Source organism: Felis catus, chromosome A3, assembly GCF_018350175.1.
Source record: "Felis catus isolate Fca126 chromosome A3, F.catus_Fca126_mat1.0, whole genome shotgun sequence".
Classification (NCBI taxonomy): Eukaryota; Metazoa; Chordata; class Mammalia; order Carnivora; family Felidae; genus Felis; species Felis catus.
The window spans coordinates 106,459,559-106,603,737 of NC_058370.1; the positions used below are offsets into that span (position 1 = coordinate 106,459,559).

A 144,179-nucleotide genomic window follows, 5' to 3' on the forward strand; every position below is an offset into this window, starting at 1 on the left:
GGCAAAGTATCTGGTGTGGGGCTCAGAGCCAGTCTCCTAGGCTTTGAAAATAAAAAAAGGGATTTTAGCTAAAATTCATGTCTTTAAGTATTGTTATATTCAGTTAACAGGCAACTCACACCTACCTTGCCATGAGGAACTATTTGAGAGGGCAAATATACCCACCACAGGTGACCTCTCAGCCTAAATATATCTTTTCTCCCAAACATTTACAATATGAACTGTAAAATAATTTTTCCTCATTTTTTCATTCTTGATTTATCTTTAAAAATAAGTGCCCTGTGCTTCCAAGTACTCAATGATGAATGAGGTTAGATTGCAGATGTGTATTCTTTGTTAAAGTAGAAGTGTCTTGTCAGAGTTTTCTATAGAATATCTGACATCCCTATTTAAGGAAACTTAGGAATGTGCCTCCTGTTATTTTTAGAGCTGTAGCAAGGATTTCTTTGCAAGAATCTTTCCATAGACCCTGACACTGAAGTGGTAATAACTTTGAAAGCCAGAAATGGGAAATTTTCAGAAAAGAAAACAATAGCTGAATAAAAAAAAAAGTTTTGGGAGAGTCACTGTCATCATCAAAAAGCAATGATCTCATTAGTAATCACATAAGTAAAAATAAACAGCATGTTTTGGGGGCCTCCTATTTTGATAAAAGCAAAAACAAAACTGCTACCCACCATTGTTGAGGGAAATGGGCACTCTCAAAACATTTTAAAGACAAGTTCGCAGTACCTAGAAAAAGCTTTAGAAATGTGCCTCATTTTGGACTCAGAAAGTCTTCTTAGAGGATTTTAGGACTTTTCTTAAAAAAAATACAGATGTGTGAAGATTTTCACTATAGTTTCTTTATATTATTGACAAATATAAATAACCTGCCTATCCTGTAGTAGAGACTGACTACACAAATTCTGATATACATACAATGCACAAGATTAAATTCTACTTAACAATTAAAATTACAGACGTGGTTATTTATTGACATAGACTAATGAAAAAGTATGTTAAAAAGTAGTCTGAGTTAATAAAAATGTCTGGAAGGATATACAAATGGTTTTATTTTGTTTTTTTAAAATAAGCTATGGATTTTATTGTGATTTCACCAGATATTCTGGTACTGTCCTTTTTTATTTTCCAGAAAACAGACCAGGATACCACATTACATTTAGTTATCATGTCTGCTTAGTCTCCTCTAATCTGTGACACTTTCTCAGTCTTTCCAATTTCTCATGACCTTGACACTTTTGAAGGGTGGTGGCCAGGTGTTTTGTAGAATGTCTCGCAATTCCGATTTGTCTGATGTACTTTTCATTAGATTGGGATTTTGAGTTTTGGGGAAGAATGTACAGAGGTTACGTGCTATTCTATTTCATCTTCAGGAAGTACATGGTAGAGCGCTGACTTATCAATAGAGATCACAACCATGATTTCTGGGTTTAAGGTGTCTCCCTGGGTTTCTCAAAGAGCCTGGTTACAGAGCCTGTGCTCTTAGTGATTTCTCTGTAATACGGATCCTTAAGTCCTTACCTTGGGAAGAGGTGTTCTTTAATCAGTTGATTGGTAGGAACTGAGCAAGCAGAATTTTCTTGACAGAATTTCCCAGACATGAGAGTTCTGGTGACAGGAGCGGAATGGATGGATACCCTGTGCAGCATTGCTTTCCCAGAAATATGGTCACGGGACTCATTCCTCAGTCTTACCAGATTCCTCCTGTGCCCAGAACTGCACTTTGGTTCATTCTCTGAAAAACAAAAATTAAGAAAATCTGCTTCTAACATGGAAGTCTAGCAATACTGAGTTAAAAGAGATACCAGAATTTGATTACATTCTTTTGCACACCAAAAAGTTAGTTTCCTTAACTTATAGAGAACTACTATAAACGTTTAACCAAAAAAAGGGCAAGTGATATTGCCCATTTCAGGTAATTGCAATATCAGATTGCAATATCAGATAATTGATAGCAAGGGAAATATAAATATCTTTTAAACATTTGAAATGGTGCTCAAGTTCTCAGTAAGATATATGTAAATTAAAATTACAGTGATAACATGTAAAAAATTATTTGGGTAGGAAAGACCAGAATGCTTGATTTTAAGCTGTGTTGGCAAGTGTTTGGGGAAACAGACACTTCCTATTTTTTATGGTAAAGTACATTGGTTCAATTTGTATTGAGAGCAATTAGACATTATATTTCACAAAAAGAAATAAAATGTTTTTGACTTGGTAATTCCACTTCTTTAGTATGTATCACATTTATATAATATAGATATGCTGGCATGAGCATAAAATGATTTTTATGTAATAATATTTTTGTAGGAGGAGATTAGTTAAATAAATTGCTTCATCAGCATACAGTGAACAGCTAAGAATTTTATGTGTACTAATAAAATCTCCATGACATTTTAAGTTAAAAAAGCCAAAAACAAAAACATGGGGCAGAATGACATATAAGATATATATGACACTAATAACAGTGGTTCTATCTCCAAAAGGGATTTGGACCGGTAACATCAGAGGTGAATGGAGTCTTATTTTTCACTGTGTACCATTTTGTGCCTTTTGAATTTTGTACATATATGTATGACCTACTAAAAAAACACAATGAACATTTTTACCAGACAACATCTACCACCTCTTATCTAGAAGAGAAGAACAAATGTATGCTTTGAAACTGAACCCCAAGGCTTGAATTCTGTTCTCGGATCTGCCACTAATGATCTCTGTTATTGTTGTGATGGCTAAGTTTGTGTTAACTTGACTGGGCCACAGGGCACCCAGATATGTGATCAAACATCATTCTGAGTATGTCTGTGAAGGTATTTCTGGATGGAACTCACATTTGAATTAGTAAATTGAGTAAAGCAGATTGCCCTCTTAGCTAACGTAGCTGGGCCCTGTATAATCAGGTAAAGGCCTGAATAGGTCAAAAAGACTGACTCTTCTGAGAGTAAAAGGGAACTCCTCTTACCTTTCAGCCTTGAACTAGGACATCAGTTTTTTTTTTTCAGTTTAACTGAAAAATAGACTCCTCCTGGGTCTTGAACTTGCCAGCCTTAGGACTAGAACCACACCATCAAGTCTCCTGGATTTTCAGTTTGCTGACTGTAGCTTGACACTTTTCAGCTTCGATAACCCATGGGCCAATCCCTTATAAATCTCTTTCTAATATATAAAATACTATATAATCCAAAGGGGATCTTAAGTGTGTATGTATGTATAATATTTATGTTTCCTTTTGGTTCTTTTCTTCCTGGAGCACCCTAATACACTTAGGAAAAGTACCAAAGTAACAGAAATAACAACTGCCTCAGTGGTTCAGTTTTCTCTATATGGTGAGAGACTTAAAATAACAGCTACATGTTCCCTTGTGGTTCTGGACATACATATAGTACAGTAATTTCTCTACAGATGGTCCATCAAGTCTGTCACTTGAGCTCAAGTTGTATTTTTCTCTCTGCTTGCTGGTTATTTTCCCTAAAATTACAGTACGCTTAGCATATCCCAAATTGAACATGTCTATCAGGAAAATCGTCTCTTCTGTTATTTTCTATGGTGCCATGTTCTTATTGTAGGAATGAACAAAATTTGGGTTATCTCTTCTTTCTGGGCAACATAGTACTTTGGTCATTTATGATGGCAATCAAACAAACATTCAAGAATACTAAGAGAAGAGGCAGGTCAAAGGGTTTTAGTCTCTCAGTTCTCTATAAAGTACAAAGCCAAGTAACAAGTGGAGTTTTTCAGTTATCTGAATAGCTCTAGGTTCTAGAACTGACATTTGTGTCCAGTCAGTGGGGGTGTATAACAAAACTGTTGCTGGAGCCTTGTAGACAGGTCTTTGTAGAAAGCTCTGCTCTGGAGAAGAAAACGTTTCTGGCCCTTTTACTGTTTTACTGTTTTATTCATAGAAAAAAAACATTGGATGCATGGGACAAGCAAATAATAATCTTCTCTTGCTTTGGTATACCTGGTTTATAAACAGTTGATAAGGCTTTATCATATTGTTAACCATTTATGCTTCCCAAGACAAGGAGATGACTTTTATATTGATGTTTCCAAGGGTCTCATGTTCTTTGTGAAGCATTTCCCAGAGATTTTTCTATAGTATGTTCCCAGTAGTCAGATATTTGTTCATCCTTCTTTCTTAGTCTGATGCCCAATCCTAGTGTTGACCCTTTTGTGATAAATCTATCCTGTGGATTCCCTAGATACCATTGCTGCTGTTCTATGCTGGACCCTCAGCATCCTACCTCAATTTATGCAACAAAAATCCAAAAATATTTTCTAATTCTGTCTTTTCCATTGCAAATCCATGCTCTGCACCCATTATTTCATGACTAATTTGCTGTAAATACTGCTTTTTTTCTGTCATGTTTTTGCTGAGAAATCCTGCAGTGATTCCAATGAGATTCCAAAGTCATCCAACTTTTTTTTTTTCTTGAGAGAGAGAGTGCAAGCAGAGGAGAGAGGGAGAAAGAGAGAACCTCAAGCAGGCTCCATGCTCAGTGTGGAGTCTGATGTGGGGCTTGGTCCCACAACCCTGGGATCATGACCTGAGCTGAAGGTCAAGAGTCAGATGCTCAACCAACTGAGCCACCCAGGTGTCCCAAAGTCAGTCACTTTTTAAGGAGTGTTTATAATAAGTTCCACTTTCCATACTTACAAGTATCTTACCTAATCAACCATCCAGACTGGCTAATTTTACTCCCAAACTTTCTCTTCTCTAACATAGTTCATTCTCTACAGAGCAGAAATGCAGAGTTATTTAGATAAATAGGTATATAGAAAGAGATATAAATATACTTTACAAATATAAACATATAAATTCACAAATACTTATTTTTAATTATAAACATTTAAGTTCATAAGTTAAAATTATTTGTATTCAGATGGACAAGAGTTAGAGGGCTTTTTCTTTTGTTCTTTTTTGTTTTTGTTTTTGATTTATCTCTTATTAAGCTATAAAAACCTTAGCAAGTTATTTAATCTCCCTGAACTTCAGATACTTAACTCTGCTGAATTCTGAGGATTAAATGATATATTTAAATTGTCTGGCATTTTCTGGCATATAGTATCTAATAAATTAATGCATATTTCTTTTTTTAATGTTTTATTTTTGAGTGAGAGAGAGAGAGAGAGAGAGAGAGAGAGCAAGTGGTGGGGGGGCAGAGAGTGAGACACACACACAGAATTGGAAGCAGGCTCCAAGCTCTGAGCTGTCAGCACAGAGCCCGACGTAGGGCTCAAACTCATGCGCCGTGAGACCGTGACCTGAACCGAAGTTGGATGCTTAACCGACTGAGCCACCCAGGTGCCCCAGCATATTTCTTGATTTTAGGTTTTGCTGTCTTCTTTCCTGTTTTTCACACTGCAGTAGTTTGCATTTGATCGGGAGACAGAAACTATGCCACAAGTTAAACAAGTGAAGTTAATATAAAGAATTATTAGCTATGATGAAAGAGACACTGTGGGATATAAAGCAACTTCATATGTTACCCTAGGGTTGAGGGAGAGTAACCAAGGAAGGACGCACTTGGAAGAGGTTTGGACCTTGTTGGAGAAGTCGTTCGGCCCACCGGGCAGCAGAAATGTTTACTGGTTTGGCCCGGCCTACACCTGTCCGCAGTTCCTGGGCAGGCAGGCCAGCAAGCAGGTGGTCAGAGGCTGGTGATGTGGGTGTGCAGGGAGTCTGGTGCCGGCCAAAGTAGATGGCCTTTAGGACACGCAGGCTTCCATGGGGGTGGGGCTCGAAGGACTGCTTGGCGCTTGACCCTGCAGACCACAGCAGGGTCCGGAGCTAGGAGGGCAGAGGCCTTCAGAGTAAAAGTTGTGTGGGGGTGTGTGTGTGGGGGGAGGGGCCTGGTTTCTATGTCTATAGGACCGGGGAAAGGTTATTGCTAGCTGTAGGATGCAAGGTTGTAGAGGGGACTGTGCTCTCAGCCAGTGGCTGGGACAGGCTCAGCAGAATGTTTTCATACTCACAAGGCTGACCCCCTGGCCTATACAGGAAAATTTGGAAAGCTTCTTCCTCTTGTGACGTCTCTCTGGTGCCCCCTGCTGAGAAAGTTCTTCATTATGCTCACTTTATTTTTTTTTTTTTTTAATTTTTTTTAACGTTTATTTATTTTTTGAGACAGAGAGAGACAGAGCATGAACGGGGGAGGGTCAGAGAGAGGGAGACACAGAATCTGAAACAGGCTCCAGGCTCTGAGCTGTCAGCACAGAGCCCGACGCGGGGCTCGAACTCATGGACCGCGAGATCATGACCTGAGCCGAAGTCGGCTGCTTAACCGACTGAGCCACCCAGGCGCCCCCATTATGCTCACTTTAAAGGAACAGTTTTGCAGGACTTCCCTTGTTTATCGCAGAGCGTACAGTGAAGGGTCCACTTGAAGATGAGAAACAATAAAAATCGATTACTGGCCCATCAGCTCTACCATAAAACCAATTAACTCTATCTTATGAAGATGTAATTTTCCCCCATATATTTTATCTGAAGAAATGACAGGTTTTCCTTATTGGGAGTGATATTTTCAAATGATTAACCAGGAATACAGCTTCACTTTGTAATAGCTGAGTAAGTATTTGAATACGAATCCAAGTTTTATTTACGGAATTTTATTTTTTATTTTATGTTTCAAATTTTTTAAATGTTTATTTTTGACAGAGAGAGAGACAAAGCATGAGCAGGGAAGGGGCAGAGAGAGAGGGAGGCAGAATCTGAAGCAGGCTCCAGGCTCTGAGCTGTCAGCACAGAGCCCGACGCGGGGCTCAAACCTGCAGACCGCGAGATCATGACCTGAGCTGAAGTCGGACGCTTAACCGACTGAGCCACCCGGGTGCCCCTATTTGTGGAATTTTAAACACCATTTTGTGTGTTGGTCTATTCTAAAGAAGAAAGAAATGACACTCTGCAAGGTTTGAACACTAAGAATACATTTGCATTATCCAGATGGTCTTTCAGTGGGTCTGTAGTTTTGTGTATTTTTTTTTAACTGTCATTTGTGGCTTCTTTGTCTCACTATTGATCTCTACTAATAAATTCTGCTATTCCTCCCTTGGCAGTAAGCAGACATGCTCCCCCCAGCAGGCTGCAGCACTTTAACAGTTAGCCATGACCCTGAATTTCTATTCCTTTTAAGCACATGGTCTTATTTCTGTGCTTTGGAGAGATCATATGGTCTTTCTTCTTAGCTTGACTCTTATTTTCCTCTGTTGCTGTGAGCAAGGTGTCTTACAGATTTGAACATATCCACTGCTCATTAAAATATGCCAAGCCCAACTCTGTAAAGATTGAGTTTGAGGCTTCTCTTCCTGTTAAAGGTGTAAGAAATGCTAACAGTCTAGGAATCCATCCGGTGGGAGATATCTGTACCTTTTTATTCTTCGGTGGACTCCTTTTCCTGTCCCTTTTTGTCCATAGCTGAGAGTCACCTCCTGCACACAATTTGATTTCATCAGCCTGGTAGGTCAATGACCTCTCACCCTCTCTCTTTCACTGTGGAGGCTACACTAGGTTGCTGTGAAGCAGAATAATGTATTTGAATCCTGGGCCTGCCACATATTAATTGTGCTATTTTCTGTAAACCGAGGAGCAATTTATGTATGTAAGAGTTATTTGCACAGACGGTAAAGATTAAATTATAAAAATGAAGTACAGGGATACTGGATCATAATATTGAGGATGATAGCGATGATTTTGAGGGCCGGGATATTTATAGATAAAGTGAACAAATTTTCTAGAGAAATTCCACATGAAACTTTTGCTGTCTGCTTCCTGGGAAGAACAGTTCAGACTTTCTTTTAGCTCTTCTGTCCTGCTGCTCCCCCACCCTTTTTTTTTTTTTTTTTTGGTTTGTGCTATGTCATCCATGTGTTCTTCGTGGGACCCGCGTAAGGCAGGAGATAATACAATTTTAGGACAGCTGGTTTCTGGGTCAATTTTGATGTCTCGTATCTAGCAAGTTTCCAATTTAATAAGACAGAGTGAAATAAGTTTATATTGATTTTTAGAAGACAGAGCAAAATAGGAAGAATTATAATTTAATAGATCCAAGAACTATTGGAAGAGGAAAACTACAAGTAACTCGTTCAAACTGACATTAATTCCCACTGAGATGAAAAGAAGAGATGTAAATGTATTTGAGAGCACCCCATTTTCATGTTGACCAAAGGGTTATAAGCTTTTCATCCTCATAAATGGATTTCATACTAGACTTTTCAGTGTATCACTATATATAAGGTTAATAATTCTATCTTTTGTGAGCAAAAATTTGTTTATCAAGCCCCTGCTTTGTGCAAAGTACCGAGGTTGGTGTTTTAGTCTCCACTCAGATTTGGGCTAGACATAGTTATGCCCAATTTCTAAATGAGGACATATAAATGCAGGTTAGTACTTTGTGAAAGGTGAAATAACTACAAAGTTTACATACCCAAATCTGTCTTTGGTCCTGCTTCTCTTACCCTATCCATCTTTAAATGTTAAGAAGTAGAGATTATGGATATAAAGCAACATGAGCAGAAATAATATGATAAGTTAAATGAGAAAAGAAACTGCCTCCCATGAAGGCAGTAATCCTAGGATATCAAGGCAAACTAACATACAGATTTCTTTTTAAGGAAAATTTTACTTTTGGAACTCCAGTGTTGACTCAGACTGTTTTGCTAATGTTACAAATGCCCAAAGATGAAGCTATGTATAAATTCCTTACGTTTATGGTTCTCATTCCACTTAAAACCAAACCAGATGTATAAATTAAGTACTAACAAAATTAAAAACCAATAACACCCAATTAAGAAGCACTATATAATGTGTTCGATTATATTTTGTGGAAATCAAGTTGCTATTGCAATAAGAATATGATATCAACAGCTAAGGCCCATGTTCTTTTCTGTTCACAGTACCTACATGTTTTTTATTGGCTCAATTCTGTCATTCTTTTGTTCTGTTTGACATTTGTGACACTTTTATTTTGTACATTATGTTATTTTTCCTTCTCTTTATCATTGTGTTATTTTATATATTAAGTACAATTCTAGTCTTTATTTTTTTCCACAATAATACATGTTTATGGTGTTAAAGTTCAGATGGATTATAAGGATTACAACAAAAATGCAGCTTCTATTATCCTCTTACCTCCTGAGACCCAGTTCCAAATCACTTTCAACTATATTTTAGCTGTTTTTATCTTGATACTTAGCCCTGCAGTAGAGACTGCAAGCTGCCCCTGTAACATCCATTTTCTCTCTATTTTATTAACTAATGAAGTCTCAGTTTTGAAGTTGACATCATGTCCAGCTAAAAAACTACATCTCCCAGTTTCTCTTGCAAAAATGGATGGTCATCACATTGTCAGATTAGGTTTAAAATTTGTTTCAAATGCTGTCTTTTGCTTTCTGTCCTTCCTCCTTCCTCCAGCCTGCCATACAGAAGCTATGGCTATAGCTTGTTGTTACTTTGTGACTGACCTGAAAGAAAGGCGTACAGGGTCACAGAAATCTTGGCCCCTTATTATTGAGCCACTGTCCATACCTGGACTGACTGCTTCTGTATTTCTTATTTTGTGAGCAAAAACTACACCCCATTTGTTAAGCCAGTATTGATTGCAGAAGAATTACATCTAAATCAGTTAATAGATAATTAAATATATTTCTAAATCTATTAATCATTTCCAGATAATGTTTATTTTGTCTTATCAAATGTAGACATTATTTAGTTCCTAATATGAAAGATTTGATGCAATTTTTCTGTCCAGACAAACTACTTATTCAATTTTTTCCCAATAGTTTTTCATCAAACTATTTAATATTAATTTTCAGTAATCCAATTAATGATTTAAAGGATAATAATAGTTTTATTCAGGCTTCAGCCAAACAGAGTACCAAGACAATATTTATTTCTTGAACAATTTTCTGGTTTCCCTGGAAATAATAATTGTTTTGTATAATTGACTCCTTCTTATTTGGTTTCCTTATCACTAATTCTTCCCAGTGTCTGGAACAGAGTATTATTTTCTGTATAGTCATGTAAGTAATCAATTAGTTCAAATTTCTTTCCTGGGGACATCCCTTCTGGAGCACCCCGTATTCCTATCTCACTCTGGACTAGCTGCCTGCTAGCCTCTGCATGTGGACCCTACACATTCTTTCTCCCTTGCTTTGATGAAGCATATCTTCAGTAGCTTACTGAGAAAGGGCACAGGGAATATTGCTGGTCTGAAAATATCTTTGTCCCAATATTATACCATTTAATGGTTATCTGGATTTTATGCTAAATTGAACAGTGGCACCTGGGTGGCTCATTTGGTTAAGCATCTGACTTCAGCTCAGGTCATGATCTTGCAGCTCATGGGTCCAAGCCCCCCGTCGGGCTCTGTGCTGACAGCTCGGGAGCCTGGAGCCTACTTCAGATTCTGTGTCTCCCTCTCTCTCTGTGCCCGTCCTCCCGTCATGCTTTATCCGTGTCTCTCAAAAATGAATAAATGTTAAAAAAAATTAATTCCAAATTGAACAAAGAATGTTTTATTTCAAATTGAAGGCATTTCCACAGACTTTTGAGCATTTAGGTTCGCTCTTGAGAAGTCTTTATACCTTTAAAGGTAAATAGTCTTTATACCTTTAAAGGTAAATTCTTGCAGTTCTTCACTTGGATTCTCCGTATGTTCATTCTTTTCATGTGCAGTTTTTTTTTTTTTATTGTTTGTGACTCTTTGAAATGTTCTAATATTCTTATGTCTTCTTTTCTTCTATTGTCTATATCTTTGTTTATTTTGCTTTCTAGAGTTTTAAATTTTCCCCATATATGGATGCTTTGGTTGACTTTTCCCCATTGTTTTAGCTACCAAGATGTCTTTAAAGTTTTGATTATCTTCCTTTAAATAAAATATTATTCGTATTATGTGCAGTGTATTGGTTATTTCCACATTTGCCTGGGGAAAAATCTACCTTGTGTGGATATTAGTATATAAGTATTTGTATGAACATGTGCTTTAATTTATCTTGGATAAATACCCAGGGGTAGAATGGTTGGGTCATATACTAGCTATGTTTACCTTTTTAAGAAATAATCTCAAACTGTTTTCAAAAGTGGTTATACCAATTTGTATTCTTCAAAGAGTACTTGAGGAACATTTCTCTTGTGTCAAGTCTTCAAATAGTCTTTTCACAGTTGATTCTTGATGTTCTTTCCCCAAATCAAAAACAAACAAAAAACCCCACAGAATTGTTTAAATTCCCTTGTATTTGATCTCTGGCAAACTGACTTTCTCTGGCTTAACAGCCTATGTTCTGGCTTTTTAGTCTGTGGGTACATAGTGTTTTAGTAATTGCTAATTCCAAAATTTCTAAATATGCTGTATTAGACCCCCTATGAAATGAACTTCTTATTAAGAAAAAAAAAAAGTCACCAAAGTTTTTTTTACAACTAACCATGCTAGACAGATTATGGAGATGGGTTTCAACATGGAGAGACAAAATTTTCACTTATTTGGTCGTTAAGCAGAATGGCATGTTTTGATATTCAGTATGTTTACCCTGAAAGTCAGTCGGAAATTATGCTTCCTTTTGAAACAAGGGTGAGTCTTAAAATACCTCGAAAAATATATATCTAGCCAAGAAGCTGGAATAGTTCCAAGAAGTAGCAGCATATTCTGGAACTGACAGGTCCGGAAACACAGGTTTGCATTTCACATGAGAAATTATATTTTCTATTCTGTGTCACCCAGTGACCACATGTGTTTATTATATACGTATATAAGGGCATATATGTTTATAATATATATGTAAAACATATGCATTTATATTTAACGCCTATATTTGTATCTATATTGCATATATATTTTCTTAAAATTCAAAAAAGCAAGTAAAACTATCTGCAGGGTATTTTTCTCATATTTTAATTTTTAGTGTGAAAATGCAAACTAAGATCCTTAGATATTTTAAAAGCTGACTAAAGCACTGAAAATTACAGTAATCATTGAACTTCAGTCTGATGCTTCTAGTACTACAATGATAAGGTTTAGATGGGCAGAAAAGAGGATGGATTTCTATCCTTAAATTTGTGCTAGACCGTCCAATACCCCTATGACCACCTATGCCGCAATAGCTCTGACAGTCTAGAAAGCTGAGTTCTCTCTAGAAAACATGGCCTTTCATTAAACTGTAAAATTTTAGAGAAAGAGATAACACCTCATTCCACATGGACAAACTTTCCATATATTTTTTTTTTAATTAATGCTTTTTGCCTGTGACAATAGCTGATGCTATCATTTTGGATGTCTCCTTTTAAAATAATTAAACATTTATAACGTATCTACGAAGTACAGGCCTGCAGAGATAAAAAGCTGGATAAGAATGTTCCGGGCCTTGCAGGAACATCCAGAGCTCACTGTTTAGGAGACAGGTTATTTAATCCACTCATTTTATTTTCTTCTTCTTTTTTCAATCCACTCATTTTCTAATTAAATTTCTCAGCTCTACCTAAGGAGTTTAGGTGCATGAGTACTGAATACCCCCACACATCATCTAAAAAATACCAGAACTTCGAGAAAAACAAAACCAACAATAAAAAGTATGGCGGGTCCTTTATCTTTGCCTTTAAATAGTACAGCATATAAAGGGTTTAATGGGAGCCGTCAAGCATTTCAAATATATGCTCAGAGAAAGGATCCCATTATCAAATATATCATACCCTTCAGAGAAGTTCATGGTTGCTTGACAATTAACACTTCCTTATAAGGCTTGATGTCTCTGATATCATCAGAAAGGTGGGAGTGTGGGGAGCAGGAATGCAAAGTATTTGGGGACCATATTTGCTTCCACTTGATTTTTAAGTGATTTCCACTTGATTTCTGAATTGCCTGGAAGCTGGTATTAAGAAGCCATCTACAAGGAACACCAAAGTATTCTAATACTGCCTTTGCTCTTTCCCCAAACTCCCTGCTACTTTTGCCCTAGATCCTTACTCTTGCTATTGAGGTGGTATTTTGAACACTCATGATGTGTAGGCCAATATAAAACCAAAGGCACACCCAGTTAGAGACCGATACAGTGGAAAGGTGATCTCCAGATAGGAAGTGTTCCATCAGCTACTGACATGTTAACTCAGAGTTTCTCCTTCCATTGTGTCTTTGACTTGGGAGTCAGCTGCCTCTAGAGTGCTGGCTTCCAGGGTTACTTTTCTTCCTCTATAACAGACCATGTTACATGCTGATCTCTTAGCTATTAGATAAAAAATCTCTGTCTATTGTTCTTGACACAGAAATATTATAACTTAATAACTTAATCTATTAAATGAAAAATATAATAGAAAAATCCTTCCTTCCTTCTTTCCTTCCTTCCTTTTCTTCTATCCATCCTCTTGCCTCACATTGTTAATGAATCTGCAATTTAGATTGGAATCGATGGAAAAGACACATCTGGTTTGTATGGCCTTAGCTGAGATGACTTACTTTAGGGCTGGCATCTTTGATTCTAAGATGGATCGCCCACATGACCGAAAAGTTGATGCTGGCTCTTGAATGACTGGGACCTCAATTTCCCTCCTTCTGTACCTCTCCATGTGACTTGGTCTTTCACCCTAGTGGGTGAATTTCAGGGTGGATTATTTTAAGAGAAAGTCAGGTGGAAGCTATACTACCTCTTATGACCTAACCTCAGAAGGCATATGGATTTATTTTCTACTTTACGTCTTGGGTTGAGGTGGTCACAAAGCCCACTGAAGTTTAAGCGGAGGAGTGGACAGAGACTCCACTTTTTGATGAGGGAGTGACAAAGAGCATTTGGGATAGGAAGCATCGCTGTGGCCACATAGACTACAAAGGCAGACCCATTTCCTAGCCTCGAGGAGCTTACTATCAAGCAGGGATTTTAGACAAGTGAATGATCACCCATGATACTGCATTTTTGTATGACAGGAGGAGGATGCAGCTCCCTAGAACCTTAGCACTGAAGACTTCTTGGAGGAAGTGACAGCTAAGCTGAGATCTAAAAGATGAGTACAAGTCAAAAGCTTAGGTTTGAATGTTGAGGGAAAAATGTTTTAATTCCTTCTCTGCCATCAGGATATCTTTCCACCCTGGTCTTCCCAGATTTTATAGTTCTGACCCTTGTCGAAATGCTAATGCTTATGTAGACAGGAGCAATTCTGCATGGAAACTCACCTTAGTTGAGCATGTCTCATGAGCCAGACACTGTGCTGCCTGCTTTATATCCTCCGTTTAAACTTTATGAAAATTTCACAAGGTGGGTATCCTCTTCTGTACAGTTGAAGAAACTGAGGCTTAGATATGAATTAATGGATACGTGATGTAAACCAAGGCCTGCTTGACTTCTGACATCTTTCAACTACCCCATACTCATTTCACTTTAAGAAATATGTGTATCTCTGGGGCACCTGGGTGGCACAGTCAGTTGAGTGTCTGACTTCAGCTCAGGTCATGATCTCACAGTTGATGAGTTTGAGCCCCATGTCAAGCTCTATGCTGACAGCTCAGAGCCTGAAGCCTGCTTCGGATTCTGTGTCTCCCTCTCTCTCTGCCCCTCCCCTGCTCATGCTCTCTCTCTGTATCAAAAATAAATAAACATTAAAAAAATTTTTAAAAAGAATATGTGTGTCTAGCAGAGGATTAACATTTTAGTAACCAGAAAAATACTAATGACAATAAAAATGACAGCCAATACTTATTAAATGCTGACTCTATGTCAGACACTGTTCTATGTTCTTTCTTTAGATGGATAAGCTTATTTATTTATCAATTCTGTGTGAAATAATTCAGCAGACCCTTCACTGAAAGCACATTTTGACATGGGTGGTTAAAGAAGACAAGGATAGTGACACCTAGAGTAGGTGGCTAGAGAGACAGAAGAGGGACTTGGTAGCAGTATTGGGATAGCCGGGCACAGGAAGAGGAGTGGGGATCCAAATATATACTGTCAGTTTCACAATTTTGCTAGAACTGTTTTGAGAGAAATAATGAACTAACCAACCTTGGTGACTGAAAGCAACCATTGCAAGGTTGCAGCAGTGGCCATCCTGATAAGACAGTTTTTCTAGGAGCAGAGTGCAGGATGAAAGGGTATAAAAGTCCCCTGCAGTTGGTCCCGATCTTAACTGTGACTAATTTTCATTCTAAATCCAGCATAGTGTTTTGATGTCTGCATTACTTGCTACCAAGAACTTTAACTCTCTGACCAGACAGTAAGGGACTTGCATAGTCTTCAAAAAAAGTCAATGATGGTTGTCTTTTCCCCTGCTTAGGATCAGCAACATAATTTGTGGGGCCCAGTGCAAAACAAAAACGTGGGGACTCTTGTGGAAAATGCATTAAGGTCTTCAAAATGGCAACAGTAGAACCTTAACCAACTGTGGGACCCCGTGCAACTGCTCATGCAGCTATCCCTATCCCTGTCCTGATAAATTACACATTCTGCAGATGTCATGTGTGGCTTGGTTGTACATTAAGAAATGCTGGGTTCTGAGTGCAAGGCCACCTGTGAATTTGGGTTTGCGTGACATCAGTACCCTCTGGGAGCTACCTTCTGAGAACAGATATACATCGACTGTTGTCCCCAGTGAACCTCTTTTTAATTAAGCATCCTACTTCTCTTCCAGTGTTGTGACACCCCAAGTTATTTGGGAAGGTTTATCACTCTGTGGCCTGGCTTCTTAGTATATTCTCATGACAGGTAGGGATACACCAACCCAGCAAGTTGGATATAGAGAAGCATATGAATTGCTGATGGCTTGAAACCTTCCACTCCCTTAAATTTTGCTGATCATTGAGTTCCCTTTTCAGAGGCAATGCAACTAGCTGCTATTAGCTGTGAGTTACAGCTCTCACTTCTTAATTTGGATGGCTGCTTGCCAGGTGACCTCTGTAGTAGTAAAAAAATTTCTGTTGACTTCAGAGCTAAATTAAAGTAAAAATGTACTTGGGCTTTTAATCAGACCCAGAGACTGGGGAGTGTGGTGAATGGAACATAAAGAAACAGACTCCATATCAAAAAATCCCCTTGGAGGGACACATACTGTGTCCAATTTATTTAAAATAGTTACCTGAATGAATCTTGTTTTTCACTGACTTGTTTAAATCTGGCAAGGAACAAAATAACAAGTGCCTAATTACAATTCAGTGGCCTGCATTGAAAAACATCTCTAATTATTTAATCAGTGTTCCTCTTGCTTCTCAAATAGAGCTTCTCAAGCACCAGGTTTTGTAAGAACTTGTTTTCTTAATATAATAGAATATTAGAAATAAGTTACTCTAAAGGTCATTTATTTCCGTTTTATCCAAGAAATGTCTGTAGAATTGGTTTTCCATAAAAGTGTTCTGGTAAATATTGGGCTACCAAAATAAGGAGATCCCAGTTCCTCTTACCATTCAAAAAGCTGGTAATCCAGTAAGGGAGAAAGAATAAAATCCAGAACAAAAATATGAGAAAGGGGCTGCTCTGGTATGAATTAAATGTTAAATGTTATGGGAACACAGAGCGGGGACTGATGATTTAATTAATTCAGTTATAATTATTCAGCTCCTACTGTGTGCCTGCCACTTTACTAAGTAGAGGATAAAGAAGCAAAGAAGATATATACGGTCTCAATCCTACCAGGGAAAATGCTAGCAAACAAATCGTTCTTCCTCGAGGGATGACAAGCCTTCATGCAGGAGATAAGAGTTGAACTAGGTCTTCGAGTTCACTGGGCTAGCATGGAGCAGGAAGAAAGGAACAAAGGAGAGCACGCTCTGTATACGTTAGCTACGTCTTAGTGAGTTGCAGTCATTTCTTTTCATGATTTCACTTATTTCCAGTACCTTGGGTTTTTCTCAGTTTTAGCATACGTAATAACCATGTTCCAGTCCAATTTCCCTTTGTTTCATTGGAGACTAATTCTTTATGGTGTGATTAGTGATCCATCTACAGCCTAATAGTGTCCTTGGTCTTTGCTGGTGAGTACATAGATGCTGGACTAGGTGTGGGGATGGAATAGGGGTGGGGAGATCAGGAGTGATTTCTGTGTCCTGGAATGAGTTCTCCCAGTGTACGAGTAACAGGCCCACTGGTCTCTGCCAGAATCTTTCCTGCTGCCAGAAAGATACTAAATATGTAGCCTCAGTAGCATAGATCAAGTGGATGAACTTTTGGGGAAATGAGAGGTTTTACATTTGTAATGTCAGCAAAGGAAAACGGGAGCTATAAAGTTCCTTCTTGTCATTAGTATCACGTTTCCAGTAGGCTTCAGTAATGCTACTGAATCTATATCCTGGGGAGATTTGGCGTCTTGCTAGCTATTAGATTTTACATTTTAATGATAACTTCTCTGAACTGCCTTATCCAGCAACCAGCTTGTAGGGTGGGAGCACAGAAGACCATGGTGGGATCAATATTACTATTGTGGTAAAGTATATATGCCTAATTTTCCAAAGGATTCAAACTCATTTGGAGCATCTCAAGACTCTATTAGCCACAAAACAAGTGTTCTGTTTTAGAGGTGAGCAAGTTGAGAAGGCCTGAGCTTTGATTTCATGTACTAAAAAACCCAGGATCTAGAATTAGATCTGTGTTCATATTTTGGCTCTACCACTCATTAGCTATGTTCACTTAGGCTACCTTCTCTGGGCCTTAGCTTCTTGTCCTAAAATGCAGCTAACACCTTTCCGGTTGGTGCTAAAAAATAATTAAAGGCTATAGGGGATATAATGATAAAACATTTTATTGACTTAATAGCGCTGTACAAATTCTTTTTTTCTTTATTTTTTTACTTGCACAATCATATGCAACTTGAGATGCATATGCAACTTACATTTGGTCAAGAGATTTTAATTCTGTGTATTAAAGGGAGATGAATGGGCTAAGTGCTAGGGAATCTGAGCTCTAGTGGTCTCTGCCCCTTTGGGCAAGTCATTCATTCACTCATTTAGTCATCCATTCATTTGCTGTCTCATTTTGTAAACCATGTAATATGCTTTGCCTAGGTCACTTGGTCTTCTGATGCTTCAGTTTTCAAATCTATAAAAGATGTTAATATTAGCAGCTCAGTTACTCTACAAACTTCTTAAGAAGATCAAATTACTGTGGACCTACCAAAAGGATGATCCTAACCTCAAACAATAATAGCAACATTGGTTTATTGCATTGAAGAAATGAAGTTGAGTTTGTTAGTGGCATTTAGAGAACACTGAAAGAGTGGAAAAGAAACATGTCTCCAGGAGAGAGCAACATTCCCAGGAATGACCTCCTTGGAGCTCTAGAACTCTGTGTCAGAGAAGGGGTGGGAGATGTTTGAGCACTATTCTGAATGTGGCAAGATGCGAGAAATAGAAAAGAGGTACCAGGTACCAGCCACAGTATGGTGGACATTCATGCTTGAGTTGGAAAGCATTTCCTCTATAGGTAAGAGAAAAGAAAGGATACATTTTCACATTTGATCTGCAAGGACAGGCAAGTGACTTCTCCTGGCTATTCAGTTTCAATATTCAGCCAAACATCTGCTTAAGAAGTGCCATTGACGAAGGTTCTAGGTAGCCTGAGTAATGTGTGGGCTGATGAATTATTACTACTGCAGTTAAAAAAAATGGTGACTGGTTCTGATATATCCACTTAAAGGGAAAAACAAATTCAGGTAGGGCTAAAATTGCATCATTCTAGCTGAAGGGGGCTAAGCCCAACCCATTCATTGAAGTGTTTACAAACCTACAAAACAGTAAACAAAATATGAAAGAAAAAAGGAAACGTATTATCTTTCCTTTTATCCAGTTAGGGATCAACTAGGGGTAGAAGACTTTTTGAAAACAGGATTGTAATGGTATTTCCAATTCCCTAAGCCTTCCCAGTCTTTCTCTTATTCTCCCCCAACCCCCATGCGTATACAGAGTCTCCCACTTCTTCCCCAGCCCTCACGTTCTACTAAAGCTGATGCGTGGCCAAGGAAGAGCAGTCTTCACCCATCCTTGGTATGGGGTTGGATTGAAGAGGAGGAATCAGATAAGACAAGCCTTTACCGTGAGAGTCCACCAGAAGAGGTTAACGTAATCCACTCAGGTCATTTAAAAAAGTGGCAGTGTTATAGTTGCTCCTACTCCTATCCATGAGATGACTCATTTGGGACTCCCGGGATCTTCACTGATTCTGTTGGCTTTTTGCCCTTCAGATATCAACCAGAGCATTTTTCTGAGGAGGTTATTTTGTCCTCTTCCTCTGTTCGAATGTGCCGTGTCTGCTTGTGCTAATGTGTTATGGTCATGCACACCACAAGAGTTGGGAGCCCTGGGAAATATAATTTTCAGTAAAGTGTCAAAAATCTTAGCATTTATTGGTACTTTATTCCGATTCCCAAAGTTTCTAGGCCGAGAGGAAACTTAACTTGTTTCATCATGCATTCCTTCTTATTCCTTGGATGAAGTTAGGTATGAGGGCTTGATACCATATGTATGATTTCAGATTGTGAAGACCCTTATCTTTCCAAGGCTCTATTTTGCCTCTTTCCAGTTCTAGTGCCAAAACTTGGTTCTTCTTGTAGTTCTTGCCATTGTTATCTATAAAGGAGCAGACACAGTCGGCAGTGGTAGCTCTAAAGAGAGGCTCTTCATTAATGTTTTTGTGTTAAAATAAAATCATCAGATTTGGCTGGCAGGTGAAAGAGCCAGAGCTAAGTATTGGCCTTTTCTTTGCCTCTCCCCAACTTCCTTGTGACTGAAAAACTTACTTTACAAATTAGATAAGAACAGTTCTGGGGAAATTAATCTTGGTATGATTCTTTCAGCCCTGGTAATCTGATACTTACGCATAATATTAAATTGCCATGATCTATCATGTCCTTCTTTTTTAATACTTTAATCACACAGGTGATACAAAGCTGGGTCTTGGCCATAAATAATGCATAGAAAACAATGCTGATATACAATGGCAAAGCACAAAAGAAAATCAAATCCAACATTTAGTAACAAATCAGAATTTATCATAGTAACACACATAAATGTTTTACTTTAACTGTGTCCCTCATTGAGGAAGTTAGGCTTTTAGATTTTCATTATTAAAGAGGTTTCCTTGTTTTTCTTATTTCTTCTATTTTAGGATATAATACTGTCATATCATTTTTCTTCCAAGGCAAATGATTTCTCTGAGTTGACAACACCTCTAGAACATCTACATTTCCTTCCTCTCCTTTTTATGAAAAGCTGCGGCTAGCTTTTAGTTATATAAATGTGTCATATTATAGAGCTCTGAGATACAGGAATAAGAAAAATGTCAGAGACCTGAGGAAAGAGGACAAATCTTTCCAATAGCTGAACTTTATATAATATTTGATTTTTTGAAAAAGGACATTATAAAAATTCAAGTGTATATTTTTTTACCCTTAGAATTTCAGAAAAACTCAGCTAATTCCTTATCCAAGGTAAGGAACACATGTTCTTTGCTTTTGTTTTGATTTTGCTTTTGAAATTTACGATACAAAGTGAAATCCTAAATCACAGACCTAAATATAAAATGCAAAGCTATAAAACTTCTAGAAGATGACATCGGAGAAAACCTAGATGAACTTGGGTATGGGAATGGCTTTTTAGATTCAACACCAAAGGTTGGACCCATGAAAGAAATAATGGATAACCTGGACTTTATTCAAATTAAAAAATTTTGCTTTACAAAAGACAACGTCAAAAGAATGTGAAGACAAATCCCAGACTGGGAGAAAAAATTTGTAAAAAAACCCCAAAAAACAAAAAACAACACATCTGATAAAGGATTGTTATCTAAAATGTACAAAGAACTCTTTTTTTTTTTTAATTTTTTTTTTTAACGTCTATTTATTTTTGGGACAGAGAGAGACAGAGCATGAACGGGGGAGGGGCAGAGAGAGAGGGAGACACAGAATCGGAAACAGGCTCCAGGCTCTGAGCCATCATCCCAGAGCCCGACGCGGGGCTCGAACTCCCGGACCGCGAGATCGTGACCTGGCTGAAGTCGGACGCTTAACCGACTGCGCCACCCAGGCGCCCCAAGAACTCTTAAACTCAACATTAAAGAAACAACCTGAATAAAAAATAGGCCAAAAACTTTCACCAAAGAAAGTTGGACTTTTCACCAGGGAAGATCCACAGATAGCGAATAAGCACGTGAACAAATGCTCTATGTCCTGTGTCCTCTGGGAAGTACAAGTTAAAACAATGAGATATAACTACACATCTCTTAGGATGGTCCAGTCCAGAACACCATCAACACCAAATGTTGGCAAAGGATGTAGAGCAGCAGGAAGTCTTATTCACTGCTGGTGGCAATGCAAAAGGGTACAGCCACTTTGAAAGACACTAAAGCAGTTTCCTACAAAATTGAACATACTTTACCATATGATCCAGCAATCATGCTCCTTGGTATTTACCTAAAGGAGTTGAAAACTATGTCTACACATAAACCTGCACATGGATGTTCATAGTGTCTTTATTCATAATTGCCAAAACTTGAAGGCACTCAAGAGGTTCTGTGGTAGATGAATGGATAAACAAGCCGTGGCACCTCTAGACAATGGGGTATTATTCAGTATCAAGCTGAGCTATCATGGCTTAAAAAGACATAGAAGACCCTTAAATGCATGTTACTAGGTGAAAGAAGCCAATCTGAAAAGGCTATATACTATATGATTCCAGCTATGTGACATTGTTAGGAAAGGCAAACCTACAGAGACAGCAAAAAATCAGTGGTTGCCGAGGATTGAGAACAAGTGAAGGGATGAATATGCAGAGTACAGAGGATTTTTAGGGCAGTGAAAAATACTCTGTATCCTGTAATGGTGGATATATGTCATTATACATTTTTCCAAACTCATAGAATGTACAACACTCAGAGTGAAACCTAAGGTGAACTGTGGACTTTGGGTGATAATGATATATCAGTGTAGGTTCATCAGTTGTAACAAGCTTACCACTCTTCTGGGGAATACTGATAATTGGGGAAGCTATGCATGTGTGGGAGCAGAGGGTATATGGGAAATATCTTAATTCTTTGTGAACCTAAAACTGCTCTAAAAATTCGGTCCTTAATAAAAAAAACTTTAAAGAAATTTAACATTTGCAAGAGTTGAAATATTCTTTTAAATGGGCAAAGGACATGAATAGACATTTCTCCAAAAAGGAGGTATGAATTGCCTGCAAGTATATAAAAAGATGATTAACATCCCTAATCCTTAGGGAAACACAAATCAAGACCGTAATGCAATATCGCATCTCATACACATTAGGATTAGTATGGCTACTATAAAACAACAATAACAACAGAAAGTAATAAATGTTGGCAAAGATATGGAAATATTGAACCCTTGTGCACTGATGCTGGAAACCTATAATACTGCAGCCACTCTAGAAAACAGCACGGCAGTTCCTCAAAAGTTAAAAATAGGGTTAACATATGATTCGGTAATTCCACTTTCAGGTATATATCCGAAAGAATTGAAAACGGAATCTCAAAGAGATATTTATACATGCGTGTTCACAGTAGCATTATTCACAATAGCCAGGAGGTGTAAACAACCCAAGTTTATCAACTGATGAATGAATAAACAAAATATTCTGTATACATACAGTAAAATATTATTCAGCCTTAAAAACGAAGGAAATTGTGCCACATGCTACAACATGAATGAACTGAGGAGATTATATTAAGTAAAATAAGTCAGGTACAAAAAAAATGAAAGCTGTATGAGTTCAATTAAATGAAGCCCGAAGAGTAGTTGAATTCATAAAAACAGAAAGTAGAATGGCGGTTGTCAGGAGCTGGGAAGATGGGCTCATGGTGTTTTATTGTTTAAAGAGTATAGAGTTTCAGTTTTGCAAGATGAAAAAGTCCCAGCGATTGAGTCGCACAACATTGTGAAAATACTTAACTCTACTGAGCTGTATGCTTGAAAATCATAAAGGTGGTTGGCGCCTGAGCAGCCCAATCAGTGGGGCATTTATTTGACTTGGGCTCAGGTCATGAGCTCATGGTTTGTGGGTTCGAGCCCCGTGTCGGACTCTGTGCCGACAGCTCAGAGCCTGGAGCCTGCTTCAGATTTTGTGCATCTGTCTCTCTTTCTTTCAAAAATAAGTAAAACATTAAAAAAATTTGTTTTAAATGGTAAAGGTGGTAAATTCTATGTTATATGTATTTTACCATAATCAAAAGTTTAAAAATTGAGGGAGCGATCCTAAAACTACATATCCTAAAGTTTTAAGTTAAAATTAAAATTTTTTTTTAACACAAGTACCACTTATCTCTGTTCTATGGATCCACTCAACAAATGTTGATCAAGTGTTGTCTAACAAATTGGGCTGTTCCTTGGCATTTATTTTATGTCACCTTCACAACAATCCTGGGGAGATAGAAATAATTAGTTACATCGTTCTCTAAAAAAAAAAAAAATGAGACACAGAAGAGATGCTTGCCTGAAGTCACAATGTCACTTGATAGCAGATCTTCAGGGATGGCCAGTAGAATTTATCTTGTGTGTCAACTCCGATGGATCCGTCGGGGCCTCCTGAAATGCTGTGTTGGGAAGGATTTGAAGCTGCATCTGTACTCAGCTGCCATAATCCACATCTGTCAAGAGAAAGGAAGGGAAGGGACAGCTGACCCTCTCCTGCCAGGCACTTATAATCCTTTACCTCATCCAGGTCTAAATTCCTTTCATTACGTATCAACTGAATTGGACCCTGCAAGAAGTGTCAAGAGCCAGTGTTAAAGTCAGCGTAGATAGATTAGTTGGAATGCTGTTTTTCAGAAAGTTGCAAGAAGTGAAATACCCACATCTAATAGAAAAGGTAGGGCAGACGTTTGCTCTGAGAAGCCCGACGACAACTGCTGTGCTCTTACCGGATGATGGTGAAAGAAGGAGTGGGATTCTCCTTTTTTGTTTCTTCTGAAGAGAAAGTGAGTTATGGGAATGGCCCAGTTTGCTTCAGTTTGTTTTCACATGCATGCATAAAAAGATGGCTTTTTATTCATCTGAAGGCAAAATTGGCTAAGTGAATATATATATGAAGCTGATAGTTCAGCATAGTTGTCAGTAATTCAGATATTTGTCAAGTTGCCTCTGTAATGTGTTTTCACACATAGCTTAGCTCCTGATTCACATAGCTTAACTCTAGGCAATATATTTTTTAGCAGCTCTCTGAGGAGTTATGTATCTGAATTTCATTTGAATAGCTATTAAAAAATAAAATTAAGTTCATCTAGAAAATTCCCTCTTCGTCTGAAAGTACCATTTGAAAATTTCCCAGCTTTGGAAAACCTGCTTTCTGGGCTATTGTAGAATTGACTGGAACGTGTACATCAAATCATTCCTGAGAAAGATATTAGACAGATGTGCCTAAAGCTTTGAAATGTAACTACAATAAAATAAAGAATCACTTTCTTTAAAAAGTGATGGATTGGATAAATCTTGTGCTGACACTTTCACATAAGGTACAAAACCAAGACTCTAAAGCACCTTAGATTTGATGAAATCAGTAGATATGCTAATGTTGAAATATTTATAATATTTAATTATGTGAAAAAAGAAGGTGACAGATAATTATGATACAGTATTTTTATAATATACACCTAAGTGTTCGTAAATGAGTAGAAAAAGATTTAAGAAACACACAAAGACACACTCTAAGATATATACAAAACTACTTCTGGGGAGGTGGTAAAGGCAGGGAAGAATGAAGCAAGGGTTGAATATTTTATTACATACTTGGTTTGATTTTTTTAAATGCCAGTTTATCAATTTTGTGACTTGAAACTTAAAAAAAATGATTATTTGGGGAACACTGTATATATTCTGGCACTACAAGTAAACAATACACAGAGTGGAGCCAGTATATTTCAGTTGATGCTAATTCTTCAAATCCCTGAGTCATGTAGTCTAGAGTAGTGTTTTCCAAATTCTGAATCCAAATCTATTAGTGGATTAAATCAACATAATGGATCACTTCTGCTTCCTTCATCTCTTTCGACAATTTTTCTGTTGGGTTGTTTGTCCTTTTCTTACTGATCTGTGGACTTCCTTAAGAATCCAGCATACTAGGGGGCGCCTGGATGGTTCAGCCAGTTGAGCGTCAGACTTCAGTTTAGGTCATGATCTCATGCTTCATGGTTTCTGAATTTAAGCTGTCCTGTCTGATGTCAGCATGGAGTCCGCTTGGGATCCTCTGGCCCCTCCCCCAATTTCCTCCCCCACTCGCAATCTCTCTCTCTCTCTGTCTCTCTCTCTCAAAAGTAAATGAACATTATAAAAAATTCAGCATACTAGTCTTTTGGCAATTCGTATGGTTTTTTTGTTTTGTTTTGTTTTTTTAAGTTTCCTCCAGTTTGTTGCTTGGATTTTCACTTTCATTATAGAGTATTTTAATGAGCAGAACTCCTTAATTTTCATGTAATGAATGTATAGATCTTTTCATGGTATATGTTATTAATGTTATTTTTTGATCCAGTTTAATCAATCCTTATGTCATTACCAACCATATATCTTCTTTAATGACTTATCGCTGAGTTTTAATTTTACTTTAATATTTGAGTCCTCATTCAGTTGGAATTTGTTTATGGTGTAATATAAAATCTCATTACATTACTTCCATATGGAAAATTTACTGTCTCAGCACCATTTTTTGAGAACACAAGGTTTTCCCAATTGGTCTGCAATATTAATTATGTTGTAAATAAATTATATTGTAATTTCTATATGGATGGGTCTGCTTTGGGGCTCTTAATTTTGTTGTTATTTAGCTTATCTTTCCTTCTGTCAGTTTCCCTATGGCTTTTTTTTTTGTATCTATAGAATAGTATCTCCAATTTATTATTTTTCTTCAGGAGATTTCAGAATTCTTCAGAGAATTCAGAATCAGAATTCTGTGGTGATTTTTTTCTTGTAAAATTTTAAAAACTCAGCTGTCAACGTATGTTGTGAGTTTTATGTTCCATAAAATGTGGAATTTTATTTGAATTTATTGATGCATTTGGAAAAACAAACTAACATCTTTATGATATTGAGTATTCCATATCACTCTAAGTTTTCATGATGTCTTTGTATCAGAAGCCTCTTGTTTATCATTTCAAATCTTTCAAGTTCTGCCTGTTATTCCAGCCGTTGCTTGGTGACCAGTTTGCACAGGTTTGACATAGGTGCATCCATACTTTTCTTGGATTTGTAACACGTGCTTCTCACTTCTTGCCCATTGAACACACTAGCATGCCTACATGTGCACCCAGGAAGTATGGGAAAATACAGATTAAGTAACTTTGGTGGAGTCACCTGGATCAGTGAAAAAGCAAGGGCTAACGGATAAATGCTTCCCTCTTCCATTCCCCTGTCTACCTGGACGACATAGTATTTCTGCCAGGTAGGGCTGGACTGAAAACCGAAACTTTGCTGCTTGGAAGGGGCTGACTTGATTTGGAATTGAGCGCAAAAAACACATATGTAGTGACAATGTCAGCAAAGTAGCAAACTTTGGAGTAAATGGGTAAGAGAGGACTGCCACTTTGCTAGCCTTAGTGGTCAGCTAACCCTAAGTATGGCAAACTAGCCAGAAATCAACAGAAGAAATCCTCAAAGTGGGAGAACTGAGAAGGACCACCCAGGTTTTTCACATATCCCTCCCTGCTTTGTATTCTGCACACACAGCACAAATTTTCTCCGCACTTCCCTGGGTGACTAGAAGCCTATGAACACACGTAGGGGAGATCTGAGTAAACCAGCAGAAAGTAAAAGCTGGGTCAAACTTGAAAACTGCCTGAACTTTGAATATATTTCCCACCCCACACATAATTTAACCAACCAAGCATTGAAGCCTTATACCAGATCAAGGTTTCTGAGTACAACCTCATAGCAATTGTTAACTGACCACTAAGTTAAGATGACCGTTAGGAAGTAAGGCTAAAAAATAAAAACAAGAATTTTTTATTTAAAAAAAATTTTTTTTTCAACGTTTATTTATTTTTGGGACAGAGAGAGACAGAGCATGAACGGGGGAGGGGCAGAGAGAGAGGGAGACACAGAATCGGAAACAGGCTCCAGGCTCTGAGCCATCATCCCAGAGCCCGACGCGGGGCTCGAACTCCCGGACCGCGAGATCGTGACCTGGCTGAAGTCGGACACTTAACCGACTGTGCCACCCAGGCGCCCCAAAGAATTTTTTTAAAAATGATGAGAATCATCAGAAAACACATGCCAAGAGGGTGACAGCTTCTGTAGATTATGTCCAGGCATGTTAAATAAATTTAAAAAAAAAACAGCAATAAAAACTCTTGGGGGAAAAATAAAAATCTAGAGCAGCTGCAATATATTGTCTAAATGTTCAGTTTTAACAATAGCAAGAACGAAAACAAAACATAAAACATGTAAAGAAACAGAGAAGTGTGACATAATCAGGAAAATAACCAGACAATAGAAACTGACTTTGAGTCCACTAAGGTGTTGGATTTCTTATAGAAACATTTTCAAGTAGCTATTTTAAATGTGTTCAAAGAATTAGAAAAAGCCTTGTTTATAGAATGTAAAGGGAACATAATTAAGAATTACTCCCAAAGTGGGTGCCTGGGTGGCTCAGTCAGTTAAGTGTTCCACCCTTGATTTCAGCTCAGGTCATGATCGCAGGGTTTGTGGGTTTGAGCCCTGTGTCAGGCTTCACACTGGCAGCATGGAGCCTGCTTGGGATATCTCTCTCTCTCTCTCTCTCTCTCTCTCTCTCCCTCTGTGTGTGTGTGTGTGTGTCTTTCTCTCTCCCTCTCTGCCCATCCCCTGCTCTCTCTCTCTCAAATAAACTTAAAGAGAATTATTCAACAAAAAATGAATCTCCGTAAAGGAATAGAAATTAAAAACAGGGAGGACAATCCTAGAGTTTTAAAATATAATCAGCAGGTTATCTGGGTGTCCCAGTTGGTTAAGCATCTGATTGAATTTTGGTTCAGGTCGTGGTCTCGTGGTTTGTGAGTTTGAGCCCCACATCGGGCTCTGTGCTGACAGCTCCCTTCTTTCTCTGCCCCTCCCCTGCTCATGTGCTCTGTCCTGATCTTTTAAAATAAATGAATAAAAACTTAAAAAAATTAAAGTACAGTCACCAAATAAAAAAGATCATTATATGGGCTCAATAGCAGATATGAAATGGTGACTCAGTGAACTTGAGGATTTGTCAATAGAAATTATACACTGTGAAGAAGAGGGAGAACAGATTGAAGAAAAATGAAAGAACCCCAGAGACCAATGGAACAACATCAAACATGCCAACATCCATGAGGAGAGGAAACATGTGAAGAGAGGAAAACCAGAAAGGGGTAGGTGGCCTTTGGAGTCAACTTGGCATGTTGTTGCACCTGTCAGTTAGTTGTTCTTTCTTTTTTACTTCTTAAGACTATTCCATTGAAAGATGTATCATACTTGTTTAACCAATCACCAGTTGATGAACATTTGGGCTATTTCATGATTTTGTCATTTATATATCTAGCTGATGTAAATATTTAGGAATTTGTGAGAATTCTCTATTTTGAATACAAACCCTTCATAAAATGTTTCCCAACCATATTCTCTCTGCACGTGGCTCTCCTTTTTGTTTTGTAGTAGTGTTTTTTAAAGTGTAAAGGTCTATAAATTTGATGAAATGTAATTTGTTGATCTTTTCCCCATATAGTTTGTAGTTTCTGTGTTTTATTTAAACAATCTTTGCCTTTCCTACGCTCACATTAGGCCTTCTACTAAAGTTTTTTTTCTAGAACTTTCACAGTTTGAGTTCTCACAGTTAGGTCTGATGCATGTTAATGACTTTTCCGGGTAATGTTCTGCCTTGAACACCACTTACGTGGTGGTCCTTTCTCTGGCTTTAAGTAGTGTTTTCACAACATGAGCTCTCATCAGTACTCAGCTGAGGGCTCGAAAAGAACTCTGAAGAACTCCAGAGCTTTTCTGTTTAGCTCATTTCCGTCTGCTACATTATCCTATTGATCTAGCTACCTTGGCCTCCACAAATTCTCTAGTCTTTCCCTCAACTCGGAAACTGGCAAGTTCTGTTTGGCTTCCCCCTCCCTATGCTGCAGCCTGGGGACCTCCTCTAGGCAATACGTTGGGGCAATCTTAGGGCACAGCTCAATTGTTTTCCTTTTTAAAATGTTTTTTTTTAATGTTTTATTTACTTTTGAGAGAAAGGGAGAAAGAGGCAGAGTATGAGCGGGGGAGGGGCAGAGAGAGAGAGAGAGAGAGAGAGAGAGAGAGAGAGAATCCAAAGAAGGCTCCAGGCTCTGAGCTGTCAGCACAGAGCCTGACGTGGGGCTTGAACCCACGAACTGTGAGATCATGACCTGAGCTGAAGTCGAACGCTTAACGAACTGAGCCACCCAGGCGCCCCTGTTTTCCTTTTTTCAGGACTCACAGTCCTGTGCTGTTTATTGTCCAGTGCCTGAGAGTTGTTGTTGCCAGTAGTTTCCCCAGTGTTTTTAGTTGTTTAAAATGGAAGGATACATCTAATAAAATGTGAAGTTCCCAAGCAAAGTTCTTATCCTTAGAATCTCAAAAATCTTAGAAATTAGGGCCAAACAAATATAAATAAGACAAGTATAAGAAAATACACTGTGAATGGAACTTATTTATAGCAACTTAAATTGGATTTCAAAAAAGAGATATAGATGGGAAATGGGAAAGTTTCATAGAATCTCTTAAACTTTAAGGCTAATGATGACTTGTGTAGTAGACAAGAACATTTAAAGTTTGCAGGAAAGAGCTTGACCTGAGGCACAAGGGGAAGCATGAATGAATGATCTGAGCACCAGTAGAAGGAGACAGAAGAAATATTTAGCTGCAGTGGGCCAGATAATATCAAATCTTGGTGCACTGTGTTGTGACACTGACAGAGAAAGGACTTTTGTTTTTATCTGTTATCTTAACTATTCATCTGGCTGTGGTGTGGCAATGAAGATAAAGATTCAAAATAAAGGAGACAATTTATTTTATTTTATTTTATTTTTCAATATATGAAATTTATTGTCAAATTGGTTTCCATACAACACCCAGTGCTCATCCCAAAAGGTGCCCTCCTCAATACCCATCACCCACCCTCCCCTCCCTCCCACCTCCCATCATCCCTCAGTTTGTTCTCAGTTTTTAGGAGTCTCTTATGCTTTGGCTCTCTCCCACTCTAACCTCTTTTTTTTTTCTTTCCCCTCCCCCATGGGTTTCTGTTAAGTTTCTCAGGATCCACATAAGAGTGAAAACATATGGTATCTGTCTTTCTCTGTATGGCTTATTTCACTTAGCATCACACTCTCCAGTTCCATCCACGTTGCTACAAAGGGTCATATTTCATTCTTTCTCATTGCCACGTAGTACTCCATTGTGTATATAAACCACAATTTCTTTATCCATTCATCAGTTGATGGACATTTAGGCTCTTTCCATAATTTGGCTATTGTTGAGAGTGATGCTATAAACATTGGGGTACAAGTGCCCCTATGCATCAGTACTCCTGTATCCCTTGGGTAAATTCCTAGCAGTGCTATTGCTGGGTCATAGAGTAGGTCTATTTTTAATTTTCTGAGGAACCTCCACACTGTTTTCCAGAGTGGCTGCACCAATTTGCATTCCCACCAACAGTGCAAGAGGGTTCCTATTTCTCCACATCCTCTCCAGCATCTATAGTCTAACAGAGACAATTTAAATGTCTGCTGCAATCCAGGCATACTTGTTCGTATGCAGTTGTGGAACAAAACCTAAGAGGAAGAAAGTATTTTGGGGATGTCTTCAAAGGTTGAAACAAGAGGATGTGGTGACCAGTTAGATGTAATGGTAGAAGAAAAGTGAACTAATATGCACATAAAGCATGTTGGGGAGAAGGCATTGTATTTTGAAGATGCCTCTTTAGCTTTATTTGTAGAGTTCACCAAAATAGCCATGTTAGATAAACTGGAAAAAAATGGAACCGTGTTCAGACCCAATCATCATATTGTAACATATGCAACTTATGATTGTATTATATATAAACGTATATAAAATACATTGTGATATATGCAATTAATTCCATTTTCCTGTTCAGTGATTCTGTTTACTTTCTATAGTACAGCTGAGAAAGGTTTCCAGTTTCTACAACAGAAAATTTTAAAAATGATTTATCCAGACTAACAGGGAAGAGGGACTGTGAAAACATAATGATCCGTAAACCAAGGCTGGATGTTTCCTGCAAATCTCAGTCTTGCTTGGGGTTAACACAGAGTCATAAGAGCTACTGGCAACTGGGACGGGTGTTTGATTTCTGAGGGCAGTACCACAGGGAGGCATAATGGGATGGTGTACTTCTCAATGGATATTAGAGTTAGTGGAAATATGGCTCTTACTTGGTTTGCACACCACATGTGAGAAGAAAGGGCAAAGAGGAAGGAAGTGGGTTGAGATGGTTTTAGCTGTTAGGTCTGTTTTTAAGTGCTAAAGACATCGCTCTTCTTGGAAAAGTCAGGCTTGATGTCTGGAGTGCTGAGCTGCAAAGCTAAGGCAGGCCTTCTGCCCCTTTAGTGTATAATAATACTTTTGTCCATTTTCACTTCAGATCTGAATTTTCCTTTCCTTGACATCTTATTAATTCATTCTTCTGGGGAGTCTTTCAAAGAGGAAAACTCATCCTGAGGAAAAAAAAAAATCAAGCCAAGTCTAATTGACTAAACTTTCCTAGTGCTCAGTGCTGAGAAGCAAACCTTTCAAGTTTTTGCCAATTGGCAGGAGTTTTAATGACAGGCTTCCAGGATCAAAGCAAACCTTTTAACTTCTTTTAACAGTAAGTTCAGTGGTGACTATTGACATGTAAAACATTCTCCATGGCAGAAACAGAAATATGAGATTAGTTGAATATTACCATGTATCCTATGCGGAGGACAGCTCAGTATGCTCCCCATTAACCCAACAATAAAACATCAGAGCCAAAGAGGGAAGAGAGCCCATATAATTGTTTGGCAAGGAAATGTTGAGGAATAAGCACTTATAAATCTCACAGTTGGTATGGGACTATAATGGCACATTCACTGAAACACCAATAATTAAAAAGAAACTACTGTGGAAATGAAACAAGCCTACAGGAAATGCATTTGCTTCTAAAAGGCACTATTCCCTTTCGATTTCAAGAGAAGTGACATCAAATGAGAGTAGAGGGTGTGGGGGCAGAAGTCAAATGATCTGTTTTCTAGCCCCTACTTTGTTAGTCCAGTGTTAGTCAAATCACTTATCCCGGCTGCGTCTCAGGTCCTTGATTTGTCAAATATGGTGGCAAATCATCTCTAGCTATAAAAACAAAAGCTTTGTTTGTAGGCTTATAGGCTTCTGTAACAGTGAGAAGTGAGGTGAAGACATGTATTCCTCTGTGACAGGGTTTATCAAGTTTTTGAGTGTTGGAAGGTATAAAACATTTGCTTTGAGCTTTCATCCCCAGAGATAATTGATTAGATAAATTTGGAATAAGATTCATTAATCATTATTTTAAACAAATACCCAAGATAAGCCTGTGACACTTAGCCACAGGTTTTTAGACCAAATTCCTCTCTCTCCCATATTTAGTCTAGCTTGATAGATCCTTTCCTATCATCTTAAACTTGCAGTTACATTCCCAGAGCTCAAACAGTGGGTACCACATTCCAAAGAGAGACTAGGGAGCTTGAGACACCTCTTTCACACTTTCTAGGGGTTAGGGAATCTTACACCCAGCAGTTCCCCCTCTCTCCTACTACCTATGTAAGTGGAAGACTAGGATTTTGAGACTCTTTGGATACCAGACTGTGAGGATAGGAAGGGAAAAGGAATAGTGGGCTCTTCAAGCCTATTTAAGCTGTAACTGCCATAACAATTTATCACAAACTTACTGGCTTAAAACAACACGTATTTAGTATGTTATAGTTCTTTAGTTGGGAAGTCCAAAATGGGCCTCACTGGCTCAGATTAAGATATCAGTAGGATGGCATTCCTTTCTGGAGGCTTTACAAGAGAATCCATTTCCTTGCCTTTTCCAGCTGCTACAGGCCATCCACATTCCATGTTTCATGGTCTCTTTCCTCATCTTCAAAGCCAATAACATGAGTTGAGACTGTCTCACATCATTATACTCTGACTCTGACTCTTCCCTCTTCTATTTTCATAGACCCTTATGATTGCAGATAATCCAGGATGATCTCCCAGTTGTAAGGTCAGCTGATTAGTAACCTCAATTGCATCTTCAGCCTTAATTCCTCTTTGCCGTGTAACGTAACATAGTCACAGGTTCTTGGGATTGGGTTGTGGGACATCTTTGGAGGAGGCATGATACTACCTACCACATAAACCGAAGGAAGAAGGTTCTAAAAGAATCAGTTTTCAAGATTGGAGAGTCCGTGGAAGGAGAGACTAGCACCTACACCCTGGTTATAGATGTACTTAACCAGTCAGGTCTGCCCTGCACCTATCTGGATGATGGAAAGTAGGTTAAGTGGGGTGACCTAGATGCATGAGCTTCCCATGGTTCAAGGGGCGTGAGCCATAATTTTGGTACTCTGCTCAGGGGTACTTTGCATAAGGATAAAGCAGGATATGAATCTGAAGCGTAATGTTCAGGAATGGGATGGGAAGATATCGAGCCAGAGTTTATCTCCCACATGAGGGGCCTGAACTATGAGAGGCCCTACCCGTGACACTTCTCATTGAACTTAAACATGATCCCATTGGGAGGACTAGTATTTTTGTGCTTGCCACATAGCATGCTACCCCTAAGACGATGGTAGAGACCGTTAAGTAGAGGCAAGAGGCCAGCATTTTCCATTCTTTTCTCTCAATTTCTAATATTATTAAGTACAAAACAATACGTTCAGGGAAAAGCAGGAATACTAAAATGCAGACCAACCCCTCTTCCCCCTTTAAGTCTTACACTGTGGTCTGAGTAGTGATGAAGGAGATGAGGGGATTTAAATTAGATGAGAGACTGGAGCACCTGGGTGGCTTAGTCGGTTGAGCATCTGGCTTTGGCTCAGGTCATGATCTCACGGTTTGTGAGTTTGAGCCCCGCATCAAGCCCTGGAGCTTGCTTCTGATTCTGGGTCTCCCTCTCTCTCTGCCTCTCCCCCACGTCCGTTCACATGTTGTTTTTCTCTTTCTTTCTTTCTTTCTTTCTTTCTTTCTTTCTTTCTTTCTTTCTTTCTTTCTTTCTTTCTTCTCTCTCTCTCTCTCTCTCTCTCTCTCTCGCTCTCTCTCTCAAAAATAAAGATTAAAAATATTAAAAAAATAAATTAGATAAGAGATTATAGTTTTCATCTAGACTAGGTTGAAAATGTTCTGAGAGTGACCAGAGAGCTATGAATTCAGCCAAGATGCTGTTAAAGTATAATTTTCAAAAAGGTAAAATCACAGCTCTGTGCAAGTTTAGAATGTGAAAGTTTTTATCTAACTTATTGATTAATGAAGGAACCAGTAACATGTAACTGATTCAAAGAACATTTTAGAAGCTAGTGTATTTATAGGAGGATAAGATTGCTGGGTTGTATACAAAACTGATAAATGTCTAACAGGGCCATATATCTTTAAGGTTATATGTTTCATTAGGAATTATATTGCTCATGTACAAAAAACTACAAGTTTACAAGTAACTTTACTATTTCTTGGAACTTCAATTAGGCATAAACAGTGAAATGAACAAAGATCATACTCTTAGATAGTACCCGAGTGACTTCTGTCTCTGTACAACATTGAAGGAATGTACTGTATACCTTTTGGTGCCTTATTTTCAAGTTTTAGATTGTGAGTGGGGGAGGAGAAGAGAGAAAGAGAGGGAGACACAGAATCTGAAGCCGGATCCAGGCTCTGAGCTGTCAGCACAGAGTCTGACATGGGGCTGAAACTCATGAAGTGCGAGATCATGACCTGAGCCGAAGTCAGATGCTTAATCGACTGAGCCACCCAGGCATCCCACTAGCAATATTTTTAAGAATGGGAAAGGAAGAGTCAGATTTTGTGTGAAAGCAATGAGAGGGGGAAGAATTAGTTTTTACCTCACCGAGTTCAAGTGTGACTAGCAAAATACAGCACAGATTTAAGATTATGAAGTGATGACAAAATGTAGTTTAAGGCTGCATTTCCTGAAATGTGACAAATGTGTTTTTCTGTAAAATATGGGATAGTGTTTGTGTATTGCTGACTCCCAAGAGTTTGTGCCAGGTTGTGTCAGACAGAGTCAAGTCAGTAACCTAACCTGAAATCGTCTATCATCATTACTACTTATTTCCTGATGAGATCTATTCCCTTCTAGGAGTAGCTTATATAAAGAAGTGCAAAACCCTCAGTTTTCAGCCATTAGCTCACTTAAATGTCTTGTGGGTATCTTTTTGACACTTTGAATTCCGTTTTTACCAACAAGGCATAGTTTAGATGAGTGGTTTATTTTTCCTTACTGGATTCCAGATAACACATCTTTCAGTTTGACTAGATCTTTTCAGAATCACTAGATGGCATAATTTCTAATATAGGGTTCACATTACTGTGGCCTGTGAAATGTGATGTTAGAACATTTAAATAGGACAAAAATTAAATTTTCTGCCACTAAAATCTGTCTAGCATCTCTAATGATTGTGGAAAATAAGTTAAAAATAAATTAAGCAATGATAGGATATAATTCTTGTGTTCTTCCATGTAAGTTGTCAACACTGTTACAAATTTATTTTAAATTATTTTCTCTCAGGTGAAATTGTTTACTTTATCCTTCAGCTTAAGAACAGACTGGTTAGGGTCACTGGATCAATGATTTCCACTTTAAATTGGTTAGAAATCAAATGACTCCTTAGTCCCACATGTGAATATCTTCTGATAAAACAAATTATATGAAATGAAAACATTGAAATTCATGTATTTTTTAGTAGAACTGAAGAAAACAGAATAATAATGTGGTCACTTTTGATCTACTGTTTAATCATCATATGATGTGGACCAGTGCCTCATGTGATTTAACACCATGGGAAAGCCCAGTTCATCATTATGACTATTGTAAATATTCTTATTAAATATTTACTTTCCAAACAGCTGTTGGTTAATTGTAACCAGAGGTCAACATTTAGATAAAAATGAAATTATAGATACCCTTATAGATATCCCTAGTAAATCTACTGTCTCTGAAATGTTGTGTTCATCTTACTGTATATCTTGTGAAGGATGGACAGAATGCAATCATGGGTGACAGTTTTGCTTTACTCCCATTTATATAATTTTGATATTGTTTATAAAATAACCTCAACGATTCTTTCTAACTAAAGCATGAATGCTAAGACTCAGTAAGACACCAGGAGAAAGGTAGGCTTGGACTCTTAAAAATGGAGAATGGTGAGTTATATCTCACTACTTTACTTCCAATAGACCTGTGTTTCTATCTCATGTTGACTCCTGGTCTCCTATAGTTTCTCCAATTATTATAATCCTTTTGTTCTTCACTTTCCAGCGAAGACAGTTGAGATTTACCATCTTGGTTGTCTAATAGCCTGTTCCCCCAACCTTCTTGTCCCCTTTTAATATTGGTGCATTGAGAACCAAACTTTGTTTCAATCCAACTATCCATATTCTGGAGTCACATGGAGGGCTTGTGAAATATAGTGCTGGGATGTACTCCCGGAGATCCCAATAGAGTTGGTCTGCTTTGGGACCTGAAATTTTCCGTTTCTGTCAAGTTCCATTGCTTGTTGATGCTACTCCAGGGACCATGCTTTGAGAACCATTCTATAATACATATCCTGAGTTATTCTGTGTATCCTTAGGAGGCCATTGTAACTCTTTTAGTTAATCAAGACCACTGGTGGAGTGACATCAGCATCATAGTGGCATAAGACATCCCTAGTTTTGGTCCCCATCCTCAACAACAAAAATTTGGCATCCATCCATGGTTAAGAATGTCTTTGAGGTGGCTGTGGGATCCAGCACCATACTCCAGGGGACACAGGAAGAGTCTCTTTGGTGCATTGGGTAACAGGCAGATAAACCTCAGTCCTGGCTGTGGACCTCACAGTGGCCCATGAACTGGCTTCAGCCCCTCTTGACCAAGGTCCCTCTTGACCCTGGAAAACAATGACTTAGAAAATCACTCACAGATGAGAGAGCCTTTGTGGTAGTTCACATTTCCAGAGGAGAAGGTCCACTCTGTAGGAACAAAACATGTGAATTTGGATACTTTGGAATGGTTAATTATTAGAGACTGAAGGAGGGGACAACGATTTCCAATATGAAGATAGCAACACAAAATTTTAAGAAACGTGAAAAATCAAGGACACAAGATGACACCAAAGGATCACAGTTATCTTCTAGTGACCAAACCCAAATGTATGGCTATGTCTGATTTACCAGATAAAGAATTCAAAAGAACTGTTTTAAGGAAATGCAATGAGCCACAAGAAAACAAAGAAAATTAAATTAAATTAAGAAAATAATACACAACAAAAATGAGATTTTAGCAGAGCAATAATACAAAAGAATCAAATTCTAAAGCTAAAGGATGCAGTGAATAAAATAAAAAAAAATGCAATAGATAGCATTAACAGCAGACTGGATCAAGCAGAAGAAAATTTCTGAACAGGAACTTTGCAATTATCCAGTTAGAGGAGAACAAAGAAAAAATAATGAAAAAGAGTGAAAAAGCCCATGTGGTTTATGGGATGCCATCAAGAGGATCAATTTGCGAATCATCTAATTTCCAGAAGGGGAACAGGGAGAAAAGAGAAAGCATGTGTAAAGAAATGATTGAGAACTCCAGTCTGGGAAGAGATTTGGATATTCAAAATCATGAAGCTTAGGTCACTAAACAAAGTCACCTTAAAGAGATTCACTCCATGACACATTATAATGAAATTGTCAAAACTCAGATGCAAAGCATCTTAAAAGCAAGAGAAAAACAGCCTATAACTTATGGGGGGGGGGCACGCCTGGGTGTCTCAGTCGGTTAAGTGTCTGACTTCAGCCCAGGTCATGATCTCACAGTTCATGAGTTTAAGCCCTGCATCAGGCTCTGTGCTAACAGCTTGGAGCTAGAGCCTGCTTCGGATTCTGTGTGTCCCTCTCTCTCTGCCCCTCCCCAGGTCATGCTCCACTCTGTCTTTGTCAAAAATAAATTAAAAAACTTAAAAAAAAAAAAAGAGATAGTTCAATGGTGGTTGCCAGGGACTGGGATGTAGAGGAATTGGGGCAATGTTGGCCAGAGGGTACAAACTTCCAGTTACAAGATGAATAAGTTCTTGGGATCTAGTGTATAGCATGATGCTTATAGTTAATAGTACCATATTGTATACTTTAAAGTTGCTAAGAGAGTAGATCTTAAATATTCTCACCACAAAAAAGAAGTGGCAATTATGTGACATGATGAAGGTATTAACTAAAGCTATGGTAGTAATCACTTTGCAATATATATAAGAGTATCAAATCTAAGCATTGTATGCTTTGAACTTAAATACTATGTGTCAGTTATATCTTAAGCTGGAAAAGTGAAAGGACACTGGGACACATACATATATATACACATACATATATATAATACATATATATATACACACATACATACATATATACACATACATATCTAGTTTACAACTTCTTGTGTCCTGAGATCTACCTCATAATTTCTGTGAATTCTGAGAATTTCATAAATTCTATGAATTCCCAAATGATCTTCTCAGTGGCCATTTCAAAACTTTACTGTTTAAAACCCTGGCTTAGGATGAGATGATGAGACTCCTAGAATAAATAGAAGGCCATCAAGTAGGAATTTGCTTAAATTTAAGATGGTCATCTACTAAAAAATTAATTGTACCCTCTCCGCTTCTTGCTTCCTCTCAGCCCATCTTTCCTGTTTTTGTGGAGGAGGTGTTTTTGTGGCTCATTCCATCACTTGCATGCTCAGTTCTATAACTTTTCATTAATCAGGACGCATTCTTAACCTCTTACTCTCCATGGCGTATTTTTCCTCAGCATAAAAATATGATGCAGATCTCTCTTATAGTTACAGAAAAAGCCAAAACCCTCTTTTGAAACTGGTAGGAAAATTGGATATCCAGTTCGTTCCATATTCAAAGGAATGAATTTGAACCCTTACCTCCCACCATTTAAAAATGTTAAAATGGACCAAAGACTGGATGGAACGTAAGACCTAAAATGATTAAACTCTTAGAAGAAAACATACATATAAATCTTAATGACATCAATTAGGCAATGATTTCTGATATATGATACCAGAAGCACAGGCAACAAAAGAAGGAACACATTAATTGGGCTTTATCTACGTTGAAGACATTTGTTCTACAAATGACACCGTTAAGGTGAAAATTATGTGTGTGCGTGCATACTTCTGCCCATATTTTCCCAACTCTGTATTCAAATATGTGTTGGTAGCTTGAAATTGGTCATGGTGGGAATATTTATAGAATGAAACTCAAACAAATGTTACAAGTCAGGGCTGTTTTTTTTCCTTTCTGGAGCTGCAGTTGCTAAACATTTACTACATCACCCAAGGACTTTATGGATATATATATATATATATATTCTATATTCTATTCTATATTCTATTCTATATTCTATAACTTGTCTCATTGCATGCTCTGACTGGCTTTCTTCCTGTTCTCTCTTTTTGTAGTGATGCTCTCCTCCAATCCATTCTCAGCGCTCTTTTCAGAATCATTTTTTCCCAACATGAATGTGATTGTGATGTTTGTTTAAAAATCCATCAATATCTTTGTAATGGAACCAATGTGAATCTGCTCCTTGGTGAGTCACAGATACACCAGGTGGTTGTCGCACAAAGTAAACTTTATTTGCAGCAAATGAGATCGTGGAGAATAACTTCCAAAGCTGTGACTCTCTGAGGAAGGATGGGTAGGTTCCTTTTATTTAGGATTAGGATGAATATTGAAAAAGGGGATCCTTCACTTATGCACCTTAAGGAAACATGCCTGTACATACATTCTATGTTATATAAATGAGGCTTGTGCTCTTCCTTGGGTTGAGATTTTAGTGTTATAGTGAGGTAAAGGTAATTGTTGGTCATTCTGGTTTTTTTTTTAAGTGTTTATTTTTCAGAGCAGGGGGAGGGGGAGACAGAGAGGGAGACAGAGAATCCCAAACAGGCTCCCTGTTGTCAGCCCAGAGCCTCACGCAGGGCTCAAACTCACAACTGTGAGATCAGGAGCTAAGCCGAAATCAAGAGATGCTTAACTAACTCAGTCACCCAGATGCCTCTTGTCTGTCATTCTAGAGGTCACTCCATGGTCTATCTGCACAGGCACCAGGTGGAGAGTTACATTCAAACTGGTCTGGGTCGTCTTGGCTGGCTGGCGGTCTTGTTAGGGCAGTTGCTATTGCTTAAAGGGTGGTTGTGCTTTCCATTTGCCTGAATTAAGAGAAGAGCTTAAGGAAAAATGTGGGACAAACGTCTGTGAGTACAAGCAGGTTGGCAGTAAAGGTCAGGTCTTGGGTTTTAGCTGGTGACATCTTCACATCATGTTCAGGATAAATAGTGTCAGGTCATTTCAGATTCCTTCCTCTCCTTGAAGTTTTTCCTGTTTCTTTGAAATACTACTTGATGGCATCAGGCCCTCCCTTGCTTTTGGGTCTATGTACCTGGAATCCCTTTGTGAAGTCTTTTTCTTCTTTTTCTGTATGGTGTACTCATTTGTTCTAAGGCTTACTAAGTCAGGACATTGCTTCTGGAGAGACCTCTTGTTTTTCTCTCCTCCTGGGCTACACTCCCTTCTTGCCCCCAAGACTGTGGATGAACTGTACTTTCTGTCTCCTTTAACCTTGACAGCTTTGATTTGGTATATTAACTTCCTTACTTCTCATTACAACCAGCTTCTTGATGGGAAGGCTGAGGTTTTATTTATTTATTTATTCTCAGCATCTAGCATATTTTAGAACATTATAGGTGATAAAAGATGATTTTGAAGCATGTTGAATTTTGAAGAGAAAAGTTTATTTTACAAAGAACATACCGCATTTGGGAGCCATAGCATAGATGGTTTGAAGTGTTTAAAAACTTGCCATGATTGAATTGCATAGCATTTATTGAAAAGGGACAGAAAAGGCCAATATGAAGGACATGAGTAGAGAATTTACCGTAAGAGTGACTGTTTACATTTGAATAACTTTGCATTTGAGCACTGGTATTTGTGATGAAATACTAAAGGAAAACACATTCTAATTAAGATGACAAATCTTCATTGTCATAAGTGTAATGAAAAATGTCTAGAGATTTTTCTTTAAATATTGACTTCACAGAGGTAAGTTATGACATTAGGCCATTTGAACTTCAAGAATATTTATTCCTAAGACTGTCAATTTAAAACTCCAAGAAAGGTGAATAAGATAAATTAAAGTTCCTTTAACAACTTTAAAAGTTTAATCATGGTGTAACATTAAATATGTTAGAGAAAAGCATAGATAATAAACTCACTGCTTGATCAAATCATATATTTCAGATTTATTCTTTCTTTATATAATATTAAATATTGCTATATGTTATACTAAATGCTAGAGAGTACAGAAAAGGCTAGAAGACTTTTTGTCTTGGGGTTCATGGCTTAATGGGAGAGAATAGTTCTAGCCAGAAAGAATGAAAGGTACGGTTATTTGTTAGGTCAGTGTATCTTGATGATGATGACGGTGACAATGATGGTGACATGATGACAACTGTGGGGACAAGAATGATAGCTGTGCTTGTTGAGTAAACATTTTGTTTCAGGTGATTTGCATATTGAATCCTCATTGGCTCGTCTTAATTCTACAAGGAAAATCTTTTTTAATCCTCCTTTTTTATTTAAAAAAATTTTTTTTAATGTTTATTTATTTTGGAGAGACAGAGAGAGAGAGGGAGAGGGAGAGGGAGGGACCGAGAGGGACACAGAATCCGAAGTAGGCTCCAGGCTTTGAGCTGTCAGCATAGAGCCCTATGCGGGGCTTGAACTCATAAGCTGTGAGATCATGACCTGAGGCTTAACCAACTGAGCCACCCAGATGCCCCTTTAATCCTCCTTTTTTAGATGATAAATCTGCATTTCAGAGAGAAATTATGTAACTTTCTTTCAAATAGTAAATAGTACATTTATTCTTAAACAGTAGATAGTAGATTTAGGTTTCCAGCAAGATCTAACTTTACAGTCCAGTTTTCCTAATATGCCCTGGAATTTGAATCAAAATGAACGAGATGAGTTTTAGTTCTTTTCCCACTTCCTGTTGGGTTAGAGAACTTTAGTCCATGAACCCGTATTCAAGTTGGCTTTCTCATCAGTGAAATGGAGATAATAGTATCTGTCTTGTTTATATCATAGGACTTTTATAAAGACTGAATGGACAGAAGATGTGAAAATTTTTATTCTTTAAGTATAAAGCCCTTTTGTGAATAATTCTTGAAGTGTACCAACATATGTTGTCGTCATAAATAATATACAAAAATATAATAATCGACATTTTTTTCTAAAACTCTACTTCTGGTATTTTCAGAGTTCCAAGGACACAGCAGAACAAATGATATAAATGAGTTATGTTGTATGCAGGCTATTAACTGTAAGAAGAAAAGTTTCTTTCCAGAATTGATTTTTAGATGTTGGTAATCTGAAATGTGATTACTAATTTTCCAGGTCCTACCTCCCAACCCGGTATTTCTGAGTATTGTACTCTTATGGAAATTTTCAGGCTGCTTTATGTGCTATTTATTGTTAGGTGAGGACTGACATGAATTATGGTTAGCCACATCCAAGGATGAGTTTGAGGTAGAGCTTGAAATGGACGCAGTGTGGCTCTGTCCCAAAATTCAAACAGTAATGTCAAGACCTGAAAATGTTTGCTTGAGTCTTTGGCCTACATAAAATGTATACTTCTCTTTAGTTCTTTTTTTTTTTTTTAATAATTTTCAGTTTTAGTGACAAATAATTGACATGCATGGATAAAGATGTGGTTTATATGTACAATGGAATACTACTTGGCTATGAGAAAGAATGAAATCCTGCCATTTGCAGCAATGTAGCTGGAACTAGAAGGTATTATGGTAAGTGAAATAAGTCAGTCAGAGAAAGATATATATTTTCACTCATATGAAATGTGGAACTTGAGAAATGTAAAGACCATGGGGGAAAGGATGAGGGAAAAATAGTTACAAACAGAGATGGAGGGAGGCAAACCATAAGAGGCTTTTAAATACAGAGGACAAACTGAGGGTAGACTGGGGGTAGGGGTGGGGAGAGGGGAAAATGGGTGATGGGCTTTGAGGAGGGCACTTGTTGGGATGAGCACAGGGTGTTGTAGGTAAGCGATGAACCATGGGAATCTACCTCCAAAACCAAGAGCACACTGTACTTATTGTATGTTAGCCAATTTGACCATAGATTATATTTAAAAAAAGAAATAATTGACATGCATCATTATATAAGTTAAAGGCATACAGCATGTTGGTTTGATTTACATATATTGTAAAATGATTACCACAATTGGTTCAGCTGACATCCATCTTCTCATATAGGTAAAAGAAAAAGAAAAAGAAAAAAGGAAAAAGAAGTCTCCTTGTGATGAGAACTCATAAGGTTTACTCTCTTAGCAACTTTGCTGTCTATCATACAGCGGTGTTAGCTGTAGTCATTATGCTGTTCATCTTAAAATGGGAAGTGCGTGTCTTTTGACAACGTTCCTCCAATTTTCCTCCCTCTCTTTAGTTCTTAATATCAATATTTAGTGTAATTGGTTTTTTTAGGAATCAACTTTTTAGAATCCTCTCATCACAGGAAGAAGTTCCTTAGCCATTCTAAATGACATCAGAATATATATCTGCAGCTCAAAAAATGAGAAAATCTAATCACAACCCAAAGATTTCTTTAAAAAAATTTTAATTCTAGTGTACTTAACAAACAGTGTTATATTAGTTTCAGGTGAATGATGTAGTGATTCAGCAATTTCACATATTACTTAGTGCTCATCATGGTAAGTGTACTCTTAATCCTCTGTATATATTTCACCCATCCCTCACCTCCTTCCCTCTGGTAGCCATCACTTTGTTCTTTATAGTTAAGAGTCTGTGTTTTGGTTTGTCTCTGTATTTTTTTCTTTGTTTGTTTGTTTCTTAAATTCCACGTATGAGGGAATCCTATGGTATTTGTCTTTCTCTGGTTTGTTTCACATAGCATTTTACTGCCCCATCCATGTTGTTGCAAATGGCAAGATCTCATTTTTTATGGCTCAATAATATTCCATATTGTATATATACCACTTCTTCTTTATTCATCTCTTGATGGACATTTGGGCTGGTTCCATAGTTTAGCTATTGTAAATAATGCTGCATTAAACATAGGGGTGCATATATCCCTTTGAATTAGTGTTTTCATATTTTTAGGGTAAATACCCTATAATGGAATTATTAGATCATATGGTAGTTCTATTTTTAATTTTTGAGGAAAACCTCCATACTGTTTTCCACAGTAGCTATACCAGTTTGCATTCCAAACAACAGTGCATGAGGGTTCTTTTTTCTCCGTATCCTCACCAACACTTACTGTTTTTTTGAATTTTTGATTTGAGCCATTTAGGCAGGTGTGAGGTTGTTTTGATTTGCATTTTCCTGATGATGAAGTTGTTGAACATCTTTTCATATGTCTTTTGGCCATCTGTATGTCTTCTTCAGAGAAATGTCTGTTTCTGTCTTCTGCCCATGTTCTAATTGGATTTTTTTTTTTGGTGTTGAGTTATATAAATTCTTTATATATTTTGGATCTTAACCCTTTATTAGATATGTCATTTGAAAATATCTTCTCCCATTCAGTCTTTTAGTTTTGTTGGTTGTTTCCTTTGCTGAGCAGAAGCTTTTTATTTTGATGTTGTCCCAAAAGTTCAATTTTGCTTGTTTCCCTTGCCTCAGGAGACACATCTAGAAAGATGTTGTTATGGCTGATATCAGGTAAATTACTGACTGTGCTCTCTTCTAGGATTTTTATGGTTTTAGTCTCACATTTAGGTCCTTAATCCATTTGAGTTTATTTTTATGTATGGTATAAGTAGGTGGTTCAGTTTCATTCTTTAGTATATAGCTATCCCATTTTCCCAACACCATTTGTTGAAGAGACTGTCTTTTTCCCACTGCATCTTCTTGCTTCCTTTGTCAAAGATTAATTGGCCATATAATTGTGGGTTTATTTCTGGGCTTTCTATTATGTTCAATTGATCTATGTCTATTTTTGTGCCAGTACCATACTGTTTTGATTACTACAGCTTTGTAATGTAACTTGAAGTCTGGAATTGTGATACCTCCAACAATCCAAGCATTTCTGAAGAAGATCTGGAAACTGATGGTTATGTGTAGGCCGCATTGTGTTTAACAAGAAAACATCTTTGAGGAACAATGCGCAGAATCCCTTGTTGTTGTTGTTGTTGTTGTTGTTGTTGTTGTTTTATATTTCATAGCAGCTGAGGACATCTTAGAAATCATTTTAACCATAAAGCACAGAGCCTTTGCAAATTAGCAGAAAGAAAATAAAAAGGACAATCAGAAGGGATTGTTCTATACTGATCTATTCAGTCTCCAAATTTATATCCATGAAAAATACTCTGTCTCCTTTTGACACAGGTATTCTGCTCTCCTTGGTTTTTCCCATAGTTCTGGCCAGTGGGCATTTGGAAATACATAAATCAAAAAGAGCTTAAGCACTGAAATGGGTATTTAGTGTTATAACTGCTACAAGTTAAAGGCTGTTATGCAACTACTTTGTAAATACTGGCAGCACTCACCTGTGTATTTTTCATCCTGGGTATGTATTTGTTTGATCAGCATGATTTTCAGCTGCTGCCGTTTCCAGGACAAATATGTATATGTAAGGGTGTGTGTAAGGCACTAAACTATTAATGCTCTGGGTTAGTTAATGATAGACAATGTTAGTAATTAAAGTGCTTGTTAAAATACACTCTAGTATTTCAGTATTACATCATTCTTTTGATGTTTATGAACATAATAGTTTCTTAGATTTGTGGAAAATGCAATGGATTGCATGCATTAATTTCACTGGCCGAAGAAAAGACCATTTTCTACTCTCAAACTTCTTCCGTCTGGCACTGATGACTGAAATTTCTATCCCAGAAGATAAAATAAGATATTCCAGACACAGAAATACAGGTTTTCAAGATGTAGCTCTGGGAATGCCTATGTAATTTCTCACATTTATTCAGTCCAGCATGTAAATATCTGTCTTTTGGGCTTTCCTGAGGCTGGGAGAAAGAAAGAATGAGCAGAGAATAATGGAAAAATTCTAAGATTGTGCAGTGTTGCCTACAACTGTTATACTTCTGTCACTAGCAATGTATGCATGAAGAATATTAACTAAATTTCTCAATGCATTAGTAATTCAGTTTTTTACTAAAATGGCCCGGTGTATTGTATACATGCTTTTTTATACATAGACTTAGAATTGAAGGGCAGGCAGTGTGTTTCTATTTCAGAAGTCAAACAGCAACATCCAGCACTGATGTTTTCATAGTTTTTTAGGACTTTGCATATGTTACAAAGCCAAACAAGCAACATCCAGCCCTGAATTCTTTCAGAAATTTAAAGATGTTCCACTCTCATTTTTCCTCTAAGTTTCATATGAGAATTTGACCTTTAATCAAACCTATTTTTGCCTGTATGTAATGTGTGTGTGTATGTGTGTGGTCATGGACATATGTGTTTCTTGCCACGTTTAAACTTTGTTCTTTATCTGTCATTTTCAATAGTATAACTATGATGTGACTCAGTATGGTTTATTTAGTTATTTTCTTGATGGTTATTGAGAGTTGATGTCTAAAATTTTGTCTTTTCTCAAATTTAGCAAATTTTTGATATTATTTTCTGAAACATGTATATCTTTGTTCCATTCTCTCTTTACCTTTTAAGGCTTTGGTTATACATATGTTGGACTGTTTGGTATTATCAAATAGGCCCTGAGGTTCTGTTTACATTTTTCTATCTTTCTCTCTTTGTTTTTATTATTGTTATTTATTTTTATTTTTATTTTTATTCATACATTTTTTTGTTTATTTATTTTTGACAGAGAGAGAGACAGAGCAGGGGAGGGGCAGAGAGAGAGGCAGAGAATCCCAAGCAGGCTCTGCACTGTCAGCACAGTGCCCAATGCAGGGCTTGAACTCACAAACCGAGTGTCATGACGTGAGCCGAAATCAAGAGTCAGACGCTTAACTGACTGAGCCACCCAGGTGCCCCCTTCTTTGTTTTTTATGTTGAATTATTTCTATTGAGCTGTATTCAAGCTAACTTACTTTTTCATCTACCATTGACATTAAAAAGTTGAGTCCATGTAGGGGAAATTTGAAATTTCAGATACTATGTTTTTCATTCTAGAATTTCATTGAATTTTTAATCATTATTTTTCTCTGCCAAGGTTTCTTATTTTTTTATTCTTTGCAAATATACATTTACTGTTTTTTTTGTTGTTTTTTTTTTTTTGTTTTGTTTTTGATTGAGGAGAGTTATGCAAGCCAGTTTAAAATCTTTGTCTCTTAGTTGCATCTGATTCGCCTTGAGGTTAGTTAGATAATTTTCTCAGGTAATTCTCCTCTCTAGAATGTGTTTCATTTTCCTGGTTATTGGTGTGTTGGGTAATTTTGTATCATAGCCTGAACACTGAGAAAATTAAGTTGTGGAGAAAACAGATTCTGTTATTTACCTCAAATGAGTATTATTTCTTTTGTTTTACCAGGCAGTTATCATGTGTGGACGTGAACTGCAAACTGTGTTTTGGGCAGGAGCTCTAAGTCTAAGTCTGACTGTTTTGGTCTTTAGCTGAGCTGCTTTGAATTTGTTTCTTACATGAGTGGCTCTGGGATCAGTAAAAGATGTGGGTATGCAGAACCTGGGGATCCCTTCTCCGTTCCTGTCTTCAGTTTGATTCCTCTATCCTCCGTGACCATGATTTCTCCAGCTGCAGCTGTTTCATTCGCACACTTGCCTGCTTTACCTGCTGCGATTGACCTCAGGTTAAAAGCCATGAACATGGGGATTCACTTATATAATGCTCCTTTCCAACACAGTTTCTTCAGGTTGCTGATTTTTTTATTATATATCCACATTTTATAGTCATTTTGTGAGGGGGAATTATTCTGGTAGGATTTTACTCCATTTTTACCAGAAGTGAGATCAATAGTTCTGTTTTGTTTATTTGTTTCATTGGGTTTTTTTTTTTTTTAGAAGTAATGATTAAAATGTTTCTGTTATGTTGAAGGAGCAGATGAAGTTTATTTATTATATCTAATTTACCTTCTGGATAACATAACATAGCCCCTTGAAATCACAGAAAAATGAGCTGATTTCTAATTCTTTCTCTTTCATAAAAATCAAATGTCAGATATCTCTTCAAGTTTAACAAGACCTTTTAGTACTCTGCCATAATATAAATAATGTGCATCTGTCTGATATGAACATTTTTCATAATCTTTTCTCATAATATTACACAGCAATATATTCTACTTTATTTGAAGGATCTTATTTTTTATAATGTTACCCACATCAGTGATATACTTTAGTGTCTTACGTATTCCTGGCTTCAGACAACTTGCTGTAATACTTGGCTATGAATGATAAGTGAATGAATTTTACACTGAATGCTATATCTATAGCCCTATTTTAGATTCTCTTAAGTCCTAGGTAAACAACTTCTCTTTCATGTTTTTCCATGTTTTTGTTTCTCCCAGTAAAATACTGTTCTCATTAAATAAGTTATATATAACGAACAATAGATTTTTCACAATGCTAACAAATATGTTATTCAGTACTTTACAAAACAAAATACTTTCTATATTTTGGTATTGAAATAGAATCTAGCAAACATCATAAACCAAGCCAGTTAACAATATCGGTACTTTATGTAACTATAGAACAAAACTCCCAAATAGTGTAACTTTTTTCCAAATACTTTTTTCTTCTTAATCAGTATTTATTTGAGTCTTCTATGAATATTTCCTGAAAGAGAAGGTATTCAGATGCTGATTTTTCCCACTTTATGATTTCACCCAATTTTAATGTAGCATCAAGAACAGGTGTTTTCTCAGTGATATGTGACTTTTGTTTTAATAAGAAATTTCAGAAGAAATATAAAATTTAATAAATTTCTGAACCATCACATTATTTTAAACACGGATGGGAAAAATAATGATTTTTCTTTATAGCCTAGATGCTTATGTTTAAAATATACTGATAATCATAACGGCTTCATGTTATCATTAATTAGAGCAGAGTAGTTACACTATAATTCTCAGCAAAATTTGAACTTTACTTGATGACCATGACAATGCTCTTATTAACCATCTTATTTGGAAATAAGATACATCTAAAAAGTAATAGTCAGTTGTTAAATGAGCCTCCTCATCTGGTTCAAAAATAACAGATCCTCAGGGTCAATAGGTTTCTTCATTTCCTAATTTGATTCAGGTTCTATACAATTTTTTTCTTTATTGTGAAAAAGCAATAAAATATTCTTCAGTGGAAGAATCCTTAGGCCTGTTATAATCTTCTAAAAGGTAAGAGAAATCTACATCATTGCCTAGATATAACATTTCCAATTTAGTACTCTGTTGGAACTATCTGGAAGAGAGGTGTTTATCTGATTTGGCAACATGTTTTTCCAAATGTCTTGAATTATGCATTTTTTGATGTAATTAGGCCTTTTGGGGGACCTAGAATATTGAAAATAATTGCATTCAATCCATTTTTAAGGATGCTTTTTGCTGAGATCAAAAATGGCAATAATCAGTGTCAAGGCAAAGTACACATCAGTTGTCAAATATAATTACAATTTTTTGCAGTGTTAAATGAAGATATTGAAGGTAAATGTTATTTATGCCTTCTTATCCCAAATGAATAAAAATAAATTTAGGTGAAATTATATCTAACTATGAGAAAAAAAATCATAAATTGAAAGAAAAGGAACTTAATTTGGGGCTTAACTGCAAAGGCAATATAGATTCATCTTATTGAAGAGTATAGTTTTAAAATGCAGAGAGCTCAATGCTGGGGGAAAACATAAAGGGTGATTATCCATTAACCTGATGTTGGATATATCAGTCAGGGTCTTTTTATGAAGCAGATAGTACAGTAAACAAAGGGCACTGAAAATAATGTAATGAAGTAACTATTTGCAGAGGAGGAAGCTGTTACTAAAACTTGGTAAAAGCTGATTGTAGGAGAGGGGCTACTCGTGTAGGAGCAGTGACCAAAGATACTGTGAAGCCTGGTCAGACCAAAACAGTGGCCTGACAGAGAGGGAGGAGACAGAAAACTATAATCTCTGCCTTCTGCTTTTGCCTTCCTTCCATCGGCTGAAACCAATCAGAAGCTGAGGGATGCAGTCCACTGAGGGCACCTCCTGAGACACATGGGTGGAGAAGGGCAGACAGTGGACTAGAGGGGCAAAAGGGCATTGGTACACTTGGGTCACTTTCTTTTGCTAAGATGGATGTGCATTGAACTTTTTCATATTGCAGCTACCCAATGTTTGCGTGTTAGCAAAGTTAAAGTTACCACGGCCAAAGTATAAAGGGCGAAGGGGCCACACAAACCACTGACGGAAAAAATTCTGCCTTGGCTATAACACAGTAACTGGATCATCTCTGCTCCACTTTTGTTCTGTGAAGCAAAATCCATAGGTTTTGGTGAATTAGAAGTTTTGAGTTCATGTCCTGGCCTTGTCACTTACTAAGTATATCATCTTGGACACTTACTAAACTTCTTATAACTGTAATTTCTAAGGGTAAAATGGTGACAAGGGGTATTAGGAGAATCAAATGTAGCACTGTATCCATATAAATTAAGGTTTATAAGAAATTCTCAATAAATGTTAGATATTATTAAAGATGTAAGACTACCAATAATGCCATGATTTTCCTAACTTCAATCTTGAGGTTTAAAAAAAAATAAATAAATTCGTTGCTATATCAAAACTAAGTCAGCTGATCCCTAATGAAAATTGTCTATTTGGGAGTGGAGTTCATATCTGATGCCATTTTGGGGGCCACTGTGGAGAAGCTTTGTGATATTTCTAAACTGTTGGCATGTTGTTTTGTGGTTGATAATTGTATTTTTTGGATATACTTGTGTTTTCTAAATCTCACACCACTTTAAGATTTTTTTTTCAAACTTAGAATGATTGGTTCATAGGAAAAATAAAGATATTTTTTGTCTAGTGGACATTGAAGTAGATAAGGTTCCAACTTTGTTCTAAGCGTGGTAAAGTTGTTTAATTTTTTTCTAATTTAGTATAATTTTAGATTTATACAAAAGCTGCAGAATTATAGAGAGATTTCCTATATATTATTCACTCAGCTCCCCCTAATGTTAAGCATCTTACATAATGATGCTGGATTTGTCAAAACTAAAAATTAAGAGTGGTATGCTACTGTTTACTAAACTACAGATTTTTTTTTTGAAATTTTTCAGTTTTTCTAGTAATGCCCTTTTTGTTCCAGGATCCAATGTGATATGCTATGTTGCATTTAGGGCAGAGGTTTGTTTGTTTGTTTTTGTTTTCCTTTTACTTCTTGTTTGTATTTTTGGGGAAATACATACAACTTCAAATATGGAGAACAGGAAATATGCCTTATTAAGCTATTTCAGTTTCAGTTGGGTGGCTGTGTAACAAATTGCCACAAAAGTAATGGCTTAAGACAAGAGAAATTTTTATCTGGTTATTCGTAACATAGGAGTAGGAAGTATGGCATTGGGTCTTACAGGTGTTAATCCAAAATTCCCTTTCTCTCAGAAAGGCACTAAAGCCTCAGTTCATGTTTTAAATAATTAAACAATATGAATAATATTTTTTAGACATAAATTCAAACTGGAAACTGAAACTGAAGGAGAAATGAATAGTTGTATCCATTTTAAGGGCCTATGTAATGCTTGTAATAGTGAAATAACTTCTGTTGCTACACTTTCTGTCTAGCCTTTTATAATCCAGATATGATTAATTCTGAATATTTTAATATGGTCAAATACTTCCAATTTAGCTATGTGCTCTAAAAACATCATTGTAGCTGATAGGGGTGCCTGGCTGGCTCAGTCCATTAAAAGTCTGACTCTGGGTTTCAGCTCAGGTCATGATCTCACGGTTCGTAGGTTTGAACCCTGCTCTCAGCACAGAGCCTGCTTGAGATTCTCTCTTTTCTCTCTCTCTCTCACTCTCTGCCCCTCCCCCATCCTCTCTCTTTCTCTCAAAAAAAAATTTTTTAAGAAAAATAAAAGTATCATTATAACTGGAACAAAAGAAAGAAAAGTGAAACAAACTCCTACAAAACAACGGCAACTGAAAACAAACAGACTCTAGTGGCATGTTTTAACTTTTTACTGCCATGATCTAAATCTGGAAGCAGAGACTACAGTGTTAGAATGGTGCTTAGAGAATTCTAGTTCACTCTTAGTTCACAGACAGGGAACTGACATCTAAGAAGACTAGGTGCTGTCCCCTCAGGTCCATTCCCATTATGCCACCATCTGTTAAACAGGATTGATCCTGAGAAAGCCCGACAGCACAGGGAGGATAGTGACTGAAAACACAAGTTCTGGACAGAACAGGGTTATGTTCCGACTCCTCCACCTGTGTGATTTCTGACCTCCTTTTATCATTAATATTTTAATTTGTGAGGTCCGGATAACAATTGTTTCTTTTTTTAGGTTTGCTAAAGCGTTTAAGTAGTAGGTACGATTGATGAAATTTATCATTTGTGTAAAGCCCGAATAAAAATTCTAAATTAATGCAATATACACAGTAAGTGGTTAGATTGTAGTTAGGCATTCTGACTCTGGAGTCTAAGAAAACTGGTTTTGAACCATTGTTCTTTTATTTAACTGTGAAATAAAAGAGAGAGAGAGAGATAATGATAGTGCCTATCTCATAGTACTCTTACAAGTACTCCATGAGATAACTCCTGGAAAGCAAGAACTCAATGAACCTACACATTTCACCATGTTCCTATTAATAAACATGAAGATGAAGGGGTGTTGACAAAGGTAAATGACCCAATGGGCACAGTCAAAGGCTTGCACACAAATAAAGGCTTAAACTAGGGCAATTCTACATTTGATAGTGTACGTAATGTCAACAATTGTCTTTGAAAAATGAAGTGTTCTTAAGACTTTCTTATTTTTATTTTAGGGGAGGAAAATCAATATAACATATAACCAGAAATACAGTGATGAACAGATACAGCAACTCATAAGTCTTAGGTTTTATGCAATTCAAGTACTGAAGGTAATTTTTAAAGAAATTTTTTTTTTCAACGTTTATTTATTTTTGGGACAGAGAGAGACAGCATGAACGGGGGAGGGGCAGAGAGAGAGGGAGACACAGAATCGGAAACAGGCTCCAGGCTCTGAGCCATCAGCCCAGAGCCTGACGCGGGGCTCGAACTCACAGACCGCGAGATCGTGACCTGGTTGAAGCCGGACGCTTAACCGACTGCGCCACCCAGGCGCCCCTGAAGGTAATTTTTAAACATCTCAGATACCACCCAAGTGTTCTGCTTAAAGGATATCTTTTCTTATTACATTTTGCAGAAAGCAAAATGAGACTACTGGGAATAGTGTACAAGAAAAGAATCCTGCCTGATACAGACTGTCAGAATGTCTTTACTAACCTTATACAAGGACATTGCTTTTTTTAGCAAGAATATATTGCTCCAGAAATTTCATAGCTGGAGAATGTTTGAGGGCAGATTATACTAAGTATAGAATAATACTGTCAACATTAACCTAAATAGCTCATTTTAGAACTTGTAAAATAGTACAGCATATGGTGGTGACATCACAAGACTTCGTCTGTGACAATACTATTTGCAGTAATTAAGGTCACCCTATTTTTTTCTGTAGTCTTATAAATTACCATATTAATCGCTATGGAGGAAAAATGCTTTACATTTGGGGGTAATGATGAGTGACAAATGTGAAAATGATTTGACAAAAAGAACTCTCAGGGATAAAACAAACAAATGCTGTTACAGTACTGGAAAATGTTGATATTTGAGAAGTAAGCTCTTGCTCAGTGAAATTTTTTTATTCTAGATACTACATAACTAATATCCTGTACCATGTAGCATGCTTACCTATCACTTTAAAAATAGCACACTCTGAGACCATTGACCTTAAACTAATTTTGTATTGCTTATTTAATGAAGTCTCACTAACATATAGGAGTACCTTAAATTTTTAGGCAAAAGTAACCTTTAGAAAGCAAAACAGTTTCTAACTGGCTAGATGTAAAAAGGAATTCAAGAGATTTATAGGAAAATGGCTGGACAGAAAGTAGTCATCTTATATCAGTAGTGGTATAACGTAGTTATTCATTCATTCATTAATTTATTCAATAAATATTTGTTAAACTCTTTACAACATGTCATGCATTATTACAGGAAATGTTTTCAGTGTTGAGTGAGAAAGTTTGCCGTTTTGAGAGTTCACAGATTTTGGCCTTTTATGATTCTTGGAAGAAATTCTAAGAGACACCAAACATAGGTTCATTTACACCAGAGTAGTGATATTAATAATAGTGGACTTGTTGGGAGTGTCATGACCATTTTTTTTTAAAGATAGGTATAAAGATTACTTGGATATAATGACAGGATTTTATTTTTTACTTTGACAATCTGTAAGTTTATGTACTAAAAAACAAACAGACAAACAATCAGGATGGTATTTTTTGCTTGGTAGTAAGGCAGGATAGATACCTAGACTAATCGTTCCAATAAAAGATTAAGCAATATGTTGGGTGAATACATTTTTAAATGAATCAAGAGCAGTCAGGCATGTGCAAATAATCAGCGGCTGAATGAATGAAGGAAAGGGGAACAAAGAGAGGTGATCTGAGCACTAAAGCCCTACTTTCCTATGAGGAACATTTGTGAAATTAAGTAAAGTTATGATTCAGTTTGTGTGCACGAAGGTATGTAGGAGATAGGAGTGGTGAGTCTAATAGGAAATCCTGTTTCACAAAGCTGGGGAGAACCTTGAGAAAACAAAATAAAATAGTAGAAAAGTGAAAATGTATCAGAAAGTAAAATAAATGTAAACAGAGTAATTGTAGCACAAACTGGATGAAAATACTCATTTCAGATATTCATTTTCATAAGAATTCATATGAATTCGTTTTCATATTCAAAATACTTTAGGATACTAGGTATGCATAGGATAAAGAAAGTTTGGATAAAAACATAGAAAATGTATGCCAGGTGAAACATATACAAAAAAAGTTTTGTAGATGTTTAATTTGAAGTAAGATAGACTGTAAGTCAAAAGTCATTCTGGAGATAATATGTTACTACTCAATTTCAATTGACCAAGAAAATATAGCTACTTAAATTTGAATCCAAGAAATATGATAACCTGAAAATATATAAATTTTAACATGCTAGTGCAATTCAGAGAGAAACAAACATATCTACCATATCGTGGGTTCTTAAAAACACCTTTATTAATTTATAGATAAAGCTGCCCCCCAAAATAGGATATAGAACATTTAAAGCCCAATTAATAAACTTCATCTAATGCGAGGGCTATAAAATATTGTACTCAGCAAGTTAAGAATACAGTTTATTTTCAAACACACAAAGGATATTTAAAAAACGGCCATGTATTAAGCCATGAAAAATTATGTTATTCACAATAAAAATCTCTGATCACAGTGTAAGAACTCAGTCAAGAAGATGACTAGAATAAAACTGATATGTTTGGAAATTAGGAGACATTTCTAAATAATGTATACATGGACAAGAATCTAAAAATACAGTAACTAAAATTAAAGTTTGTAATTAAAATTTGGTAACTAAACAGTAACAAAAAGACCAAATACTTTAAAATTATATGTGTGATGCAGCTAAAGTGATACTTAGGAACAAATTAGAGGCTGTATTAGTTTTGTATTGTGGCCATTACAAATTGCTGCAAAGTTAGTGACTTCAACCAATGCAAATTGATTATCTTACAGTTCTGTAGGTCAGAAGTGTGCTGTGGACTCACTGAGCTAAAATTAAGATGTCAGTGAGTTTTCTCATGTTGCATCTTTCTGACCACGCCCCCCTCCCCCCAACCCCTCACCTCTGCCCTCCTGCCCATTCCTGTCTTTCACTTTTAAGAGCTCACGTGATTAGACCTGACCCAGGGTAGATACCTTTATCTATCAATCAAACTGTCTCAGCAACATTGGTTACAAAAAAAGAAGTCCCAAAAAATAGAAGTAAAAAAGTAGACATAACTGGAGAGCATGTAAAAATTAGAAAAAGGATATGAATAGTATTAAGGACTTTATGCCAGCATGTTTGAAAAACTTAGATGAAATGGCAAATCCCTAGAAAAATGTAGCCCATCAAAACCGAGTTAAGGTAAAAGAAAAAATCCAAACAATACCCAAATCAAAGGTAGAATTAGATCAGTAGTTAAAAACTATCCTACAAAGTTAATTTTATATACAAATAGTTTTATCTCCAGTTCTTCAGTCATTTAAGTAGCAAATAACTTTAGTTGTTCACCGAGTGTTCCAAACAATAGAAAAAAAAATCACGCTAACCAACATATTTTGTAATGCTTCCAAAACTTAGACACAAAAATGTACCAAGGACTGAAGAAGAAAGAAAATTATGAATCACACATATTGAATATATAGATGAGAAAAATTTGGATTAAAATATTGGCAAATTAGACCCAGCCACATGTAGGAAAGTTAATATATCACTACTAAGATCAATTTATCTTCAGCAGTGAAAGATTTGCTTGACAGAAAACCATCTATTACCATTTACCAAATTTTAAAAAATTAAAGGAGAGTAAATCATGCAATAATTTCAATATATTCAATATGATAAAATAGAGTATTTCTTTTTTCAATTTTTTTTTTAACGTTTATTTATTTTTGGGACAGAGAGAGACAGAGCATGAACGGGGGAGGGGCAGAGAGAGAGGGAGACACAGAATCGGAAACAGGCTCCAGGCTCTGAGCCATCAGCCCAGAGCCCGACACGGGGCTCGAACTCACGGACTGTGAGATCGTGACCTGGCTGAAGTCGGACGCTTAACCGACTGCGCCACCCAGGCGCCCCCCCTTTTTTTTTTCAATTTTTTTTAACAATTTCTTAACAGATTAATAAGAAAAGGTACCTTTCTTAATCTGTTACAAGATATTTACTATAGGGGCACCTGGGTGGCTCAGATGGTTGAGTATCCGACTCCTGATTTCAGCTCAGATTATGATCTCACGGCTTGCAGGTTTGAGCTTTGCGTCAGGCTCTGTGCTGACAGTGTGGAGCCTGCTCGGGACTCTCTGTCTCCCTTGCTCTCTCAAAAATAAATAAATTAATTTAAAAAAAGATATTTACTCTAAACCTACAAAAAACATCATACTCCCCAGTGTTTTTATAAGAAGTAGAGTGCCTGCTCTTCCCACTTTTTTTTCAACACAATCTTTTCCTAAATAATAAGAAAAGGAAAAAAAGAATTAAGAATTGGAAAAGATTTCTAACTTCATTATTTCAGATAATGATTATTAAATAGAAAACATCAAAGTGCACTCAGAAAATGCATTAGATTTAATATGAGGGTATGGCAAGTTTGAATACAAAATCAAAGCATAAAAATTAACTGCATTTATATATTCTAGGAAAAATGATCAGTAAGTGAAATTTACCAACCATACCAATAACACTACAAATAAAATGCCACTAATAAATATAATATGTACAAGTTCTTTATGAGAAAATGATAAAACTTAACTTTAAGCTTTCTTTAAAAATCTATATCAATGGCATTATGCTAATGGCAGAAAAACATAATATGGTACTGTTCAATTATTCCCAAGTTGGTCTATAGAATTAATATAATTCTTAGAGAGGTTCTGACACAGTTAGAAGTTCTAACACAAAAGTTATAACTCAGAAACTTGATTTTCAATTTTATGTGGAAGTTGAAATATAAAAATAGACTGAACGCTCCTAGGAAATAATTTGAGATTACTTGCCTTCTCAGATATCTGAAATTATTGTATGGTAATAGTAACTAAGTCAGCATGCTATTGATATCTTTATCTATAAATCTATATCAATATATAAATATATCAGTGTGTTAGTTCACTAACAGAACCATGTATGCTTGAAATAATGATTTATGACAGAGTGGGCATTCTAGATGAATAGAGAAAGGGTGAATTCTTCAACCAATGATGATTATATATTTAAAAAATAGATTCTAGGTGGAATAAAGACAAATGTGTGGTGATAAATGTTTAAAAACTAGATGTCCTCTCTGAGAAAAAACAAACAAACAAAAATAATACCAAAAAAACCAATAATCTCCTATTTTTAGTGTTTGCAAGTTTCTGTGTTGTGTTGTAAGTATTACCATTGTGGTCAATTTCATGCTCTCAATGTGGTGTCAGTGAGCTCCCCAAATTTCTAAAAATGTAATAATTGGCTCTTGCAAGCCAGTAAAGCTGTCTCAAGAATACCATTGCTTATTAAAGGCTTAAATTTGAAGGAAAAGACTTATAGAAGCCAACGCAAAACCTAATGTCTTTAAAATTGGGATAGCTTAACACTAAAAATAGAAATGATATAAGATTAATAATTCTGATTATGTTAAAAGAGCAACTTTTAGTTATCAAAGGCACCACAAAAATGAAGACAAACTTTTTTCAAGAGATGTTAACAGATTTTTTTTTCCAAGAGAATATAAAGAATTCTCAAAACTCAACAAGACATATGAACAAAAACATGAACAGCTATTTCACAGAAGTAGAAACACAAGTGGCTAATGACCATATAAGATTTCCAATGTCATAAAAATCACAGAAATGCAGATTAGCCATCACAGGCGCTATTTTACTTCAACAATGACAAAAATTGTAAGTCTGACAATATCGTCTTAAAAAGATGTGAAACAATGAAAACTCTTATCATATAGTAATTGTGAGCATAAACGGAGAAAATATTTTGGGAAATAATTTGAAATGATTTAGTTAAGTTTTTTTCAGATCAGAGATTTTTGACAGATATCCATGGACTCTCAAAAGGTATGTGAATAGATTTCAGAGAGTCTATGGTCTTGAAACATTTCATCTTTATTTTCATTAACTTTTAACAGAAAGTTAGCATTTCCTTCAATTATGAATGAAAGAAATGACCTACCAATAGTATTAAGAATACCTAGGTTTTGTCACCATGGAAATTATAGATATAATTATGTCACATTACAGTCATTGCAATATTCCCAAATATGATTTATGCTAATCATTTCTTTGAAATTTTAGCAGTCATTACAAAAATGTTAGATTTTTTAAATGAGGCTAAAGAACATATATTACTCTAACACTTATTTAAAAACTATCTTAATTGTATTTTTTTTAACATTTATTTATTTTTAAGAGACAGAGGGAGACAGCACACAAGTGGGGGAGGGGGAGAAAGAGAGGGAGACACAGAATTCGAAGCAGGCTCCAGGCTCCGAGCTGTCAGCCCAGAGCCCGACACGAGGCTCAAACTCACAAACTGTGAGATCATGACCTGAGCCGAAGTCGGACGCTTAACCAACTGAGCCACCCGGGCACCCCATTAATTGTATTTTCAAACAATTGGCTTTAACTCTACATATTTTATTTTACTTATTTAAAATGTGTAAATTGTTTAATTCTTCATAACATTGTTGTGAAAAGGGCAAGAGAGGCTTCTATGAACTACCAAAGGGCTTCATAACATGAAATAGTTTAAGAGTCATGGCAAACGTGTACCAGGAATTTGTACTAGCACTGTTTATGATTGCAAGAACTGGGGACAACTCAAAAATTTATCAGTTGTGAAATGGATAAAAAAAATTGTTTATTTGTACAATAGCATATGATATTGTAGTGAAAATTATGAGGTAGGGTTTCATTTTTTAACCATATGGGTAACTCTTAGAAATAAAATGCTGAAGGATATAGTTGCAGAAAATGTAATAAAACATTAAATCATACACAGAAACATTAAAAAAATTAATAGTATCTGGTTTAGAGTTTCAAAAACTGTGGCAAAACTCTTTAAAAGCAAATGAGTGGTAAAGTTAATTTAAGATAGTGGGGACATCTGAGCAAGGGGGGAGATGGATGATGGGGAGGGGTATGTAGAGTTCTTCAAATGAAGGCAACACCCTTTATTTAAATAAGTGTTGTGGGTACAGAGCTGTCCATTGTATGAAATAATTAATTGTAACAACATAGCTCTTGTTTTGTCTGTCCTTTATATAGTTACATCAAGTTTACAGAAGGTTGATTAATATTTTTAGAAAAGCAGATACAAGGAGGGCTTGTGTTCTGAACCCTTGATCTTCTCTATGCCACAGATATAGTAGATGGTATGACTTAATAGATACGTAGATGCTTTCCTTACCTTAAAGAGTTGCAATTCGGGGCGCCTGGGTGGCTCAGTCAATTAAGCGTACAACTCTTGGTTTCGGCTCAGGTCATGATCTCATGGTTTTGTGAGTTCCATCCTGCATCAGGCTCTGTGCTGATGACACAGAGCCTGCTTGGGATTCTCTCTCTCTCTCTCTCTCTCTCTCTCTCTCTCTCTCTCTCTCTGCCCCTTCCCCACTCACACCGTCTCTGTCTCTCTCAAAAATAAACAAATGAAAAAAAAAAGAGTTGCATTCATGAAAATGCTTAGAAAATTAGGAAGAATGCTATTTGAAAAGAGAATATGGCAAATATGAAAAGTCACCCAATGAATGGAAGAATGGCTTAACCGTCTTTACTTTTATCTAAGGATGAACTTTTCATCTACAGGTTGGTTTATTGCTTCTCTGGCTCCTAAAAATATATTAGGAAGGCTTGGTATCTTAAAAAGAATTTGGGGGAACTTTCAAAAACTAGTTTCAAAATAAGTTTCTTTGCGATAGTGGTAGGTTAATTTCATTTGTAAACAAAGGTGAGAATTCTATGAACTTTCATGTATTCTCTTGAATAAATATGACACAAGGTCCAAATTACGTTGAGAAATATAGAAAATAGCAAAGATACATGCCCGGAGCAGACCTTTGAGAATGAAAAGAGGGCAAAGTTTACATATGAATAATTAGTAAAAACTTTGCCAGGTCAATGAGGATGGTGACTGACTCCAAAATGGCTCTGATCCCACATGTGGTAACTTAGAATTTGGAATAATCTTACTTTTCTGCAATACTTACTTTTCTGCATAGGAACCATAGGGAAGTTTCTGATGGACGTTTAAAGCAGAGAGTCATAATAGGAACTGTCTTTAAGATGGAAATAAAGCAATTGGAAATGTAATGAATTTTTCCTTTTTTTGGTAGATGAAGTAATAATAATAATAATATAACAAAAACTCATTAATTATCATGCTTGGGAAAGTCTGAAGACAAAAAGAGTGTTTGTTTTTTCCAGTGGGAGTAAGTTAATTTTAAGAAAAACAAAGATATATTAGATTTAAGAGTTGTTGTTGTTGAAGTTGGAATGGTAGATCAAAAACACCTGAGATAGATGGCTGTGTGGAGAAATCTAAGAAACATTTATTTCTTCAGAGCTGGGTATACTCTTAGAGAATATTTTTAGCAATAGCACTATTTTGTGTTATTTGAAACAGATGTACATCTAAGCATAGTTGTTGGCTTCATGTCATCAAAAATATGGTAAACATGATAATTATATACTCAACCTTAATTCTAGTATGTCCTACTTTTCATTTTATTAAAATGATTTTGGTATTTCATCCCGTAGTTTATGCAAATTCGCACACACCTGTGGTAAAAATGTTGTCCTTATTTAGTGTTTGAATATAAACAGAATAAAAGAAATACCTCACTCATTGAAAGAAAGGTGTCATTTTCCTAAGGAAAGTGGCATGCCTTATCATTTGCACTAATTGTGCACCTTCACATTAAAAGCATATTTCGAGCAGGTAGGTCGTAGGCATTTCTTTCCTTCTGAAATATTGCAATGATAGTACTTAGGCTGCTGATCTTGAGGCTTTCGTTTTTATAATATACCAGAAACTGCTCTTTTCTCCAAATACCAATACATTATTTAAAAATTATTACCAATAAAAGTGAACCCATCCAGAATATTGTTCTTGTAATTGTGGAATAAGAGAGGCAAACATTAGAGAACGTAACATGAGTAATTCTTAAAGCACGCACAATTCTGTTTATTCTGTTAATATTTTTGTGGTATGGATTACCAAACCTTAAGGAGATTTTTGTTTACCATCAGCATTCTAATTTTTTTTTTCAGAGGAACAGGCACAAAGAAAGGGAATAAAGGTTTGCCTAAAGACTGTCAATGTGATGAGGATTGAGACATGACTACCTTAAACTTAATATTGATCGAAAATCCTTGATCAGAGATGGGAAAATTAAAAAACAACTTTCCTGAAAAGGGAAATAGGAGTTGACCTGTAAAGTCAAGAGTTGAATATGAAAGACTCAAATCAGTGTGCTCAAATGATTTGAATCTTGTGTACTAATAGCACATAATAAAATAATTCCTATATAGCGCTTACAGCCTTGTCAGTATCTGTGACTCTACATCTAAGACATATTTTAGAATAATGACTTCTAAGGGTCTTGACATTGTCAAGTTTACTAAGGAGTCCATTGTCTGGAGGCAGGCTCTCGGAGTTTGCTGCACTAGCTAACAGATGGACACAATGTCCATAAACAGTATATAATTGAGATATCCCTTATGTCAATTATAAAACAAAGATTTTAGAAACTGTGATATTGAGCCTTCTTGCCTCTTCTATTGTAAAGAAATATGTGGCAGTACTCCAGAGTCTAAAGATTTGGAAACCTGTCGTAGGAAAAAAACCCACAAACAAACCAAAAAAACAATTATAAGTTTATATGTTCTCAGAAAGGACACTGAAAGTCAAGAATCTTTTGAACAAAAACTTTTAAAAAAGAACCAAGTAGGAAACAACTGCCTGGTCTACAAAACTGTAGATTGAACTGTTGCTAGATTATTAGATCTGTAAAGAAAAAAATTCCCTATTTTAGGGTTTACGAATTGTTTGCCCTTTGTCAATAGCATGTCTCAATTTAATCTGATTTGGAGGTTTTCTTAGAATTCTCTCTGTCAGCATTTTATCTGTTTGCAGTATGACTACTATAAAGAAATGGTGCTTGGTGGATTGATTCAGAAATATGTTTCCCTAACTCCCATGTGATTTCAAGTCTGGAGACTAGACAGGGACAAAAATTTGAACTCCATGGAAGTCTTTTGAAGTATGTAAGCACTTTGAAGAGAAATAGGCTTGTGATTTTAATCTGCAGTAATGTGATTTATAGTTTTTACAACACTATAAATAGAGGTTTACATTTTAATATTTCCAAACAAAAGCAAGTATAGCACCGATTTCACAAACTTAAGAGCAGCATTTTTCTTTCTCAGATGTTACTAACACGTAAATGTCTTTGTTATATGGTGAGATTAATACGGAGGACATTAAAATCAGGACTAAAATTTGTAAAGGACGGAATTGAATCTATGTGGCTATAACCTTACTGCAATTCTGAGTCAATCCTCTTTTATCATGACATGACTTATGAGGATAAGTCACAATATTTGAAAGTCACAGTATTTTTTCTCTGAAAATTATTCTAACTTATTGAAAAACTCCTAAATAGGCTTTGATCGCATTTATTTGCTTTTCGCCCTTAATTACTCATCAATTTACAATTTCAGCTCATGTGTTTCAAAGAAAAAATTTTTTAACATTCAAATTTGAGAGACAGAGACGTTTTTTAACATTATTTAAATTTGAGAGACAGAGACCGAGAGGCAGAGGGAGTGGGAGACACAGAATCCGAAGCAGGCTCCAGGCTCTGAGTTGTCAGCACAGAGCCCTGTGGAGGGCTGGAACTCACAAACTGTGAGATCATGACCTGAGCCAAAGTTGGGTGCCTAACTGACTAAGCCACCCTGGGGCCCCAGTAAAACAACTTCTAAATAAAACATTCCAGGAATGCAGTGCTCAGGGAACAACAACAACAGCAACAACTAAAGTATTTCCATGCACAGTTTATCATTTCACTTTATGAAAGAAGTTAGTTGGGTATATTATTTCTATCATAATTTGAGTCTTATGCTCTGAATATCTATTCCTTCTTCCACAATGTCTTTCTGGCTGCTGGGCATATACGTTCTTCATTCTTGCTGATGCTCTCATTATATATCTCATAAAGAAAAAAAATCATTCATTCTTCATTTAGCTTTTTAACCATTATAGACCTCTATTTTAGAGAATAGTCTTTATCCTTAGAAATAAATATAAAAACTCAAATGCTGGGTGTTCTTTGGAGATAAGGTATCCCCTTGATTGGCAAAGGCAATGGATAGTGCTTTTACATTATAATACAGAGGCAAGGCTAATGGCCTTGGCTTTGAGAACTTTATAAAGTAAAAAGGTTAAAAAATAAGATAGGAGAAAGAAGTTCATTGAAACACTGAACAACCAGTATTACAAATATTGCAAAGTTGCTCTAATATAATTCTGTGCCGGCTTTATCAGGGAAATGCCTTCTAAGCCTGATTATATACTTTCCTTTCTTTTCTAACTCAGGGGTAATTAGAGTTAGAGATAGAAATGACAGAGTTGGAGATAAAGACATAATTTTGTGATTTCCCAAAAACTACTTTTTGCAATGAGAGATGAAATACGTTATTTGTAATACAGATTGAATTTACCCCACCACAGTGACATAAAAGGACTTACCATTACTAGGGGAGTACATGATCCCCCTCTAGTTCAGGGTGTCTACACTGATCTGCCTTGACAATGTTCACCTTCTGAAGATCTAGTAGAATCTTGCAGAATACCCTCAATTTTCAGGCAAATGCCTTATACATATTTTTTTTTTTCCAAAGGAGATCCTGGTGCCTGTGTAAGAGAGAGTTGCCTCTTATGTCTTGAATAAGGTGCATAAAGTGATTTATATTGACAATCAGAAATGCAATTGCATCACAGGGTGTTTAAGTGAAATTAACTTAAGGGGCAAAAAACACACAGAGGGAACAATAAGTTAAATTATGTAAGTATAATTATATACAGTATATTAAGCAAGCCTACTTAATCTGTGTACCCTGGGAATGACTATAGGGTGGGGAATCCAGCTTTCCTTCCCTTGGTCTCCATTCTGCCTAAGTGTGAACATCTTGCCAGGCTGAGAGTGGCTCTAGTTGTTCAAAATACATAGATTTTTGTATCAGATGGATTCTCTGATTGGGTATGACAAGTAGGAAAGTTATTCAATTTCAGCAACTCCTGGATGTTATTTGAGAATTGCAATGTTTATTATTTATAAAGCATCAGATGCCTTTGAGAGTCATCATTGTGCAGCAGAGGGTAAGACTGAGCGGTTTACTTGTTCTAAAATATTTTATAGTATTTGTATAAAATATTTCTCCTTACATTTTTTCTCATTTTATATGACTGGGTTAACGTGTAAAGTAAAATACCTCTACCTAGACTCATCTATAGTATATTATGGTTTTTCTTCTTAATGATACCAGCTAGCTCTACAAAAGGACACCTCTGTTTGATGTTAATGGTACTGATTGTTCAGACATGAGAGAGAGAAACTCTATCTGTTGACTTTAAAAATTAAAGCCAAACCCAGGTACAGCAGCATAAAGATATTCCTCTGCATAAAGATTGGAAGTTCTGACTAATGCAACTATTTCTAACTAATGAGAAACTCCTTAAAGCAAAACAAAACAAGACAAAACAAAACAAAACAAAACTGGTCCTCTGAACTGCTATCCAAGCCATCTTATCTCTTAATACTAGGTGAATAAAAAAGCCTTTAATGGGACAATAATTAATGACCAGAGTAGCAATAAAACCCCAATGGCCATTATTGTCCCACTGAGAGGATGTACTGGGTGCTGCTGAAATTACACCGGTGAACAAGACAAGATGCTCTGGGAAGACATCTTAAAAAGTCTTTTAACAGAAATAAGTAGCAGATGTAGACATTTTTGTCAGGGGAAGGGGCAGTGGGGGGTAGGAATGGGGGTTGGAAGAGGAGGCCATTATTCTAACTGCTACGGGTACCGCATCAATTTCTTTTTTAATAAAATCTAAGGTCTAGTTGAATATGTGATATACTGTAGATGTTCAATTAACATTTGATAAGTCAGTATATGAAGTCTAACACAATGTCCTTCAAATGATAAATGTCATAAAACTGTGATCTGAAATTTCACCCAATTATCCACCTTTCTGATGACAGTATTTTTAATACAATAAAGATCTGTAGAGGGCCACCAGTGTCAGAGGTTACAAAACCCTATGGTGACTCCACTCTGTGAAGCAGCTCAGATACCTCACAGTGGATTTGTTCTGTAGGAAATGAAACAGGAAATGACATCACATTTAGCCCGCTCAGCAGAAGAGCTTTGTTTTAAGAGGAATGATGCCGGGGGCTGTTTCCATTCTTCTCACCTTTACTATCTGCCTTAGTTTCTCTTTCCTAGGGGTTTCTTACCTATAGTTTCTTACCATGACTTTTAAAATTATAGAGCATAAAATATTAAAATAAAAATTATGATTATAAAGCATTAAGGTTTCCTATATCAATGGTACTTTATCTAACTTTTCTTTTTAAAATTGAAATTATATACTTCCTTTTCCAAACTGCCTGTTTTGGAATCTAACCAGTATCTCTCTCTAACCTGGAAACTCAGTTGGTCTTTGAGGCTGAGTAACCACAAAACCAAAAAAAAAAAATCTCCCGAGTTCTGTGGTTTGCTAAAGGACTACCGGAGCTGACAGAATAGTTGCAGCAGATAAAATTCTCTCTATGCTTATATTCTCTAAAAAACACTTAGGCCTCCTTTTATTTATTTATTTACAAATGTTATGTATTTATTTATTTCACAATCCATAAAGACAGAGGGTTAAATCATTCCCCGGCACACTGTTGTCACCTTTCTGGCAGAGCCCATGCCTTATTGATCAATTGATTCACTTTTATTTTCATTCCTCACTCCCATTTTCCTCCCTTTATAGCCTGTGACTGTGCTTGATTTGTGCTTTTGAGTTTTTATGTGTCCTTTTAAAATCATTATTACAGTTTTGCCTGTACAGTTTGGCCCATACACATTGTAATTTATGTAACCTGCAGTATTTTTACCTTTCTCATCAAACACTGGCTTTTTGATAGCTATCCATGTTGTAGAGGATACATGTAATTATTTGCTTCTAACTGCTAGATAGCATTCTACAGTATATGCCCACTATGTGTTTTGTATTTATTTACCTACATAGAGGTTTATATATTGCCTTCAGCTATATAATTTGAGTAAACACAACAATGAATATCCTTGATAATCTGGGGATTCTAGATTTTTGTGAGGATTTCTTTTTTGATATGAACCCTGTAGTATCATTACTGGGTCAGCAATCTTGACTCAAGTAAGTACTTCCAGGGAACTTTTCAGTCCGTCTGTAATTGTCTACCCTCCCCCCACCCCCCAGCAGTGTGTGAGTGTTTATGCGTCACGTCCTCACCGACATATGGCATTCTAATATTTGCTAATCTGTAAGGTGAAAGTAGTATCCTACTGTTTTAATCTGTATTCCTCTGATCACCAGTGTATTTGAGCATTCCTCATACTTGAGTATTAACCATTTTGCATTTTCCTTCTGTGGATTGCCATTTAACATCCGCTCCCCATTTGTCTGTTATGTTTATTGTTCTCTTTTGTTGATTTCTTAGATAGTTTTATCATAGATACTAATCACTTACGAATCTTGGATGCAAGCTCTGTCTCATTCTTCCAGATTTATATGCTGTACTTGGGAGTTCTACAGTGGCCTTCGCTTAGTAAGACATTGGTTACAGTTTTAAAAAGTTCAAATAAATAAATCTGCCAATATAAGCATCTCATAGTTTACAGTAACTCAAGGGAATAGATTATGAATAAACGATTGCCCTCGTTTTATGGCTTTGAGAAGTAAAAGCATTTCTCCCCCCATGCCTGTATTCAGTCAAGTACTGTGTGTGTGTGATAGCTTTGGACTGTGTCAACTAAACCTAGCTGGAACTGTGTTTCCCAGAATTCTCTTCTCTTTGGGTTAGGGTTGTCCAAAGAAGAAATTTTATGAGGTTTGGAGGGTGTAAAACAGCAGTCATTTCTGCATTCTAAAGGTCAGTGTTCCTGGAACAGTTCCAGGAACTGCCACACGTTGTAGGATTGTTACTGATTTGCTGGCTCCCTTTGTTGCTTTAGAGGAACATATGTGCCTTCAAGCCTTCTGGCTCTATGGTGTCTTCTTCAGAGCTTCTCCAAAGCGCTGGATCTCCTGATGAATTTCCTTCTTCAACTTCTATGCGATTTGTGTATCGGGCTGTGGTACAGGATGCCAGCTTCACCTGTGGTCACCTGCATTATCAAGGGTGAAGGGAACTTGAGACAGATGTGGATTCCAGTTGCTTAAAGCTCTTTTACACTTTCACATTTAGATTTTCTTCACATCTGCCAGCCAAGAAACTTCAGATTCAATACCAGACACAGAAGCAGTAGATTTATATAGACTTCTCCCCCAGTTGCCATAATTACATAAAAGTCTAATCCCCGTAATAAGTCCCTTATTCCAAATTACTTACAGTTTTTTTGGTTTTTTTTTTTTTTTTTTTGCTACTCTGGCCAAAGTTTAGTACAATGTATGTACAATAAGGATGGAAATATACACTTTTATGTAAATTTATGAACAAAGAAATTTACTTATCACTGAATCAGACTTGGCACATAATTTTGAACAGGCAAAATATATGCTTTATTTATGAAGGCAGATAGTTTGGTAGAAAATAGAATCAACTATGTTAATTAAACTCTTCAGGGGCAATCCTTTTTTTTTCAATTTCAATTCTGGTAGAGTTAACATACAGTATTATATTAGTTTCAGGTGTACAATATAGTGAGTTAACAAATTTATACGCTTATTCGGTGCTCATCACAATAAGAGAACTATTAATCCCCTTCACCTAGTTCACCCATCCCCGTACCCACCTCCCCTCTGGTAACCATAGGTTTGTTCTCTATGGTTAAGGGTCTATTTTTGGATTTCTTTTTTGCTTTCTTTGTTTGTTTTATGTCTTACATTCCACATCAGAATAAAATCGTATGGTGTTTGTCTTTCTCTGACTTATTTGACTTAGCATTGTACTCTCTAGATCCATCCATGTTGTTGCAAATGGCAAGATCTAATCTTTTTTACAGCTGAGTAATATTTCATTGCACATATATACCACCTCTTCTTTATCCGTTCCTCTATGGGTGGACACTTGGGCTGCTTCCATGTCTTGGCTATTGTAAATGATGCTGCAATAAACATAGAGGTACATAAATATTTTTGAATTAGTGTTTTTGTATTCTTAGGGTAAATATCCAATAGGGTAATTACTGGATCATATGGTAATTCTATTTTTAATTTTTTGAGGAACCTCCATACTGTTTTCCACAGTGGCTGCACCACTTTGCATTTCCACCAACTGTGCACGAAGGTTCCTTTTTCTCCATATCCTTGCCAACACTTATTTCTTATGTTTTTTATTGTAGCTACTCTGACAGGTGTGAGATGATATCTCATTGTGGTTTTGATTTGCATTTCAGTGATGATGAGTGATGTTGAGCATCTTTTCGTGTGTCTTTTGGCCATCTCTATGTCTTCTTTGAAATAATGTCTGTTCATCTCTTCTGCCCATGTAAGAGCAATCATTTTTTAGCCTATCTTGGATAATTGACCACTTTGGGAATCTGTTGAGAAGTGGTGACTTCTTTCTTTAAAAAAAAAAAAAAAAGGTACAATGTTTTGTGTACTAGTTTAGTATGTTCACAGATCTCCTAAAACCGGTCAGTAGATGCCTAAATCACTGAGGGGTTATGAATACCAGGGTAAAACCTATTATCCTACACCAAGGCACACATTGTGTTTCTTGCCAGCTTCGTTTGTGCCTGATTAGCTCATTTCTGTAGAATGTGGTTCTAAAATGGATGAGATCAGGGTTGCCTGGGGGACTCAGTTAAGCATCCAACTTTGGCTCAGGTCATGGTCTCATGGTTCATGAGTTTGAGCTCATCATCGGGCTCTCTGCTATCAGCATGGAGCCCCCTTTGGATGCTCTGTCCCCCTCTCTCTCTGCCCCTCCCCCACTTGCACTCTTCTCTCTCTTTCTCTCTCAAAAATAAATAGATATTAAAAAAATAATAAAATAAAATGGAGGAGATCACGTATTCAACCCACATATAGTCCAGATGCCTTAGCACTTCTAACCAACCCGGGTCAGATGTTTTTCACGCGTGTGCTATGCGTCACAAGCAGGATCTAGTGAGAACGTAGGATGTGAACATTTATTTCACATAAATAAATGCAAATTTATTCCTGCTAGCTGTAATGAACCATTGAAATTCCTGCCAATGGGTGGTTGATGGTACTATTTCATACTCCAGGTAACAAACTTTAAATTATGGTCTGAACAATAGCGTCTTGCTTTTGAAGCCAAGAGTTGATGATAAGCAGTTAAGCGGTCCCGTGTTCTTCGATAATGTTCTCCTGTTTATGTTTCTGTGTGACTTCCAGAGTCCAGAAATCCAGAAAATTTCCTTCTATCACTGTGGAACAGCAAGCAAACATGGCGAATGGCAAGAGTTTGGTAATAGCAAAATTCGGTTAAGGCAGATTCAAATTTAAATTACTGCTCTTTCAAGCCAAGAACAAATAGACACCAGACATTGATGTGGAGGGAAACATAGCTGATCAAACAGTTTTCTAATAGCTTTTGTTTAGAGTAAAATATTTACATTTATTTTTTTAAAATGATGAGCAATCATTTCTAATGAAAAGGTGAATAAATTGCATACTCCTTAATTAATTTTAAAAGAGGCCACATAATATAAGGTTACGAATCAACCTAATAATTCCAATTTCTAATTTCAAGGAAATGAAATGAGATAGAGAGCGACGATATAATCCTGGAAAATATTAAGATCTAAAGAAGAGCTAAGAAAAGCTGATTACATAACCATGACTGTAATTTTCTCAAGCTTTTCATGACATCAGTTACCAGTTCCCACCAGGTTACTTCCTAACCAACAGTAGATTTGGGGAAATAAAGTAAAGAGATTGTTCATTAAAGGATTCAGATTGATTTTTCCCTTTCATAATGTGGCTATGTCAGACACACCAGCTACTTAAGCCCTAACGTACTCTGTGTTCTGTGCGTGCCTTATTACTTATCCTTTTAAATGCAGAAAATTCAAATCACCTTCTTTTAAGATGCTAGGGGATGAGTCAGAGGGGAAATTGGAGGTGATTTGTAATGGATACAGGTTTCTTTTTGGGTTGGTGAGGAAGTTCTGGAATTAGATAGTGATGGTTGCATAATCTGTTTCTAAAAACCATTCAACTCTGTGCTTTAAATGGCGGATGTTATGATATGTCAATTATATCTCAATAAAACCCCCCAAACACCATCATCAAGAAAACTATGTGAAAATAAAATTCCCACCCAATAAAACTCAAATTAAGGCCTGTCTCCTTCTCTCAGCATCTGCTTGTTCTGCCCCTACCACCCTGTTACATCCTCACCCTCCAAATACGATCACTGAGACCTGCCATAGTGTGACCAGTCATCTCTGTTTTCCTGACACTGTCCAATTTTATTATTTATTTATTTATTTAGTCCAATTTTAGTACAGATAATCCTGTGTCCTAGGAAATCTCTGAGTCCCGGGCAAACCTGGATGCTTGGTCATCATACTTGTCAACAGGCAGTCCCTTTCTGACTACGGCCTGTGTGTTTTTTATATTCCCCAAACCATTTCCATTTTTCTCTATTGTCCATATACTCTGCCTTGCCCTCCTTCCCCTTGAAAGGAGCAGGCAGGACCTTTGTGAGCACCTGGCCTTGTGCTCCTTAGTTCAGTAGTTTAGCTGAAGCTGTGATTCTTTACATCAGAGCTTTGGCCTGGACTCACTTCAGCATTAGGATACTTGAGTGCATTTAACTAATTTTAAAAAATCCTAAAAAGATAGGAAATGAGAAACATGTCAACTACACTTCAATAAAAAAAATGCGAAACATTAGTTTTTCCTTAAAAGAAAATAATCAAAATTCTTTTTATAGCCATTGAAACTCAGTTTTCTTGTTCCTTAAATACGTTTCTGCTTTAGAAATAAAGACTTAATGGAAATGTCTCATTACATATTTTAGGTTGACACAGATCCTGTCAGCACCCACAGCAGTTTGGGTTATGAATACACATTCACTTCTCAGTTCAGGGTCTCAGCACCACACAAAGTCTGAAATACGTTAGGAAAGGCTTAGCCCCAATGGCACTGTAACTCACTTGTGTTTTCCTTTGCTCTGCAAGAATGCAGAAAGGACACAATTCTAGACTGTCACCAGAGAAATACGTGGAGACATCCCGTTTTTCTGAGACCTTCAGGACTGTTGCAGTTAATCGAGTCAATTCTTACCCTTTGTAATCACTTCTCTTACCTTAATCTTGGTCAGTCTATTGCAGAAGATGAAAGGGAGGGTGTGATGCATCACAATGACTGTGGCATAAGAAGCATCATTGAGTGCTGGAAGCTTTCCATTAATTAGCATATTTAATCTTCACTATTGACCCCAAGAAGCATGGAATAAATTATTATACCGGTAGTACAAAGTAAAGAAAAAGTAATGGTAATTAAAATAATGCTCCTAAGGTCACACCTAGCAGGTGTGGCTGAATCAAATGTCGAGACCAGTTTTGTTTGACCACAAATTCCATGCTCTTTCTGCTGTATTGTGGCTGGGCAGTGAACTACCTGTCTGGGATTTGGAAAAAATATCCACCGCTTTGATAATTAACCTTGCTTCTCTTTGATTAAAATCCTTCTGATAATACCTTTTGCTCTGTGCAATATCTAAATAAAACCCAACCCTAATTGCTTAAACTCCTCCAACACTTGTATAACATAAGGGAGTAGAAATAGCATGGGGCTTCTGAAAGATGCAAGGCTTTTGCTCAAGTGTGGCTCAAAACCAGCCCTAGGAGATTCACAACTGCTGCCCTACCCACTTCTCTGTTTTATTTTTATCCAAAGTGGTTACCACTTTCTGACTGACCACGTATTTTACTTATTTTCTTACTGTCTTTCTCCTGATTCCAGTATGTAAATTCCATGGGAATAGGGGTTTTGTCTGGTTCCTTGCACTATCTCCAGTGTTTTAGTGCCTGGTACCCAGTGTATATTTTTGAATGAATAAATGAATGAATCCCTCAATAGGACACAAAGGTAAAATATGGTGGAGTTGCATCTCATGGGAAATTAGGGTAGAAAACCCCTTTAAAGTACAGTACATATACAGAGAGACCTGCTGTACCCTACTAAATCCAACAGGTAGTTGTCCCCCCGGCACTGAAAGAGATGTATGTTTCTTTAATTGGACTTGCCTTGCTAAAAGTTTAGTTACCATATTATATTGAAAATGCTTATCTTTAATGACTGAAGTCACAGTAATCACAGGATTTCTGTAGTGGAACACAGATAAATGAAATAAATGCCCCACTAGTATCATCAAGAGAGATGCCCTTTCCTAATCCAGCCAGACATCAATACCAGATGGTAAAATTCCTTTGCCTCCAGCAGACTGAAGTAGAGTGAAGATCCTTGCTGGCTAGGCATGAAATCTGGGCTAGTTAAAAAATCTAGCTTTCGGTCTACAGTATTGTTTAATGTTCCGCTGGAATGCCTGCAGCTCTGAGTGAGGTCTGAGAGTTGCTGGCAGTGCCATTTTGCATTTTTCAGAGCTGGGAGGGTGACACTGGCATGACATTTATTTTGCAGTCACTGGGGAATAGTACTGCCCTGAGTGCTTCCAGTTCAGCTAAAAGTCAGGATACATGTGGGAATTAAAAAAAAAAAAAAAGAAAAAAAGAAAAAAAAAAGGTTCGTCCTTTGGATTTCTATTCATTCTTGAATTTCTTGTGTGGCTTTGGTCTCCCACTGCCAGGTGGGATGACCAGATCATCCGAGTTCATTGTCAGTTTGGGTTTTGTGTATCACACCTGTTTGGCTTGGTATCCAAGAGAGACGTTCCAAGTATTACTTGAAGCCTTATGCTCTGCATTTTTATCATATCATAATGTACTCAGGCAGATGATGGCTTTTGGCAAATAGGAGGACTTTTCTATTTGCAGATCATCCATTCACTTGCCATATGACTAGGGAAAGACATTGAAAATCTATGTCTATTTTAATGTCTGACTTGTTCCAGTGGGAAATAAACCAAAGAAACAAATCCCCAAACTTTTCAGTGCTCTTTAGAATATTGTCGTTAGTCTTAAATATTCCCAGTGGGTTTAAGTAAGGTCCACAGGTATGATGGACATGCCTGAAGCACAGGGAATGTAGGGAGAAGGAAGTGACCAGTCAACCTTGGTTGCCTGGGACTGAAGGTTTTCCCAGGAAGTGGAGCTTGACGGCTAAAAGTAGGAAAGTCTTCAGCAAAACAGAATGGTTCATCACCATAGATGAGAAGTGAGAAGAAAGGAGAGAAAGTAGTGGACATTGTTGTGCCACCCACATGCAATTCTTTTAGTCACTCACTGAGTCAGTGCTTTCTGAGCATCTGCTGTGAGCCCAAACATGTGCTGAGCTCAGGGCATACAGTGCTAACTAAGCGTCCTGGTGCATAGAGTTTATAGAATCCACTTGTCTAGTGGAGTTTGAAAGGCCAAAACTGAATAGGAACCTAAATGTGTTGTAGTCGAAACCATCCTGCCCTGATTAACAGATGACTCTTACAACTCAGAGGTTTCGAATAGCTGATGCTCCTATAGTGAGGTAGACTCTCAGTTCTAAGAGATGCTCTCTTCACTGCACCAAACTGTCTCCTTCCCTGTCCCCCATGCTGCTTGCATTTCAGACCATGCCAGAGCTCCTCATTATATTCCACCTGTGCCTACCCAGCATCTACATTTACACTCTACCTTCTCTACATCAACTTCTAGGTGTCAGGTTAAATTACAACCCATTACTGAAATGAGAACAATAACTTACAGAGAAATGCTGACTTTGCATAATTACAAACAAAAGAGGGAGAATACCCACATGGAAATATACATGTTGAAATTTTGTGTCTATGCACTCGGGTTAATCCTATATATTTTCGTCTCTAAGACACTTGCCACTTTCTACTTTGTGTCACAATCATTTGCAGGCACACACTGTATCCTCTTGGGAGGGGTCCATAGCCTATCTATATATTTTCACTTCTAATCTCAGCACTTTTATTGGTACGTTGAACATAGTAGGTTCTCTGTAAATGGTTGCCAAGAAATAACCACATGAATGGAAACATACATTTCCTTAAAGTCAAAGTCAGTTAGTTTGGGCACTTTCTTTCCTTAGCTCAAGGACAACTGGCTTGACCTTGATTTGAAGCAGTCTCACAAACAGGCTTTTAGCTTACTAAGTCTCTGCATGGTTGGGGTTTTTTAAAAGGATTTACTGCCACAGGTACGTTCTATTTATCTTTTCCATTTCAGATAGCTCTTAGTGGTATGGACCAGTATCTGAAGTCTCAGAAAATAGGGGAAGAGCTGGTAGAACCTTACTTGGAAGGGGATTTGCCAAGTAAACTTGTTTTTTTTCCACCATGTGCTTGGTGCGTTGTAGGTCTTTAAGAAATTCTTACTGGATGAATATGGTAAATCAGGTAAGCATCACGCATGTATGAGGTACAAAGAAGGAGAAAGACTCAGCACTTCAGGGGCAGGAGGTGTCTAGTTTAATTCAGTCAAAAAGAAAAGTGATTTTCAAGTGTTGGGAGCACAGGAACTGTGGAGATGGTAACTTCCGTTTGAATTAGAATAAGAGTAGGAATAACTTTCCTCATGCCTAGGAGAAGAGAGTTTGACCCAATCACACGTTTAAAGTATATGTTACTTTCTGGGTTGGTTCCATCCATTAGCTGTAGCTCCACTTCAGTGTGGGGTCAGTTCATCAATTCTTACAGAATTCAAGTTTGTTTACAATGCATCTTTCAAGTTAACCAACAAATTATTCTTAGTATCAATCCGAGAGTACCTGTTATTTCTAGGCAACCTGATTTTTTATTGTGTTCATTACTCTCTGGATCTCAAGTTCACCTTGTAACAAGAAGTACTTGACTTTATGATTTCCCTCCCAGCAGGAACCAGAGATCTTCCCCACAGCTGTACTTGAGACCATTCTCAAGGAGTTCTCTTCCCATTTTCTCTACCCGCAGGCTTCCTCTCACTCATCAGACAGATGGCTTAAAGATTGAACTCTCTTTATGCATTCTTCTGCCTTCAGAGACCTTTTCCCATTTAACTCATCCTGGATCCAACTATTCTTTGTAATGTCTTTTTTTTTTTCAAATGAAATATCACATTAAAAGTGAGATAGCTCTTGGTTGTTGGCACTGATAAGTAATATTATTACGAATATTTGTCCCTGCTAGGAGTTAGTAGACTAGCACATAGAGCTGATCCTCACTTCGCCACATGCTTCTGATTTAGGCATACTGCTACCACACTTATAATTAATAATTTCTATCAAAAGACTTGTCAAAGTTCCCATGTAAGCAGACTGCCAATGAACTGAGTTTCTTTTACTAATCCTTGGTAACATATCAATTAATTCAACTAAGGGAGTGCTTTTGAAAATTTTATTTATTGCTCAATAAATTCATTAATATTACTTTGCATAATACATGCTTACTCAGCTAGAAGTAAAATTTCAAATCCATTGACTTGCCAGAACACATGAAATAGTAAGTATAATTCAGAGCACTTGATTGGAGTGTTTTATTAATATTACAACAGACAGAAACTATGAATGAATGAGTCAGGTATAAATGTATTTCAGCCACCCAAATTATTCTAAAGCAATCCCCTAGAAATAATACTTGTTCATATGCTTTCTTTCTTTTTATTTTTTTAAATTTACCTTTTATTTGTTAGAGAGAGAGAGAGTGAGTGGGGGAGAAGGGCAGAGAGAGAGAGAGAGAGAGAGAGAGAGAGAGAGAGAGAGAGAATGAATCTCAAGCAGGCCCCATGCTCAGTGCAGTGCCCAACAAGGGGCTTGATGCAAGGCTCAAAGCTTGATGCATGACCCTAGGATCATGACCTGAGCCGAAATCAAGAGTCAGATGCTCAACCGTCTGAGCCACCCAGGCAACCCTGTTCATATGCTTTCTAAATGCCTTGACATTTAAAAATCAAAGGGTTATACAAGAATAATTTGATAGTTTTGCCACGTTCCCCCCCCCCCAAGCCTTGAATATTCTCATTGTATCTCATTGTTGTAAGAGCCGATATCAATGGTTCAGTTTAAAATGATAACTATGGTGGGTGTGTAGCATTTAGTTATGGGGACATAAAAAAATTGATATCAAAGGAATATCAAAAGTCTCCTTGATTGTAATAGTTTTAAGTTCAAAGTGCGATATATTGTCTCATCCTAAGTAACTAGCCCTTAATAAGTGCTTTTCTTGGTGGTCAAGACCATCACCAAATAGTGTCACAGATAGTGTAATGTGGAGAAGTAAGCATGTATTATGAAACACATACATGCATTGATTTTTATTTCCTTACAGAGCATGTTCAGAGTTGTATATGACTTTTTGGTGCTATGGAATAAGATGAAACATGTCGCATAGGGTTAGGGATGGGATCTTTGTAATTAGATACCCTAAGTTTGGATCTTGGTTCTGCTGCTTACAGGTGTATGTCCTTGGGCAACTCATTTAGCCTATCTGAGCCCTATTTTTTAGGATACAATTATCTCAGATAATTGTGAGGAAGAACAAAATAGATTAGACATATGGATATTTATTATGGTAGGGTCTCAATAGTTTCATCTACCTTTATGAAAATCTATGAAGATAACATATGATGAAGTGATAATTGTAGAGTTTATATTTCTAGTTCTTGAATTGCTCTATTCAAATCTTAATCCTATTAAGATTTTGATATTACATGACAACTTGTTCTTATTTGTCTACAAAAGTCTTGTAAAAACCTTATGTCAGCTCCATCATCCTGATTTCATTATGATCATGGTTCTGAGTCATTTCCCCTGCTACTCTGTTTTATTTCTTTTGTATATTTTAAGATAATTTCCAGCTAAACATCATATGAACCACATCACTGAAATCTAATTAGTAGATCACCTGCTCCAGCAGCATGTGCCTTTATCTCATTACTTCTCCCCTGTGAGCCATATGTCTGCTTCCAGCATCAATCTTTCTGTGTGATTATTGCAGCAAGGAATTTTTTTGGTTTTGTAACAACTGTCTCACCTCCTTGCAAGGCATCTCTGGTCTTAAGTTTCCCAAAGTAGACATCCTGTAGTTGTCTTTTTCAACGCCATGCTGTGAGTATGTTCAAAGTAATACATATCCCATGTACTGATAATTCTATCCCATGTACTGATTTTTTTTTTAGTTCACTGATATTAAAAGCTACTAACTACTTAGTGATTGTTGGCTTTATTTGTTTACTCCCTCTGGGCCTTCCCTCGCCCCTGCCCCTGGCCTCGGAAACAATTATATTCGCATCATGCTGAACTTCATGTCCAAAGTTTGGAATGTGCCTTGATGTAATAGGGAGAAGTCAGAAAAGAAACTGGGAAAAGAGTAGGAAGTGAGTTGAAAACATTGACCAGTCTTGTGTTTTGTTGTTTTTTTAAGTTGGATATTATCCAGTTTGAGCACCTAACTTTTCTTCATTTGGAAAAAGCTCTTCTGGGAGAAGTCTTTCAATAATTTAATAAAACCAGGATACCAATTGGTTTGGATAATCTTGTCTTAAACAGTCCAGGAATTTAATGTATTGAAATTAAAATTGAAACTTTGCTGTGAATAGTGTGTACTTTTCTATGTAATCCACGTAATCCACTGTTTTCTTTTAATATTTAACACAACAGAATTGATTCACTCAATATACCTTGGTTTAATGCCTGGTATGTGCTAAGCACTGTTGTAGAAACCGGGAATATACTGATGAACAAGACATACATGATCACTGCCTTTATGCCTCTTCTAGGCTGTTGAGGAAGGCAAACATCAAACAAGGAAACAGAGCAAATAATGGTGAGTGCTGAGAGTGGAACAGGACACCAGAGATTCCTAATCTTGTATGGAGGGCTACCCTGAGAGCACAGCATTCAGACTGATGCCTGGGAAGTGGGTAGAACTGATTGGAATTTCACAGAGGTACTATTTCACAAACAGTGGAAGGATGTTAGGATGCAGATATCTTTGAAGTTAGAGGAGAACCACTTCTAGAAGTTATTCATTTTGTAGCCCTCAGCAGATTACTCAAGAAAAATGGAAAACTTACTACTTTTAAAATAATTCCTCCTGACTCTATCAAATCTCGTAATTATATGCTTTCATAACACATTATATCTTCTTTTAAAGTCCTTACGTAATTATAATGTTTCCCAAAATTTTATGAAGAATTTTAAACATACATAAAAGTTGAAACGATTTTACAGTGTATGCGCACATGTTCAGAACGAGGATTCTGCAATTAACATTTGACTCTGTTTGCTTTTTAACATATCAGTCCATCTATCCATCCCTCTATTCATCAGTTTGTTTTTTTAATGCAATTCAAGATTAGTTGCAGACATCAGTACATTCAACCCCTAAATAATTTCAGCATGCACATCATTAACTAGAGTTCAATATTTGCATGTGTCTGAATGTGTATGTATATGTGTGTATAAAAACAAGTATATATTTGTGTATTTTATTTATTTGTTTATTGAGAGAGAGCATGTGCACACACAGGTATGCATGCACTAACAGATGGGGGAGAGGGAGAGGGAGAGAGACAGAGAGACAGAGAGGCAGAGAGACAGACTCTCACGCAGGCTCCATGCCTGGTACAGAGCCTGATGCATGGCTCGATCTCACAACCATGACATGATATGAGCAGAAATCAAGAGTCAGCTGCTTAACAGACTGAGCCACCCAGGTGCCCCATATTTGTGTATTTTAAGTATACTATAACATGATGAAATGGATGAAACACAGTTATATTATTCAATAAGTCTTGAAAAATGCACACACTCCTGTATGACATAGAACGTCATCATCACCTCAAAAAATACCCCCATACCCCTTCCTAGGCTTTTATTTTTTCATTTAGCAAATTGATTTTGAGATTTATTTATGTGTATTACTTGTTTGTTCCTTTCATTTGTCAAGTAATGATCATTATATGAATAGATAGCAGTCTCTAGTCATTTTCTGATGATAGACTCAGGCTTTTCCCAATTTGGGAATTTTGTGAACCAAAGGATCTATGAATATTCTTATACAGTGTTTTTGTGGACGTATGCTTTAATCTCTCATGCATAAATTCCTAGAAGTGGAATTGCCAGGTCATAGAGTTAGGTGTATTTTTAAGAATGGTATCTCAGGATCCACATAAGAGTGAAGACCATGGGGGAGGGGAAGGAAAAAAAAAGTTAGAGAGGGAGAGAGCCAAACCATAAGAGACTCTTAAAAACAGAATAAACTGAGGGTTGATGGGGGTGGGAGGGAGGGCGGATGATGGGCACTGGGGAGGGCACCTGTTGGGATGAGCACTGGGTGTTGTAAGGAAACCAATTTGACAATAAATTTCATATTAAAAAAAAAAGAATGGTGTCAGCATTTTGAAATAAGTACAAGTTATAAGAAACTTAAATTATTTTTTTAAGTGGTTATACTTCATGTTCTCATGAGCAACATATGAGAGTTCTAGTTACTCCACATCCTAGCCAGTTTAGGGCTTGTCAGTCTTTGATTTTAGCCATTCTTGGGGGGTGTAACAGTATCTCATTATGTTTTTGACTTGCATTTCCCTAATGATTAATGATGTTGAGCACTTTGTCATATACTATTAATCATTTATATATCTTCACTTGTGAGGTGTCTAAATCTTTCAACTATTTTTTTAAATTTTGTTGTTTTTTAATTACTGAATTATAGAAGTTCTTCATGCATTCTGAGTTAGAATTCTTTGTCAGATAAGTGTTTTGTGAGTATTTTTGGCCTTTATGGCATTGGTGATTCATTTTCTTAATGGTGGCTTCTGGGGAAAGTTTTAATTTTGATGAAGTCTAATTAATTACATTTTTCTTTTTTGGTTCAAATTGCTTTGTGTGATCTGCTTAAGAAACATTAGCCTGCTTCTAATTAGTGAATATACTCTTTCATGTATTCTTCCAAAAATTGTTTAGTTGTAGTTCTTAAGTTTGGCCTGTGTATCACTTCAAATTTATTTTTTGTGCATGTTGTGAGGCAGAGGTTGAGGCTAATTTGTTTTTGTTTTTGTTTTTATATGGATATTCAGTTTTCTCTTCCACATTGGATTGCTTTAGCACATTTGTCAGAAATTAAATAATCCCATGGGTCTATTTCTGGGCTCTAATTTTATTCCATTTGTTGTTCTTTTTGTCTATCTTTAGACTATGATTTTGATTACTATACTGGTAAGTCTTATTACCAGTTAGTTGTAAGTCCTCCAACTTGGTTATTTTTTTCAAGATAGATTTTGCTATTCTGTGTCATTTGAATTTCATTCAAATTTTAGGATCCAATTGTCAATTCCTACAAAAAGTGCTGGTGATATTTTGATTTAGATTACATTAAATACAGTGATAAATTTGGGGAGAATTGATAAAATTTTAAAGTAGCCTTTTAATCTCTGAACAGCATATAAATCTTTAATTTTGTCTTCAATCTTTTGTAGTTTTTGGTGTGCTGTTAACTAAATGTTTATGCCCCCCCCCAATTTATATGTTGAAACCCCATTGTATTTTTAAATAAAGTTTATTTTGAGGGGGATGGAGGGGTAGAGAGAGAGGGAGAGAGAGACAGTCCCAAGCAGGCTCTATGGGGCTTAAACTCATGAACTGTGAGATCGTGATCCGAGCTGAAATCAAGAGTTGGATGCTTAACTGACTGAACCACCCAGGTGCCCCACCTCATTGTATTTTTTTAATTAGTTGCTAAATTGCACAATTTCAAGGAAAAAGGGGAAGACTCTGATGGGGGAGTGACAAGATCCTATAAGAATATATGGCACCAGAAATTGTGTAGTGACTATTTTTGGAAACACAGTTTACCACAGTTCTAGTAGTATTTCTGTAGATTCCTTAGCATTGTCTAGATAAATATTCACATTATTTGCAAGTAGAGATAATTTTACTTTAAAAAAATCTTTCTGTATTTTATTTCTTTTTCTTATTTTATTGCAATGACTAGGACCTCCAGCACAATTATGAATAGAGTAAGAGTAAGCCCCCTTTTCTTGTTCCCACTATAAGAGGTGTTTTGATATTTCCATTCAATGTTAACTGTAGTTTTTTATAGATGTTCTTTATGAAATTGATTTTCCCAATTTACATAGAGTATTAATCATGAATAAGTGTTACATTTTTTCAAGTGCTTTTTCTGCATCTACTGAGATGATCACATGGTTTTCTTCTTTAATCTGTTAATATGATAAATTACAACAATTTTTGAATATTAAACAAACCTTGAATTTCTAGCACAAATGCCACTTGTTTATGATATATTATCCTTTTTATAAACTGCTGGAGTCAAGTTCATAACATTTTATTAATGATTTTTGTGTCTGTGTTTACAATATACATTAGTCTATAATCTTTTTTTTTTGTAATTATTTTGTTACTTTTGATATCAAGGTCCTACTGATCTCAATAAAACAAGTTGCAAAAAGGTCCTTCTCTCTGTTTTCTGAAAGATTTCGGTCAGCTTCTTCCTTAAAGAATTCACCAAGAAAATCATGTGGGACTAGAATGTTATTTCTGGGACACATTCTCAACAAATACAATTTCTTTAATGGATATATGATTATCTGTATTTTGTATTTCATTGTGTGGTAGCTTGGTAGGTTATACTTTTAAAGAATTTGCCCATTTAATCTAAATTGAGTATACTAGCATAAAATTCATCATTGTGTTTCCATATGGAGCCCAACACAGGGCCTGAACTCATGACCCTGAGATCAAGACCTGAGCCTAGACCAAGAGCTAGATGCTGAACCAGCTGAGCCGCCCAGGTGCCCCTCCATATAAAATTTTAATGTCTTTTATTCTTGATGGTGGCATTTTATGTTTCATCTCTTTTTTCTTGTTTAATATTTAGCCTAGAATTTATCAAATTTCTTCTCTTTTCAGAGAACCAATTTTAATTTTTAGCACAAATGACATCTATTAGGTGTCATTTTTAGCACAAATGACATCTTTTTAGGTAATAATTATTGACCTCAGATGCTAATGGATTACTTCAGATATCTGAGGTATCAACAACATTTACATAAAACAGGTAGCTATTAAAGTAGAACAAGTTAATTGTGTCAGAGTGCTGGATCAGGTTTGAGGAAATATATTGCACAGGAAGCTTATCTTCCGTTGCGAGCCTTCGCTCTTGCTTCTTGACTTCCACATCACCTCCACATTTCTCTTAATCTAAGTATGCTCTACTCTAAGTATACTTCTTTTTCCTCTCCATTCATTAAAACAGGTCCTCAAAACCTGAGTCAAGTCCCAAATTTTCCACATTTTTCTTTTAGTTACTGAAACATAGAGTGATTACTCCCTTCCAGTGCCCATGGCACCATTAATTTTGCATTTAAATATTCTCTAAAGTTACTTTCTGTTTTATATATACAAACCTCTTTACCCCAGAAGGTCTGTAAGCCTTTTGGGGGTAAGTACCATCTATAATATTTCTAAAGTATATAACTTTTTCTCCCTTAAAATTTGGTTATGTTAAAATTAGATAAACAAGTAACCACACTTTGGTCAAATAAACTTAAGTTCAAATATCAAGTCCCCTATTTAATAATAAAGTTGTCATAGGTAAGTTACTTAACTTCTCTAAACATCAGTTTGTTTAATTTTATTTTTAAATAAGATAATACAAGTGTAAAATTTGGAATAGGAATTTTATAGTAAGAACTCAACGAGATACTCTGTATAATGTGCATGACACATAGTTAAGAAATGCTAGTTCTTCTTATAATGTCATATTTTTTAATGTGAGCTATCTTTACCAATATCCTTTTTTTTAAAGTTTATTTATTTATTTTGAGGGAGAGAGTGAGAGAGAGAGAATGGGGGGGGGGGCAGAGAGAGAGGGAGAGAGAATTCCAAGCAGGCTCTGTGCTGTCAGTGCAGAGCCTGATGTGGGGCTCCATCTCAAATACTGTGAGATCATGACCTCAGCTGAAATGTAGAGTCGGACATTCAGCCAACTGAGGCAGCCAGGTGCTCCTACCAATATCCTTTTTTGAACTGAGCCATTTTGAAGTGTACAGGACTATTTGGCTCTACCATAAAGACCCCCAAATATTATTCTGACCTTAGTTATTTATCTGTTCTTTACGTCTTTTGTTCTCTACCTCACTTTAAGGTATTGGTTATATCCTTTCTTTGATGCCTATGTCAAAGAGCCTCTCATTCTTTTTTTGCTTTTAATCCTATAGGCTATCATGCTAGGTTGGCCCCACAACCTAGTCTAAGGAATGGAGGTTTTGGTTAAGAATCCTGGCCTTTAAGTTATGCCTAGCACACACCAGTGATTTAAGAAGTATTTTCTTTAATTTGTGAGTTAATCAGCATATTAAAAAATGAATGCATGGACATATGAACAGTATTAAGAATAACTAAATTCTTACAGCTGCCCCTATTTGCTTTCAGAAACAACTTATCTCCTAACTTCCTCTGGTCCCATTCTTTCTAGTTACTTAATGACACCAAGCTTCTACTTTGTTTAATTTACCCAGTTTTCATCTTTTGGCTTGAGTTCTCTTTAGCTCCACATATTGTCCTTGCAATTTCAGCTTCTGTAACATCTCTTTGCATTTGGAATCACACTGACATAGTGCATAGTTCCTTCTGTTTTTTCTATTATTATTATTATTTCAGTGCCTTGTCCCTGTCATATCTCTCTTTAAATTCAGATTTCAGTCATAGACCTGAATTCTGTGCTCGAGCTTGTCCAAACAATGAAAAGTAGATCCTCTCCTGACACTTTCTGAATTCCCTGCTTCAGTCCAACTTCTGTCATAATGAACACATTTCTTCCAGCCAGCCTAGTTCCAGCTACAGAATTTGTTGTTCAAGATATTCCCTACTGCTGGCCCTGGTCTTTGGTCTACTGTTCGTTCTTTCTTTCTTTCTTTCTTTCTTTCTTTCTTTCTTTCTTTCTTTCTTTCTTTCTTTCTTTCTTTCTTTCTTTTCTCTTCTTTTCTCTTCTTTTCTCTTCTTTTCTCTTCTTTTCTCTTCTTTTTTCTTTCTTTTCTTTCTTTTTCTTTCTTTCTTAGGTTCCATGCCCAGGGAGGAGCCCAACATGGGACTTGAACTCACAACCCTGAGATCAAGTCAGATGCTCACCTGACTGAGCCAGGTCTATTGTTGGTGCCCCTGGTCTATTGCTTTCTCTTGCACACTCTTGAACATGCTCAGCTTACTATCCCTATGTTGTTTCTTTTGTTTTTGTTTTGTGTTTTATAGCATGTGATATAACAAAGTGGGCAAGCTGGCTAGATATAATATTGCAAAATATACATTAGCCTCCAAATTCTTTTTCTCAGTCCATGGTATAGTATTTTTCACAGAAAGATTCAGTGCTTACCCTTTTTGTTTTTTTTGTTTTTTTTTTTAATTTTTTTTTTGAACGTTTATTTATTTTTTTGGGACAGAGAGAGACAGAGCATGAACGGGGGAGGGGCAGAGAGAGAGGGAGACACAGAATCGGAAACAGGCTCCAGGCTCTGAGCCATCAGCCCAGAGCCCGACGGGGGGCTCGAACTCCCGGACCGCGAGATCGTGACCTGGTTGAAGTCGGACGCTTAACCGACTGCGCCACCCAGGCGCCCCAACCCTTTTTGATAGTAACTTCAGCTTCACAAAGATTTTTAAATACTTACGTTTCATATCTGGTCATGTTCTAGATCAGTGTTTTACAACCATTTTTAAAAATCTTAACACACAATAAGAAATTCAACACTAAGACACTATATGCATATATACTTACCATTACTATGCAGTGATACACTCTAATATTTTCCAGTCTGTTCTGTTTTATCTCATTCTACTGATTTTTAAATAATGCTTGTTGCTTCCACTAATGGTTTAAATGCCTTATTAAATATGTTAGGTTCTTGGACTGCCTAAAAATGTGGCATTCCTCAAATTTCTTTCAGGAGCAGTAGCTGGCTTATTAACTTTCAGTCACAGTGTTCTTCACTTAGGGAAGTTTAAAAAAATTGAGTGTGGAAAATATATTGTATATCATAGGTTTTTTTTTTCAATTCTCCCACTGACTTGGTGTTTAATGTCCCTGCCAGTCTCATTGAGAATAATGCTCAACCCTTTTCAAGTATTCATTGATGTTAAAATATTTGAACTCCCAGTTGGCCAGTTTGAAATGCAGTAGCCACTGAAAGTCAAAGGAATGGGAGATGTTTTGAAAGAGGGCATGATTAGGTACTTCTGTCTTTTTGGCAACGATTTTCATTAGTTGGATCCTTTTTGTGATTTTGAATGATGTGGGGCAGATTTTTCCCCAATGGTGTTCTACAAAGTGGTAAAAGTAACACTTCAAAAAAAAAAAGTCCCATGATATCAGTTACCTTAGAAAATTCAATTTTAAACAAAGTTGCTTTAAAAAAAACCCAAAAAAACAAAAAGACGTATCCCAGTCTTTCTATGCTAACATGTTTTCTAAATCTCTAGTTCATCTGTCACGGAGATCATCTTCTAAATCCAGTTGTAAAAGATATATTGAGAGAGAATGCCCTCAGCTAGGAGTTGGGAGACTGTAGTTCTCATCCCAGCTCGGTGTGCCCTTTGTGCAGAACATCTGACCTTTCAATTTTAACATCTGTAAAGTTAAGAAAACAGAGTAATCACTAAAATCTCTTACGGTTTTATTAATCAAAGATGTGAGGAGTTTAAGAAGCTTCCAAAAGGGATTTGGAAACAATGTGCTGCTGATGAGCTGGGGTATAGGGCTTTAGTTTAATAATGTCTCATTTGCCATGGCTCCTCAGCCTTCTTACTCAACAAACAGTCATAGCTCTGTTCTGTTTGTAATGAAAACTTTGCATATGGCTTAATTTTCATTTCAAGCTCAATGAAACCTCCCACTAATAGTGGTTTGGGGTTGGAGCCATAGACACCTAATTTGCAGGCACCCAGGCCTAGTTGCAAACTTGAACAGGCTAAAACATACCCATCCAAGATTTGCAGTTATTTCCATTTTCTTAGCCAGACCTTGAGACTTCATATCTAAAATTCAGACTTGAAATTTGAAATGAAAGATTAAGTTATCATAGATGAATGGGTCTTATGTATTCTAAGTTGAAACAAAGGAATAAAATAGTCATTGGAAGAGGAATCGTAATTTTTAGAGTAATTTCTAACCATTTGCATTAACTCCTAGAAGTTGGTCTTGGGTAAATCATTTTAGTAACTAAAAATATTAGTTCTGAATAATCGAGAAAGCACAAATGGATTCTTTTGACCCCAGGAAGGGAGAAAATGGTATAACTTTAATTCTGTATTCAAATGTTAGATTTGAAAATGCCTTTCTATCTCATTTTATAAACATTGTAGAATAATTTTAATGGAATTTCAAATGTAAATAATATTTTAATAAATATCTAGTGAGTCATAAAACCAAATTCTAGAATCTGTCATTTTAAAACAACTACTTTAGAACATTTAATTAAAGAAACTCATTTTTTCAGAGCACATTTCTAAAATATTTATCCTGTTTGGCTTTAATTTCCAACATTTATGTTCTGCCTGCAGAGTTCTATGTGTGAATAGAATTTTTTAGATAGGAAATTTATTTTGAAGTTTTTAAAAATCTTAAATTTCATGACTAAGTGAAAGTTCTTTGGCCTGCCTTATGTGGTTTCTTTATGTTCAAACAATTTGCTGGCTAGCCTTTTTAGTTTAGAATACCTATAGCTTTTAGGAAAAATAGTGTAGAGAGTTTCCATGTATCCCACCCTCACTTTTACCCTATTATTAGCATCTCATGTTAATACATTTGTCACAATTAATGAACTGATAGTGAAACATTTTTTTTATTAAAAAAATTTTTAATGTTTATTTTTGAGAGAGAGAGAGAGTGAGTGCGGGAGGGGCAGACACACACACACACACACACACACACACACACACACACACACACACGCAGAATCTGAAGTAGGCTCTAGGCTCTGAGCTTAATGAGCTTAATGTGCTGTCAGCACAGAGCCTGACGCAGGGCTCAAACGCATGATCTGTGAGATCACGTCCTGAGCCAAAGTCGGATGTGTAACCAACTGAGCCACCCAGGTGCCCTGAAACATTGTTTTTAACTAAAATCTGTATTAGCTTTTACTGAATGTCCCTTTTTTGTGTTCCTGGATCCTATACAAGATGCCACATTGCATTCAGTATTCATGGCTTCTTAGGCTCTTTTTTTACTGTGAGAATTTCTTATACCTTTTTCATTTTGCTCATCTTGACACTATTGAGGAGTACTGGGCAAATATTTAGTGGATTGCCCCTCAATTGGGAATTGTGTGTGTGTGTGTGTGTGTGTGTGTGTGTGTGTTTCCTTAGGATTTTGAATTTTTTGGAGGAAGACATCAGAGGTAAAGTGTCATTTTCATTACATCAGATCAAGGGTACATACTATCAGCATGACTTATCACTGTTGATGTTAGCCTTGATCTCCTGACTCCAGTAGTTTTAGTCGTCTTTCTCTACTATAAAGTTACTCCCCTTTTCTTTTTCATACCAAATTCTTCATAAGGAAATCACTTTGTGTAGCTCACACTTAAGTAGTAAAGATGTAGTGTCTTTTTAAAAAATAATGTAAAGGTAACATGGGATGTAATGATGGCATATAGATTTATATTACCCTTGACGATTAACATAGTGACTTTGGTTATATGTGACTTAGTCATCAGTCCTACACAGTAGGCATGGATGAAATCATAGAGGTGAGAATAATTTGTAAAGCATCAAGGATATATATGTTATTCCTTTCAGGAAAATCCATTGAATGATGGCTTCTTGGCTTCAGGCTTCCCAGAATGTTCCATTATTTCTTGCTCTTATCTTGGATCTTTTACAACTGCCACTTAGAAGTGATCCTTTGAATGTCTGGCCATCACCAGAAAATCAGAGTTCGGGGTGAAAACCATTGTATTGTCTTTCTTCTACCACTTTCATTCCATCTCTTTCACTCTCCACCTCCACCTCCACCCCCCTCCTACACACATCCTTGTTAAAACAACTCTTTGCCCAAACTCTCCTGATTCTACCAAGAACTACCTTTGCTTCTGTTGCCTAGCCTGAATTCTATAAAATCATCTTGATGTAATTCTTTTATATAATTCCCCATATCTCCCTCATCAAAATGTCATTCATTTCTATCTTTTTGTTTTTTTATTCTTTAAGCCAGAACCCTAGTTATGCTTATATTTCTTCATGGCTGGACTTCTATGAAGTTCTATTTTTCTTTGTTTACAGTAATTCTTTCTTGCAATTATCCTTAAATGTCAATTTTTTTTGACCCATTTCCCTGCTCAAAACATTCAGTAACCCTTTGAATCGTAGCACATCTCTCTACATGTCTTCTGGATTCATCATAGCAGACGCAAGCTAACTTCCCATTCTTTCATGACAAGCATGCACCATTGTAATCAGGGTGAGATAATGGCCCTAAAAGTAAGCCTGTTGTTTCCTCCTCCTTGAATCTTCTCGTAAGGTTGCCCTGTCCCCCATCTATTCAGACCCTAGACATCCTTCAAAGGTCAGTTTAAATTCTATCTTTTCATGGAAGTACCTCTTAATAAAATCTTAGGTTCAGAGCAAGTTGAGGTCAGGAAGTGTTAGGGTAAAAATAAGCTAGCTATCTGAATCATTGGATGTTGTCTTACAATGAGGCAAAGCCTCTGGTTTCTCATTCTTTGGTACTCTCCACAACACATAGACTAGTGATAGACATATAATTGATTGCACAATCAATGCTTCATGTTGATTGATTGTGAAATTTCTATTTCTCTTTAGAGAAGTGGCCATTGAAACTTGGCTGCTTTCCTCTTGCATTTTGTGCCAGCATTAAACATTAATTAGGCCATGTATTCCAATTTTCAAATATAACACTTTCTGAAAAAAATAAATCTTCTTAAAGTGTTTTCTCGGATTTTAACTGCACTCGGCTGGCTATTTTCCAAACTTGGGACATTTTTTCCTTTTGGAAGCTTTCCATACAAAGTGGATTTTTAAATTTTCTTTTAAAATTATAGACTTATATCACAATTATGGTTTTGTTGACAATATAAAAAACTCTAACAAGGAGGAAGAGTTGAATAGAGAGCCAGTTTTTCTCTACCCAAAATGGAAAAAATGATATTTGGAGAATTTATATTTGTTTTCCTCCTGTGGAAAATTTAAAGAATTATTTTTAAGGTCATTTTAGAAACAGTTCCAAGTGAATGCAATAAAGGCCTCCCTAGTGAGTTGGAGTGGTTTCCAAATCAATCCCATCAAAAGAAGATCTTACTTAGAAGCTTCAGAACAAACTCTCAAAATGCCTCTGTCCTGTGCTTTCCAATAAGAATGAAACAGAACAAATTAGAGAGCGAAAGTGGCTCTGGAGAGTTGTTTGCTAAACATTAAAACAATTCAGGATAGTGAACTGAAGGAAATTATTATTTTTATCATCAAAGTTTATTTCAATAGAGGCTTTAAATGGAAGCATAATTGCTTTAGAAAGTGCTTGGGGTTGGTAGTGAGTGGGCATCGGAGGCCTGGAACAGTAAATTAATTCAATCAGCAAAGGGAGAGGCACCCGGCCCATCAACTCTGTAGGGATTGCCCATTCATTCATTAACTATGAAATATAACTGCTTCAGCATAGCTAAAAACCAAAACATCCATGTTAGTTACCAAACGTTGGTATACATTATTAAAGCCAGGGGGAAGAGGGAGCTTTGTATATCTTTAATCACTATATAAAATGAACTTCCCTAAAGGCAACTTGTATGTATTATACTATCACACTGAAATCCGTGTTATTTTTAGAAGAATGTATTTTGCTGAAAAGTCGTAATAAATCTTCCTGTCTTTCACTGATCATTATTTTGCAAAGACTGACAACGCCATGCTTATTATAGTCATAGATACTTCCTGTCTTTATAAAAATGAAATTCTAAAGGAGGCAAAACTAGTGAAGGGAGAGATACAACTACATCCAAAAGTCAGTATAAAACTCAGCTTCTCTCGTCTCTCTTTCTATCCTCTTCTCCTTCCATCCATTGTCTTTATTTCTTTAAAGAAATTTTGACTCTGCCTTTGGGAACTGGCCAAATTAAATTAAAGATGCAACTGTGTTTGGTGAGAGACATTGTACCTTGTTTACCAGAAGCCTGTCGTGAGAAACTTGTCTGAGCAAGAGAAAGGACTCACGTGGTCTGCTCTCTCTTGAGAGTTTCCTTCGGTTGTCAGCATTGGAGATCATTGGTTCAGGTGGAGGCATTCTTAAGAACTAAAACCTCTCAAGAATGGCTCTCTCCATTCACAACCCCATTTTTGTTTTTGAAAATCTGTCCATCTTAAGGAAATTGAAGATGACTTTAAACTTTTAACTCACTTAAAATCTTCCTCTATTTCTCTTTCTCTCTTTTAAGGAAATGAAAATAATAAACTAGTGTGGCACCTTTTCATAAGTAACCTTTTGAAGGTCATAATGTAAAACATCAGTAAAGATTCTAGATAAAATATACCAAATTTGTAACTTAACAAAAATATGAAAATATGAAAGCACTAAGTAAACAATAATCCTAAGGAATCTCAATCCTAAATAATATTAGTAGGTAACTTTTGTTATGCATTAAAAATGCTTTCACATGTGTTATATCAATTGATCTCAGTTCATCCTTTCTGCGGGCCTTAATTTACAACATACCATTGAGCTAAGTGAGGTCATATTCTCAGAGGAATAGGGCTGGCCAGTTGAAATAAAGGGAAGTTGGAGAAGTGAGGTATTGTTCCCTATTTCTGAGTCATTGGGGAATTTTTTTTTCCTTCTTACTTTTTACTTCCTTTCTTGATATGGTTTCCTAAGGTCTGATGTCTGGGGCAAAGGGAAATTGTTATTATTCAAGGACAAAATGGTTGTCTTGGTAGAAAATTACCTTAAATACAAAAAAGCTAGTAGAACTAATAAATGATTTTTTCAATGTGTTACAATACTAGTTCAATATACAAAAATCAATTGTAATTCTATATATTTGCATCAAACAATTGGAAATTGAAATTAAACAAAATTGAAAATAACAATAAGAAATACTCAGAAGTCAGTTGTATAGAAAATACACATTTTAAAATATTTTCAAATATTAAAATATCCAAGAGTAATAAAGGATTTAAAGAATGAAGAAAAATAGTTATTGAAGAAAAATGAAGTATTCAAAACAATTTTGTTCTCATCAACCATCCTTCAAGATAATAGATTTGATAAGAATGCTTTAAGAAGACTATACCTGTGGTTTTACATATACAGTGACTAAAATTTAAATGAAACATGTTGAAATAATTGCTATAGCTACTAACTTTTTTAATAAACATGAAGGATTTTTGAGATCTGTTTACAGTATGAATTTTTGGTACAATGTTACATCTGCAAACTTATTGAAAAACTTCTTCCAGAATTATATTCTGTATACCTGAAGATTAGTGATATTAATAATTTAATTATTTCTGTTTCTTGTACGTTGCACATTTGGTCATGTCAAAACAATAAGAATTCATCTTTAAATCTGACAGCTCAGTGGGTAACAGTGAATTGAATCTTGCTTTGACTGGCTTGCTAAGAGATTTCTTGGTCTCAAAAAGCTAGCAACATAGTGAATTTAACTGAAGAAATATTTATAGAAGACTAAGAAAGTTGTCATGAGATTTCATGACACTTGGACAAATGGAGATTTTGAATGATTTATGCATTGCAAGCATATGATATTTTATTTCTATCCTAGAGTTGTGTGTTCAGAAAATAATGATAGCACCATGTAATGGAATGGACTTACACACTGCAAACAGAAAGAGTGTGGAACCCTTTGATCATTCTTCTTCAACTAAGGACAAACCATATGATGTATTAAAGGTTTTGGAACCAGTTTGTCATGTGTTTATATCAGATGTATAAATACCACCACAAGTTAAAAGCCTGCTAGAACCAAAGAAAGGGTTAATACTTTGCCGATAGTAGTATTGAGAAGCAGGAGTATAAGAAATAGTCCCTTACAGAGAAGGTCGCGTGTTTCCAGAAACGAGTTGAAGTATACAAACTCAAGTGCTTCAAGAGAGCAACTATACCTAGATGATACCTGCTGAAATATTCTCACATCATTCTACTCCAGGGTAGATGCTGCAATTGTAGTGAGGGGAACAAGAGTAGAAAAACAAATAGAAATTAAGATTTGAGAAATTGATATGCTCCATTGTCACATTTCAACAGTCAAAATGAAGAATAATTTTTCTCAAGAGATTTTATGAAGGAGTAAGTATGTGAACAAACTTTAGAAATAAAAATGTTATAAGGAAGAGAGGCAATTTTAAGTTTCCTTCTGAAAATATTTAGAATGCATCTTGAGGGGCGCCTGGGTGGCTCAGTCGGTTAAGCATCCGACTCCGCTCAGGTCATGATCTCACAGTTCGTGGGTTTGAGCCCCGCATCGGGCCCTGTGCAGACAGCTCAGAGCCTGGAGCCTGTTTCAGATTCTGTGTCTCCCTCTCTCTCTGCCCCTCCCCCACTCACACTCTGTCTCTCTCTATCTCAAAAAAAAAAAAACCAATTAAAAGAAATTTGGAATGCATCTTGAAGCTTCAGTTCATAAGATTATGAAAATATAGGGCCCCTGGGTGGTTCAGTCGGTTAAATGTCCGAGTCTTGATTTTGACTCAGGTCATGATCTTGGGGCTCCTGAGTTCGAGCCCCACGTCAGGCTTTCTGCTGACAGCACAGAGCCTGCTTGGGATTCTGTCTCTCTCCGTTTCTTTCTCTGCCCCTTCACTGCTTGTGCTTTCTCTCTCTCAAAATAAATAAATAAACTCTAAAAAATTCTTTAAGTATAGGGATTGAAGAGGAGATACTAGTTCAGCTACTTTCTACTGGAAAGGGAGAAAAGCTTAATTTTATGGAGGTATTTATTGATTTAGTCTTGTTTTCTGTAAGGAAGAATTATTCATACTTCCACATTAACTTACTCATTCGGTTATATATTCATATCAGTTGAACTGATTATAGGTATTTATTTTAGTCTTTGAATTACAATTTGACACTGTTATTCATTATTGTATTGCTTAAATTTTTCTAACTTTGGCCACTGGAAATTACTTCATGCTAACACTGTCCATGACCCTATCTTCCCTCTTCGTCCCGGTCATTTGGGAATCATACTTTCAAAACACAGAATTAGAGTGTTACTTATGCTTGTTAATGAACTCATTTATCAGTGCTTAGAGCTATATTATTTAAAATTATCTACATGCTTGGCAACCATGATATCTGCAAATAGAGGCAGCCTTATTTCATTTTGAAGAAATATATGGTATTTTGAAGAAAGAAATATTCTTTGTATTACTTTTTCTTGCTTTGTTATGCTAGCTAAGTATGATCTTGACTAGAAATGATGACAGAGGCATCTTTGCTTTGTTTTCATAGTCAATAGGAAAGCATTCAGTCTTTTGGCATCATGAATGATGCTAGCTCTGGGCTTTTTTGCAGTTGCCCTTTACCAGGTCAAGGAACGTCTTTTTCTGTTCCTGTTTTCAGACTGCTTTTTTGTGGATGGATGTTGCATTTTGTCAGGTGTTTATTTTGGTTTCTTTCTTTTGAGATCATCATGTGTATTTTCTCCTTTATTCTGTCAATGTAATGAGTTACATTGATTGATTTTAAATGTTGAACCAATTTTGCCTGCCTGGAATAAATCCCACTTGATTGTGATGTGTTCCCTTTCTATATATTGCTGGATCCAGTTTATCAATATGTTTTTGAGGATGTTTTTGTGTCTATATTCGTGAAACATATTAGTTTATAATTTTCTTCTCTTACGTTTTTCTGATTTTAATTTTAAGAAAAAATGTCCTCATACACTGAGTTGGAAAATACTCTCTACCTTTGTATTTTATGGAATGGATTATGTAGAAATGATATTTCTTCCTTAAATGTTTGATGGAAGTTATCAGTAAAATCACGTTGGAGTTTCGTGTGAGTGTGGCAGTGCGCATGCATGCGTGCGTGTGTGTGTGTGTCTGTGTGTGTGTGTATTTGGAAGATTTAAAATTTTGCATTTAATTACTTTGATAGACATAGGATCATTCAATCTATTCTGAGTCATTGGTAGTTTTTGTAATTTGTGTCTGTCAAGGAATTGTTCTGTTTGTTCTGAGTTGTGGAGTATTTGGGCATAAAACTGTAGTATTTCCTCATTATTTCTTTCATGACTTTGGTGTCTATAGGGGTATGTTCTACTATTATTGGGTGAAATGCTCTGTAAATATCAATTAGGTCTAATTGGTTGGTAGTGTTGTTCAGGTCTTCTACATTCTTATTTATTTTCTACTTGTTCTAGTAATTAATAGGTTGCAGATTCTAACTATAATTTTGAATTTGTTTCTCATTTCAGTTCTATCAGATTTTGCAGCATGTATTTGAAACTCTGTTATTAGCTGTATACATTTTAGAATCATGTATTTTTGGAGAATTGATCTTTTTTCCTTATGTAACATTCCTCTTATCCTTAACAGCATTTCTTAATCTTAGTTCTATTTTGTCTGTTATTAATATAGTGGTTCCTACTTTCTCTCCACTAATAATCACCTGGTAAATTATTATCTATTGTTTTACTTTATACTTACCTGTTTTTTATACATAAAGCTTGTTTCTTGTAAGCAGCATATAGTTGTATCTTGCTTTTATTTGCAATCTGATGATCTCTTTTAATTGGTCTGTTTAGTAGATTCAGATTTAATGTAAATATTTATATGGTTGAATCAGATCTGCCATTTTGTTGGAAGTTTCCATTTGTTCCTTGTTCTTTGCTTACTTTTTTCTCTGCTTACTTTGGGGTTATTTGATCATTTTCATGATTCATATTTATCCTTTTCTATTTACTTTTGTATTGTCCTTTTTTTTTTAACCTGATCTGAACAACTTTTGAAAATAGATTGAGACAAGTAAGTAGACCTTCAGGGTCCTATGAGACTCTTACAAAAGATCTAACATTGTGTCATCACAGGCTTGAAAGAGAAGAGAAAGAGGGTAAGGTTTAAAACTACTGGAAGGAATAATGGCTGAAAATCCTCCAAATTTGGCAAGAGATATGTCTATATATTAAAGAAATTGAGTGAGCCTCAAATAGGATAAACCCAAAGAGATCCATATGCAAATATAACATAATTAAACTTTTGATTAAAACAGACTAAAAACATCTTGAAAGCAGCCACAGAAAAAAAAGATACCTTACTTACATGGGAAAAACGATCAAAGGGACAGAGGATTTCTTATCAGAAACCATGGAAGTCAGAAGGAACTGATAAAATGTTTGCAAGTACTGAAATGAAGCAACTGGCAACCAAGAATCCTCTGTCCAGCAAAAATATCCTCAGGAATAGAGGAGAAATCAACACATTATCAGGTAGAGGAAAATTAAGAGAACTTAGTGCCAGCAGAGATAGCCTAAAAAAATGACTAAAGGAAGTTTCCTAAACAGAAGGGAGACAATTAAAAAAAAATGAAAGAAAGAAACTTTGGCAAATGAGGAAGCAAGGAAACACATAGTGGGCAGTATTTGGAAGATGTGATAATTTGGCAAAACTAGGTACATGATATGTGGGATCTCAGTCTTATGTCTTACAATTACATGTGACTCTACAATGACCTCAAAATAAAATGGTTAATTGGGACAAAAAAATTCATGAATTAGCTCTTTTTCCTTGTAAAAGAAGTAGGGACTTTCCTTTTAGCTCACTATATCCTAGAGCTGAAGCTGAAAGTCTAGAGAGGTATTTTTATTATTACTGTGTGATTAGAAGGAAGGAAATCCCTAAAGAGATGATATAGTCTCTACTGATTTTATACATTAATGATAGTTTAGATAACATCATAGAAGTCACATTTACTGGGTGCCTGGATGGCTCAGTCAGTTAAGCATCTGACTCTTGGATTCAGCTCAGATCATGATCTCACAGGTTTGTGAGATCGAGCCCTGCATCAGGCTCTATGCTGACAGCATGGAGTCTGCTTGGGATTTTTTCTCTCCCTCTCTCTCTCTCTGTCCCTCCCCCACTTGTCCATGTGCACTGTGCTCGCTCGCTCTCTCTCTCTCTCAAAAATAAATAAATATTAAAAAAAGAAGTCACATTTACCAACTTTTTTGATATCTCAAATGTAAATGTTCCACTCTCTCCTTCTACTCTCCCTCCTCCTACCCCCTCCCTCCGTGGCTTCAAAGATACCCTCTTTTTCCCTCTCCATCACAGTGAAAATTCTAGAGATGTATAACTGTCTGTAGTGGTTGCCTCCACTTATTCACCTCTGACTCTAACTTCTTTCTATGCCAATCTAATATCCGACCTCAGCACTACAGTGAAACTTCTGTTGACCAGATCACAAAACATTGGCACGTCACTACTGTCAATCTTTCAGTCTTTATTTTAATTGACCTCCCAACAACATTTAACAATGCTATTCACTCCCTCCCTGAAATTAATTTTTCTTTTGCATTTCTTGGCATGATAAACTTCCAAATCCCTATTATTTCTCTGACAGTTCTTTTTTAAGGCCTTGAAAGCCAATTATTTTTCTAGTCAACTCTTAAATGTTGGTGTTTCCTACAATTCTTTTTATTATCCTCTTCTATCACTGGATTGGTGATAACTTTATTATCATTTATATGCTGATGATTTTTGAGGTGTAAATTTCATTATCTGTAGTTTTGATCCTATGATAAAATGAATATATTTACTGAGATATTCTAAATTATTTCAAAATTAATATGTCTAAAAACAAACTCACCAGCTTTCCCCTTCATGCACTTTTTCTATGTTCCCCAAATAAGTGAACAGTACTATCATCCATGTAAGTTTTTAAGCAAGAAGGTTGGTGTCATTGCTTTCTCCTTCCTCTCACCCTTTCTCTTGTCATTTGCTCTGTCGTGTTCCACCATTGTTACTTCCCATCCCTACTGCCATTCCACAATGTATGTCATAATCATCTTTGCCTGCATTGCTGCAACAGCTGTTTATCACGTTTTCCTTTCTGTAGGCTTGTCTCCTCCACTTGTCTCTGATGGGAGATTCATATAAGGATATGGTCCAATATGTGCTTGGGAACATAGTTTTAAAAATTAATTCGCTCACTCAATTTTCAAATATTTGTTGAGTACTTGTATGGAGCAGCCACTGTGCCAGGCATGGGTGTTGGAGTATACGGACAGGGTTTCTGCCCTCATTGACTGCATGGATGCAAATGTCATCTCACCAAAGAGCTCTTCCCTGGCCACCCTATCTAGAATGGTACTCCACTTCTGTGTACTTTTCTTTCTCTACTTTCTTGACATATTACACATTGAATTTTTCCATTTGTTTATGGTTTTCCCTGTCTAAAATAAAGATACCAAGAATGCAAGAAACTTAAGTCTGTTTTGTTCATTGTTATATCCCAAAGCCAAAACAATGCCTGCTATACTTTATAAATATTTTTGAATGAAAAAATAAATCCTACTTTGGGAAAAATAAACAAGAATCAAAATTTTAAAAACAGTTATAAATTTTAGGTAAGTATTATGTAGGAAATAGCAGAATGCCCCAGAAACAAGTACTTTAAGCAGTGACTTACTTAAAAATTTTTTTTTTGTTTATTTGTTTTTGAGAGAGAAAGAGAGTCCAGAAGGCAAGCAGGGGAGGGGCAGAGAGAGAGGGAGACACAGAATCCAAAGCAGGCTCCAGGCTCTGAGCTATCAGCACAGAGCCCCACACGGGGCTTGGACCCATGGACCGCGAGATTATGACCTGAGCTGATGTCAGATGCTCAACCGACTGAACCACCCAGATGTTCCAAGGAGTGATTTACTTTTAGACGGGTGGTTGGAGAGAACCTCTTTTAAGCTGAGACTTGAACCATGAAAAGGACCCAGCCTTTCATATGAATGTCATGAGACAGAGCATTCTAAGAGGGTGAGGTGACTTGTACAAAATTCCTCAAGTGGGAAAGTGCTTTTGCATACTCAAGCAATAAAAAGAGGTTACTGCTGCTGAAGTGTGGAGCATGATACAAGACAAGGCCGGTCATGGGAAGGCATTTGGATCTTATTGAGTCATTGAGAAAGCTAGTGGCAATAATATTTCTTGATTGTACCTATCCCAAGTGTAATTATTTGTTAAATATCTCCCTCTCCTGCCAAAAGCTCCATAAGAACAAAGGGCACATTTCATTTATTCTGGGTGCTCATGTCTTAAGCAATACCTGCTGTATGGCTAGCACTTACTGAATAGATTGATTGTGTGAAGGCCTGGAATCAACCACACTGACTACATGCCTTTTCATTGCCAACCTTAATAAACACTTCAGGAGGACCTGAATATATAATCTCAACAAATGTTCTGTTGAATCTGTATTAGTCTCTAAGATCTTATCAAGAGTCTTTACATAGTTGAAGATTTATTATTTAGAAGTAATAAACTTTTCCTTTTTGTATGCTTTCTTCCTTTTTCCACCCAAAATGAAAATTAGGATTAATGGGTAGAAATTTGCTCTTTGGTGGTTTATGAGTTCTCTCTAGTTTCCTTTCATTAGGAGTGTTCAAGCCAAGTCTTGAATAAGTCATAATTTATCAATTATTCCAAAGAAGTAATCATTTCTATTAAAAGACTACAAATAAATAAGCAAATAAACAAAGAAATACAGTCAAGGAATAAAATTAAAGGAATAAAATAAGTAAAACTTTCTATTCAAAAGAAAGGAAGAGTTTGAACGACTAGTGAACACCAACATTCCCTCCCTACAAATATCAGATCTGAGTGTTAAATGGTTGCTGTAAATACATTTCTAACAACTCAATGAATAAATTACAGTAGATGACTTAGGTAAAAAGAAATTTTGTCTTGCCTCAGTAGCTCCTAACTTAGGGTTTGACTTTGAGAGGATACATTTTTGGCCTCTGGTTACACTTATGGTATACTGCCAGTAAGTATTTTGTAAACAAACTATGTGTGCAAATACTTAACATTATAATACCAACAAATTGGGGATATAGTTGAATGTGAAATGGAAGGCATGGAAATCCATTACTTGGACCAAAGTTTTTCTCATACTATAACTGAATCCATTTTAATGTATTCTCCCTGGCTTTCTTTTGGAAAAGAAGGCTTAAAATTTTGTAGGCTGTGGTCTTTTGACAGCTCTTATTTAATGGAGCGATAAATCAAGTTACATGTGGTGATGAGTTTCTATTTTCTGATTTTTTTAAGGAAAGAGCCTTCAAAAAATTATAATAGAAATAACAGCATAAAATAACTATATTCATACTCACATTCTATATGCAGACTCCCAAGATTTACCAGAATCACAGTGTTTAGGATTAGCAGGACTGTTTATCTTCTCAGTCACCAATATGATTGTTGAATAATTTCTGTCCCCCTTCCTGACCGAGGAGCTTAAAGCAATGTGGATGGATGATTTGCTTGTTAGCTTGGTGTCGGCCGCTTTTTCTTTCTCCTTTCTTGCTGCGCTTCTTTTTTCTTATTCCATGTAAATGTTAGTTTTCTAACTGCATATAAAAATAAGCATGACATTAATCACAGCCTAATGAGTAACCCAACTATAAAAAAAAAAAAAAACCTCACTGAGTAAAAATATACTCAGTAGCTTGAACACACCCAAATTTCCATATAAAGTAGGCTTATTTAAATATCACCACAAAGACGTGCTCTTTACAAGCTAAAAATGTCCACAAGGTTGCTGTAGTTTGGTTTATTCCCTTGATTTAAGGCACATTAATGCATGTGTGAAATATGCTAAAGCTCAATAGAAATGAATCTCATTAGTATTTAAATACAGCAATTAATTTATGTTGTTATTTATTGGCCAATTATATTAGAAATTATAGTGTTTAACAGAGGACAATCCGGTTTCCAAGAGCTGTAATTTGCCTGCAGTGTTAGAAGACAGATACAATCAATGCTCCCAGCAATAGCATCCACTGTGTTTTCCCCGTCCTCTTCTAAATATATCTAATTTTATAAATAAGAAATGTTGTGCTAAACTACACTTTCTCAAATTTTGCATTAGGGTTTAGTTAGAGTAATTTTAAATCTTTCTCCCTACCACTTTTTTTTTTCCTTTCCCCTTATCTGAGCCTATAGGTACAGTAACCTGAGTTCCTTAAAAGGTCTATATTTCATTTAAATCTTTTTCATTCAAGTATTGCATTTTCACTTTGAGGGACAGGACAATGGCAAATACATTTATACAGGTTCTCTTTCATCACAAATCCAATCTCATAAACTTTAAACACAACACTGCTTTCATTATATGTTGGTAAAAGCAGTGTAGCAATGACCTCTTGATTATGTCTCAGTTCATAGGAGTCCTACTCACTCTTTAATGTCCTGTGCATATATTAACTCTTGTAAAAATTCTTCCCTGATTTTTCTAGCCAGGAATAACCTCTTTCTCTGTTCAGCTTCCATAGTATTACGTTTAGATTTATCTTATGGAATTTACCACATTCTGTCTTTTGGTATGATTTTGAAACAAACCAGAAGTTAGTATTGGTTGTGTATTTGGCAATAATGGTCATCATAGTAAAGCAGCTCATGCCTCTTAAGATTTTAGAAGATTTGGGGGCACTTAGGTTGCTCAGTCTGTTAAGCATCCAACTCTTGATCTCAGCTCAGGTCTTGATCTCAGGATCTCAGTCTCAGGGGCTTGATTGGGCTCCATGTGTAGCATGGAGCCTACTTAAATAAATGGATAAATAATAATTTAAAAAAAGATTTTGGAAGATTTCAAAAATAATTTGGTTAAAGTACAAATATCTTATTTCATATAGCTTTGGCATTTCCAAATTTATTTTTTGTTATTTTGAGTGGCAAAATCAGAGAGAATGGGATGGGTTTAAAGGGGAAGTTTTCCCAGAGTGTATGGTACTTTTTCATGGGAAGGAGCAGGTGACAGAAGGTGTGGATACAGGTGTTGGGTAGGAGAACACCATGACTACCAGGGACCTTCCTAGAGGTCTTGAGAGCAGTTGGCTCCTAAATGGAGACAAGAAGTGGGGAAAGAAAGTGATATAGAGGACATTCTAATCATTCTAATCTGACTTTACAGCTCAGCTCTGAGTGGCCCTAATGACCAGGAGGCTTACCTGTGTTTTGTGCTTGCAGAAGACCAGACCAGATAATAAAACAGGCTTATCTTACTTTAAAGCATAGATATGTTGGTTGGTCATAAGAAAAACTTCTCTGTGTGAGTACACATCAAAATATTAGGAGAAGTTTTGATATTTTAAACTCAAATGCTTTTAAGAAAGAAATCATGAACTATTCTCTGGATTATTTAGTGTCTTTAAAATTCCTTAATAGAGAATACTACTGGTTGTCTGATTTTACAAGGAAGAACAAAGTCATAACCTTAGGATAAAGGATTTCTTTTCCTTTTCTTTTCCTTTCACTTTGTATTTGTGTGTGTGCGTGTGTGTGCATGGGAGTGTGTGTGTGTGTGTGTGTGTGTGTGTGTGTGTGTGAAGGCTATGCTTTTAGGAAATCACTGCCCAGAGCTAACAGTAATCATTTAGGCACTATGTGGTAGGTCCCAGACTTAAAGTGATCTTAACTTTATTTATCTTTAAAAAAATTTTTTTTTAATGTTTATTCATTTTTGACAGAGAGACAGAGCATGAGCGGGGGAGGGGCAGAGAGAGAGGGAGACACAGAATCCGAAGCAGGCCCCAGGCTCTGAGCTGTCAGCACAGAGCCCGATGCGGGGCTTGAACTCACAGATTGTGAGACTATGACCTGAGCCGAAGTCGGACGCTCAACCAACTGAGCTACCCAGGCGCCCCTAATCTTAACTTTAATCCTCCTTTGCCCATAGGATAAATGACAGAGAAAAATGATGCTAATGATAGAGCAACCCATGTTCCTAGGCACACAAGTACTACTTACTGGTCTATCACTTATTCCCTGTGTTAAGATAGGCTAGTAGAAAAGGAGGTACGTATTGTATTGACCAAAGTAATTTCCATACAATGAGCAGATGTCAGCCTGATCACATCTGTGGTATCTTGTGATGACATTCATGAATTGAGGCCTCTGTCATCTTGTGTTTTCTTCCTGTCCCTTCCTTCCATCTTTTTCTGTTTTCCTTCCTTCTTTTCCTTTGACAAATATTGAATAGCTATCAATGTCATGGTCTGAAGTGTGCATTAGATATATATTGGAAATCATCTATAGTTCTGTTTGGAGAGCAAAATATCAGGGCTGCAACAGTCCTTGCCAATCATCTTTAAATGGTCAATGAAATTGAGGCACAAGGGAGGGGCAGAGCAAGAACCATGCACAAGTTTTTAGTTCAATCTCGGCATGAGTTCGTTTGAGCATGAGCTCAATTCCTTGCCAATCAGCCTTAAATGGTCAATCAAATCCAGAGCTGACCCTTAGTAATAAAAGAGCTGCAATTTTTTTAGTACTTCCCATACACCAAGGTCTTTCCATTTCGGTGAATTTCCTCAGCAGTACTGTGAAATAGAACTTACCATCATTGTGTTTAGAGGCAAAAATTGAAGTTGGAGGAGGTTAAGTAACTTGCCTGACATTGCATAGTTTAGAGGCTGTGAAAACTGGGTTTTAGATTCTGGTCAGCTTGACTTCAAGAAATGTGAGTTAATATAATACGGACTATCAGATTGTTGTTTTATTATCTTAAATTTTGTTTTCATAATAGTATTAAAAATCAAGCATAATTCACCATGTCATAATTAATTGGGAATTTGGCTGTACGATTTGGGAAAGGGGAAAATGAAGATAAGAAAGGAAAAATTACTGCCAAGTTTTTTTAAAAATATATATTTATTGTCTCATTTGACCATGGCATCAGGTATAAATAGGAATTTTGTCTTACTTTCACTACTCTATTGTCTAGAATTCCTCAGATTTGTTGAAGGGGTAAATTAATGAGAAGATATCTCTGACATAGGTGTCATTATCCCCACTTTGTAGTGGAGAAAACTGAGGTTTAGAGAAGTTAAATAATTTGCCTAAAAATCATACTGCTAATAAATGGCAGAATAGGAATTTTGACTCACATCTATTGGAGTCCAACATTTTGCTGATTAACCATTAAGATAATAGCATTCTTTCCCACAGCACCATTGCTTTAGAGACTTCAGATTGACAACAATTTTACAACAAATGAAAAATAAAATGACATTTTAAGTGTTTTTCTCCTCTATCAATCGAAAACACTGCTAGTCAAAGTGCCTGACGGAACGGATTGTTTCCCATTTCACACCGGGATAAAGAGTTTCAGCCAGATGGAAATTAACTGCATCACCAAATACTCTGTTTTGTACAGCTGACATTTTCTCACAACTAGGCTTTCTTTATGAAAGAATCATTGTGTTGATTCACACTCGGGTACAAACTCCTTATCTCTCTGCCATGGACTGGGGACAGTGGTTCAAGGTCAGGCATAGCTCCTGGCTCATATGCTGAGTAGTCCTGAATCATGAGCCCATCCCAGACCTACTGAACCAGAACCGGAAGATATTGTGCATGTGAATGACATTTTGAAAACTACAGGTTTAGAGGACATTTTCAAGCGCACTTTTACATGAGTGTCAGACTAAAGTAATAAGAAAATTTTTGAATCTTCTGTTTTGACCACCCACATTTGGGTACAACCTTTGAAGATGTCCAACAAGCAATCACACATACATGAATGATACTTTAAAATATAGAAGAATTTTACACGCATGACTTTTTTTTTTATTTCTCAGAATGATGTTGTATTATTCCTATTACACATATGAGGTACTTTAGGCTTTGGTGAGATTAAGAACTTGCCCTAAACCACAAGCTAGTAAATTGTAGAGTCAGAACTTATTCTCAGCTTTCCAGGGCCCATTTCCAATTAATTTTTTTTTATGTTTTTTTTTTCCTGTTTTCTCTTCCATTAGGAATGGGAGAGATTCACCATAGTATACATCGAATACGTGTGTTTAGCAGGAAATTACAAATTTTACTTCACAATGTATCCCATGAAATATTTATACAATTTTTATGGCCATATTTTGAAATACACATAATTGTATATATTCAATTTGTGAGGCAATCAGGAGAAGTGCTATAATATGCAAAATTTCAAAGTCTAACCTTTGCTCAGGGGATGGAGGAAAATATGAGTTCAATTATGTTGCAAATGAACATCTTGCAACGTACAAACAGCCCAAAGCACATTACATCACAATGCTCTAATAAAAAATAATTAAAACAAGAAAATAAACTGTCACAAGTATCAAAATGTACCCAAGAGCCAACAAAAAGGATGTAAATGAGATTCCCTAGAGAGAAATCTGCTGACTTGGGCATTTGCAGGTCATTTTCCTGGATGGTGAAGTCTATAAAGAAGGTAAAATTTGAATGAATTGATTTAGGATTGAAGGCCATTTGGTAACATCTGCTCCCATGTCTCAGTCTTTGGGGTTGTTCTTTTAGTTTTATGTCATCTGTTTCTCATTCTGTGTGTGGAATGAAAACAGACATCTGTATATCAAAGGATATTATTTACTGTTTCATGATGCCGTTCTGCATATGAGGACGTTTATGAGGACATTAAATGTGCATTTTTAAATTTTTATCATTCATCTCAAATGTTCACGTTGAAATGAGGGAACACGTGTGAAAGAGTCAGAAGCTGGAGCTGTCATCAGTGTTCCCCAAACCAGAAAATCCTAGCATTGTGCTATGGAGATTATATGTATTTTTGAGAACATAATTACAAACTGAATCTGTCCTATACATTTGAAGGTAAATATAATAAAGTTAGAGCTGCCATTCCCCACAAACTAGAAACACTGTGCACTTTGGATACAACAGCCACAGAAATGCAATGAACACAAGTGACATCACCTAGATGAGCGAATTATCAGAATTACCCTGTACAAAATGATAGTCCTACATTGTGGTTACTCTTTCCTATAAGTCACAGGTGAGCCAGAGCACACAACCAGGCTCAGGTCAGGTTTTGGATGGTTAGTGGTGGTGTGGGACAGTCCAGACTGACAGTCCAGACAGTCCAGATTCTTGTTGTCGCTGAAGTCTTGGGGCCTGACAAAGAGCAGCACTGAGAAATGGAGTGATATGCAAAAGCATGCATTTCCCCCTGTTTCATAAACTGACAGAGCTGGAGGCAAGTGTTTTGGATAAGAGGCATTCTACATGTATGTACAGATGACTAGCAGCCTTAAAAGTCAAAATAATAGAGGTGACTATTGATATGTATTCTGTTCCATGAACTGTGTGATAAGATATACTTAAATTATTATTAAGTTTTTGTATACCTTTGAAGTAGGTATTATTTTAGAGATAAGGATGAAATACTGCTTCTAGTACCTGCCTGTAAATAGAAGAACTGAGATTCGAGCTGCAGGGAGAGTAGCTGATCTCAAGGTTCAGTGGCTCTCTTATTACCTTATTTTTTCTTTCTCTCCTACATGAAGACATGCTATTGGCAAAGTACGATTCATACATTGAGTCACCTTGCTGGATTTTTTTTCTGTCTTCTTTGACTTCCCAAATGGACTTTGGGAAGAACTAAACAAAGTTAAGGTACAGACTGTAGGCATAGAAGGGAATGAAGCAAATGAATTCATGCCGAGATTGAACTAAAAATCTGTGCATGGTTCTTGCTCTGCCCCTCCCTTGTGCCTCATTCAGCACTTTTCAAAGGCGGGCATCCTGGATGACTGCTCCTTTTTTCTCCCATTCGGCCATTCCCACTGGATCTATTGCTGGACCCTTAAGAATCAGTTAATCTGGCCAATTCTTTTTCCCACCATCTATAAAAAATAAAATAGTGACATTAATTTCCCTTGAGGGCCATTAGGAGAAATGAATTGGAAATTAAGAACAAAGTGTATTCCCTATGAGAAGAATTTTGGGGGGGGGAAATAGAACAGAACTATTCCCTTAAATTTTCTGCGGGAACAGCACCTGTATGGTGCAAAAAATTTATACTTAGAGTTTTTCTTGGTGGCTTCAGACATATTCACCTAACCAGAATCCCCTGGTAGAGAGATATTTATTAATACTTTTTAACAGATAGGATGGAAGTTGTAAAATTAACACAGGTGATCTCTTTTGTTCAGGTATGTCATCAGTTGGTAAATAGGCTGTAATCACTTCCAATCCAGTCTCTGCCATTTAATATGTGATTAGTGGCCTTATTCACCAGCCACACTTACATAATTTGATATTCTAAGAACACAGTTTATATTATTGTCATTATGTTTTATATTACTGTCATTAACCAGTTCTCTCTTTCTCTCTCTCTCTCTCTATATATAAATATATTCTCCCTCTCTCTCTCTGTGTGTGTGTGTGTGTATACATATATATATATATATGTGTGTATATATATATGTATATATACACACACACACACATATATATATATATATATATATATATATAGAGAGAGAGAGAGAGAGAGAGAGAGAGAGAGGTTCATGTCTCCCTGGAGGTTCTGAGTTTTCCTCCCTTTGATCATAGATAAAATATAAATATAATTTAAAGAAAAGACACATATGTTGCACTGAAGGAATAGTTCTGATGCAGTGAGGGAAGGAGAGAATTAATTTAGGAATTTAGGAGCTTTACATACCCACTGTTGATACACAGAAGGAGACTTCGGTCAGCTAAAAGACAGAATAACAGGGTAAGGCTTTTAAGAAGTAGAAGGTAGGTGGTGTCAAGATATGGGAATTGGGTGAACAAAGAAAATTTTGACTCATCTGACCAATGACCTCACTTTTGCTCTCAGATTTATTATTTTATCTTCTGTGTCAGTTCCTAGGGCTAGCATAACAAATTATCCCAGACTGGCTAGCTTAAAACAACAGACACTAACTCTGTCACAGTTCAGAATAGGAATCCTAAAGTCCAAAATCAAGGTGTGAGCAAGGTCCGTTCCTTCTGGAGGCATGAAGGAGAAACTGTTCCATGCCTGTCTCCCAGCTTCTGATGGTTTCCAGCAACCCTTGGAGTTCTTATCTTACAGCTGTGTGTTACTCCAATCTCTACTTGCATCATCACGTGGCTTTCTTCCCCCTGTGTCTTTCTGTGTCCTTTCCTCTTCTTAGAAGGACACTAGTCACTGGATTTAGGACCTACCCTAACCTGGTATGATCTCATCTTTATTTAGCTAATTACATCTGCAAAAACTCTATTTCCAAGTAAAATCATATTCTGAGTACCAAATGGACATGAATTTTGTGGGGGTCGGTGGGGGGGGGGAGACACTGTTCAACCCTTGACATCCTCTTCCTTTCTTTTCCTTTTTATTTTGCTCCACTTGGAATGGAGAGAGGGATTTGAGATGAAGCTTGAACCATCTTCAGTGAGCAACTCCAGGTTGCTCCCTGCAGAAACTGGAACAGGAATAAGGCAGGTCCAGCTTTCTCAACAAATTATAGGAGGTTTATGGAAATGTCATGCTGTGGAAGGTTGGGTACAAATTTACATTTGTAAGAGTTATGGTTGAAATATCTGTTTATATTGGGCACAAAAGTTATTGTTACTAGATTTTCTCCTTTAGGACACAAGATTTGCTTTATGATTTTTGGTGAGTGACAGTTTATGTTGCATCTGGGAGAGACATGGTTTTAAATCTGGGAAAATATTTTTCTATATTGAGTATAGTTTCTAGTTCTTGATTTCTGCCTAGCAACACTGTCCTAAACAGAGTTAGGAATGCGGCAGACTGTATAATCTAGCGTTAACACATATTGGGTAACAATGACTTTACATTTATCTGTGTGTGGCATTTGTAAAAACCAATTTTATGATTGTTCATGTGATGTGTTCACCAACTTTCCACTCTCTTGTTTTGGTAGCTAACATGTTCTTTTGCATTTAGATGTTTGGTGGCTAATAAAGTTAGCTAATTACACAGTGCTACTAAGCCTGCATAGCTAAGATCTACATAGCAATTATTCACTGAAAATATTTTTAATTATTTTTGGTGACATTTTCAAATATAACTTATTTTTTCTAACATTGCTTCATAATCCTTTATTAGGAATGCTTAGCTCAGAATGTAATAATTAGGCAGCCTTCTATTATTATAAGGGTAGCTACTCTAGATGTTTGGACAATTTAAATCCAGCCCTAACAGTGCTTCATTCTTTAGACAGTGACTAAAAGTGGGACCTCAACACTCAGATGTTATGAAGGGCATCTCGTAGCTTTCTTGCTGTTGAAAATGCAGCTAGCATAGTTATGATGTCCACTCTTAGGTTTCAGTGTGAATTATTATAGGAAAAAAAGAGTATCTGGCCAGAAAATTAAATGATTTTTCTAATTTTCCAGAAAAATCATGTGATCACCATCAGCAAGAAATTCCAGTATTTTCTTTCTTAAAAACATTTGTGAATAGAGTGTAATCACAATAATATTTTCTGATATTGTATCTAAGAAATAAAAAAAATAGAGCTACACCAATTTTAATTTCAATTATCAAATTAAATTAGGAGGATAGCAAGGCAACGTGTCATTTAAATTGGATGCTGCCAATCGATTTGCTTTACAGAAACCTTGTGATCAGATCGGTTGGCCTATTTTTCAAACATAGACTGAACTACTCAGTTTCTCTCATCCTTTCCTATAAATAAAGGGTCAGTTTAGGAAAACATCCAAAAAACAAGTAATAGTTGGGAGAAGATAAGTCTAAGAATCTAGCTAAGACTGCGCCAATTTATAATTTAATGTTAGTCTCTTGGATTTCCTAGAGAATTGAAGAAAAGATGTGTCAGGAACATTTTGCATCCTTTGCTAAATCTCTGTTAAACACGTTGTGCATTGATAGTTTAGTTTCCCCTGTATCAGGATTTATATGACATATTCCTTTGAGAATTTAGGGACATAAAGGTGTTCCACTTCAAAAAAACTAATCTATTTTGTTTTTATGTGAAAATGAAAACCATAAAGCCTTCTGTGTTAACCATTAAGTAACCACATGGAGCTAAACATCTCTCTTGAAACTCCCCTTTTCAAAACTTTGAAACTTTGCCCTCTTCATTTTATATGTATGTTTTTTGCATTGTGTGGGTCATGCACATAATCATAAACATGAGAAGTATAATAAAAAGAATACAAACACTCCTATTTGCTGTCATTACTCCTATGCATTTTTATCATTCTGCTCTAGAATATGTATTTTTAGGTAATCTATAGTTTATAAAAAATGGGATTCATTTACGAGTAGCATTTTATAACTTGATATTTTATACAAAAATATTGTTAATACACGCATCAGGTTGGATTAATCCTGAAATAATTATGCTGAGTAAAAAATTCCAAAGGTTATGTATTGTATGATTTCATTTATATATTACTTTATTTTGAAATAACAAAATTATAGAAATGGAGAGTGGATTGGTGGTTGCCAGAGTTTGGAAGTGGAAGGAGGAATTAGGAATGGCTTTAAAAGGGCAACAGCAGGAATCCATGTGGTGATGAAACTGACCTGTATCTTGACTATATCAATGTCAGTATTCTGGATAATATATAGGACTACAGTTTTGCAGGATGTTACCACTGGTAGACATTAAAGGATATGTGAGATCTCTCTATAATATTGATTGTAACTGCATGCAGATCTACAATTATTTAAAAAAAAAAAGGTTCATTGAAAAAAATTCTGGGATTATCTCTTCATGCCAGTAACTATAGGTCAGTATTTCAATGACAGCATAATATTTCACAGCTACTTGAAAAGCAGTTTGGCAATTTCTTATGAAGTTAACGTTATAATTGCTACTCAATAAGCAATTCTACTCTTAAGTATTATCCCAACTGAAATGAATACTTAAGTACACACAAAAAGTTCTATACACAGATGTTTAGAGATATATTATGCATACTCAGCCCAAACTGCAAAGAATACAGATTTCCTCTAACTGGTAAATGAATAAACAAACTTTAAACTGTATTCATCAGTAAACTGTTATTTATCAGTTAAGGAAATGAACTATTGATATGTGCAACAAACATGGATCAGTCTTAAAAAATTTTAAGTAAAAGAAGCTAGTCTTGGATACTTACATGATGTATTATTCCATTGATGTGACATTCTGAAAGAAGAAAAATTATGAGGACAGATTACTGATTAAACATTACCTGAAGTCTGAAGTAGGAGAAGATTCTCTGCATAGAAACAGGGGATTTTTAGAGGTTGATGAAACATAACATCTTGAATGTGGTGTTGCCCAACCACATATTTGTTGAAACTTGTAGAACTCTACACCAAAAGGTGTGAATTATAGTGAATGGTAATATGCATAGTATAGAATATATATCTACCTTAAAAATACAACTTTCTTTTAAAAATTCTTGCAATAGGCAAAAAAAGTGCCAATGATTAGAACATCAGTAATAATAAATCAAGCTACTTTATAAACTCTAGGATAGTTTTTCATGTTAAAAACATCAAGGAAAAAACCACAAAGGTCTACAACTTCACAATATTCTAATTTTTTCTAACATCTTTAAGAAAAAACCTTCTATGAATAAATCATTTTACTGATGAATGTTAAGTATGACCAAGTTAATTTGATATACCTGGGGAATCTCTGGATATCTTGGCTAAATACAAATAGATCAGGTCATTAGATTATGTAATCAGTGTAATTTAATTCTATGTCCCAGCTACTCATGATTCTTACATAATACATGAGAAGACATTATTAAAACTTCTTGATTTTAGATTTCCCTCTTAAATCACTTACAGGCACTTAACCAACCCAGTCCTGATCTACATGAACTGAAGGTAACAAGCCATTTTTTTTCTTCAAGTGTTAAAATCTCATTGCCTTGCTACATTAGTGTTTGTGTATACAGTGTGGTTTTATTTCAAAACCTTTTGGAAGCAAAGTCATGGAGCCTGAATTATTCTAATATCAGTGAGTCTTCTATCATGTTAATAGAGCTGTACATTTGAGAAGCTAGAAAAAATACTGTAAAATTGGGTAGGAGGAAAACAAGAATGAATTCCATTGTGTGTTTACAAGTCCAACACAGAGCTGAAAGCTGGAATTGTTTTTATATTTGTAAAGAATATATTTATATTATGTTTAACAGTAGTCCTTTTAAAAACATGAAGCTTTTATTTGTATTATATTTAATGTGTAATTTAACAATTTAGCAACTATTACTCATACTTCTAACTAAATATCAATAAATGTAATAAGTCTTAGCAATATTAAAAAAAACAAGAAAATTCTACTTATATTCATTGGCTTTATACATACGAACACACTGTTACTGAAAGACAATATACTGATAAATTCTAGATCAGTATTATATGAGCAAGGCATTACATGTGACAAAAAGAAGGCTTCATTGTTAACTTTCTATTGTTGTTTAACAAATAAATGATGTCATGCAGAAGTGCATAAAAGTCTTTCCAAGTATGAAACTGAAAAAAAAAAAAAAAAACAAAACCATTGGGCCCAACTTCCAGTATTATACTTCATAATAAGAGTGATGTCATTATGTCATACCCCCTGTGTGGGGGTATGATCAGTAATTTAAAATATTCACTAATGGAAAAATGGTTATAAATATTTACATAAGTCCCTTAGTGTTGATAAACTGCTATAATTACTTTAAAAATATTGATTCAAGTAAATGAAGGAGAGGTGTCCATGGGCTCTGTTTGAAACATGAGGACATTAATAAACAAGTCAAAAGGTGATTGTTATTTGTGATTAACTGTAGATAGGATAATTCTGTGTATTTTAAGTAGCCTCAGGAAGGGAGGGGAGAAGAACATGTGAGGACCAGGAAGCATTGCAAAAGTTATGACTTGAGTATATTTAGCCTGTAACTTCCATTGATATCACATATCAAATATCATATTACAATGAATAATAAATACAGATTTTATGATTAAATATAATCTAGTTTAGATAAGAAATGTAAGAAGTAGGCTGGATCTCTTCTTGAATGGTTGGCCCAAAGGTGAAAAACTGAATGGGAGTTGGGCATATCTTCTCATCCCACCTCTAAGAGTTCAAACTGTTACTCTTTGGAATTCAGTCTGGTACTAGGGATGTTGAAAGAAGCTGAAGATTGAAGCCAGCCACTGTCACCAGGTAAAGTGCTTTTATTGACACTATGCTGATAGTAACAGTGATCAAACAGGAAGGAAGGAATTCTTTGCTCCTCCTGCCTTTCAATATCCCTCTGCTGGTGCTCTTAGCACAATCTACAAGGTAGTTGATTGACAAATGAAAATGTAATTAACAGAGTCCCAACCAGTGGTATGTTGATATATTTAACAACTAGATTCTGGGAGAAAGAGAAAGCCCGTATTTGTAGAGCTTGCTTATATTTTTATCTTATCTTATCTTATCTTATCTTATCTTATCTTATCTTATCTTACTTTTAGTTTAGTTTAGTTTAGTTTAGTTTGAGAAAGACAGAGACAGTGTGAGTGAGGGATGGACAGAGAAAGAGAAGAGAGAGAGAATCCCAAGCAGGCTCAGTGGTGCTGTGCACAGCCTGGTGGGGGGCTTGAACCCATGAAGCCGTGAGATCATGACCTGAGCTGAAACCAAGAGTCAGATGCTCGATCAACTGAAGCACTCAAGTGCCCCAGAGCTTGCTCATATTGATGGTGTAAATACTTACATCATAGTTAATTTAAAGATATTAACATGATATGACAATATGATGATATTATTCAGATATAATACAGATATAGTTATGTAAATGATCTCAAAGTAGTAAAAGGTAGTCAGGTGACATGTTTTGAGGATGTCCTTTCTATTTAGTATACTTTATGTAATATAAAATTTGCATACTTTAATTATAAATAATGACTATTTAACAACTGGCTTTCAAAACTCATGAATATTTATCATTTGGCTCTTGTGTGCTGGTGTGTGTTTGTTGGTTCCAGCACACCACTGGTCCCAGCCCAGCATCACAAAGCAGAGGACAGAAGATTATATTTGGACCAGAGACAATAGCTTAAAAACAGATGCAGCTCACCTTTTCACTTCTTCAGCTCAGTTACTCAGTTGAACCACTTTATGCTATATCTAACAAGAATTACCTATCCTTTGTACAAAGAAAGATGCTCTCACTAAAAAAGCATACACAAAATTCCAGTAGTCTCTGTCTCCATCTCTGGGCAATGATAATACTCTTCTTAGTCAGTAACTGTTGTACTTGGATATATGAGAAGCGAAAGAATAAATTGTAACATTAATAACTCCCAACAATCCTTATATGCAAGAATAAGAGAAAAGAGAGAGTAAAAAGGGAATTAAATATATACGAATGTAAATGTATGGAACAAAACAAAGAAGGTGATATATAGAGCTGTTACAATATTTTTTTCTGTAAATGGCTATGAAGTTGTAGCTGATGTTTTTACCCTTTACCTTTTTTAAAAAAAGTTTTTTTTTTTTTGAGAGAGAGCACAAACAAGGGAGGAACAAGGGAGGGAGGGAGAGAGAGAGAAACCCAAGCCACCCACATGGGGATTGAATCCATGCATGAGATCATGACCTGAGCCCAGAGCTGAAAATCAAGAGTCAGAGGCTTAATTGACTGAGCCACCCAAGTGCCCCTTTACCTTTCTTATTCCACCGGCCATTCCATTTTCCCTCAGTGCACCTTCCATTATTGTGATTTTTTACGTGGTGATTAACTGAAGATTTGGAATCTTAGGTGACCTTTTTCTCTCATTGATTTTCCATTAACTTTTATTAGTTGATATGACATAATTAGCATCTCAAAGAATTCCTAATGTTTCAAAGTTACTGCATAGCAAAAATCCATTTTACCTTTAATAATCACTCTCATTATTTCATTCTTCACTTATTGGTCCAGTGACATAAAGAGCCCAAAATGGCCAGGACACAGTCTCAACTTTGAAATCAATGGAACCATTATTACATCTACCAATAAAAGCCTTTCCTGCCTGATTATTAAGACCCCAATCTAATAGCACCCAAGATTTCTCTGTCAGGAAAAAAATATTCTGAATGAATTCTTAGGTCTAATAGCAAGGAGAGTCACTTTTACTTCTTTTTGATTCCTGTACCTGTATATTATAATATGGAAGAAATAGCACTATGTTTAGGTTGCTGATTACATAACCTATATTCTGTATAATAGCACTCCCACATTTCTTGGCATTTATTTCACAACAGTACTGTAACTGAGTCTCTTAATAGGCTACTTTTTACTGTTCTCTCAGGCTAGCTCCTTCAGGATGATGGGTTATAGGGTAAGACCAGTGATTTTATGCATAACAATTATTACATCTCTTTTGCAGTAAAATAAGTTACCCAGTAATGAGAAGCGTTATGTTGAGTATGCCTAGAATAAGGCATCTCATAAGTTCACACATGGTAATGTTGGCAGGGAAAGCAAATCCTTCTCAGAAACGCATGGCTACTCCATTCGCCCAGTGAACAGAAAGCCAACATGAATGGAAAGTCCTTTCTTCTATCCTCCTGGCTCCTAATTTTCCTTTGTTCTTGCTATTGGCAGGAAACCAGTTTATAAGGGAAAGCTGCAGTTAGCAGAATCTAATCCCAGCAACAACACAATGCTGACTGTAGAAGAGTGGATGCGAGTTTGAGAATCTAGATTAACACTCGATTGACCAGATTAACACTAGAACATTCTACCTTGTAGCTACTCAGCATTGTATGTAAGTTGAGTATAAAACACCCTCTCATTTATCAAATGATTGCTGAGTACCTACTCGATGTTAGACTTTCTGCTTGATGCTCTGGATAAATTGGTGACCAAAGACAGATGTGTGGATTCTCATTAAGCTTGCATTATCTTCCTAGATATCAACCAAATTGCCACCTTAGTTATATATAATTGCAAACCAAAAAAGAATATAGGTATATGAAAAAAAACTCATAAATAAACTTGAAATGATTAAAGGAGGACTTCCCTGAGGAAAAGTGACTTAGCTGAGAGCTAAGGGATTAGCAAGTAGAAGGCTGGTGGTGTTGGAGAAGCATTTTGACAAAGGGAAAGCATGTGCAGAGGCTTGTGGTGGGAGGGAGTGTAGCATATCCATGAAGAACCAAAAGAGCAGAATGTCTGTGCTGCAGAGGTTGAAAGACAAATGCTGAGAGATGAAGCTTGCCAGGAAGGCAGGGTGTAGACCCAGAGTCTTAACAGGATTTTGGTCTACATGTGCAGCAAAAAAAGTTACTTTTTTTTGACTTTTGATAATTTAAAAATAAAGTTTTTACCTTTTGTGGGGTCTGAGTGGATAACTAGAGATCAGTTAATATGTTAAGTGCCTAATGAATTGCACTCAAATCTTCAGTTATTTATAGAAGGGATATTCACTTCATGGAATACTTTTAGCAAGTCTTAAGAGCCTGACACCTCGAAATTCTGCTAGGTTGACACTTTCCAACTAAGAATTATCAATCTACTCAGGAAATATACTTTTATTTTAATATATTTAAAATTTTTTTTAATGTTTATTTATTTTTGAGAGAGAGAGTGGTGGGGAGAGGCAGAGAGAGAGGGGAATAGAGGATCTGAAGCAGGCTCTGTACTGACAGCAGAGAGCCTGACGTGAGGCTTGAACCCACAAACCATGAGATCATGACCTAAGCTGAAGTCAGATGCTTAACTGACTGAGCCATCCATGTGCCCCTACCTTTATTTTAACATTAACTTGGAGAAGAAAAAGATTATAAGATGAAACATGTATTTTTTTTTTCAAAAAAGAAAAGCATGGAAGTGTTCACCTTTTGTAATTTCCACGTCTTCCTCCCTTAAGTTGGTAACTCTCAAGTATCTTGTTCCACTGTCCCATGTCTCCCGGTAAGCTAGTCCTAAGGTGTACCCTTTCTTCCTTTTATGTTCATGGTCACATTCTAGAAATCTAAATAGTGTCATTATTATCTAATGAAGAACCACATAAAACAGGAAAAAACAAATATTACTGAAGAGTCCCCCTATGCCTTCCCCCTTCCCTCTGATTCCCAGCTTTAACATGTAGTAGTTTGGAATTCACAAATAGAATTTGCTATGTGAAACCTGGTAGAAATATTTTAATAAATGTTAATGATCATGGATAAATGCTCCACAACTTACATATAGAGCAGAGGGAACTATAAATATCATTTAAATAAAGCAAGATGAGACAGCTTTTAATATTAAGGAATTGGGAGCATATGGTATGTTTGCAAAAATCTGGAAATATCCCACTTGGGTCTAGAGTAGGAAATGACGAATTGAAGAGGCTCAAATGGCAAGCTTTTCACTCTGCGTCCTTATATGTCTTTTCTTTGCGTGTGTGTGTGTGTGTGTGTGTGTGTGTGTGTGTGTGTGTGTTTCCTTTCTAGTTTTAACTACTGTTACTTTTATATTGAAAGTCATTTACAGTGACAAAGGATGAGAATTTTATTAAAGAGTTAAATTATTAAATAACAGTGCAAGTTTTCTTTAGAGTTACACTTTTCACCAGACAGCCCTCTCCACTCCACACTACCCCAGGGAAGAATTCTGGACAGAAAGATGAAAATGCTGAGTGGAGCACCTTAGCAGTACATGGTTCAGAAAAATGTGACTGGGAAGTTCTAGACTCACGCCATTTTTTTTTTTTTTTTGCAGTGTAGAAATGATAACAATGTACATTTCTTCATTGCCTTTTTTCTATAAATTGCTGTGTTGACTGATCCGTGTAATAACTGTATACAGAGTGTGTCACACTTCAGGAGGCTATTACTTCTATCATGTTAAACGAGTAATGCTTGGCAGGTTGTGGGACAAGTGGAAATTAGCAAATTCTATCCATTAGAAAGGTTTTGTTCTGCTCTTCTCCTATGAAGCATCAGACAGGTTCAGGGGCTGATTTCTGTCAACCATTTCCCTCTTTGGGGTCTAGATGGTAAATGATATTTCTAAGAAGGGGCAGCCCCCATCTCAGAATTCCTGTCATTGAGGCAGGACTTTCAGGAATGGCAGGGTGACAGGTATGTTTTTCTTCTATTGGAAAAGTAGTGGTTAATGTCATAATTCTTGACAGATACTTGAGTTTGCCTCAAAATAGTCAGAGCCTGCCAATAACTGGTAATTCAGGTTTATGCTTCTGCAAAATTCACTCTTTCCAAGCAGCTCACCTAGAAGCGTTTCATTTTTATATTGACTATTTTTGACTGGATGCTTTCACCAAGTTGAAAGATACATGGTAGTTATTATTTGCTCAAGGAAATCTGTCGATGTCAAAATTTTCCAGAAAGTTGGCCTAAGAGAGATAGAGTTATCATATGTAAGGTTCCCTTGCCATTGAAGCCTGGCAAATCCTTTCCTGAGGATGATCATCTAGACCATTATTTATATTCCAACAAGCCTTTCCTATTTCCCAGATGTCTCATTCTCTTTCTTGAAAAATATCCACATCTTTCCTTCTTTTCATTGAGTGTTTCATCCTAATTTCTTTCTTATTACTCTCTCGAGTTTTTCTCCTCATTCACTTGGCTGAATTGGTTTTCTCAGATTTGAGATTTTAGATGTTCTCAGGGCAGGGCCATATTTTTCTCCTTTGATTCTTTACCTTCTTTCCCCCTACCTCTTGTCCCTACATCCTATATCGTGTCTCCAAAAGTTTTTACCTGATATTAAAAATGTGCAAGTGACTTGAATACTCCCTTGAAATAATATATGTCTGTATAGATGTATATAGACATCTATACAGTATTAGTTTTTTCCACAAAGCTCTTATGTATAACGATCTCATTTGCTCATTTGTTATTATTATATAGTGTTTTCTTTGGAAAAGTTGCTCAAATACACATTTTAAATATCCCACATTATAATATTTACTATTTTTCTTTATTTGTATAAATGTATATATTTATACAAATATAATGTAAATGTATATATTTATATTTATGTTATATTTATATATAATTTATATATATTTATATATATTTATATATATAAATATTTATATTTATATTTATATTATAAATAATATAAATGTATATATTTATACAAATAAAGAAAAATAGTAAATATTACAATGTAGCATATTTAAAAATATATACATATATATATTTGTTTTCAACAATATACTTTACCTTTTAGCCAGTTATTCTCTAATGTAAATATCAAAATTTAGTTCACCTTAGGGCTGATTTAGTCTAAACTTATAGAGATCAGAAGACAGAGGCCAAAATGTTAGAGGCCTTCTCCAAAATCATGTAAGTATACTTGTACGGTCAGCACTGGAACTGATAACTTGTTGTATTTGAATGTGCTTTCTTCACACGGTGCTGCTTTTGTTGAAGTTTTAATAATTCATACTTATATTTAATAAATAATTTCTGAATTACTTTCAAATTAATTTTTAAAAATCGGCTGTCATTCAAAATAATGACCTTTATTAAAATCAAATGGAATAAATACTTGTTTTAGGCCATTTGGGGAACTTTTACATTCATAATAACTAGCTCGTCATTGTTCGTTATTTTTCATTAAGAATGCTATGTTATGACATTACTTAGTTCCTCCTTCATTGAAAAAACTTGGGCTGCCATGTCCTTTATACTCAAAATAATAGTCAAAATGGTTACTTTGATATATAATTCTTTTTTACTCATGGGGTGAAGATGCATCTTGTTCCATTCCCTGAAAAAAATCCACAGTAGCACTGTGCTGATATAATTATAGTTTGTTAGTTCTCTACTGCTGCTGCTGCATAACGAAGCACCACAAACTTTGTGACCTAAAATAACACCCATTTATTAGCTCACAGTCTTTACTTCAGAAGCACAGATGAACTTGACTCCTGTGCCATGTGCTCAGGGAATCACAAGATGGAAAGAAAGGTACAGACCAGCCTGAATGCTTTTCTGGAAGCTCTGGTAAAGAATCCCCTTCAAAATTCATTCTTCTTGTTGGCAAAATTAATTTCTTTGGGGTTGTAGGACTGAGGTTCCCATTTTCTTGTTGGCTGACATAGAGGGTGCTCTCAGTTACTGGAGGCTATCTATTCCTCCTTGTGTGGTCTCCTCCATCTTCTAACCAGAAGTGGCATGTTAAATCATTCTTGTACTTTGAATTTCTCTGGTTTTCTTTTCAACAGCCGGAAAGAAGTCTTTGAATGTAAAGGGCTTGTGTGATTAGATTAGGTCCACCCAGATAATCTAGGAAATCTCTCTATTTTAAGGACAACTGATGAGTAACTTTATTTGCATCTCAAGAGTTTCTTTGGCTGTATAAAGTAAGTATACTTGGTATAGTATCTCAATATATTCAGAGTTCTGGAGATTAAGGAAAGAAATCTTGGGGATTCATTTTTAGAATTGTCACAGAATTAACTTTCTTTTCCACTCTATCATCAGAACCCATACTTTCCTCTTCACTTTCTTTTTTTCTTTCTTACCATCTTTTTAAAATTTTAGGTCATTTTTTTTGTGTGTTTTATTTGGGCATATGTGAATGCCTCCATTATCACCTGACTCTGAAGTATTAACAGGCTGTGCATGTGTGTGTGTGTGTGTGTGTGTGTGTGTGTGTGTGTGTGTGTGTTCCTGTTCTTATGGTTTATCATTGAGAAATTTCCATAGATCTTATTCTCCTCTAATTAGTTTGGAATGCCTTTCATTTTGCAGCAGACACTGCTAGGGACTTATCTTCTACTCCTGAAATGCTTCCTGATAATATGGTACACTAAAGAACAGTTGTATCTAGGCAGGGGAGTTGACCATTCCCCTAAAATAGTTATAAATATTCTCTGCCCCATTAAAATAGTTCTAGAGAATTGTTAATTACCTTTTCCCAATAGCAGAATTACATTTTAAATTTATATTTTCTAGGTTAAATTTTATCCAAGTTAATCACTGTCCTCAAGACGGTCTAAAGTATTCTTTGTTTGAACTAAGGTACGCTATTTTCTGTATCTATTTTTAATTCCTGAAGGGCATGAATTTAAATCTTAGTTCTACTAAAAGGCAACCAACTGAATGGGAAAACAGATTTGCAAATGACATATCTGATAAAAGGTTGGTATCCAAAATATATAAAAAACTGATACAACTCAACACCAAAAAACCTCAAATAATCCAACCAAAAATGGACAGAAGACATGAACAGACATTTCCCTAAAGAAGACATCCAGATGGCCAACAGATATATGAAAAAAAATTGTTCAACATCACTCATGATCAGGGAAATGCAGATCAAAACTACAGTGAGGTATCATTTCACACCTGTCAGAATGGCTAAAATCAGAAAACACAAGACACCACACTTGTTGGTAAGGATGTGCAAAAAAAGAACCCTCTTGCACTGTCGGTGGAAATGCAAACTGGTGCAGCCACTGTTGAAAACAGTATGGAGATTTCTCAGAAAGTTAAAAATGAAACTACCCTATATCCAATAATTGCACTGCTGGGTATCTACCTCAAAACACAAAAATGCTAATTCAAAGGGATATACGCACCCCTATCTGTATAGCAGCATTATTTTAGAATAGCCAAGTTATGGAAGCAGCCCAAGTGTCCATCGATAGATAAATGGATAAAGAAGATATGGTATATATACACAATGGAATATTATTCGGCCATTAAAAGAATGAAATCTTGCCATTTGCTACAGTATAGGTGGATCTAGAGAGTATAATAGTAAATGAAATAAGTCAGTCAGAGAAAGACAAATATAATATGATTTCACTCATTTGTGGAATTTAAGAAACAAAACAAGCAAAAGGGAAAAAAAAGAGACAGACTAAGAAAAAGACTCTTAACTATAGAGGAAAGAAGATGGTTACTAGAGGGGAGTTGGGGGGGTGTTGGGTGAAATAGGTGATGGGAATTAAGGCGTGCATTGGCTGTGATGAGCACTGGGTGATGTATGGAATTGTTGAATCACTATATTGTACACTTGAGACTAATATAACACTGTATGTTAACTAACTGGAATTAAAATAAAAACTGAATTTTAAAAAAAGAAATCTTAATTCTGATGAGGTTTTTAAGTCCTCCTCTTTTAGATTCATTTATAAAAATTTGAATGTCTTTAAATTCATCTAAATGTATTTCATAACTGAAGCCCTATTTCCTTTATTTTATACACTCCCTCCTTATTTAGTGCATACAAAATATTAAAGAATATCCGTCATAATCTCATGTAATGTGTCAATTCTCACAACAGATCATTCATTAAAAAGAATCTCTTTACTTCATAGCTGCTGAATATGTCATTCTACCTCTATTGAAGGTTCCTAGTATATAGTCTCTGTGGATGTGGTTGGATGTTAGAGACAAAAAAGAGCTGTTTTCTTCCTCCGAAGACTCATTCCTTTTCTGTTAGAATGTTATTGTTATTGATTTTCATGGAACTCCGGTATAATGTTACTCATATATTTCTGTGTCATGAGACACTACAGGTGTGGTTCCTGAGAAAGTGTCTCTTTGTCGATTTATCAATCAATCATCTATCTGTAATCTTTTTCTTTTTTTTAACTCCTCACCATTTTTTTTCTTCATAGATTGCCATTTTAATAAACCTTTGAATACATTGGTAACCTTGAAAATATGTAGTGTTAACATTTGTATATTTATTTTTACCTACTAGAGGTTTTGCTCTGTCTATTGCATTTTCACCCACCACAATTTTTTTGCCCCGTGCTTTACTTCTATTGTGTTGACACATCCAGTTCATTCTTTCTGACTTCTGGACTGTGTTCTTTAGTGTGTGTCCATCACATTTGACTTAACTATTTCCTTAGTAACAGGATCTAGATTGCCCCGAATTCTTTATACTAATAACACTAGAACCCTGTAACAGTCCCGGACTGCATACAATTAGACTCACTTTACGTAAGAATGAAATGAAGGTCTGTATTGTTTAAGCCACTTGTAATTTTTTTCATTTTATGTGATCATAGCTGAGTCTAAGACATTCATTCACCATTCTCTTGCTTGTAGACTCTGTTTTCTTGTATCATTTTTCATACTCCTGATCCATGATACTCTTGGTAAAAAGGATGAGTCTAATTTTTCAGGCTGCTGGAAACTAGTTGTTCTGGCTCCATGGTCCAAACTCCTTTTTATTCCTGTTGTAGGTAAACACTCTGATATTGCTAGAGCTGTATACTGTCGCTTTGATAGTAACCTGTATTTTCTTTCTTTCTCTTTTTCACAATGTTAGGAAATTCCAAATTTCCCTGTGCAGTCAAAAGTGTATACTCCAAAAATCTAGTAGCCAGCAGCAATTCTCCCAGTTTGATAGAACTATGTGAATAGAATTCCCATTAATACTTTAAAACTACAAATGAGAGGAGAGTAATTTGCTTTTGGGGTATAAGTACATGGAAATTGAATTTTGTTCATGGGCAGGTTCTTGTATAATGGATTGTAATGAAAATACCTGTAAATATTTTGTATTTGCCTTTAGTTTTATTTCATCTGAGAAGGTATACCTAGAACTCAGAAAATACAACAGAGAATGATGTTTAAGTTAAAGGCAATTATTTTTCATTTAATGATTATCTAGGGCGCTTTCTGTTCTTAGTTCCACATCAAATTGTGAGTCATGACACCCAAAGAAATACAGTAAGAATATTGCCCACACAACAGCACACAAATGCTTTAGAAAAGAACAAGCGTGCACACGGGTATGAGCTGATGTTCTTTATTCACAGAACCAGCAGGAACAAGGGCATATCTTACTCAAACAGTTGATTAACTATTCTGTGCCAGAGAAAGAAGTTTATATTTTGTATACTTGGTGACCCTCAAGTTGATTGAAATTGCCTGAGAGTCACATTTTTTTTTTTTTTACCCTGTCTTTTGCTTGCATTTTGATTGGTGATGGCCTTGCCTAAGTGCAATTTATTTTAAAGGTGATTCACGGCCAAGCATGGGAGAGTTGTGAATAGTAGTCTCCCAAGATGTGTAGACAAATATTCTCTTTCTAAAGGATCTCGTGTGGTTTTGTGTGAATAACAGATTAACTTTGTCAGTGTATTATTCTGAGAAGCCGGAAACATAGGTTGGAATTTCAGGTAATCTTTGAATCACAGACCCTTTAAAAATCTGATGGAAACTCTAGACAGTCCATGATGGAAGTGAACATATCAGTTAAAAACAAATGTTTGGGGGCGCCTGGGTGGCGCAGTCGGTTAAGCGTCCGACTTCAGCCAGGTCACGATCTCGCAGTCCGGGAGTTCGAGCCCCGCGTCAGGCTCTGGGCTGATGGCTCAGAGCCTGGAGCCTGTTTCCGATTCTGTGTCTCCCTCTCTCTCTGCCCCTCCCCCATTCATGCTCTGTCTCTCTCTGTCCTAAAAATAAATAGAAAACGTTGAAAAGGAAAAAAACAAATGTTTGTAAAAACAGCATTAGGGGAATCATACACCAGTAGGTTCCTCTCATGCACTCCTCTTGAATTTCATGAACCTCCAAGTCGGGGGCGGGGGGCGGAGAAAGAGCACTTGCTAGATACGTGACCTTGAGCATTTCATTTCATAGGCTCATTTTATTCATTTGTAATAAGTGGTGCAGTTTGTGGAGAATATGATATTTTTTAAAGTATTTAACAGTCTCCCGTTTTGCTAATTTAAATGACCAAAACATGTCAGCTAAATAGATAGTAAATAGCATTTAAAATATGAATGGGCATATAGTTCAGCTAAATTTAAAAATAAATTTAGTCCAACAAGCAAATCAATTGTCTGTGTAGCCTAAGCTTCCAAAAGTGTGTGAGTCTTTGATATCAATGCAAATTACTATAATTATAGCCTTGTATGTTTTGAAAGTTTGTTGACACAGAAAAGAGTCATACCTACCCCTGCAGAAATGATAATAGCCTCCAATTCATAGGCAAAATTTTTGTTATAATTATTTTAATGTACAAACATGCCTGACATATGTTAATCATTAATTCAGTCAAGGACAACTTTAAGCATTCTGTTAATTTGTGCATTCCTTTATTGTATAATCAGAGAATCTATACTTCAAATGAGAACTTCCAAAGTTAAGCGGATCCCATTACATTTTTCTATCACGGATGACAAGATGAAGCTATGAATAATGTGCCTACAATTCCACAGAGTCACCCCACAGATGTAGCACGTGCATACTTAGGTGATTGTAAAATATGTTGGCAACGGGAAATTTCCCTTTGGTTGATTGAAGAGGTCCTTCAGCAAGGGAGATGATATTGGGAGATGATATCTGAAGATTTCATAATGGGTCAGGGCATTTTCAGGTCAAAACCAAATATATGAAGATGCTCTAATTTTGTCACCAGAACTGGCATACTTTCAGGGGCTGCAGTGGAGGGTCGTTCTCAAGAAGAGGTAGTTTCTGGTTGGGTATAAATCCAACAAAATAGTGGAAAAGCATAAACTAATAATACTATAAATAAAATACGACATTACTTGTATATCATTATTATGTTCTAGTTAAGGTGCTTAGCTATTCACGTGTGTCATCATCAGAAATTAACTCCCCGCTCCAGTCAGACTTTTAACCCCGTCATTTCACCAAAACTTAAAGGTTGCTAATGTCCAGTCTCTTACCTCTGATGGCCAGTTTTTTCCCTTTCTTACATATCAGTAGCACTTGACACAGTTGATTGCAATTCTTTCCCTTAATTCTTTCCTTATTTGATTTACAGGATAAACAAACTACTAATTTTCCTCCTAATTCATGAATTGCTGCTTTCTTTTGCTAGTTCCTCTTCTTCTTCCTAACATCTTCATGTTGGAATGCCCTAAGACACAGGTCATAGCTCCCATCTCTCCTTTATTTGCCTTCACTCCCTTGTTGGTTTTTTCCTAGTGTCGTCGCTCTAGCTGTATAGGCTGACAACTTCTAATTTATTTTATCCAATTCTTAACCACTGGGCTTATATATCTATTTAGAATTTATCTCAAAATCAATAAGCCTGATACCAATTTCCTGTTGTACTCCCTTAAAACTACTGTGCCTGAAGTTCTTCCCCATCACAAGTTATTCAGACAAAACAAAATGAAAGCTGAAGTGTTAATTCCTGAAATTCGGAAAAATATTGTTCAACAACATTGGCTGTATACAGACATTTTTAGATTGGGGTGCCTAGGTGGCTCTGTTGGTTAAGCTTCCGACTTTGGCTCAGGTCGTGATCTCGCGGTTTCTGAGTTCAAGCCCTGCATCGGGCTCTGTGCTGACAGTCGGAGCCTGGAGCCTGCTTCAGATTCTGTGTCTCCCTTCTCTCTGCCTCTCCCGTGCTCGTGCTCTGTCTCTGTTTCTCAATAATAAATAAACGTTAAAAATATTTTAAAAAATAATAGACGCTTTTAGATAAAAACTAATGAAGTAGTGCGACTGAAGGGAAATTATACCGGGTGGAAAACAAATTTCAGGAAGAAATATGTAGCAGTGGAAACAAAGATACAATTAGAAGATGTCTTTTATTGAAAGTAAAGCATAATTTTTAAATTATTTTTTAAATACACATGATTATTTCATGCAAACATTATAATATTGGATTTTTTTTAATGTTTTATTTATTTTTGAGACAGAGAGAGACAAAGCATGAGCAGGGGAGGGTCAGAGAGAGAGGGAGACACAGAATCCGAAGCAGGCTCCAGGCTCTGAGCTGTCAGCACAGAGCCTGACGTGGGGCTTGAACTCATGAACCGCGAGATCATGACCTGAGCCAAAGTCGGACACTTAACCGACTGAACCACCCAGGAGCCCCTATCATATTGTATTATAAGGTTTTGGTGTGTGTAGGTATAGCATATAACAACTATAGTGTAAAAGTCTAGAAGGGTAAATGGAAATATATGTTTGTATCCTTTCTATATTTTATGTGAATAATAAACTATTAATACTAACCAGACTGAAAAGTTAAGGACATATATTTTGATCTGTTAAGAATATATATTCTAATTGCTAGAGTAACCTATAAAAAGAATGCAATCAAGTATAGCTAAAAAGCCAATAGATAACTAAAATTGACTTATAAAAATATTCAATTAATTTAAAACAGGAAGGAAAGAGCAGCAGGACAAACAAATACAGAGAGGGCAAAAAGTGGTAAATCCAGCCAAATTAATTTAATGGAAGCACACCAATTAAAAGGGAAAGACTTTCAGCTTGAAAAAAAAGCAAAATCCAACTATATGCTGCTTCAAGAGATTGTGTGTGTGTTTGTGTGTGTACACATACATACACAGCTAGGATGTTCAAAGTACAGACAGAGAAAAAAATTACCATGCAAAGTATAAGCATAAAAAAGCTAGAATGAAAATTTTCATGTGCTATTAAGAGAAATACAATAAAAGCAGGCAAAGAAAAAAAAAGACACATTATGCACAATGTAACAAAGGGAAGAATACTTACAATATTCTCATCAGACCCTGTGTAATATTAAAAGGATGGGGAAAGATCTATAATGAAAACACTAAGCCTGAAACATTGGAGTGGCTGTTTTCAAGTGTTGAAAGACAAAAACAAAACAAAATGGTCAATCTAGAATTCTATCCAGCAACAAAGTGAGAAAAAACTTTATTAGCTAAACAGAAGCTGAAAGAATTTGTGGCCCGTAGTACACCTATACTACAAGAAATATAAAAAGAAGTTCAATAGGAGGATGAAAAATAATACGAGAAAGAAGCTTGGATCTATACAAGGGAATGAAGAACTCTTGGTTACTATGCATATGAATACAAAAGACTTATTTTCTCCTCTAAATCTTCAATTTCTTTAAAAGACAATCTACTCTTTAAGCAAAAATAATATTTTTTTAAGAGTTTATAATACATCAAGGAAAATATGAATGAAAACAACAGCAGAGAGCCTAGAAAGGGAGTATCAAATTATGTCGTCATCAGTTCTTACACTATACGTGAAATGGAATATCATGTGAAGACCGTCTTTTATAAGTCAAAGTTACGTATCTTAAAACTGTAAAGTGGCAACTACAAAATAAAACAAAGTATAGGTAATTAGTCAAGAGTGTACATAAAATAGAGTACTAAAAACTACTTAAGAGTCTGCTCCAGCCATGGAGGATTAATTGCCCCCTGTCCATAACCAACTAGAAAAACAGACAAAACATATGAATCAGCTGTTTTCACACACTGGACAATAGGCAGGACTGTTATCATTGAGAGAAGGAAACCAACAGAAGGAATCCTACAATTTCCCTAGCTTACTGCCCAGGAGGCAGTTTCTCGGCTGCAGTGCAGTGAGTGGTTAAACAAAGAGAACAGGATTGTTTTGTAAAGAAAGTTCAGGGAGTTTGAGATGATTCCAGGCTAGAATTATCAGGGCAAACTATGGAAAAGGAGGGAGGTGCACAGAACGAGCTTCAAAGATAGGTGAGGTGGGGAGGAGCCCTCATATTTTGACTGAGTTCTAATCCTCATGATCATCAAAGGCCATGAGGTAGGGGAAGGAACAAGAAAGCACTGTTCTCAACAACTCCAAGAACTCATGTTGTTCTGGGACATGCTCTGTTCCATGCATTTCCACCAGCATGAACAGAGAGAACTTGTAATACATGAGCCTTGGTAGAGTCTTGAGTAGGATATTACCTCACTAGTGGGGTTAACGGAGCTGTAGGCCAGAGATGACTTTGGATCTAAAGTCCTACTGAATGGTGAGAGCCTCATGAACAGATCATGTAGAGGTGACTCTCATTGTCCTAACCAACAACCAGCACCAACAGCTGGGCTGTGAGTGAGACTATCTCGGACTTTCCAGCCCCAGCTAGATTCCCAACTGAATGGAGCTACATGAGTGACCCTAGAAAACACCACATGGAGTACAAGAACTATCAGTTAAAGTCGGTTAGTACACAGAATCATGAAAAATAAGAAATCATTGTTCTTCCAAGCAATTGGATTTTGAGGTACTTTGTTACACAGAAGTACATAAGTGAAAATAGTATTTGCTCTTTTGAAGTGGCCCAGGAGGAGAATGAAACATGAAATATCTTCCAGAACGTGAAACTGAGAACTACAGAAAAGAATGTATTAAGGCACTATTCCCAGGGAGAGCAGAACTAGGGCTTATTCAAGGAACAGTCTGTTTTTACAGGATAGGGGGTCCTAGTGACATTTGCCCACTGGGATTTCCCTTTATCTGTGGAAGTGTTTCCTGGAGTTATTCTGTCCCTTTTGCACTGCTTAATGTTGCATGTATAGGGAACAGATAATCTTTCTATTTAGTTTCTATTTAGTTGATAAGTCTCTGGGTCATGAGGAACCACATCTGGCCTTCAAGACTTGGAGAAGACCTTGGGAAAGAGAGTGGAGATTTTTGGAATGATAGCTTTTTCTTTCTGCAAATGTAAATGTATGTGATAGATGTAAACATTTTTGAGTAAGACAGGAGACTGTGGTAGATTTAGAATATTTTTCAGTATACTTTTGACTTTATGCCTCTCCTTTCCATGACAAGATTATTTTTTCCTAACCTATTGATATTGTCTTAGACCAAAGACATGATTTATGCAATGGGCCATGGGTAGCAAGGACAGTGTTCAAGTACCAAGTCTAGGCCTTAAGAAACATCACATAAGGTTTGGCTTGCCCTCTCTAGGAGCTTCAGATCTCTGCCATGAAAAGAATGGGACTCAGCTTGCTATCTACTGCCCTTTCAGCCTTGGCTGCAGCATGAATCAAGAGAAACAAAGTCCAGAAGCTCTGTAGATACACAGACTGAAGTTGTGCCATGCTTAACCTGATATGTAGACAGAGTGGAGAAAACATGCTTCTGGTTGGGTACCACTGAGATTTTGTGGTTATTTGTCAGAAAGCACTATTGTAGCAATATTGGACTCTTAAGACATATTTCTCTATACTTTCTCCCTCAGATCTAGGAATTCAGCTAAAATTATGTGTCCTTTAGAAGCTCATACTATAAATTGTATATGGTGAGAATAACAAAAGAAGAAATAGACAAAGACTCACCTGTATGTGGGGCAAATTTAGTAACTAAATTTGCCGGTCCCTGGCCCAAGTAATCTTTGCACTCATAATCAAATACATTACTATATAAAGTGTGGATATGTCTGTGCTCTGATAATCACTTTTAGTTGCGTGAGTTTGGAAAAGTTAATGGTAGGAGTGGGGTTTCAGAAAGGTCTTGAATGATAGCAGAGGACTGAGCAGGTTATGGGAAATACTATATGCTCGAATAAATTAGACATTCTCTTTTACTGTTACAACACATTGCAATTTGCAGTTAGTTGAAGTCTCTGTTGACATGTTTTTCAAGGTTCATCAAGAGCTTCTTGCAAAAATGAGGTTTGTAAGCTGATGCACTCATTCCAAGGATGTAGCTGCTGTGATAGTGTCTCTGATATTTGAGCTATACCTTCACTTTACAATAATGCCACCCTATATTAGTTGGGTCCCAAAGTTAATGAGTTTCAAAACCACTCCTGAGACTTACTTACCATTAGCAAAGAGGAATATGTAGAAATGAGACACATAGTCTAGGAAGATGGCAGAAAGATGAGACTTAAGTCTGAGAGATTGATTTGAACTCCATAGGCTGCCAGCAAACTTTGAAAATTGCAGAACTATTTGCTAATCTAAATCTTACTAAGTCCAGCTGCTTATACCCTTTTACTTTCTGTTTCTGAGGTTTAAAGCCTCATCTCCTATGATGTTTCTTCCAACCTTTGTTCAGTAAACATTGTGTGCCCAGGACTTTAATGAGGCCCAATAAATAGGAGAAGGAAAAGAAGTAAGATGATAGAGGTTCCCTGCACCAGTGTCTGCCCTTAAAAAATTATACAGACTAGTTTTTGAGAGTCAGATAAGAACTGTTATCTTTCTCCTTTACAAGCTCTCTGATAGTTTACCTGAATTTGAATACAAATAGTTTTTCTTTGAGAAGGTTTCATTAAGCCAGAGGGACTATTACTTTGTACATACTTACGTCCCTCGCCTGGATGGACCATGATTGATGCCCTCTATTACATGTCATTAGTATTCACGGTGGTACTGGTATAGCCGTTAAGAGAGAAAGTCTGGAGAAAATATCCAAGACTCTTACAAACTTGAATGCATTACAGATAGCTAACCCCTTTCCCTTTCCTCTTGCTGTTCAGAATTGGAGCAGACTTTGATTTTAAAGCTGTTTCAAGAGGGGTAAAAAAGAGGGGCGCCTGGGTGGCGCAGTCGGTTAAGCGTCCGACTTCAGCCAGGTCACGATCTCGCGGTCCGTGAGTTCGAGCCCCGCGTCAGGCTCTGGGCTGATGGCTCGGAGCCTGGAGCCTGTTTCCGATTCTGTGTCTCCCTCTCTCTCTGCCCCTCCCCCGTTCATGCTCTGTCTCTCTCTGTCCCAAAAATAAATAAACCTTGAAAAAAAAAATTAAAAAAAAAAAGAGGGGTAAAAAAGAAATGTAAGTACACACACACACACACACACACGAAGTAAAACTCCAATAGAGAAATAGATTCAACACAATAATGTATACCCAGTAACAGATTTGTAGAAGATTTATAATCCAAAATGATGTAAAGCAGCCTCAGCCCATTTCTTCATTTCTGTGGCCCAGATCTTTCTACTCATTACTGGAATACATAGTTATGGTACTCAACACCCCTTTATTTCAAAATGGGAATGTGAAGGAGCAGCAGTTTTCTCCTATCCTCTATGAAGAACTGAAGAAGCATTTATTGTTTGAATTTCCTTGATTTTTTTTTTTTTTGCTCATCACATGCTGCTTAATTATGTATTGCTTCTGTCTCATAAGTAATCGTTTCAAATAACACAGTGGCCCATGTTAAGGAAATGATTCATCTTCCTAATGTATTTGAAACTATGGTTTGCAGCACTATTTTAGACACTACATTATAATTCTGTGTTATGCAAAACATCTTTGGAGGCTAAAATTAATGTAGATAAAAAGCTTATGCAACAGGAAAAATGAACACAGGGCAAAGAAAGCAAAAATAAACCCCTCCTTCCTGATTCTTCTGCAGTCAATGAGACTGCACATTTAACATCCTCATATACTCCCAGACATAGCAAGGCCTTTTATGCATTAAAGAAAGGGGTGGGGGGACCTGAATACAAAAGGCTTTTACCTCCTGTTTTTCCTTCTGTGTCTCCTTCTACAAATCCTCTTTGTGTGATGTAGAGATTGTACAACTTCTGCAAGATGAAAAAAAGAAGAAATTTTTATGCCAGTTTGTATGCCAAATTAATTTTGACTATTTTGTCAATTCATAGTCTCCAGGTCAACAAGAAGAAAGCATGAAAAATTAAAGTCAGAAAATTATAGACCATTAAATACAGAGTGATGACATATATTTATGAGTTAATTTCTCTTCACAGAGTCCAAAGGAGATAGAAAGTTGATGGATGTCCAGAAACTGAAAAGCAGTGTTAATGAGCACAATATTTTTTATTTTTTACACAAACTAACACAAGTACTGTTTTTCCAAGTAGTAGTCTCACATTTAAGTAACAAGTATATGTGCAGAGATGATTTATACCATGCATAATACATAAAAATTGAGTTTCTCCAATTCTGTCATCTAACACTATATTTAATCAAGAGGACAATAGCAGTTAGAGCATAGCTGAACAACATTTTTAGTACTATGATTTTTAGATGCAAATGTTTAGAGTTTTAGGCCTGGAAGATACTGACAAAGGTTAAAGGGGGAAAGCCTATAGAAACAAAGAGAAGAAATTCATACATATTGTAAAACCTCTAGGCATGGTTTAAAGAAAGAAAGAAAAACATACTAAGTACTCAAATACTTTTGTGAGTAAGAGGAATCACAAAATGATTCTTCACTTTGAAACAACAAAACTCACAGTTTTACAGGTGAGATAATTGTAAGGTTTTATATCAAGATAAATGCAGAAACGTTTAACTATAAAGGAATCCCTGTGAAATGTAAGATTCCCACAGAAGAAGAAAGAGGAAATAAGTAGCATAAAACAGGAAATAAGAACCTGGATAAATGGAAATGTGGCAACAGAACCAATAAGAAGACAATTTTATAGCTCCCAAAATCTCAAAGGAAGACTGTATCTTTAGAGGAAGATATATTCTTTCCCCATGTTTATTCTCTCACAATCTTTCAAACTCAATCTCTTCTAGTAACAGGGTGTTTTCTTTGTTTATTTGTTATTTGTTCTTTGTTCTTATTGTTTGTTGTGTGGTTGCCATCAACCCCTTAACATTATGCCTGACTCACGTGTGAGGCTGCCTTACCTAAGATTTACTCTGCTAACCACGTTTCCTCTATCAAATCAAGAAATAGAAGAGTTAACAGTCAGAAAATATAGAATTCCTATATAAAGAAAGGAAATCATGATATCCTAAGTTTTAAAAAATTCTTATTTTCAAAATACTTTTATTTATGTTATTTATCAGAGTGATAAGATATTTACAGTTGGATAACACATCTATTTCACATTTGAATAAAATAAGGCTTAGACAAGGGTAACTTGACCATGCTCATAGACAATAGAGCCGACTCTTGATTCCAAGCTATGTCTAACTTCATTAAGCATCTTTGCTGTATAACTAATTATCCTCAAGCGGCTTAAGATAGCACTGAACATTTACTGTGTTTACCAGTTTCTGTGGGTTAGGAATTTGAGAGTGGCTTAGCTGAGTGGTCCTGGTTCAGGGTCTTCTGTCAGTTTGCAGTTTGGATACTGGTCGTAACTGCATTCATCTGAAGGCTTACCTAGTGCTGGAGAATCTATTTCCAAGGTGGTTCATCCATGTGACTTTCATGTTGGAGCTGGCTCTTGGTAGGAGGCCTCAGTTACTTATCATGTGGACCACTACATTATGGCTACTTAAGGGTGTTCACAACCTGGCAGCTAGCTTCTTGTAGACAAGTGCTCCAAGACAGAAGCCATGTGCTTTTTCTACTTAGCCTCTGAAGTCATCCCCCAACATTTTTTGCAATATCCTTTTCATTACATAGATCAGTCTTATCTAATGTAGGGGGTGGGAAGGGATTATTGGAAGCCATCTTGAAGGCTGGCTAACAAAAGTAACTATACCATAAGTTTACTTTGTGATTCATTACTATCCTTTTTTACTTCCATTTCTAGAATTAAAAAAAATATATATTTTTTAGAAAGAGAGTAGGAGCGGGGGGGGGAGAGAGAGAGAGAGAGAGAGAGAGAGAGAGAGAGAGAGAGAATATGAATCTTAAGTAGACTTCACATTCAGCATGGAGCCCAACATAGGGGCTGGTATCATGATCTGAGCTGAAATCAAGAGTGGGACACTCAACCAACTGAACCACCCAGGAGCCCCCATTTCTAGATTTTTGGTTTTGTTTTTGTTCTTGTTTTTTTAAAAAAGTGTATAATCATTTGGGTGGTAACTTCACATACTTGCTTTCTTCTTTACCATTTGTCTTATATAGAGAAACCAGACATAAGCTCCCTGCAGGCAAGCACTGGAACTTTCACCTTTTAACTACATATGGATTCTGTTAGAATATTTTGAGCATAATGGGTTCTCCACTGACCCCGATTAAAAGAACAACTAAATGGGAGTGGGTAAATTCATGAAATTGAGATATTGAATTTGTCAGCTATGTCAGAATCAGGTTTAAAAGTATAGGGTTTCAGATTTCAACTCAAGAGTGCCAGAATTTGTTGCCGGGAGGAAGGTCCCCAGCAGGTCAGATTGGCCTACCATCTCAAAACCCCAGCACAAGCAGCTGCTTTCATCTCTTTTGGGTTTATTAGTCTTCCTATTTCAGATAATTTAGTACTTTCTGCGTGAAAATCATGTAAAAAAAGTGATGACACAATAACATAATAAAACTAAAGTATTCCAGAAGAAAATGACCAGAAAATGTTCATTTTTCTATGAATTAGCACCTTCCTGAAATAATACAAGGAACATATTGACTTAAATAACTCCTTGTCATGGAAACACTAAATTGATTTCAGGTAGTTTAGGATGCTTTGGAAGATTGTGCATTATAATGAGAATCAATTGCTAGGAGGAAGGTCAGAGACTTTTTTCTCTTCTTAGAAACAAGTAAAATGACCCTTTGCATTAATTCCATATGTTTGTGTTTCAAAACAGGGAAATATTTTTTCCAAAATAGATTCTTCTTACTCCCTAATGAGCCCGAGTTGGTTTTAATGAAGAAGAGGCAAAGAGAACACTGGGAAGAACAAAGAAATGGAACAAAATAGAAATTTTTAAAATTAAGAAAGTTAAAAACATAAAAAAGCTCCAGTAATGTCTTTTTTTAATTTTTTTTAACGTTTATTTATTTTTGAGACAGAGAGAGACAGAGCATGAACAGGGGAGGGTCAGAGAGAGGGAGACACAGAATCCGAAACAGGCTCCAGGCTCTGAGCCATCAGCACAGAGCCCGACGTGGGGCTCGAACTCAGGGACTGCGAGATCATGACCTGAGCCGAAGTCGGACGCTTAACCGACTGAGCCACCCAGGCGCCCCCAGTAATGTCTTTTAGGAGACTATTAACAAAAGTCTTCATCATCCCTCTCTACCTGACAGTCCTGCAGTAGATCACTTTCTAAACACAGGCTTAAAATTGGGAAATCACCAAGACCACCACACAGACCAGTTCTATTAATCCCCCACCCAGCTCCACGTACACATCTTTATTTTGTTTTAAGATGAAATATGGCCTTTTGTAGCAGCGTGGATGGAACTGGAGAGTGTTATGCTAAATGAAATAAATCATACAGAGAAAGACAGATACCATATGTTTTCACTCTTATGTGGATCCTGCGAAACTTAACAGAAGACCATGGGGGAGGGGAAGGAAAAAAAAAACAAGGTAGAGAGGACGGGAGCCAAACCATAAGAGACTCTTAAAAACTGAGAATAAACTGAGGGTTGATGGGGGGTGGGTGATGGGCATTGAGGAGGGCACCTGTTGGGAGGAGCACTGGGTGTTGTATGGAAACCAATTTGACAATAAATTTCATATAAAAAATGACTTTACTGAGGTATAATTGACTTATAATGCACATATTTAAAGTGTATTTTGACAGATGTATATACCTGTGAAATTATCAACAGAATGAAGATCATGAACATGTCCATAACTCCCCACAGTGCCTGTGTGCTACTCATTACTGTCTCCTTCAGGTCACTCTCACCCTCTCACTGTCTGAACCTCTGGCAGCCACACTGATCTGTTTTCTCTTGCTATAAATTCATTTTTGTTTTCTAGAATTCTACATAAACGGAAGGAATCAAATAGAATGTACTATTTTTTGGTCTAGCTATAATATAATAGTTATTATATATAATATTAACATGCAATTATTTTAAGGTTCATTCATGTTGAAGCATGTTCCAAAAATTTATTCACTTTTCTTTTTAAAAAAATTTTTTTAATGCTTTTTTTTATTTTTTGAGACACACACACACACACACACACACACACACACACAGAGTGTGAGCAGGGAGGGGCAGAGGGGGAGGGAGACACAGAATCTGAAGCAGGCTCCGGGCTCTGAACTGTCAGCACAGAGCCTGATGCGGGGCCCGAACTCACGAGCTGCAAGATCGTGACCTGAGCTGAAGTCAGACACTTAACTGACTGAGCCACCCAGGTGCCCCCAAAATTCATTCACTTTTCTTGCTGAGGAGTACTTCATTGTATGGATATACCATAATTCATTTATCACTTACCTATTGATGGATATTTATTTGGGTTGTTTCCAGTTACTGGTTGTTGCAAATAAACCTGCTGTGAACATTTGTGTTCAAGTCTTTGTATGAACAGATACCTTCATTCATCTTGGTGAAATACCTCGGAATGAAAGGGCGGAGTTTATTGGCAGGTATATGTTTATTATTTTAAGAACTGCTACATTGTTTTCCAAAGTGATTGTGCCGTCTTCATTCCTACTAGGAGTATATCAAAGTTCCAGTTGCTCTAAATCCTCAACAACACTTGGTGGTGTCAGTCCTTTAAAATTTTAGCCATTCTGTTAGTGGGTGGCACTGTGTCATCCTATGTTTAATTTGCATTGCCCTAGTGACTGTGACGTAGAACATCTTTCTGTGTGCTCGTTTGTTATTCACACATGCTCCTGAAGAAGTATCACTTCAGATATTTTGGCCCTATTTTATTATTGAGTTTTGAGTATTTACAAGAATATTTTGGGTATGAGTTCATTATCAGACATATGGCTTGCAAGTATTTTCTTCCAGTACGTGGCTTATCTTTTCATTCTCTTAACACTGTCTTTCAAAGAGTAGAAGTTCTAAATTTTGATGGAGTCCAGTCTATAATTTTGTTTTTTTTTATGGATAATGCCTTTGATATTATCCCTAATTCAATGTTTCCCTCATACAAGTTCAGAAGGTATAGTATTTCTGCTTATTATGGAATTCCAGGTGCACAAGTATTTTGTACTGTCAGCACTTAAAAGTCTGTCTCCTGCCTCACTCCTCTGGATGATTTTAAGGTTTTCTCTTTACTATTGATTTTAGGCAATTTGGTTAGGATGTGCCTTGATGTAGTTTTCCTTGCATTTGTAGCCCTTGACCTTCTTAGATCTATAGACTTATAGTTTCATTACATTTTGAAGGATTTTTGGCTATTGAATCTTTAAATATTTCTCAGTCTCTACCCCACCCATTCTTCTCCTTCAGGGCCTCCAAGTGCATCTGAATTGGGTTGCTTCTGTTTTAACATTTTAATAATTCTTATCTCTATATAACTTTTCTGTGTGGAATCAGAAGAATACAACTTCTATTACATGCATGTGTAGTTACTTGAAACTGTCCACAGCTCACTGATGTTATGTTCTTTTTCTTGTCTTTAATCTTTTTTTCTGTCTTTCATTTAGTTCATTTCTGTTGCTATGCATTCAATTTCACCATTTTCCTACTGCGATATCAAATTTTTTATTAACCCATCAAGTATTTTTTATGTCACCTATTATAGTTTTTATCTCTAGATGTTTGATTTGTGTTTTCTAAAATATTCCATTTCTGTGCTTAACTTTTTAAACAAATGGGATAGAGTTATAATAACTATTTTAAAACCTTAATTCTAACATCTCTGTTAGATCTGCGTTGATTTTTTTTTTCATGATTGGTCAGTGTTTCCTTCTTCTTTGCATATCTGGCAGTTTTTATTTGACGCCACAGAATGTGAATATTACCTTGTGAGTCCTGGCTATTTTTTGCATTCATGTAAATATGTTGAAATTTGTCCTGGGACTCAGTTAATTGACTTGGAAAGGAGAGGAACCTTTTGAATCTTGCTTTTAAATTTTGTCAGGTGAGACCAGAGCTGTCTTGTGCTAGGAAAGAGCTATTCAGTTTTGGCGTTGTTAATCTTTGGAGATGGGAAGTTCACTGTGGCTGCTGTGCGTATAAGATGATTAGTGGCACCCCTGGACTCTCCCCACCGAATGCTACAGCACTTGTGCCTCCAGTTCAACAACCCCAAATTTCTGTGAACATTTCCAAATGTACCCTGGGGATCAAAACCGTCTGTTTGAGAAGCACTGGTCTAGAGCTAATTACTGCACACTCCTGAAGCAAGCCCTTTCTTTCTTTTTTCTTTCTGAATAATGTGTTTAGTTTCTCACATTCCATGCATACATCTCTTCAGAATTATTTTGTAATACAATCTTCATCTACTCTTTAATATTTTTTATTTTTCTTTATTTTTTTAAATTTACATACAAGTTAGTTAGCATATAATGCAACAATGATTTCAGGAGTAGATTCCTTTAATGTCCCTTACCCATTTAGCCCATCCCCCCCTCCCACAACCCCTCTAGCAACCCTCTGTTTGTTCTCCATATTTAAGAGTCTCTTATGTTTTGTCCCCCTCCCTGTTTTTATATTATTTTTGGTTCCCTTCCCTTATGTTCATCTGTTTTGTCACTTCAAGTCCTCATATGAGTGAAGTCGTATGATTTTTGTCTTTCTCTGACTAATTTCACTTAGCATAATACCCTCTAACTCCATCCATGTAGTTGCAAATGGCAAGATTTCATTCTTTTTGATTGCTGAGTAATACTCCATTGAATATATATACTACCTCTTCTTTATCCATCCATCCATCGATGGACATTTGGGCTCATTCCATACTTTGGCTATTGTTGTTAGTGCTGCTATAAACATTGGGGTGCATGTGCCCCTTCGAAACAGCACACCTGTATCCCTTGGATAAATACCCAGTAATGCAATTGCTGGGTCATAGGGTAGTTCTATTTTTAGTTTTTTGAGGAACCTCCATACCGTTTTCCAGAATGGCTGAACCAGTTTGCATTCCCACCAGCAGTGCAAAAGAGATTCTCTTTCTCCAAATCCTCGCCAACATCTGTTGTTACCTGACTCTTTAATATTTTGATTCGGATGTAGTTGACACACAGTTTACCTTAGTTTCAGCCGTACAACATAGTGATTTGACAGGTGTATACATTACGGTGTGCTTACCACAAGCGTAGCTGCCATCTGTCACCATACGACACTAGTAGAATGCCATTACTGTATTCTGTATGCTGTGCCTTTTATTCCCATAACTTATTCATCCCTTTCTGAGTACTCTACCTGAACTCCATGGATTACAAGGTTCCTCTTCTGGCTGGCAGGAGCAGGTACTGTTCTCCGCTTTATGGGGTATCAGTCAGTCTTCCCCCTAATCTTTTCAAGTGGCTCTTTTTTTGACCTCGGGTAGTTTCTTCATTTCCACGGGCAGGTCATAACTGTGCTGAATTGTTGATAGGAGCTTCTGCACATCTCCAACATTCTTTCTTTGTGCAGCTCTCTCTTCTCTGATGTGTCCTGCAAATTCTAGCTGCATTTGTCTCCCTTTATTCTCAGCCGTGTGTTTTCAATTCATAATGTCTGATAGGTACCTCTTCCTTGGACTGTAACCCTGCAAATCTCTCAAAGCAGAAAGTGTGTGTTCTTCTAAGCCTTACCTTGTTTGTTTCCCACCATCTATTTGGAAACACTGTACTTCAGTTTCTAATGTCGAGTGTGTCTCATTATATATATTTTGTCACGATTTTTGGTTAACTTCAGGCCAGAAAGTAAATCTGTTCCCTATTTCTCCATCTTGTCTGGAATGGTTGTCTTTCATGCATATTCTTTAATCATCTCTATTTTATCCATTTTCCCCATTCTAATAGCTCTCTTTTGATTCAGCCATTTTATGCTTCCTCTGTTCTATCAGTTGATACTTTCATGATAAATGAGAGATAATACCTGGAGTTTCAGAAATATCTTTTTGAGTTATTATCATATAGCTTTTATTAAAGTTAGGGAATTGAGTAAGATTGCCTATTTAAAAAGTAAAGATAGAGAAGAAAAGATGAATTAGAACTTACTCCTTTCTATGTGATATTTAAATTAATGTGTTTTTATAAATGATTTCACATGTATTTGCTTGCAGGATGACCTGATTTGTATGTGTTTTCCCCAAGTGTGAATAAACTTTGAGTACTAGGACTATGGCTCCTCCCTCATCTGTCACCCCAGTAAAAAGTATGTAGTTAATGAGGAAATTGATGAGTAGTGAGTTTAGCATAGAAGATAAAGGGTAGAGCTGAGAAGAGAATCTGAAAAGATAATTGCCCACCTTGTCATTATTTTATTCTGCAATCAAGTTGAATTTTGTAATCATAATCAGAATAGATAAATATTTATCTTTACTAAGAAATAATGTTAAGTTAGTAGTCATCAAAATAAATATTTAGATGGACCTTTTAGTTGGTTATGTGTCTTCAAAACATTAAGGCTTCCATGTGTATAAATTAACGGTAAACAAGACACATGCTTATTTGTATATAGTGCCACGAAACAATTCACTTGAATTTACGGTATGTGATTACCTGGATTGTTTATGGTTATTTGGATTATATAATAAAACTAAAAAAACACTATTTGATCTTCATATGGAATCTGTGAAATCAAATGTACATATCAATATGGAAAGTCATTTTTAAAAATCTAATTGTTGTAAGAATTCCAGTCTTGCCTAGACAGATGTTCTAATTTGTTTGGTGAATGCTGTGATAATTCTACCAAGAGACTAAGAAGCATGGAGTCTGCTGAAACTTTGGATTATGAGAACCTGGTCGAGTTTCTCTGTTAAAAAGAGAAGGGAGAGACTAGCAGAGGACAATTGGGATGGGGTCAAGGAGATGGGAAAGAGAGAAGAGAAATATTTGATGCCTATCCATTAAATAATTTGCTATCTGTGTGCAAAATAACCATGCCTTTTTGTTCTGTGCAACATTTGGTAAAGTCAGTATGGCTCCTAGATATTTGGAGAGCAAGTTTTCTTTCCTCAGTATATGATGAAGTTCAGGGTCTGGGTTAAGGATTGGGATGAGACAAACCCAGAACTTTCTAAAGGGTCATAGCTTTTATAGGACAAGTATAGTGTTATAGAAACACTGAAGATTTGGGTACTGTGAATAGCATCAGGGATATTTGGGTAAGTTACTGATTAACCAAAATTTTATGTGACTTTTTTCATATTGGTATAGAAAGCCTCCTATGCTTTGTTCTATAGAGTGTTAAAAATAATACAGATCACTTTGCTAGTCAGTATTATTATTTCAACCAGAAAAACAGATTTAGGCAAAAACCATTTCATTACTTTACCTCCTAGGATTATTTTGAAGATTGCATTTATAAGTTTATTTCAAAATGTTCCTAAGTAAAAAATACATGTGGCATTTGTATAGCTCTGGGCCTAAGGTCTTATTAATATCTGGCAATTTCACTTAGGTTTTTCAGAGGATTCTAATTTTCAGTGCAGTTGATAGCACCTAATGTTTCTATAAATTGATACAGTTTTTTTTTTAAAGGTAGAGCTTTTTCTCCAAAGAATAGAGGAAAGTTGGGTAATAGCAAGATTTTCTTTCTTTCTTTCTTTCTTTCTTTCTTTCTTTCTTTCTTTCTTTCTTAGAGAGCAGACTCCCTGTTGATAAACTGGGAATGGACTTTGAAGTTGTCAGTCTTTTTAGATGAGTGGAAAAACGTTTCAATGCTTTCAAAAAAAGGGAGAACAAAAGGCAATTTCCTACAAGAATTTTACCCAAGAGTAAAATGACATAAATGTAATTCTTCATTGTTACTGCAATTGGTTCAGGTTTGAGAAATACATGATAATTATCTATGCTGTTTGATGACTCACTGATAAGTATGATACATATAAGCAAAGTGGAAAGTTGTTTAGAGTAAAGAGTGGCTTAGAGAAACTCAACATTTGTATTTATATTAGAATCAATGCAACAGCAGCATTATGCCAAAACCAGAAACTATTTTAACTGGACTTTCATATATTTTATTGAAATTATTTTTTATTTTAGAGAGGGAGCAGGAAAGAGTAGGAGAGAGAGAGAGAGAGAGAGAGAGAGAGAGAGAGAGAGAGAGAGAGAATCTTAAGCAGACTCCATTCCATGACTCTGAGATCATGACCTGAACAGAAATCAAGAGTTGAGATGCCTAACTGACCAAGCCACCCAAGTTCCCCCATTTAATTTTTTTTTAATTGTTAGTAACCAGATAGTGTGTGAACATTTTTATCTTTCAACTGTATATGGTAGATTCACATTTTATTTTAGGCCAAAGGATGGGCTAGCTGATGTCTCGATGACCGAGATACAGATTTTCAATAGTGAATATTTTGAGCGCACGCTACCTGCGTGACATTGACAACAGTAGTTTGTGGAAGCATTCTTTACTTTTGAGTTAGACATCACTTTTTAACCTGAGACATCACCAGACAGCACTGCATCTAGATCATGGAATTATTTCTGCCATATAATTGCTAACCTCTTTCAATTACACCTTATCCCCATTCTGCTGAGGAGAACCAGACACTTTTGTTAGTTTTCTTGGAAGATCAAACTATAGGCTTCAAGTAACAAAAGGCTATTTTTATTTTATTATAAGTAATATCTAGTCTGATTCAGTTTTTCAAAGTTATTTCCTAGAAGTTCTCTCATGTTTGTTTGTTTGTTTTTCTTTTTTTCTTAACAAGAAATGAAGAAACTAAAGCTCAGAAAGGCCAAGTGACCTGACCTAGATCACAAAACCAGCAAGTGGATGAGTCAGCCAGTTAAGAAGGCAAAACTCCAGTTTCTGTGTTCCTTTAATCATACTGAAATGGACATATTGAACAAGGAAATAGGGTGGAATATGAGACACTGGTTAATCATATAGTTAATCATATTAACTCATCCACATTATTGAGGTATCCCTCCAAATGCACAGTCTCTAACCTCAAGGTCTTGAGAGATTATTACAGGAGTGGGAGTATACAGTCCAATATGCTACAGGCTCATCTGGATAAGTTCCACACCTTACCTTGATATGATATGAAAACTATTAAAAAGTTCTGAGACCAAAAAGGAGGAGCTATACTTCCTGTAATAATCTGAGAACATTGTAAGATGAGAAGATATTTTAGTGGAAGGGCCATTCTAGGCTTTTAGTCATCACATGAGAGATGGTAAATTCTTGAATGATAATATGTGGCAATGATAATGGGATAAAAGGGAAGATTCACACATTCCAGAAACATGTTGTAGAGCCAGTTACAGCAAAATTAACACCCATCTCAAAAAGAGCCTATAATAGTTTTCTATTGCTGTGTGACAAATTAATTACCACAAAATTCGCAGCGTAAAACAAGACCCATTTATTAGCTCATAGTTCTGTAGGTCAGAAGTACTGGTGGGTTTATCTGGGTCCTCTACTCGGAATCAACAAGGCTAATATCAAGGTCATGTCAAGGTCATTTTTCATCTGGATCTTAGGGTCCTTTTTTAAATTCAAGTGCTTATAGAAGAATTTAGTTTC

The 144,179-nt window shown here is 36.2% G+C and overlaps 1 long non-coding RNA gene across 1 annotated transcript; it reads right to left on the reverse strand.

The window, feature by feature from the left end:
- Positions 1–23,366: 23,366 nt before the first annotated feature.
- LOC123384544 lies at positions 23,367–98,233 on the reverse strand. The gene is made up of 3 exons (XR_006595791.1): positions 98,136–98,233; positions 64,706–64,870; positions 23,367–23,562 (listed from the first exon to the last, which is right to left on the reverse strand). It is a non-coding gene; the product is annotated as an uncharacterized LOC123384544 (long non-coding RNA).
- Positions 98,234–144,179: the final 45,946 nt, after the last annotated feature.